This window comes from Sparus aurata, chromosome 23 (genome assembly GCF_900880675.1).
Source record: "Sparus aurata chromosome 23, fSpaAur1.1, whole genome shotgun sequence".
NCBI classification, from domain to species: Eukaryota; Metazoa; Chordata; class Actinopteri; order Spariformes; family Sparidae; genus Sparus; species Sparus aurata.
Genome location: NC_044209.1, coordinates 23,571,507 through 23,715,685, shown reverse-complemented (window position 1 = coordinate 23,715,685; position 144,179 = coordinate 23,571,507). Strand labels below are relative to the sequence as shown.

At 43.7% G+C, this 144,179-nt stretch overlaps 1 protein-coding gene across 1 annotated transcript; it reads left to right on the top strand.

Moving 5' to 3' along the window:
- The first annotated feature begins 47,362 nt into the window (after nucleotides 1-47,362).
- Nucleotides 47,363-135,212, top strand: hs3st4 (heparan sulfate (glucosamine) 3-O-sulfotransferase 4). Its single transcript, XM_030406461.1, has 2 exons — nucleotides 47,363-48,242; nucleotides 132,946-135,212. The coding sequence occupies exons 1-2, from the start codon at nucleotides 47,650-47,652 to the stop codon at nucleotides 133,598-133,600; spliced, it is 1,248 nt and encodes a 415-aa protein (XP_030262321.1). The 5' UTR covers nucleotides 47,363-47,649; the 3' UTR covers nucleotides 133,601-135,212.
- The last annotated feature ends 8,967 nt before the right edge of the window (nucleotides 135,213-144,179 follow it).

The following is a 144,179-nucleotide window of genomic DNA, read 5'->3' as shown; positions in this document are numbered from 1 at the left end:
CTATTTAAGACAACATGAAAAACAGACTGAGTTTACTTTAAAAAAAACTGAACAAACAAAAGATTTCTATTACACTAAAGTCTTTGAAAAAGCACAGATTAAATTGCAGTATATTCTGCTGTGATGTGACCCATATATAATTAGATCTATTTTCTGCGATCAATATGCAATAAAGTTAAACTTATCTGCCACTCGCACAGTGATGATGGTTTCCACACAGCAGACTGTGGCTGAACAGCTCCACCTGCTCTGCATAGTCATATTAGTGTTTGAGAAGGGAGCCACTTGGTGGGCAAAGTGTGAATTTCTCTCCTCCTCTTCCTTCTGTCGAATACAATTTTAAATGGGCAATGCTTCTCCTCCTCCTCCTCTTGTATCAGATAGTACAAACATTCACTGACACAATGTATTGATGGTGCATTATTCAGGAGGAAGAAGATCTGATTTAGATTTTTTTTTTTTTTTTTTTTATAAAAACAACTTGCATGGTGTTATATATTATAGTTGGCATCCTCTGTCTTGGTGATTTTACCACGTTTTTGTTGCCAGTGAGTTTTATTCATACAGCACCAGGACATGACATTTGTCATACAGAGCAGGTATTTGTTGTGCTCCATTATTCACAGAGACTCACTGTTCCCCCCAGGCCGGCACAAACTGCAGGGATCATTTCCGGTTTGGATAATACTACCTGGTCTATTTAATAAAAATCTTCCTACTGTGTTAAAAACATCAACACATATGATTCTGACTGATCATACACCTACTTGAGTGTTACACCTCAAAAAACAGGATATAGAAAAAAGTCATTGTCCTGTTGCAGTGACTTTAAAATAACAACAACAAAAGAAAAAGAAACCTCAGAAGTTACTAAATACGTCTTTAATCGTCACTGTTTGTGCCTTGTGTAGACGTCAGGCTGCAACACAGATTTAAATGCAATTTGAGTGTGAAAGAGTCTCCAGGATTAGAAATTGGCAGTTAAAAGTTCCTGCGAAACACTGATACAGTCACAATACATGTTCATGACCTGAATTTCATATCAGGACATTGAGAGGAGGTGTTCGTGGCGGGGTTACAGGTGGGAAGGCTTTCAAAGCCAGCGACTGCGGTTTGAGACCAGGATACTGAAAGGCGGTCAAAACTAAACAGCCCAGATGCAGGTGACCAGCTGAACGGTGACATCTGAGGGTAACAAGTTCCCTCAACTATACAGAACAAGTTTAACTACAGCAGAGGTTCTGGATGATTATCCGTTCAGAGGCGGTCCGCAGCGTGTCAGTCAGAATGAGAATGACCAGCGTGTGTTATTCCCATCACTCCTAAGCCCTCACAAAAGAGAGTCGTCACACCCTGATTGGCTGTGAGCTCAATGCCTCAAGCTGCTCTCACTCATTAATTAGGAGTCAGTCTCCACACCCGCACATCAGGTGATCTGAATCCACTGCAATCAGTCCAGAGGGATTTTAAAATTCACCTCAGACAGCAAGTAGCGCACAATAGGATTGCTACAAGCACGACACCATTGATATTTTTCAGGGGACAATTTCCAGCCATGTTTGTAACGACCAAAACAAATTTTTAAGCACAAACCTGAGTGGTTTTCACTCCTGTGTCCTAACCAGACCACGAGCACAACGCTAAATCCCACCCAAGAAACAATAAAGTTGCAACATAAAGAAAGTCAACGTTGAGACATCTGTGTTTTGCAGACACACACTTTTCAGACATTTATTCTGCCCATTGGTTTGCTGTTTCATAAGTGCGTAGATTTATCTCTATTTGTTGACATAATGAAATAAGTCTTTTCTTGGTTTGCATGTGAAACACCAGGTCAGACTGCTTTAACACACTTGTCAAGTGTTTGCTATTCAAACACGTACAACAATGCATTTCACCACTGACCAGCAGGATGAGTCACGGCCCTCTCTCTGATATTTATCTGTTTCAAGTTTTCATCAGATCCGCTCGGCGTACTTTTGGCACAAACGCTGGAAAATGAGTTCAGACGGCGGCCTGGTGCTGCGGCTCACTGAGTAATATTAATTCCTCCCACTACGGGAGTCTGCATTTGATTCCCGGCCCATTGTGCTTACTTTTCATTCACTTCAGCGGTATCGCAGTGTCGGCGGCCTGCTCTGTAAGTGCCACCGAATGAATATTCAGCTATCGAACAACTTTCATCTGTGAACGCTCGACCCCTCCATTTGTCACTCGCTGCGATGTTATATTTCTCTCCTTTGGGAATGCATTTTGTTGGTGAGTGCGGCTCTCTGTTTGCAGGCGGACACTCACTTACTGCGTCGACAGAGACTGTTACATTTTGATTCATCATTTTCTCGTGGGCGGGGGGAACGGTCCACTGCCAAACACAACAGCGTTTTGTCTGGATGAAAGGGATGAATCAATTGGTCCCGGTGGGAAAGAGACATTTCTGTATTACAGTGGTATTTTGTGAGTTAGCGCACAAACACACGTTTGATAAATCTTCTCCGTCCGATGAGGACGAGCATGCTGAATCATAAACGGGAAACAAAGCTAATTCTGGAGAGGTCGTTGAATCAGAGGCGCGTGGTTTGTATGACTTTGTCAGACGTGAAACTTAATGGTTTGATCACTTCTCAGTGGACTAACCTTTTCAGATCAGAGAGGAAAAATGTGACACGTAATTTTTGTCTCTGTGCTCGACAACAAGACAATTTTAAAGCCCTTTAATAAAGTTGATGAGAGGACATCTCTTCAACGTCTTATTCAATCACTTTATTTCTTATCCATCTTTTATAGTTTCAACACTTTCTTCCCACGGTTAATGAAGGGATAACCTCTTTTTGTACTTTCCATGTATATTTATTAATATGTTAACAAACATGTGGATGATCAGATCAGAACAGTTTTATTCGCCTTTCAATCAGGTAGTCTACGTAAAAAAACATGTTTACAGTATGTACTGTGTATTTCCTTGTGTTTGTTGAAATAAAAACTTTGCATTCATGTGGTTTCATCAGAAGAGTCACAAAAATAGTTAAAAAAATTATTTTTGGGTAATCCAAAATACCATGAAAAAGATTGTCAGAAAATGATTTAGTTGTCATTCTAGTTTCATTGTGTTTTCTAGGATTTCGTGGCGTCTCTTGCCTAAGTTTCCCTCCCGCTGCACCTCCTCCATCGGCCCCTCCTCCCTGTTCCTAATATTTTTCCACTCATTACCCTCTCATGTGTTTCTCCACCTGCACCTCATCCCCTCGTTAGTTAAGTTTGTATTGAGTCCAGTCTTTCGTTCAGTCATCTGTTTGCGTTCCTGCTGTTCTGTTTCCCTGATGATCCTAAATCTACTCCAGCCGTTGTTATACCTGCTTGCCGTCTCGTGCGTTTGGGTCCACCTTTCTTTCCTCATTGTGACAATAACAGTATTTTGCTGCCTTCTGTTCGGCAACTCCTGTTTTTTAATTAATAATATTCAACATTTCACTCAGAGTGTGGTGTCCAGACCTCTCCAGCTGCAGCACATTCCCTCTGAGGCGATTTTTGACCTTTTTTGTCTGTATAAATATTTGAGTGGATTTTTATCCAAGTGAGATATTCTCACAAGTTCCTTCACACTCGCACAATCAGTCTTGCGTAACGCTGATGAATGCCATTAAATGAAATAATCCTCCTTGATTAGCTGGAATACACACATAAAACATGCCCTTTGAGGTACTTAATGATACTCAACCATTATCAATGTTTTTACAATCTATTACTGGAGCTTTTTATTCTCCCTATAAAACTGTTAATTGCATCACTGTCAGGCTGCCTGTGGCCCTCAAATGCCATCTTATATGTGGGTATCGATACATTTCCAGCGAGAATATAAGCATTATTGAGAGATTTTTTAAATGTACAAGAAAAAAAACAATGTGTCTTGTCCTTTTTAATTTCAGCCAAACAGCATGTCTTATATTAATGAAAGGAGGTTTCCTCGCGCTGAGCAAGGTCTGTTGTTAGAAACGTGGGTGAGAGTGATCGGCCTGAAGTGGGAACTCAATTGTCCTTTGGTTGATTTCCAATGACCTTTGCAGGGGTTCATTCACGGCCAATCAATGCAGCGATCTCAGAGCTCAGAATAACTCTGCAACCGCATCCCAGACCCCTCACATGCCTTCATACACATGCCAACATAAATAATAATGATGCTCACTGAGATCTCTCCACACATCAGTGTATTAGACTGCTGCTATAACCTGTGAGATATTACACATGCAATAAATGTATAACCTATAAAAGCTGGAACACATTCAAATTGAATACATAGAAATACATAATTAGAGAATAAAACATGCTTACAGCATTTGCTTAAACTTTCAATCCTGACCACTGTTACAGAGTATCCAAGTAAAAATATTGTTACAATAAAAAAATAATCAGGATAAAAGTGAAGGTCACCTAAACAAATAGCACTGGATTAAAGTATCGGAAATTAAATTAACTTAAGCATCAAAAGTAAAAGTAACATGTGCGTTTATGCTGCATTCTAAATTAGAAATAACACAGCATGCAATCTGCAAAGGAACAAGTAATTAAAGATATATAATAAGTGTAGAGGAGTAAAAAGTACAACATTTGCCCCTAAAAATGTAGCAGAGTTATAAATAAAGTAGAAGAAAAATGAAATACTCCAAGTAAAGTATAAGTACATTCAAATCGTAGTATATTATACATTAAATTCAATGTCTAAAATGAGTACATAAGTATAGTCAAGTAAATGTACTTGATTATATTCAGTTGCTGATCTTGACATGACACGTGCAGTGTACATTAAAGACAAACAGATAAATGTTTTGATGTTGTGTTTTAATATACAATATGTTATTAAAGCTGTCAGAACAGGACACTTTCTCCTTTCATTTGCCGTGTGTTCAGACACAGGACAGCTCATCTGGGTTCAGGGTCGTAAGGATCCTTGCTGAAACTGGAGCTTTAACGCTGGAAATGACACGTCTCTGCTCCCATAAAAATCTTAGAGACAATTTTATAGAAGCCCAGACATCAACCACGCTTTGAACCGTTGCGGAATTTCGAAATTATGAGACGGGAAGTGGCTTAATGGAGTGTTTGATGGATTTTAATGAGCTACCACACGACATCCTCCATCAACAGAGATACTGCTGAGATGAAAACGGAGCACATGTTAAAACTACAGCACACTGACTGTATGTGTTTGAGGAGTGAGCTCAGAATATGCTGTCACCTGTTTGTGTGTGCAGCTGGGACTGTTCCTCTGCTGTGGATGTTGATGTAGTGCCACCCATAGACAGGTCAATATATTACATCTCCCTCTTCGGCCGGTGTGAGAGGAGATGGTAATCACATAGATGCCAGACGGAGGAATTAGCAGCAGCACTGTGTTTGTTTGGTGGATGCAATGCAAGTGACTGCAATCTGCATACAGAGATGAGCAAAGTCCAAAAGGATCGTTTGTGAGGTCGTGGTGGTCAGGCTCTGACAGTATTTGAGCCAAATCTTGTGTTTTCAAAATAAGGTTTTTTTTTTCCTATTTTATAGTCAAATTTCTAACTTCTACGCACCACGAGTCACATAATGGCAAAATCTGCTAGCAGGGTGGAAGCATATGAGCTGTTATCCCTCTCAGCTGGGTGGGATGAAACAGAATTATTTGAAATGGGAAAGATTTCTTCACATTAACAGCTTTTAAAAAGACACTCATGGCTTTTCACGGATGTTCAGTCCTCTGTTTCGACTTTCTGCCTGTTCTGTGCTTTTCTCTTTGCTGTGATTGTTATATTCTTGTGTCTTTCTAAAAATTAAATCAAATGTTAATGGCATTACAAATCTAATCCGTTTCCTGTTGTCTCCTCTTGACTTTCTTTGTATATTTCTACATGCCATGTATGTTGCTATGCACCGAAACACTGTTTCTGTAGCGCTACAGCAGAAGACGACCTCTCTCTAGGGTTTTGTGTGAAATTACATTATTTGTTATCTGTTTTAATATTACAGAAATAAACAGCTGCCATGTGTCATCAGTTACTGGTTAGTCGTGTCAGCAGAATACCAGATAATGAAACGAGGCTCCAGAGATGCTGCTTTCTGTACATACTTTATTTCTACACCAGTGACCTCAGGAGAAGCATGTTCCCAAACACATCATGTTTAATCAAAAGATGATGTCTTTTTACCGTATATTGTGTAGGACAACATAACAAATACCCACCAGTCAGTATGAAATACCTAAAAACATACATATTTATAGTCAATTGTCTGCACTCCCTCTATAGTGGCAGTGGATTGATCTCTTCCTGCAGTAATACGGGGGAGCGTTCGCTGTCAGCCCGCAGCCTGTCTGTAGGTTCCACCACATTGGTTTTGCTTGATGGTACATGTCAGCAAGTCCACGGAACAAAATAGTTTTGAACGAATGCTGGCAAATTGAATTCCCCCCTCCATTTGTCGGATGCCGCTGTAAATGGACGCTTATTGACAGCCTCACTGCGGAGGCCGAGATGACCAACCAGCGACATCACGGATCGATACCATTAACTGAGACGTCCCCGCAACGAGCCCGCGTGAATAAACAACAGGGAGGATATGGCAAATATGAACTATGAAGTGCAGGTGATTTATTTCCAACGCTCTCGTCCAAAAAAAATTACGTTTTGTGCAAAAACATTATGTTGAAACTTAATGTTTAGTTTAGTCAAAAATACAATATATAGAAAAGAATTAAAACCACAAACACAGCTGGAAATTGTCTCATAGAAAATATCAGATTTTGTTTCCACAGCGGTGTCACGCTTAAAAATGTTAGAACTACCCAGCAAGTTTCTCGTCGTCTCATTCGAAATATCCACTGACCTCAGCCTGTCAACAAATACTGACATGCTGGGACGCTTATCAAGAATATCCAGTGGTTTCAAATTTACCAAGGTTCAAACTATCCAGTGGATTCACACTTAAAAATGTTAAAACTATACATTGGTTTCAAGCTTGCATAGGCCTTGCAAATGTCTCATCTCATCCACAATATCCAGTGGTTTCATGCTTACAAATGTTAAATCACTGGGATCCCTTTTGTTAAGAATACCCACTGGTTCCACATGTGCAAATGTTGAAACCTATCCAATGGTTTCATGCTTAAACATGTTGAAATCATTTAACTGTATCACACCAAGAAATATCAAAGCTAACCAGTGGTTTCATGTGTGCAAATGTTAGAACTATTCAGTGGTTCCTCCCTTACAAACCTTGATTGTATTCAGTGGTTTCACGCTTAAAAATGCTAAAACCATCCAGCGGTTCCCAAACTTGCATTTTTCTTATCGTCTCATTCAAAACATGCAGTGGTCTCAGCCTCAACAATGTCGTAATGCTGCGATCCCTGAAACATATCCAGTGGTTTCATGCTAACACCCACCACCGTACCCTCCACCTTCCTCACAGAAGTCAGCTGTGAATGTTGTACTGTAGAGAAGTTGATGTAATACCTGCGACCTATCTGTGGTTTTCAGTAGATTCCCAGCATTTTGGCGACTCGGCTGGACTCCACTGAGTTACAGGGAGGTGAGTCCATTGACTAGTCGTGGTTCTGTCACCTTATTGAATAAGTATTCTTATGTCACCTATTTGTCTTTGTCATCCCGGTGACATTGCCCATCGATCGATAATCATGGAGCAAAGTAGTCAACGTGAATAATGTGCTAAATTAAGATGTTTAGCAGTTATTGATTATGAATTGCCCCTGCCCTTGAACCCCCCCTCACAGCACTCAACCGGTTTATATGCAAAGAGAGCTTTATGTCCTTTTATCACAATGAGAGAGACGTACAGTTTAGGTCAGGCTCGACGGCGCGCCATCTATTTTCGGTATTGCAGATTGTGCGCGTGTCTTCGCACCGAGGCATCCTTAAGCATTGCCCTTTTAAAAATGAGGAGGTGAGTAAAGCATACAAAGCTGCAGTGATTATCTCCATCCTTTACCGCGGTGGTGGATGTGATGCAGCGTGCCAAGGAAAAAGGCCTGATCAGCCCAGAACATTTTGTAGGGAAAACCGGCTTTGCAGCAATCATGGCATGAAGCTCGGGCGAAAATGTGGCCAGAGACATGCAGTCAGAAATTATGTCTCTGTCTCCCAGGGTAAACAAGCCAGCACACATTCATTAAAGAGCTCTCGACTAGGCCTCAAATGTGTATTGACCAGCTGGGGACAAATGGGATCCATTTCCCTCTATGAATTGGAGCCATTTGTTACAGTTTAGGATTGATTCTTTGTCATGGCAACCTCCAGTGTACGGTCATGATATAAGAAACTGCATTATCTCGACCGAAATTGATTCGAGAAAAGAGAAAATGGTGGCGTTTTGACAGAGTGAATGACCTCATCAAGATGTGACACGGACTACATGAAGGTGTGTGTGTCTGTGTGTCAAAAAAGTGAGTAAATGTTGTCATTACCACTCTTTTCAGAGGGCTCATCATCTGTCCTGAACTGCAGTCCTTTTCCAGCCATTTAGCTTTTTCTACCACGTAGCCTACTGTATTCCCCCCTTTACTCAGAGATGTTTGGACTATTCTTGAAAATAGATCTGTTGATCAGCTTTACTGGCTAGTTTGGGTCACAGGTGCAATATGTGAGATTATAGTGAATAACAATCAACATTTAACAATTATGATACATATGTTTTGTGTGCAGAGATATCTACTGAAGTTAACATGCTAACCAGCTAGCTTCATCCAGTCCTGGTCCAAAAGGTTCTGTGCTGGCTGTATAAACATCAACACTCCCCCAGTGCTCCAGGCTGCCAGTACGGATCACTATCTGCACGGCTAACTGAGTTCACTAGCTAACGGCAGCTACAGTTAGCAGTTACTCTAGTGATATGTTGCCCTTTATTTGTTTTGAGTATCCAATTCTTACATATGGCACCTCTTTTTTTTTTTTTTTTTTCCTCATTCAGGTACAACAAGCTGAAGCTTTGTGTTGTGAATTGTAACACATTTATGCAACGATTTCTTGTCTGTTAGCTCTTTTGATAAACATGTTTACGCCATACATCGTCACCGCCAGCATTAAAACTCAGGTCTTACATGTAAAACACGAGTGTGAAAAGTAAGACAGAAAAAAAAAGAATTTACCATTCAGAGACATCCTGCTGTAAACGTGTCTCTTCCACCGTCTCTGCCTCTTCACTCTTCCGTTCGGTTTCCGACTCCAGCTCGTACATAAATGCCTGAATTCCGTAAGGTTCGTCATTTAGTGTGTGCGCCATGACAGGGGGCTGTTTATGTTTTGGAGTCTGTGTGCATGCAGGCTCGCCCCCCATTCCGGCTCTGTCCTTCCTGCGGCCAATCAACGCGCGCCTCATTACATATTAATACAATGCAAATCCGGACCGGTCAAAACCTCGCGCATAATCTCGCGTGAGAAAGTCGCGGTATGAAAAAGTGTCAGAACAAGCTCTATGTTTGATTTTTTTTAAAAAAAAAAATGTTCTAATAAGTTTTGAGAATTGATCCAAAGCGATCCAAGAGGGACTGGATATGTAAAAAACCAGGTGATGACTCCTTTAACATAACGTAGGTCTGTAAATAGAATAAACTCATCTGATTTGTCATCTGTAATGTAAAATCTATTATTACAGTTATTCTCCTCCACATGTTTATGAGGGGAAACGTGTATTTAAAAGGTTACCTGGTGTACAAATGTTACAACACAGTGGCTGTACTTGATTTTTTCTTAGACGACGCATACCAGACAGTAATCTCAATATCTGCTGAAAATGGCACATTTCAGTGTGACGGAGACCTCGGTGTCAGGTTAAAATACCTCCATCATATCACACTATGCATACCTGAATGTATTAATATAAAATAAATGCGCATATAAGGTTTGGTGTGTTCATGAAAGCTTTGACAAAAAAAACAAAAACACGGTGCAGAGTGCATTTGCCATCTCAGTGGAGAACAGGCCAAACACAGGGAGCCTCAATCCATGTTAAATTTCAGTAATAAGGGTGAGAGCTTTTTTTAGAGGGGATGCGTGGGATGAAGCGAGCACCCCGTTTTCCCACCGCTTCCAAAGACAAAACCTGTGCAACCTGTCAGGAGAGGATACTGGTGAAGAGGTGTTACTGTATCTCTGACAAGGTGCCAAAACCTAATCCTGCAAAGCACCAGTCTAAATATAAACAGTCCTCTGACAGCTTTTTGTTTTTATTCTTTATGCATCTAAATTCATATTTAATGATGTGACTGTAGTTAGTGCTAAAATGTGACACGTGATGACAAAACTGATCTAAATACTGTTTTTTTTTAAAATTATTGATGTTTGTTAGAAGCAAAAACATTTTAACTGCATGATGTTGTTCATTTACATAGATGTGGTGTTTTGTATTCATTAATAGAAAAATACAAAATCTAGTTCATTCATCCATTCATCAGTTTTAATTCTATTTTGGTGCATTTTGATAGTAATATACTGGATATTATGGAAACACTATAATAACTATCATAAATAAATGGTACCTTTTTGAAGTCAATTAAACTTTATTGAGAAAAACAATACTTCATGAACCATTTACCATGGTGTCTTTGTAAATACTTTGTAAATGGTTAATAAATATGTTGTAGCTCATCTATAAGCATTATTTTGAAGGCTATTATAAAGCTGTAACTGATGTTTTTAAACCTTTATGATAGCTTAATAGTGAAAATAACTGAAATAACGATACACTTATAATGATTACTTAAGTATTAAGTAGGAATTTACGATTTACTGATGTTAATTATTAAGTATTACCCTATTCTTATTAAATGCTGTTATAGTTACACAGGTATATGAGGAAACTGCTATCTTATAAAATCTTAAAGTATTATATGAATACTTTTATGCCAATAAAAAACATTTGTTTCTTTCTAAATGTGATTTATAGCTCCTTGTGTTCATGTTCCTGCTCTGCACAAGAGTCAAATTCAGCTTTTTTTTTCCACCTTTACTTTTTATTTTCACCTTTTCATAACAGCCACCCACAGATTTCTGGAGGATATCTGGTGCTCCAACATTTATTAAAGGGAACGCTCAGACTTTCACTAAGTGATTTAGTATTTTTCAAAATAAAATCATTCTGATTGACACATTTGCAAAATAAACACGTGTAGCTCTAACCTACCCCTTCATTGCAGCAAATATTCATCTTAAAATATGAAAAACTTTCTAAAACCTGGTGGCGGCCATCTTGAATTTCGTAAATAAGCTATCTCCACTTCCTGCATCGCACTGATGATCCACTAGAGGGCCGTTAACAGGTGTGATACTTTAGGTTTTTTCAGGTAATGTTGAAGTAGTAGCTTATATAACACAAACAGCATTACACTCTGAAATCATTTGCATTACCGCACTAATTATATGTCGAGTACTGCATATGAAAAATGCATACAGAGCGCTAAGACATGTCCTGAACAGATTTTAGATTCTTGTATTACGGGGCGGATTCAGACTGATTCTCTCCTGTTTCATTTGCCCACCTTTTACATTTTTTCTGTCGCTAGCGTGTTGCATAGCTCAAACTAAGGGATCATTATTGAGGCCCCCATGGACCCAGAATTGAGGCGATCTCAGCTGGAGCCCAAAAGCCAACATTTGCGACGGTCTCCTCATTCGATACCCTGGACAGAGTTATCCAACAAAGCAACACTGACACGGAATCAGTATTACATTTAACTCTGGTTTGAGAAGCCATTACCTTGGCACAGACTAGACAGCTTTATTTAATCTACAAGCTGCCAGCTCTGTCCCCTTCCCAGACTGGCACAGCAGGTGCTTGTTCATTCAATCTGTAGGAGCTGGCATGAGTCGGGGAATCTGATTATATCTGGAGGCCGGAAAAAACCTGGCAAGGAGCAAAGTTCAAACCGATGCCTATCTGCACAAGCGCTGTGTATTCAGTGTTTTGGTTCTCTGCTGCACTGCATGAATTATACTCCATGTGTTGACATATTTGGTGAAAGGGTGTAGAGTTATAGCCAGGGGAATGTTTGATGTTGAAGCTGGTTTCAGGCGAGGAAGGAGAGAAAAAAGACACAATTCTCCATTGTGCTTTTTCTTCATTTATTCCCTGCGCACCTCCTCTCCCTATCAAGTCGCGCAGACGCCAGAAATATGTAGGTTATTCCAGTGTTGACAAGGCTCCACAGCCAATGAATAACATAGATCGTATCGCCGCAATCCACCGGTCACATCTGACCGTTCACCTCCCGGATACAAGTGGCATTTTTATTTTCAGATTTAAGCAGGTGTAAAATGTGAAGGTGTCAGAAAAGCCCCGGCGTGCCGCATGTATGGCGGGTCAGAGGTCGATGAGCTGTGTGTGCAGTCCATGGATTGGGGGGATAAGGGAGCACATCCAGGCGAGAGGGCTTTAAATCCCCACGAAAAAAAAAAAAAAAAAGAGGTGCCAGCGTTGAGAGTCAGACAGCGAGCTGCTCGACAGATTAGATGGGATTGTGGTGATGCTGACCTGCTCTTTAAACCCGAACACACAGGCTTACACTCTCTACAGTAGGGAGGTTATTCTGCTGGCTTTGTGCTACTCAAAGGCACACTGCTATTAAATATTTTAATGACCCCTAATCCTCCTGAAAAAAAGCCCTGTTTGTTTTCTGATCTCATTCATATTCTAAGTGCAACAAGGTTAAGGGTTTAACCATTGTATTAACAACATCAAGCTCAGGCATCAAGGTCACTAAATAGTCGGCATTTTAAGTGGGAGTTTTGGCAACGCAAGCGGAGAATTTCTTTGCTCATCAGCCAGCGAGTTAGCAGAGATACGCGCACGCAAATGCACACACTGATACAATAAATATTTCCGAGCCGTTTTTTTTTTTTAGTTTGATACAGCCAGATATTCTGATTCATGTGTCCTCGCAGCATTGCTGCTGTGGTCCCATTTCAGTGACAGACAGAATATAAATTGAAAATTTATATTGTCTTCTCCTTTAGATCCTGATTTGTGAAAAGAGACATTTCTTGAAGAAGAAAAAAAAAACAAAAGAAGTCGATGCGCTCGTGTCATTTGCGGGGACGGGTTTGTGATCTTTTAAATTTTTTTTTTCCCCTCCGTGAATCAACATCTTCGGTCTTGGAGGGTTTCAGCAGGTGTGAGGCGGTAAAGTCGATGCCCAATGAGTTGCCCTTCTTCCGCCATTACAGGTCGCGTCTCTTCTCATTCTGTTCACACCAACAAATTACGCCGGCTCTGACACAGTAAATAGACATAATAAGGGCTGTTTGTTTTTCAGCGTCCTCTCCCAGACAAAGTCACGGCTGCTAAATGTTTGTTGTAGCTATAAGGTATTTCTCTGCAGACTGCGCCTGAGGTCTGCTTCGTTTGGGCCGTAATTACTCTGTTCTATATTTCATGCCTGTTGGTTCTGCATACAATAGACACTAATCACTGAGCCACTGCACATTTCCTGGAGCTGTAATTGAATAGTGAAGGAGAGAGAGAGAGCAGAGCAGGCCGGCTGTGACCGCGGCGTACTGCAGATGGCAGTAGTTGAACAGGCAACCGCAGGTGAGCCGTGCTTTCCTTCCTTTCCTTCCTTTTTTTTTTTTTTTTTTGGTCTTGAATGTTAACTCCTCCACAGGTGACGGATGAGAACGCAGAGCTTCCCCAACAGTGTAGTAGTACTTTTAATCTAGTTCAGATTTATGATGTCAACAGAGGGAGAATTCTCCCTCGCTGCTTGTCTGAGATGAAATGGAATGTGTGCAGACATTAAATAAAGAGGAGGGTGTTTGGTGGGTGATAGAATAAAAAAAAATAAATATAAAAAAAATAAAAAGAAGTGGGTTTGCCTCATACACACCCGAGTGAATGCCCCGTGTGATTCATCCCTCAACCCCTTTAAGAAGTCTGACTAAGAGACGAGCACGAGGTGAACCGATAGCCAAGCACTACATCAGACAGGAAGGAACTGGAAGACAAAGTGTAAATTGCGGCAACTCTCGGAGAGATGAAAGGCAGGAGCTGAAGAAAGTTCAAATTGGAACTTAAAACAGGGCAAGAAAAAAAAAAAAAGATGATGAACAGCCAAAATAGATTGACTCTATCTAGTGCCTCATTCAACATGTACACCCTGTGGCTTGGTTCCTCATTTCCATAAAAGTCTAGGCCTTCATCTGACAAGAGGAGAGAGAGAGAGAGGAAGAAAAAAAAAAACACTTGCTGCAGCTTCAAGAGAACACAAAGCATGAAGAATATTGCATCATGCCATTATCCTGCAGACACTCCTATGAGGTTACACATGACATATCCATTCGCGCATTAACGTGCTGCATAAGGACACAATCCATAAAACATCCAACCGCATGCAGTAAATCACAGCACCGGCTGCAGTGCGGCGCAAAGCCAATTAAGCGCGTATTTCTAAGGGAAGGGGGAAAAGAAACGAGGAGCCAATCAGCCACAAATGAGGGGGTCAACCTAAATATAAAAAAGAACACATTCTTAAAAGCATTAGAGGAGCCGGAGCATGAAAGGTTTATCCGAGGGGACCGCGCCGGAGATTTACAATCTTGTCTCGACTCTCAAAGTTTGTCCATCCTGTCAAACGCGGCGCGGCTAAATCCGTCACGGTGAAACATGGCCGCACCGTACCGCCAAGACCAATTGTTTGTTGCGTCTCGAAGATCAGAGCGTGACCTTAATGATCCGTGCAACATTGAGGGGCTTGGATTACCGAGTTACTTGAGTCAGCCGCTGAGAGGCATGCTGCATGTTATATTTTGATTGTGTGGGCAGGAGCTGATACCCCCGCTGCCCTCCCCTCGTGGAACCTGACGCCAGCAGCAGGACACTCTGGGGAGGCTTCAGCAGGACGAGGCACTCAGCCAAATAGCAAGCGCCACGCCACGGCTCTGCAATTTGTCTTCCTCCTCCTCTGGACACACCTCATGAAAACAAATGAACTCTCACCTTTGTTGCTACAGCCAGGAAGCGTGCAACATTGTTAGAGGCTACAATTCATTGTAGGATGCCGAGGTTGCTGAGCACCGCTCCCTCGGGGGGGGGGGGTTCGGATCCAGACTGCTCTAAACTTGCGATTGGATTCCACTGAAATTGGATGAGGTGAAAAGAGAGTGAGAGAGAAAAGAAGTGAATGATACTTGGTGACCTCTGATGTCCAGTGATGTTAGGCCTTCGGGGGTTTGTGGGCTACATTCAGGACAGTAACAGAAAGCGAGTGTTGGAAATTTACCTGAGGGTCAGAGGCCAGGTGCTGCATAAGCACTCCTGCTGCACTAAGATCATAAAGCACTGGGTGGCCTATTGATTTCACAGTCTTTATCAGTGTTTCCATGCGGCCGGTGGCCGAACACTGCTGGATAGACATGTCTGTCATCTTTATGTGAACATTTACAGAGCCCAGGAGAAACGACGAGGGTCGGAGCCTCGTCTGTCTATTCATGTCACCTGAGTAAAAATGTCTCTTATATTTGTGTGTTTTCCTCATTTACAACGGTGATTTAGAAGAGTTCTGTCTTCAAGTTCACCCGCAGCACAATATAGTGGAATCAATACACTGATAGTGTATGTGGGGATAAAGATACAAAGGCTTTGTTGTGAAAAGTATAATTCCAGTTTATCAAACCTTTGGTTTTATTACCCATAGCTGTGGTCTTATATTGTACTCAACAGAGTGATTGTTTGGACAGTGAAGAAACACAACATCATTTTTAGTACTAAAGGATACGAAAAGACAAATGTAAAGATAAATGTACTATAAGTATCATTTTGTTGAATAATGATCATTAATTTGATCCCGAATCTTTAAAACATGATTACACAGACTACAAATGAGTTTAACCTTTTGTTGTTATAGTTGTTAGACTTTTAAGGAAAATCACAGTAATCCAAGACTGGAGCAGTTAACTTAGTGACTACAATGTTATCTTCAGTTCTGTTGTTGCTGTTGTGGTGATTTAAGTTTGTCTTTTTGTGTGTGTTTCCCCTTTTTTAAACGTAACAACAAGGACATGCTGTTCTATACTGTGCACAGTGTTATTTCTTCATCTAAACAAAATCTAAGACATTGTAGATTAAGTAATGCTAATAATATGTGCTGTATGTTTAAACTATTTATAATCCCTTTTACAGTTACCTCAATGATAGCTGCTATTAGTATAATAACTGCTAAAGATCATGTTCAAACCTATAAAAAAAAAATAAGCTACAATAAACCTCCTTCAACATTTTGCCTCCACATTGATCTGTTGTATATTCTGATGCGACAAGGCTTATGTGACTTATGGTCAACAATTCTGAAGTTACTGAAAGGTCAACACGGGGCTTAATGTGTCGATACTTGCATCCGGATTTTCAGATTAAAGTCTGTGACTGATTTCTATCAGCAAGCCGGCCCGAGCTTGTCTCAGCGCTGTCTGGAAGTGAGCGCGTTCAATAACCCCGGTTCATATTCAGGTTAATTATGTCTGCGTCAGTAAATAAATGCAGGTAGTCGCCTCTGTAACCTGCAGCTGCCGCACCTACTCGCCGTGATCGACTTCCTCTGTAGGCTTCGGGGGATTAGGTTGACCTGCTAGTCGAGCTGATACTGTGCACTTTGGTGGTGTAATTACGGGGTGAACGTCGCGGCTCAATTTATTCAACACCTCAGTGTTGTCATAATTCTATGCAGCGATTAAATGACCTGACTTCTTTTCTCTCCGGCAGGCCCCGCTGTCACATCCTGCTTTTGTTCTGCCAAATTACATTCTCCTGCCCACAGACCACAACAAGCATCTTAGATTATCTTTTTATGACAGGCAATCAAAGGGTTTATCAATGGAATACATGTGCCAGTGATTTGCTGTGTAAACCTCAGATCAGTACAAGACAACAGTATACAACAATGCAGTCATTTCAAAAGAGATGGGAACGGATTAAAAAGTACATTTAAATGACTGAGGGTTTTATTTTTTCATTGTTTCATATTGGGGTCAAAATGACCCCGGTTGAGTTTTTTTCAAAAACAACTATTATTCATATGAAATCTCTGAATAGGAATAGGTAAGATTTTACAGTTCCCTCACCGGAGGCAGTTCACTTGTTTCAGCAGCTGCAGAGTCACAAGCAGAGGAAAACACAATGACAAGCAAGACAAAGCAAGAATAAAGTAATAAAAACATGACCACATACCTTCTATTCACCGTTCACTCACAGAAGGATGATTGCACCTGTGAAGTTCTACATGAAAGGTATATAGAAATCTACTGAACCGGTATAAAAATATATGTATAAATATAATGGAACAGTTTCATTGCACAGATAAAAGCAAAATTACATAATACAGCTACAACACTAAACGACAGAAGAATCAAAGGGTTGTAAATACGCTTTTAAAGGGTAAATCCACCTAATTTTCCACATTGTAGTGTGTTTGCAGGTCTCTGGCAGTATAACTGCATATGTGACAAAAGTAGTTTTAAGTTCAGAGGAGGCTGCCTGTGATGTTACTTAGTGGTTAAGGTGCATTGTGGGTAATTTTTGTGTCCAGTTTTAAAAAAAGAATGCATTGAATAAAACATGTGATCTATTTTCCATAATAAACCCAACAGGGTTGCATGTCACACGCTAGACCACTGGACAGATCTACTGTATATCACCCACAATGAAACTCAGGCACTGAATGACATCCTCGGAGGAAATCAGATTACATGAAGCTTCTTCAAAAGGCTTTATACTATTATTTTTTTTTTCACATGCAGTAGTTCTCCCACGTCAAGACCTGTAAACACACTTCAATGTGTACAATTGGTGAAATTACCCTTTAAATACTAATAAAGCTGCACTTTGTGTTGAAAATATTTTTTGGTTGTTTGTAATTTCCGCCTGCTCTGATGAAGCTTCTGTTATGGATCCCAAAAAAGAGCCAGGAGGTGATTGTTCTACTGTATATCACCCACAATGCAATTCAGGCACTGAATGACATCCTCGGAGGAAATCAGATTACATGAAGCTTCTTCAAAAGGCTTTATACTATTATTTTTTTTTTTCACATGCAGTAGTTCTCTCACGTCAAGACCTGTAAACACACTTCAATGTGTAAAATTGGTGAAATGACCCTTTAAATACTAATAAAGCTGCACTTTGTATTGAAGATATTTTTTGGTTGTTTGTTATTTCCGCCTGATTCATTTATTTATCTTCTTTTTTAAAAAAACCTTTTATTCTTAAGAAATAATGAACGTTAGCATTTTTGGTTCGCTGGTTGTTTCTTACAGAGTTTATTCCTGGTAGTTTAGGTTTACAAAGAGAGTTCAGCTTGAAGCCTCAGAAATCTGCCAGGTCTTTATGAGGGTTCAAAGTCCACTCAGACATCCAGAGTATAACCTAACAATGCTTTATAATCAATCAGCATCACATTGTACTGTACAGTGAAGGCAGGGAAGGTGAAGGTCTCAGTAAAAGTGCACCCCTGCACAATAACTTTGTGGTTTCTGTAGATTCATTACATAGATCTTTTTGATAGTCGTCTCCTTGACCCTTTCACAATTCTATATGAGTAATGGATACGCTCTCAATCCCATTAAGACTGTAGATAAGGTACTTAAAGGCCACTGAGTGTCGACTGCTATCAGATTTTAATCCTCTCCTCCACTTATTGTAAGGTAGCTACACGCCAGGCGCACTAACGGAAGAGGACAGATTAAAAGACTTTTAATAGGCAGTAAGTACTTCAAAATTTGAATCTGGAACGTATCCTGTCTCGTTGTATTTTTGTCACTTAAAATCCATTCAACGATCGCAAAAAGGAAATAGTTATGTGTTGACAGTATAAAAGAAGAGGCCATTTTCAATAACCCCGCTTGAAGAACAATTATGTCAAAAGATTCATCACGAAACAAATTAATATATCTCTACTGGATCATTACAGGATGGACGAAGGAATAGGTGATTCCCTGAGAGATTATTTGGCCTCAGTTGGAGGTCAGAAAACTCCCTCACTGGTATACAAGAAAACAGACAAATACTTTTTTGTTTTGTCTTATTATAGAAGTCAAAAGGGAAGTCGGATGCTCTGATGAAGCCTCTTTTATGGCTCCCAAAAAAGAGCCAGGAGGTGATTGTTTGTTTTTCCCTTTGGAATCTCTAAAATAGACTCTGTTAACAATGAGAAAACACACACTGTGCTCCATCATCGACAATTTCTTTTTTCAAATTTCCCTCAGCAGATGAATGTTGCTTCCAAGTTGTTAATACCTCCTTTTCAATGCTTGGGCACATACCATAGCAGTCTTTTTTTTTTACTCCAGATCTCATAGCACGCTGATGCATTTCCTGAGGGAGATGTGGACACGTTATTTTCAGACACCAAAAACTCGAGGAGAAAAAAAAAACAATGGCAGTCTCCCCTGAGTGTAGGCTACAGTACTGTTCAGCCTTGATTGTAGAAAACAGACATCTCGCAGTTTCCAGCTCTTTAACCCCGCAGGTTTAATCAGACTGAAATGATGTCGTCACTGCTTGCAGCGAAAGTGCACCCTCAACACCCCTGACAAGAACAATGGAACGATTTTGTTAGAGGGGAAAAAAATACAAATAAATAAATAAATCTGGTTCCACGTCTGTGACTTCCCGGCACGGAAAAGAGGATCCCACGGTAAACAAATTCAAATATTTAGCCGTGCTCCATCTCGTTCGCTCCGCCTCGGAGTCGGAAAAGAATTGGATTGAACGCGGAGGAGTGGAAGGTCAGTGGTAGTGAGTGTGCAGGTGTGCATGTGTCAGAAGTTAATAGAGGCAACGGTGGCTCTGTAACAGATTACAGCAGCTCTGTCAAAGGGAGACGGGAAGGCAAGGCCTGCAGCCCATTCATCATCAGCCCTGTCTTCTCCCTCAGCCTCAGTCTCCTTAAGCCATGTGATAAAGGTGCATGTCAGCTCCTCTCTGCTGCTCAACTGCATCCAGTCCCTGCAGAATCCATACACAGAGGATCAGGAGCCTTCACAGCCCCCCCCCAACACTGTAGCCATAGCAATACCAGCATCACTGTCTGCCTGCTAATGTAATGTATACATGGTAAGGGGCTGCTTCCAATGCACAGGCTTTTTAACACTCAGAAGTACTTATATAAATACCTTGACGTTCCTGCAGATCTACAGCCTTATTTATGCAGTGCCGACTGTGTAACTCTGCAATCTTTATCTTACTATAGGAGATTATATATGCCTGAGTTCAAATCCCCAATCAGCTTGGCTGCTCGGAAGACTCTGCTATTAATCTCGCCTGAAATAGACAGACACTGTCTTACTCTGTGGTGTTCTTACGGCATTAAAGCCACAACGATAACTTCATTCAGGCCTAACAACCACTTGGAAGTCATTTCTGTTTGACCTAGATTACAACATCAGGGGATATTTTTCCCCCATTAGTGACACAGGCTTATGTTTGCTCTCGATTGGATGTGTAGGTGGCTGTTGGTTGAGTCATTTTTATGAAGGATAAGCCATTCAATCACACCAGGGTTCGGCACAAGAGCTGCAATTGCCACATATTAAGCAAAAGGAAATTGCAGAATGGTGCCGATTCTTCTCTAAAGGACTGACGCACCCAACAAGTCTTTATCATCTTGTGAGCGATTAAATAAATCAGTAACTGCCGGAGATTACCGGACTCATAATTTAATTTTACTGTGTGCAGCGGTGATGACCTCCCCATGATCCTTTGGGACATGAAAGATGCCCTCGTGTTGCATTCAGGCTGCAAACCTTTTTGAAAACATAAAAACAAACAAAACATAAACAGTTAGACACTCAACGCACAATAGTTCAGTCAGCGAGTGCAGTGTATTTACTGCTCTGAAGGACCGATGACTGGGCCGTAATTGTGTTTACAACGGTTATATTATTTCATGCGCTCTCATCAGTGAAGGTGGCGACCTCAATCAGAGGGTTCAGGGCGTTTTTAAAGGCGACGCAGCGATTGGTAATCCTGGGAAACATCAACACCTCATTCAGCACGGCGCACTCTTATGTACGCGGCGGTTTGTTTGACCTTAACATCTAAAACTCAGTGTTATTCTTTACACTGCCATGAGATTAGATTCTGTCTCACTTGAACATCCATATTCACAAAAGTCCGCACGCCATTTATTGTCACACAGTGTATTGATGTGAAAATGAATTTGAATTTAACCATAACATTAATAATCGGAATGCCATCTTGAATCATGGCCAATGAAAATGCGACAGGTGAGATTTGCCTTTTTACACGTGATGGGCTATTTTCATACATAATTGGCATTTTTCCAAATATGAATGAGCATTTCCAAATAAGGAATTCACATGAGATTGGCTTTTTTTCCCCACGTGGATTAGAATTAACACATGTCACACATCATATATCCAAATGACATCCAGATAAATAACTTCCACTCCATATAGTGAGAAATTGGTGAATCTTTAAAAAAAACACATACAAATATGATCTAAACTAAAATAACAACAGAAGATAACATACATAATACATATTCACCCACATGACTGCTGCACTAAAGCTAAGGCGAGTGCACAAAGTAGACAGTTATAAAACAGTTATTATTGGAATATCTGCCCCCTCCATACCTGTCACGCTAATGAAATACCATTTGAGAATGCTTTACTTAACAGCTGATCAATAGTCGAGTGTTGGTCATGTGGAGTGTCTTGTTCTTGCTTCTGGATGATCTCAGGTTCCCCCGAGACCAATTCTCCCAGTTACAAGGTAAGCAGAATTAAAAATGAATGTTTAATGACAAATTCTTGATGTGAGAAAAGTGTTATGATGTATATTGTAAATATGATGAATATGAAGTAATCAAAGGAGACATGTTATGCTCATTTTCAGGTTTATATATCTTATCTGTGGGTTAGTACAAGAATAGGTTTACATTCAGCGCTGTATTCTCCCTCTGTCTGAAACGCTCCTGTCTCTTTAAGACACAACAGTCTCCTCTGATTGGTCAGCTCTCACACGCCTGACCCAGCAACAACAAAGCAGCAGTGCTAAATCAATTCTTACGTGCTAAACTAGCCGCTATGCATAAATTATGCAAATCCTTGACATTGTGATGTCACAAAGTCACAGTGTTAAAGACGAGACTATTGATGAGGCGTTGAAGGAGCAGTGTTTTCTGTTGGACAGAGGAGCTTCTGACTTTTGACTTCTATGAAACACTGGAGGAAAGGGAAAAACAAGTAAAAAGGCACACTAGGTCTTCTTTCATAAATATTTACTAACTACAGATGAGATCTGTCAGGATTTCATTTCCTGGGACGACTGCAGGGTCCTGGCTTTTTTGAGCTTTCAAAAAAACAACACGTCAAACTCTTTATCATCCACTGTTAGTGCATTTCTATATTTTGAACAAAATTACATCTCGGGGATTTGTGGAGATGAGCGACTGATTGCTCACTGTTTTTCTGCTCCTGAAATATAATGCTGTTGTGATGATCAGATTTGATATTGTTTCGGGGGAGCAGAACAAGAAGCCTCTGGCCTTTTTAGTGCCACTTTTCATATATCATCTTCCATTTCATACGCTGCAAACCATCGCAATCAAAAAGATACTTTACTGACTACGATAAACAAATATCCTCTGAGCAGCGTTAAATCCTCGTCCGTTACAAGGTCAAAGATATATTGGTGTGTAATATAAAGAGCTGAACAATATTCAGCCATGAGAATATTAACGGTCATTGATTAGCGCAGCTCTCTACTCGCCAGACCTCCTTATAGATGCACGTATAGGACACGCTGTGTGCTATTAAACATGTTGCCAGACGGTTTAAATTCCTCTGTGCTCTGATTAAGTGTACACAACACCAATCAATATGGTCACGCTTTGCTGTTTTAAAAATTGAGATCACCAAATCTGACACATAATTTCCTCCTTTGTTTATAGACGCAGGCTCGACATTATTGCCAGATGACCAATATGCCGCAGACCTTATTTGGACTGTTTTATAAATGCGCCTGTTTGTTTTAATCCTGTGTCGCCGCCTTTTGCCTAATGCCTTTCCATTAAGCCGGAGAAACGTGGACATTAAGCCCGCAGCAGTTCTATATCAAGGACCGGCACGTGTCAGGCCTTTTTACTGCATAAATAACTAGCGCTGAATTGATTAACACGAAATAATGATGCTATCTTTTCAGCGAGATAAAAAGATTGATTCTCTCGCAATAGCGCCGGGGACGGGAATAAAAGCCATGATCTAATGGGAACGGCAGTGTCTGGCATGAAAGGCGGGCTGCGACATGATGCTCACACCTCGTAATGAAACTTTACTTTTCATTCTACAGTCCATTTCATCTTCACCCCTTCGCAATGTCCCGGGTCCTTGAGGTGCGCTAGATGAAATGTTCCCCCAGAGTGAATAAATGTCGTGCAGAAACCTGGTTAGGCTTGCGTTCATTTTGCAGTCGGTTCCTTTCTGTGCCTCCAGAAGGGTACTTCTGTTAACAGCCCTGCCAGCTAAAATCTAATCCAGCTACTTGAGGTCTGCCCTGAAATGATATTCCCTCCTCCGCCTAACAACACATGGTCTTTAGAAATGCAGCACATATCAAAGTGGTGAGTGTATCAGGGACGTTAGAGGAGAAGGCAAGGTGTGCTGTCCTCCAGAGACTGCAGTCATTTGATTCATAAAATTATTTAATTTCGGACTGATGGGCATTAAGCTGGAGGAAACTGTTCCTACGATGATGGGGATCAAACAGATCACATGAATTATTAATCGCGACCACTTTGTCCCCGATACCCCCGAGGAAAAGGCGGCTACTGCCAACACAATCCACATCTCATTTATTTTATGGAAAGTTATTAAAGAATATAGTTGAAATCAAACTGTTGGTGCGAGGAGGAAAACATGAACATAATGAATGTCGTAGCCTCGGTATCAGAGAAAAGGCTTTCAATCAGAAAACAGAGATTTACGACTAACCTACGGACATAGAAAAAAAAAAAAAAAAAGGATTTGTTCACCTATTATGCTCTGAAAGCTTTACAAAAACGGTCTCATCCGTACAATCGGTTCAGATGAGGTCCATTCTTGAAATGTACCAAAGGCAGCAAAAGAAAACATGGCAGTCAAACATGTTTTGTTAAAACATGACGGTATGAATGGATCATATATTGTCGCGGATGTTGTTACGAGTCTCGATGAGTCATAGATTTATAAAAGAGCATGGATGCAAAGATGGCGCCAATTCATCGCTCATTGTAAAGCTCACTAAGGCAACGTGATTCATGATTATGGGTGATATAAACAGACTTGAGTCGACAGGTGAACCCCATGGGAGTCACTCGTCTGGCGCATTCGTCAAAAAAAAGGTTTTAAGCTTCCAGGTTTACTTCCTGATTACGCTGTATGCTAAATATATGCGAGTTTCTGCTCAGCACATTGAATTTACATGGCAATGAAGTCACAGATCATAATATGAAGAGTCAGCTGGTCTCCATGATGGTCTTTGGAGAAAATGTTTTTTTGGGTCTTAGGAGAATTTATTTGCCGCAACACTGTAAGTGGCCGCAAGGCAAAACTGAAAGCAAGAATGAGTGAGGTCGGCCAATCCAGGTATAAATAACACATCCACGGTGTCTGTACTGAAGCAGAGCAGTAATTTAAGCTAAGTGCTATAATCACTTGTTGATGAGCAGAGTTATGTTGACCACTTTCACTATCCTATGGTATGGTAAGTCGCTATTTCCAATGTCCAATTTAAAAGGGTTCGAGTGCATTTTCTCGCAAAAAATCATGGCAACTACAGTAACTGAACAGTTCAGGGAACTCAAACAAACACAGGAGAAATCGGGTCCTAGTGCATCCTCTCAAAGACTTCTATTGAGCACAGATCAACTGAATGAACGATCTGTATTTACTGTGACGTCATCTGCGTATACGTCGGCAAACTTGGGCTACTTGAGTTTCCGACTTGGAAAATCCAACTAGGAAGGCCGCTCCATTGCACTTTGCAGTCATTTCTCTCTGAGCACAATGGAGCGCACCATACGCTCAGCTTTTTGTTTTATTTTTGTCAATCAACACTAAACATGACAATGACACTAGTATATGTCGTTTATGTCGGAACCAAACGTCACCGCAGTCCATCCAGTCAAGACGTTGCAATCTGAAGCAAACATGTCAACCTAATTGTTGCTGCTGATTAGGATTCATCGTCTCGGAACCGCAAATGACCGCAAAAAAAATTGTCCCAATCCATCAAGAAGACCCAGAGGTTTTCTTTAATACCTGATGATAACACATGACACTCCTGTCTCCAAGAAATGATGTGTACATGCTACTAATTTGCAAAGGCACATACGTTATGAGAGAATATGTACCGCCAGACGGATTCGCTATGTTTCCCATTAACAACGACACAATTATGTTAATTAACACATCTGCCATATTCCACAAACTTTTCCGCCTGAACAATCAGCAGATTGTTCACTGACTTATTAACTCTGCATGATAAAACTTCAGAATCATTCCTGCTAAACGTAATCGGTAAAACAAATTAGAGGTACGTCAACAAAATGTCTCGGGGACAGAGTCATAAATAGACTAAGGAGAGGAGATCGTCCCATATATCCTCTCAAGACTATGAACCAAATTAGCCTACAAGGAATTTAATCCAGTCAATGTTGAGATATTTCTCTAAAAATGGTGGCACTAGTTGGAATCGGCGCGGACTGACACCTGGACAAACACAGCATCATTTGCACAGAAGCATGAATCCGTACACGATGGTGTCATCATACTCAGCATCTGCTCCTGACATCACAGCTTCTCAGAAAAACTCTCCTGAGAAATGATGCTACATTCACTGGATTCTACCGCTGCTGTTATTACTGCACTTTATCTGAATACAGGCATTTCATCGTAAGCGCAAACAAATAACCCAAAGCGTGCGAGTAAAACCACCGAGTGCAGGAGAACATCTCTGAGAACCATTACGTCAAATTGCTGCTGTCTCGCTGAATTATCGTCAGCCTGCATTAGCTGTGTAAAACCACATACAGTCCCGCTCCGTGTTTTTCCTCCATATTCATTAATATAATAGCCTTGAGAGAAATATTAATGTGAACCAAACATCCAATCATAGTGGCCCTGGCTGCTTGTGTTGATAAAAGCCTGTGCCACATTGCAGTGTGATGTAAACTCGCTGCAATCAAAATTTGTTTTTCCTACATCAGCGCCGCCGCGGGCACTTGGACCTACATTCTGCCAAGGAAACATCACTGCAATTCAAGGCCCTGCACTCCAGAGTGTAGGGCTGTTTTCTGTCAGCCGGAGAGTTTGGTGAGCCCCCCCTCGAGCGAGGATGCGGACGGCGCCCTCAGCACTCGTCTGTGATGAGGAGAGCTGATGAAGAAGTACAATGCCATGGCCGGCGGTCAGCAGTGTTTATGAGGAGTGTCATCACGGCTGACAGCCTTCCCCGCTCGATGATTTATACACTTCCAATCGCAACAGGCACCTGCCGAGGAAGTAACAACTCGCCCGCGGAGGAGTGCGGAATTGTTTCAAGCGAGAGGTGTCCTTGATGCCGGCAGACGTAATGACACCGTTTGATGTCTGAAATTCAACAGCTGGAAAACTGTGCAAACATTTCCCGGGGATGCATCTCAGACACGTCTATCATCTGATAAAGAAGCTGTCCTATTTACAACTGTTCATTCATTCAGACTGTACACTCCAGTCACTTTTTATTGCAGTCACAGTGCCATCGCTCTCGTGAAAACATGACAGCACGCTGAATATGTGGAAAAGTTCAGAGGGGCCTCGTACAGCTCTGCTGGCGCAGGCCATGCAGGATTACAGCGTCGTGAGTTTCTGCTGTGGTTGAACTAGGAAGAAGAAAATCAGTCAAACTAACAAAAAAAAAACCCTCCTCAGTCCTCCTCCCGAAATTGTTGTGCTGCCCATTAGGAGGTTGATTCATCGCCGCGTTTCCCTCATACGACTTTTTCCCGCAGCTTGATGCACCATTAGGGATTAGATAACACACCTACTGGCTGTGAAACACTGTCTTAAAGACAGACCAGTATAATTTTCCGTCTTCAAAGCCATCTTTAATTGAAATCTGCATTTGTCATTTTGGGTACAATCACCCGTGGCACCCCACAAAACAGGCGCTGACACCAGCCGAGCTTTGAAACGATCATATAATTAGGTATTAAACTGGTGATATATTCTGTTCCTGATTCTTTGGACAGTTACATTCAAACATTTCTATCACATTTTTCTATTAAGTGACACATTTTTGTTCTTGCAAAGCACAGATAAGACTAATTGGACAGCTGAGTCGCATGAATTGATGGTATGGCTTGAGTTGCTTTTCATTCAAAACGTGGCATGAATCGGTAAAGGTCCCTCTGCAGCTCACACGAGCTCCCCCTGACCTTCAGCCAGCCGCAGAATAATGTTTTTATTTTGCTTCTCTCGGTTCCTTTTAATTTGTCGAGCCATTCAGAAACATTCAGGACAAATATTTTATTTTCTATTTATTTTTTGCATAAAGATGTTTTATTCTTATTAAGTTTATTGGTTGGTGGGTTGGTTGGTTTGTTAGCTGGATTATGCAAAAATATCCAGTATATTAAGGTTTCTAGTATCTGTAAGGGAGCACGATACATTGCAGATCTGTATAAAAATCTGGATCTAGGGGATTTAAATATGTTTTATTTGATATTAAAATTGGGCTTGATTGAATTAAAGGGGACTGTGAGGCCTTTTGGCTGAATTATAAAATCCCTCTGGACTGATTCCAGTGGATCGAGATCACCTGTGATCAGGGTGTGAAGACTGACTCCTAATGAGTGAGAGCAGCTCGGGGCATTGAGCTCACAGCCAATCAGGGTGTGATGACGCCCTTGTGTGAGGACTTAAGAGCGGTGGGGGGAACAACGCTCCCAGGTCATTCTCATTCCGATTCTGTTCCCGACGCACTGCAGACCTCATCCAGATAGATTTTCCAAAGGCCAATAGTTAATGAGAGCAAATCCAAACATAAACCGGCGCTCTTATGATCTAATTACCAGATGATTTGGAGTTGTTAACAACCGGTGCATGTCTGAAACCTTTCTGTGCCGTGGAAAATATGTTTTTAAGGCACCAGAACGACTGTGTGAACCTTCGGGGCGTTTGTGAGGCTCAACATTCCAACATTTGCAATATCTTGCAAATAAATAAAGGTCTTACATATTTCTTTACAATATATTTCTTTCCTTTTTGGGCTCATGACCTTCAGTGAATGCAGGGGACAAATCAGTAAAGCTACAGGGACTCGTTCTACAAGTAAAGGGAGAATTACATAAAAGGAAAATTGTCTCCAATTTTCCCAAAATGACCTTGGGGAAAAATAGCATTTATCCGATTTTGGCACAAATGTAAATATCATGCATTCCCATTATTTATGCTATAGAATAGCAGCTGTAGACGAACCACAGTCGAATAACAACTATCCCAACATGCAGTCACGACTGCTCTGCCTTCAGAGTGCAACAACCGACAGCTGTCGTCTTTCTGTTTTTCCACCATGTCACACTTTGGTGATAAGAACTCGGTATATCCTGGAAGAAATGGAAAAACCTAACCAGAATCTTTATCTCTCGACATAGTGGATAAACTTAACCTCTGTCTGGGTGTTATCAAACCCCAGTGAGCAGGAACATATTTCTTGTCCATGTGAACATTTACCCTCTGGTCGTCTCTGAATGGAGAGCTACTGTATATCCTGAATCTCTCTGGACAAATGTTCCCTTTGCACCCGGCGTGCCTTGCCTACAATAAATCCTTTAAATTACTCTGTGCCCGCTCACAGGGAAGAAACATACCGTTCCGGCTCACGGTTCTCCTGCAACATGCCTCCAAAACAGCAATGTGCATCTAAAGGGTCTCATTTAATCCACCAAAATTAAAAATTTAGATCTCATAATGAGGCACTCAAATCAAGAAAATGTCTACTTTAAAGTCACTACCCGGAAGAGAGGAAACTGGATTTCAAATGCCAACAGCGTAATTAAGACACGAGGCTTAAAACTCGTGTGGTTAAGAGCTTAAAAAGGTACGTCAGGGGGAAAAAAGAACATGTCAGACAAGGTGAAAACCTAATGAATTACAATAGGTTTTAGGGAACAGTTTAACCATTGGCTGGTCTGATACTTCGGGGACGGCTTTACAGTCTCAAACCTGCCACAGTTAAAGCTTCATCCCCTGACAGTCCGAACCCAACTGGTTCAGAGCGCACAGGTTTGAACTTTCAACCCTAATTAACAAAAGTGGGTCAGATGTGAACATGGAGGAGAATCGTTCCAGAGGAAGTATCTCCCGGCTCTGTGTATCTCATGTCCCAAAACGCTATTTCATAAAGCGGAAAGGGAAGAGGAGGTGTTGAGGAAGACGAGATTCAGTTTTTGGCGATGGAGGCACCCGAGGGGAGACTTGAGTCTGAATTTCTTCTGATGCCGGCAATAAACACTGACCCGCTTGTGTTTTTTTTTTTTTTTCTTCCTGACATCTGATGCAACGTGTGAAACTATAAATCCCGGCCCAGCGGAGCAGAGCGATTGTGGAAACCGGCTCTGCATGTCAGTTATTGGTAAATCAGGTGGAGAATCAGAGACAGCTGCCTCGGCTATTCTTTCTGTGCATGAAAATGTGCAGCCCTCCTCGCAGATGATCTGGGCCTCCGTCTATCAGAAGACGCTGTCACAGCCGACGTTTAGACAGATTTATTCAGGAGACGTGTGATTTCTGTGACGGCCGCAGCCTGATTTTCTGAGTTTGAACTGTGTAAACGGATGTTAAACTCCGTATTATGAATATGATTTATGTTTGTTTATTGTTTACCAATATTTAATCGGAAAACTAAATGAACTGAATGACTAACTAAGATAGTACAAGACCCAAAAAAGGCTAATAAAAGACTGTTAAAACCTTCGTCTGACATCGGGCGCCTGTTTCAATCTGTTCGGTACTATTTACAAAATCCCTGTTCCCTTTTTAAATCCCTCTTACTGTCAGAACTGGCCTCCAACGTGCGAAGCCAGTTCACCTCAACACTATTTTGCAGGGGCACCCTCGCCTCATCCTGCGTTTAGCTCCGCCCACGGAGACTGTGATTGGTTTAGAGAATTAACAAACGAGCAAGAGGGTTTTTCTACCTTCCAGCGGACTTCAGGGGACCTCCTCTTGAAAAACTAGTATGGTGATAGACTGAAAGATAGACTGGGAGAAACTAATACAATTTTTGATCCCGTTTGATTTGTGCCATGAATCACACATATGACGTTTATGAATAAAAAAAACATAATTTTTCACGTCAATAAAGAAGCTTGCCGCAAAGATTTGGTTGGCATATATTGCTAATATCTAGCTGATACATGTACTAGGTTGATTTTGGTGTAGAATGCTATCAATTCCTAATTATCAATGCATGCAAACCAGAGCGGATCATTAGTTTTGCATCTTTTCTAGCCACAATCCAAAGTATTTGGAACGAGATCGCACTGCTAGATGAAAAATCCGGGGACGACCAAAGTAATTAGATTTAACGCAGTGGGGAAGACAAATGTCTGCACTAAATGTTTCATCAGCTTATCCAACGCTTGGAACCAAAAGTCGGATGCGACTGCCAAACTCGACCTGCCGCTCGAGGAGGAGTTGATCACCAGAGTCATTACGGATCTATTGTCTCAGAACCATGAATGTCTGCGGTAAACATTGTGCCAATCCATCAAGTGGATGTAGAGATGTTTCACTGCTGTGGGGATTCATCCTCTGACCGCTGTGAAAAATTTGCAGTGAATTTGAACTGAAATCCATCCAAAAGCCGTTGAGATAATTCTGTCTGACCCAAACCGACTGACAGACCGGCCGGCAGACACTGCCAGTCTTGGAGCCGCGGCATACGGCTCAGAATATCTTTAGAGCATCTTTAGGTCACCAGCAAAATTGGTACACCGTCTATAAACAGCCTCTTATATCTAATGCGTTCTATCCTGCCGGGTGTTAAACCGCGTCAGCAGCGGGGCGCTCGGTAGTTAAGAAAATGATCATCCGAAGGTTAAGAGTCCTCGCACCAAAACCATTTTCGGAAAATGAGCATTCATAAAGCTCCACAGCCTGCCATTCTTAAAGTATTCGATTGGAAGCAGCTGATTGGAGCAGTCACACTACACCTGTTTCCCAGCAGAAAGCATATTACCGTCGTACTTTACAAGCTGGCTGTGTGCTGAGTCCTGGGCGAGGAGCTAAATTATATGGAGTGAGCCGAATGCAGTGTTCATCTCTGTTGCCATAAAAAAAAAAAACAGAGCTATAAGTCGAAAATTGGTCGCAACTTGGGAGTTACTGGGCAGAGGCTTTACCCCTCATTAAATTATTTTTTAATTATTGTGGACACAGTAATCTGAACCAAGCCGAGTGGATGTTTTTTAATAAGGTCGATTATAAGCAGTGCTTTTAAGCTTCTGTGAAACTCTGGTGGGCCTGCTCTGCCTGTGTCTGGCAGCAGTGATACCGACCACAGCCAAACTGATCTGACTGTGAGAAGATGTTTGACTTTAGAGCATCTTTCGAAAAAAAAAAACATATTTGCACATTAATAATTGCGAGGGTTACTGGCCAAGTCGCTTGGCCCTACCTACAAATCATCACTGTGTGGATAAGGGATGGGGGGGGGGGGACATCTACATATGCATGACCAGCAGAATGCAGATGCATTTCTCTGCCAGCACTATTAGGGGTTGTTCTCCATTCACCGCACACGGTCTGCGAACAGTATGGCATTCTAATTTGCTCACTCTAGAGGTATGGTGCGCAGTCTATGCAGCTCAAGCCTCCGGGTCAGAGTCTACATGTCTCATCTGCTGCAGGAGTTTCAGGGCATGAGACTGATTTGTTTGCGAAACCATAAAAGCAACTGGAAGTAATGGCGAAGGGAAATTGGTGCCTCTTGGTGGGCCGATTTATCTCTCCACCCAACGGACAGATAGAAACAGTCGGTGTTTTTGCCAATTGCTGGAACCTAAAATTGAAGCGAGGGTCAACCCGGAATAATTGTTGGCAAAATACGTCGCTGCTGCAGAACCGCAGATGAGCAAAAACTTTAAATTTCACAATACTGTGTTTCTGCTCTGGTTGGAAAAGGGTTTGGATCACTTCATGTCTTGTCAGTGGTCGAGTCAGGATGTTGCAAAAGAATATAAAAAGGGCACCAGCACACAGAACGTCATGAAACATTTACAGTGAAGACAGGGCGCCAGGGAGGGCGCTATTGCAGAGTCCACCAGTGTGTTTTGGCTCAAGATGTCTGTTTTGATTGCCACAAACATGGTTGGAAATTGTCCAGTGGTCTCCTTACAACATTACAAAAACACTGAAACACAGACTTGAACAGTGGTCAATGGCTTGGCAGCCTTTTCCCCTCCAACTCCACAGCCACGACAAATCGGCTAACAGGGTAACAGAGAGACGGCCATATTCCTGTGAGGTCTGAATGGAGCCTAGAGAACTTGGTCCAGCACATCCACCTATTTCCCCATCTGTTTTTAGTCCCTCTTATTAGTATCACAGCAAGCTTTGATGTCTTTAAATTATAGGAAAATTATATATCAGGTATAATCCTTTTACATTTCTGTGCATCGTTTTATTTATTTATTTTTTTTATCCCAAAGTGTGAAGCCAAGTGTCTTTGAATTTTATATCTACCTACCTAACAATGTGGACAGATTCCACATGGCACTCACCCATGCACCCACACAGGCAAAGAGAAATATAAATGCAAACACACACACACACACACACACACAGAAAATCACCCAGGAACACACAACCACACATAGAGGACCTTCTCCAAAACGTTTCTGCCAGACTCTGATTCAATGGCTTTGTGTGTCATATAGAGCACATCTTTTTTAATTGCACATATCGCAGACACAAAATGTGCAAAAGCTCCACGTTGAAAGATTTCCTAATACTGTAAGAAGAAGACATTCTGATTCAAAGCCGGCAGAAAGGGGGGGAAAAAAGAAACAAAACAGTGCTCTCTTGTTCCCTTTTTGTAAAGTCTCTAGTCATTTTTACGGATCATTCAGATATTTTAAAAGTACAAGCCGCAAAATGTTACGTTTTAAAAGTATTCATGCTGTGCCAAGTTTCTGATGTGCTCTGCTGCGTATTTGTTTATGTCTCAGAGACGGAATATGTGATTTATAGTTAGACTGGTGGGGGTGGCAGCGAGGGAAGCTGTTATGTTCTTCCTTTGCTGCTTGTCGTGCGCCGCTGCTGTTCTCTCCAGCCTGCTGTACGTTCACCCCGATATGCACCCTCAGGCAGTATGCCTTTCATTATTTCTTTTGAAACTTTCATCTGAAGTCTCTGAGGGATTAGCCCTCTTGATTCCTGACACAGTCAATGAAAAACAAGCCTCATATACAGGGAGGCTTACAGCCGGAGAAGCCGCGCTCAGCCCTCCCCTCTCCTCTCAGTGTGAAGCTGTATAATGGTTTACACAACAAGTGGAGGCTCCTCCCGTTCTCGGCTCATTCTGACACGTTTCAATTTGCGTTGTTGTGGAAAAAATCAAAATCACTCGGTGTTTTTCGATGACATCTGACTGGTTCTGATGAGGTTGAACGCGATCGTTGTGAGATCAAAGCATCTGCTAAATAAAAGTCCTGCAATGCGTTTTTTTTTTTTTTTTTTTTTGGACCATTTAAAGGCCAAGCAGCATTGTGCAGGTTTTTTCTTTTGTCAGTGGAGATACTTTTTATGTTTTGGGCTCCAAGTTCGCACACAGGCAGCACTGAGTCTCCACGCTCTCGTTAAATCCCCAACATAAAGCCATAGGCAGCTGTTTCCAGCGCACCAAATCAAACATTGTGGTGTCGCCCTGCATGATGCCACAGAGATACACAGAGGTGAATACATGGCCGGCCAAGAAATCTAGGAAATCTAGCAATCCAAACATCCAGTTATTTTCTTTAGCTGCTGAAAGAGACCAAATTAGACATAATAGATTGAGTTGCTGGCTCTTAGTGATGAAGTTAAATAGGATAATCGTTCAAACCTGCAGCGTCGCAGCAGCTTTACGGAGCCTTATAGTGAGCTCCTCTCAGCTCATTGTTGTCTGGTGCTCTACCCGCTGAGCCACGCAGGGCTGTCTGCAGATTTCTGTTTGTCTTTGAACACTTAACTTGTAATATCACTGCTTTGCTACTCGGAAAAATGTCCAGAAAATAATATCCATTGGATTAGTTATACCTTTATAATGCATAGTTCATGTTGTGATGTGTGTCTTACCCAAAACCATATTCTTCTTTACCTAACCAAGTTTTCTGGTAGTCTAAAACTAACCAAACAGTGGCACAAATCTAGTAGTTTGGTTTCCCGGGCAAGTGTCCTATATACTTGGGACATTCAGCGACCATAGCTTGCTCCAGAAGCAGATTAGTATGTTAACTGTACAGTAACGTTAGTTAGAAAATGATCATCCAGGAACAACATCAGTTATAATGTTCAAGGCACAACACAGCTACAAGTCGAGCCCACTTCATGTTTCCCCGCTTGAAATGGAAAATGTCTCGGTTAGGGTTAGGAAATTATCTCATGGGGGTGTGTAGTGTGCTAAAGTGTAGTCTTCAAGTCTGCAGCCGGACACCCCTGAGCACCAAATGACGCCACAAGCTGGTGAACATAATGACGCGTTTAGCAGCTACAGCCTCAGTTATATCCTTTTGGTTGGTAAAGACCAAAGCAGAGCTAAAAGCAAGTGGATATTTAGATTTACATTGATCAGGGGGAAACCAGCAGCACTCCGAATGAATGATCATGTTTCTTTTCGCTAACAAGTATGTCACGACAAAATAAAATGTGATGTCAACGTTGTGTTTCAAACCTTTTTTTTTCACTGCTCTCGAGTGGAGGAACAATCTTTTTATTGCAGGTTTAAACATGAGATCACAGAACCAAACACTGTTGTTGCCCTCTTCAGTAACTCTCTGCTATGACTCTCATGTTAAACTCTGTGGGCTTTTTTTTTTTTTAATTTGCAGCTCGCTGCGATTCTTATCAGCAACTTTTTCAAAACTGTGTGAACGGTGAAATGTTGCAATCTCGTCTCCTCCCGCTGTAAAAACCGTGAGTCATTAAACAGCGAATCGGAGTCCCTTTGGGATTCACATGCTGTGTAATGACGCACTCCCTCCTCGTTCTCCTTTGAGCTTACTTTTGTCAGCAGTTTCATTACTTTGCACTTTGCTACTAAGCAGGTGGAGCTAATCTATCTAGTTTGCCCTTCAGTTATGGTTTACTGTCCGGGGGACTGGACACAAGTGTCTCCAATAATCCCTTAATTAGGCAATGATGGACTATTCATTTAGTATGCAAAGCTGCAAATCTCCCCATCCACTGAGCGGAGCCCTCTGCAGTCATACGGAGGCCAACGCTAATGATCTCAGCAAGTGGCAGCAATCCATTGGAGCGCTGCAGCAAGTGCACATTAATCTTGCGGGTGATCCAGTTGATGAATGACCCTGGCCCAGAAGCCCTGGCAGATCCCACCTTAATTATGCTGAGGGAGCCACACCTGGGAGGCACCGGGGGACGTCTTGCTAACTCAGGAACAACGGCTCCGGAGAGCGCCTGCGGTCCACCGGCAGCTCGCTCCGAGCAGCTCCAGTCCTGAGTCACTGTAGCGCCTTGGGAAAAGGGAGCCTTTACAGCGACTCCACAGAGGACATTACAGCAGGGAGTGACTTCCAAAGGCACAATTTGTGGAAAGGGCAAATGGATGTCATCAATTCAGGACATTTTCCACTGTTGGGTCATTAGAGGGAAGTGATTTTTAGGCCAGCTCCTAAAGAAACTCATTCAAGACTTTGCTTTTGCTATGATGATGCTTCCAAAGAGAACATTTTCACCACTGCTCTAATTGTACCCCATTATTTTGTCTGTGCTCTGACATGTTAGAAGAGAGAAGGCACAGCAGGCCAAGTGTTGCATCAGTCTAACATCAACACCCCCAAAGATAGTACAGGCGGTACAATGGGAGGATGAGTAAAAGGGAAAATGTGATCAAAACGCATGAGCAAATAATGCGAGGAAAAAGGGAGAAAAACACCCAAATCCTCTGCAAACTGTTTGATTAGGCATCACAAAGGGAAGACATGGAAACCATCTTTCTCAAACGCTGGCAACATCTATGAAATCTCTTTTCTTTTTCTTCTTCTAGGAAACATCCAAGGTCAGATTAAGATATCTGGTATCTTCAGATTCAAGGGTGGGGGACACCCAGCTAACGGAGCTCGTTATCTTTGAGGAATACTGCAATGTCAGAATTATTTTGGGATCTCCTCTGTTGCTTTAGAACAAGGTGCTTTCAGCTGTTGTCTCTCAGCAGCTGAGAATGTGCAGCAGATGAGAGGAGGAGGTTGGACGACTCTTGAAATTCATTTTTTTCTCTACAAACAGAGTTTTGGTCGTTTTGTGCTGTTGGCGAAAGAAATCTTGCCTTTTGCACCTCTGACATATAAGCATTTTTTTTTTTTTTTGCCCAAAGATATATTTTACTTTCACACCTTGATGGTAAAATGGGTCATATTGAAATATTCAGGGCGCTCATGTGGCCTCTCGCTGATCCTGTTGGGAATATCCGATCCATGTAAGCTCTGAGCCGCCTTGATTTCTTCATTTTCGCTCCGGTAATGGTCACCTGGTCCTCACATCCTCAAAGGAGGCCGTTGCACATTTGACATATTCATAGAGGTTATTGGATTCTCCGGCACAACAAACTCCAGTAGGAATAATTTCCCTCCCTCTCTCTCTCGCGCTCTCTCTCTCTCTGTCGCAGCAAAGCCACCGTGACTTATCCGGGGAGAAAATTTGTGGAAATCTCATTATCTCGTGTGTTGGAATGAGGATCAATACACCTTTATGTCCGACTTCTTCATCTGTGTATCTAAAAAAAAAAAAATATATATATATATATCTTTTTCTTCCGCCTTTGAGTGTGTATGTGTGAGAGTGAATCAATGCAACCAAAGCCAATTGCTGCATCACAAACATCCAACAAATTGACGTAACTGTGTCCACGTACAATGAAGTTGGGATCCAAAAGGTCAGCGAGAAATGGGAGAAAAGCCCAAAGGAGTTCTCTTAAGGGCCAGCAGAATTTCACACACATCCATCACTTTTTATCATCTAATTAGTCCGCGGTGTGGCAGCCCGGACAACAGTGGCGGGAAGCAGAATTATCGATCAGGTAAAGGATAGTATCTATCATTTCACCTCGCCATCGACACCGCAGCCGTCTGAAGACGGGGGAAGACAATACGACCGCGGCGGAGTGCGATGAGAATCTCGAACGCCGCGAGCCCGTCGACTAATAGACTCGTCGTACTGACTCTTCAGCGCAACAACTATTTGACAAAATAAACACCAGAACCGCGAGTAAAATGGCAAGATCGTATTAAAAATCATAATGCGAGATAATTCACTGAAGCTCTTGATAATTACAAGGGCGTCTAACAAGTTCTGGTGCGCCGTACAGAGAAGTAATATCGCTTTGAGTGCATTCAATCTTCAGTGGGGCCAACTCATAACTCATATGGATCATAGTTAAACATTAAAAATTCTTGCTGATATTTATTACTAATCATTTTTTGCGGAGAAGAAATATATATTTTATTACACCCATAAATAAGGGACTTTTCATTATTCTATATCAAACAGACGGACACGTTTATGGAAGCAACCCCCACGAGATTAAAAGTTGTCATGTTCCGATTATTAACGGCTCAAAATACCTGGAAACACCTGGGGAAAACTTTTTTTTCTTTTGATTGATCATGGCAGGATTAGTTAGTTTCGTTTAATTGCTGAAAACTGAGTGTTTTCTTGTTTCTTTACTCCTTTATGACCTTTAAACTCAACATCTTTGGGCTGGCAGCAAAACAAGACAACTGTGCTTCATCTCGGGGGAAAAACCAAAACAGTTTCTGACATTTTGTGCATCAGACAACATCTGAATTAATCAAAAGAAGCAAAGAAGCAACCAAAGAAGAAGATAATTGTTCACTGTCGCTCTACTACGTATCGTTTTTTTTTTTGCTCAATTGACTCATAGTGGGAAATTCATTAACACAATAGATGCAATCTATATAATAAGTGTGCATGATCCCATGTAACACATCCACAACAGAAAAGGTCAATTGCCGTTGACTCCAACGACAACACTTCCCCGTTATCAAGACAACACGACCGCTGCAACGCACCAGCAACAGGTGTGCCGGAGTTCATTGTACGAATTTGCAGTTCAGTGAGGTTACAGCGCTTAAATATACCTTAAATCACATTATGTGTGTGACACCGCTTCATTCAGGGGAGACTTGAAATGGGTATGCAGGCATTTATCGACATGAATCCCCGGCATTGGACTCCATCGTGACACTGTCTGTATTTTGAAGGGCGATGAAGCTGTGCGTGGTGCAGGGTGCCGCTCGGATGGAGTCCTCACAGTGGTGGTGGTGAATGGATGGATGTGAAGAGGAGTGGGCGCCAGAGGTGAATGGGGTGAAGGGCAGGTTGCAAAAATGTGCACAAACTGTGACAACTGACAGCAGCAGAGAGGAGAATACGATTGGTTTAAGAAGATGGAGACGTAATCTCATTGGTTGGACTGAGAGGGTAAACGAGGTGATTGTGGAGGAAGCGGGAGAGAAAAGAATCTTGTTCAATCCAACCACCCACCTCCACCCTCTGTGGACTGTGTTGTTCTTCATTCTCCGTCAGTTGTCTTGATTCTTTGCCGCTAATCGGGACAACAAACTTAAACATATGGCTCGTAAAAAGGCTGCTCCCGTAGTCGACCGGTGTCTTCGTTTTATTCTGATGAGGATGAAACGGGGGGATGGGTGAATGGTCAAGTCATCCTGAATGTTGAACTGAACATTTTCTACCATATACCTGGTAAATAGAACTCGCCGACTTGTTATTTCCTGACTATAGAAGAACCGCCTTGGTGCACTGGGAAACAGCCGGCTGAGCTGAAATGGATCGCTGCATACTGAAAAGACGTGTCCTTCAAATCCAGCCGAACAAGGCTGCATCTCTCCGCCACGTTTGGAGAGCGGCCTTTGAAATCGGACAGGCCTTGTCGACGGGGTATGATGCATTTGATTTTGAAACAATCGCGAATTTTTCTGATGCCGGCAGCTCCTGAATTAGCACGCGGCTACAGACGTCCCCGCCGAGGTCTGTAATGTTCAAACAAACAAATCGATGGTGTCAATCCCTGCATCAATTAGTCATTCTGACAGTCGACCCTGCTGAGGTGCGCAAGCGAGTTCAGCACTTCAAAAGCAGCTTTCCAACAACAATAATAGGCCAAAGTGACAGATAACTTATCTGGTTTCAAACAGCCAACTCAGGAATTACGTTTTTAGGGGGTTTTTTTTGCAGCTATGCAAGAATCACAGCGAGAGAGGAGACGGCGGACAGAGTAACTATCCGGCGCGAGTGCTGAATATGTGCGTGTTCTGCAAAACTGTGCCGAAAACAGTTTTTATTTAATGCCGGATCAGAGGATCTGCGAGGGTGTGGATGTTTCGTGAGGAATGACCAATGAGGTCCGGCGCTCACATCAGACACTTTTTCTCAATTTACGGAACGATGTCATCAGTACAAGCGATTGTTGCTATAAATCACAATCACGGGAGATCGTGCATTGCGCGGGGACACGCTTAATAGCGAACTAAATCAATAGCTGTCAGCTCGCACAATTAGCCATAATTTGTTATTATTTTAAAAGCCACAGTTTCTCCCTCTGCTCGGCATTCAGTTTCGCTCCCACCTCAACGGAATGTGCATAACTGAAAGCCCTGAATATTCGAGCCTTTCCTGACTGTGAAGCGCGCCGTAATGTGGGTTCGATGTGGGTCCTCACAAAAAGAGAATATTAATTTTTTTCAGCATATTAATTTTGCTGTGATGTGTCTGGAATTCGTCAGAGCAAAACAATTTTTGTCGTAGGCTGCAAAATGAAATCTGTTAGGACAAGAGCAAAAAAAAACACATCAACATTGTGTGTTAAATCCACCTTCTTGCCAAATTCCGCCATTGTTTAAGAGAGCCAATTATTGTGCCAATCAGTTGCTATTATTGTTATTATCATTATTGTGGTAAAAGCAGCCATAACTTATTGCAGCTTGGGTTGATGCATGTGCAGGCACGCAACACACAAACAGTGACATCCAGGACGTCTGAAGAGTTGTTAAACGGTTGTCTTGTTCAGTTTTATTCCGCTTTCTTCTCCAGTAAATTCTCACTTTGAATCAAAGCTGATACATGTGGTGTCATCAAAAGTTACTCGTCACATTCGATTTGAATGAGGAGCAACTTAAACCTTTTTAAGAGTTCATGGAGCTTCAGACCAGGTCGTCGTCTTTTGCTCCCACATGGCGATGACCTCAGCCGGCTGCTCGATCCGGGGGTTGTAAGCGTCGGGTCGCGGGCTCAAAACACACCGAGTGTAGCCCCAGTCCGCCTCCATTTTGCTCCCGTTCCCTCAAAGTCACCATCGGTCACTCACTGCGCTGTTCAACAACAATCCAAGCACCCCTGTACATTTGTTAAATAATCCATAGCAGCACGATAACTGGCCTGGGCATCGTCACCGCACTTCAACCTCAAATCTGCTAAACACCCATGAAACTCCATTTCGGCATGTTAGCATAGTCACTTTAAGCATTTCAGTCATCCAACACACTCTCCTTTTAAAAGGGCAGTGTATACCCAGGATGCACAGCTGTGAGGTGGAACACACATTTACACATTGTGCGTGTGTGTGTGTGTGTACGTCCCAGTTTAGGTTTTATGTGCTCGGCCCCGAGGCTTTAGGTTGCCATTTTGCTTCACAGCTTGCCTTCACACAAGCATGAACCAGGTTTCTGATTATTTTTGGTGTGCGAACGGAAATCACATGCTTTCCCCTCAGAGCTCTGTGTGATTCTGATCCAAATGCATTTTCCGGGCCCAGATATAAAGGCATGGGATTCTCACGTCCCTAATTGGGCGGCTGAATATAAAGGTGGTTCGTTGCGACAACAACAAGAAGTTCTATTCCTGTCAGGATTTCAGAAGTTTGATGCGATGAGCACCACGAGATTGTTCTGAGATTGTTTAAGAAAATCATATCGCAGCTTTTTAATGGTCCTCCTGTTTCAGAAACTCTTGAAATAAATTCATGAGGAAAATGCCTGCGAGTGTCACTCGCAGGCATTTTCCTCATGGATTTCTGTTATCTCCATTAAAAGCCGACAACAAGAGTGTGTCTTTTACTTTGTGTATTTCTCGTGTGTGGATTTAACTGCATTCCGAGCCTATGGAAGTCCTTTTTTCCGTACTCTTTTGTCACTTAACAGCACATTTGAGCTGATGCAGGGACGGTCACTCGTCTCCAGTCTGTCATTTTCTGTCTAATTGCAGCCAAAAACCGTCTCTGCTGTCATCCCACAGTGCAACAACGGGGCACGGGAACCGGCCCCAGCACTCCGACTTAATTTACACCGAGCACTGTAGCAGCCCGGACCTGCCAAAATCCCCCCACAATGGCCGTTCATCTCGGGGCTCCAGCAAGACAGGCTCAGACTGTGGCAGGGTTCAGAATCAGGTCATTTAACATGAGAAGACCCAAATCTCGAGGTGCTGCAGCAGCTCCTGATCTTTAGCTATATTGAGAAAAAGTGCCGGCAGCCCTGATGTATTTTGCATTGGCAGCAGAGGAAACCTCCACCTGGGTGCATCTCCGACAAATTTGAGTCTTTTGGATTTCCGGCTTAAAACGAGTCTCCAGAGTCCTTTTTTGTGTTCCACCTTTTGATGATAATCAGACGCTGAAGGAGCTCTGTCGCCACATTAGTTAATAATGGAAGTGGTGGCATATGAAGTTTAATCCTTAAAGGTCGTATTAATAACATATTAATGTGGGGAAATCATTTCTTTAAATAATTCATCCACACAGTTTGTAGAAAAGTGCAGAATAGAAGTATCTCTTCTCCTTAAAAACATCATTGACTTGTAAATTAAAGATTTTTTAAATGTTGTCGGGTCCAAAATGATCGATTTTTTTTTTTGTTTGTTTATCTCCGTGTAAGAATTGTGACAGTCGGTTGCAGCTCCCACCGGGGTTCGTGAGCTGATGGTATAAACTGTGCTGGGTTCGTGAGCTGATGGTATAAACTGTGCTGGCTTCATTTCTTGTCTGTGCCTCGTTGCAATCACGTTAACTAGCTAGCGTTAGCAACGTTAGCACGTGCGACAAAGCGGCATCCAACTGAGGGGGCGGGCGATTGGGAACAGCGGCGTTGGGACGCGAGTGCAATGAAAGGAGGAGATGGAACGTTATCAATAACACCTTAAAGAAATCTGTGCTGACTGCCTCCAGGCTGCATCTTCAGCACACCTACACAATGCCAGAACAATGCGCCGGCTGCCACACAGCGATGTAAAGCTGCCTGCGTAGGAAAACTCTCATTACCTGCCGTTGATGATGAACACCACACCTGGTGACAGATGCCTTTTTTTATATTGATGTTGAAGATGAGCAGCTTTAATGCGGCCTGTTCGGCTGTCGGGACGTTAAATACTTCGGACTGAATCTTTTCTTCGTGATGTACAAATATTCGAACACAGAGAGAGAACAAAAAAAAAGGTGGCACTGAAAGAGATGCACGTGTACCGCGCTAGAATAAAAGTCGGCTCCAGCCTCCTCTGAAGCCTGCGAGATGATATTTATAACGAGTCAGATGAATAATTTTGCATTAACTGTGAGTGGATATTGGCAGGATTGAAAACCATAATTGCGGTGGAGCTGCAGACACATTGGGTAGCCGAGGCCCATTTTTTAATTCCAGGTATAAATGTAATATGGATAATTCATATCTGAATACAATCTAGACACGAGGTGAATGTTAATGCGGGCCGCGGAGCTCCGTGTGCCTCGCAAGTCTCATTGTGATGAGCGCTGAACGTGTGCTGGCAGACTGAGGGCAGCTTGTGCTGTATTTATAGAGAGTAAAGAGTTGATTTTAAAACCCCTTATCTTCACGTAGATCTTGTTAAAAAACCCGTTGTCCGTAGGTGAGCTAGAAAATGTTCATTTGTTGTTGGCCTCGAGACACGACCGCTAAATCCCCCTATTTGAAGAAGCTGTTCGGACTCGCGCCGAAGTCGAGAAACTCCATTTTTCCTGAGCGACTACTTGTTTGTAAATGCAAATAGAGACAATGGAAGCACTCTGCCTCCACAGGGACAGACAGTGTCTGAGTGATTTTATGAATGGCTCAGATAACAGACACAACAAAGGGGAAGATGGAGCGGGTCAATATATTTTCTCCGCCGCTGTGATAATAATTTATCATCAGCATTAAGTGGCGGCAGCCATCTTCGTACCACTTCACTGGCTGTCGTTAACACTGACACGTCCCGAAGTGTCTGAGCATGCTCCGAGCTCTCTGACGGGGTGACAGGAAGTCTGATAACAGTTGGAATTTACAAACAGGGCAGTTCGCGGTAGAGAGCCCTCTGCTTCTCCGAGTGGCAATTTACGAATACAACATTTTCAGCAAACTCATTGAGCTCTCCTACGCTCTCTTGACTGCCAAACACCCAGTAACCATTGTGCTCCAAACACTTGTCCACGCTTCCCTCCCCCTCGCCCAATCACCTGCATTGCTTATGGACCGTGCTGGCTTGTAAATAACTTGCCGTTTCATCTTGCTGAGGACATAAAAACGGGAAGTCAAATCAGGAAAAATGGAATCCGGCAACAGTGTTTCAGAATCAAGGTTTCACCAAAGAGGATACACAGACGGCTACATGGCGAGTAGTGAAGTGGTTTACCAGACACAACTGAATCTCACACAGATATAAGGTACCTCATATTTAGCTGTAAACACATAGATTACTAACTTATATCTATGACAGATCTCCACTTCATGAAATCACAGTAACAATGTACAAGCCATAAGAGCAACATTAGAGAAAAAACTACAATATTTCAGTGTTTCTTTTGACTATGTAATTTTTTGGCCACCAGGGGGCAGCGAAACAAGTTGTAAACACACCGTTGATATATTGTTTTCGTTTCGTTTCGTTTTCTTCCGCTTTCTCCATGAGGGTCGCGGGTGATGTTACCGCTTTATACCACCTTTTTCAAGGTGGAGCGGGGATTACTGGGGCCAAATCCAGTGACTCTATGGGCGAAGGCCAGGGTACTATTTCAGTGTTTCTTTTGACTATGTAATTTTTTGGCCACCAGGGGGCAGCGAAACAAGTTGTAAACACACCGTTGATATATTGTCACTTTTGAAATTAGCTGAAATTAAATTACAGTCACTTCCATTCAGCCATTGCTCCTCTGCAGTCTTGCATGCAGCTGATGAATGTACGCCCAACCTTTGCTCTCTTTTGTTTTCTATTCTAATGTGACATCTGAGAAAATACCTGACGTCTTCAGCAGATAAACGCTCCACTTTGTTCACCAGCTAGCCCACCAAGTTGCCAGAAAAAAAAAAAGGCCTCTCTAACACAGCTGGAAAATGTGTCACGGCTCATAAAAATATCCCGTGCTTATAAAACCCCATCGACAGAATACCACTGACATTGCAGCAACTCCACGTTTCTTTAGGTTCAATTTTAAATCTTATGTTGTGACAATGCTGTTTTCAGGGTCTGGTTAGGTTGAGACACAGAAACCACTTGGTTAGGAAAACATCATGTTTTGGATTGAAATTTCTCATTGGGTTGCCACAAACATGGCTGGAAATTGAGGTGACACTCTTACAAAAGTTGAAACCCTTGCTGTGTCTCAATTCAGGGTCTGCATCCTCCGAAGGACCCGGCCTTTGCGGTCTTCGAAGGCGAGTCCTTCGGAGAGGCCTTTGTAAACCGCGTTAGCCGTTCCTAAATTGGACGGTCTAGCCTTTGGAGCATCTCCTGGTTGCGTCACCAGATGTTTTACCCCTACGTCACGATTTCTGCAGCCCAGGCCCGCGAAAGTGACGATCAACGCCTCGGAATGTTGCCATTTTCTCTCGTTCTTCTTTTTCAGGCGCGCAAAGAATCTTGGGATATGTGAGGCCACGAAGGATAGGAGCAGTGCATCCTCCAAAAACGGGGAAAAGAAGGTCGCGTTTGTGGGGATGCATTTGGAGGAGGCTTTGAATTGGGACAGCCATCACGCGGCGTTGTGACGTAATTGGCCTTCAAATGCGTCCTCTGAAGGATGCAGACCCTGAATTGAGACACAGCATCTGTCTCTGGCTTGGCGCCCTTCTCACCTGTATCTCCACAAGCGTTCCCTCTCCCTCAATGTAGAGAAGTCAGCTCATAAACATGAAACATGAACACGTTATGCAGAATAACGTAGCCGTTTTAACCTAGCGACCGGCTAAATTTTGCACTTGCCGCACAGATAAATCTGTCTCGGAAACTTGGCCACCTTAGCGTAGCTGACACGACCACCACCACCATCCCCTCCTCACTGTAGAAATGTTGACATGGCACCTTGAAACGAGCTACTTGGACATATCTGTGATTAGCAGAAACGCTGGGCTGGCTTGTCTCTTCTCCCCTGTCTCACACTCACATTCACATTTGATACCGTGTCATTGATACATTGATATTTAAGTTAGTTTTGAATATCTTGACTATGTGTTGGAGAACTCGGCAATGTGAGGAGATATATATTCCCGACTGTGCTCGCGGCGCTCGACGGATGACAGATTTTGTGATTTGGTGGAAACGCACCGGGCCTCGAATGCAAATCTGAAGAGCTCCCTTGCGACGTTGTTGTCCTTTAGCACCACTGCACCACTTTTAGACAACACTTTACTAAAACGACTTGGTGTCACCCCTGGTTTGCAGTTAGAGGGGACGCAATATAGCCAAACCAACATACACCTATGCATATTCCCCCTCCCCCTACAGAACTTTAAATATAAGGGCAGCTTGCTGTTCTGTTCTGTTCTGAGAGCCCGGCATTGCAAATTCTTTGTGACCCAGTACAGAGTGTGGAGATGCGTTCGGAGGTGCGTGATGAATGAGATCCTCTAACACAGGGAGACGTTTTCAGTGGCATGCAAGTTATTTGGTGCAAACAAAGTGTGCAAGTGAAGTTCTGCCGGATATTCTCATCAGTAATTACATAATGCCTGTATAATAAACTCAGTGTGTGTTGCAGGTTGTTTTCCAGCACATTCTGCAGGATCAACGTCTTTTCTGTCTTTTGTTGTTGTTGTTGTTGCTGTTAATTAACTTATGCAACCGCTCCACGGAAAAACCAGCAGGGTGCAGACATGAGCTTTCTGTAGGAAAGAAAAAAAAAAAAATGTAATCTCCGTCACAGTTATTATTTGGAGGATGGAGTTTGTGTAACTTTATAAATGCAGCACGAGGCGACACACGCACACTGTGACGCTACATCCCGCATATCCCCGAATGTGATTCTGTGCGCGTGTCCATGTGGAGGAGGAGCGGGACCGTGCGGGTTTGTCCACCTTTTCTTTTTTTTTTTTTTCTTTTTTTTTGGCTTTTCAGATAAGGACATCTGACGTTCAGAGCCCTACTGGTGCACGGAGAGAGAGACAGAGAGAGAGAGAGAGAGCGCGAGAGAGAGAGAGGGGGAAAAAAAAAGTGGGTGTACACACTAGTTGTGCTGTGTGGCTCCACGGCGCTTCACTTGAGATGAGCTCACCCAGCCGATGCGCACATCGTAGGATCCTACCAACGTGAAGAAGGCGCAAGGCGGCAGGGACGGCGAGCAGCAGCCTCAGAGAGAAGAGAAGAGAAGAGAAGAGTGGACGCCTTTGTGCAGCAGGCTGCCGACTTTCTACTACAAAAGTGTGGAGGAGGAGAGAGGAGAGGGAAGCGCAGGGGATCGTGCGCCCCGGTCGTCTCCTGTTGGGAACAGATTCAGTGGATTGTGCTCCGAGATGGATGTGAATCCACTCCTGTATCGCAGACTGGACCGGACTTCGGGCTGCTGCTGCTGGTGAGGAGGAGAAGAGGAAGAGGAGGAATCCTACTTTAAACCCTGCTGCTCATTTTGTATTTCTTTCCCTCTTTTTTTATTTTATAAAATGCCTACATTTCGCGCATCGCACTCAGTCCAGTTCAAGCCGGGCTGCTCATCTGGAAGGACGCCAGACCTCCAGCCTCTCAGATCCGCAAGTTCACTCCAGTAAATTGTGACATTGTCTGTCAGCCTCGGAATAAAACAAATCGACACTCAAGAAGAGAGGGGGGGAGAAAAAAGCGGGGGGTGGCGGGGTGGGACGCGGTATTCTCCCGGAATTTTAACGACCCGTTTTTTTCCCCGGCGAGCCTTCATCAATATGCGGTCAGGTTGGATCAGCTCGGTTCGGTCCAGCTTCACGCGTTTCCAGCTGGAGCGGCGCTGATAGTGACTGATTATTTGCTGTTGTTGTTTTTTGTTTTTTTTTTGGGTTGCTTTTTTTTGTTTTTTTTTTTGTTGTTCGTCCATGCAAGACTCGGGGTGGAAACATGTCTGGCCACTTCTTTGAGAGGATCACTGCTATCAGAGATGGCATTTTGGTCCAGCACTTCGGTTTTCACCTCTAAAGTGCCCCGGAAAATCTTATTCATGTTCACCCTCTCCCTCTCTGTCACATACTTGTTCTACAGCTTGATGAGCTGCTACAACTCGCTGCAGTTCCCCCTGCAAGAGAACTACGCGTACCAGGGGCGGCTGGTGACGGAGGAGACAACTTTTGTGACATTGAGGGAGAAACTTTACTCCGCTTCCCAGGGCGAATTCACGGAGGCCGAGAGGACCACCGCGCTCTCCACCGTGAGGGATCATGCCGAGGCCGAGCAGAGGACGGTGGAGTGGATTAGGACGCAGGCGGCTCCGACCAGAGCGGCGGCGGCGGCGTACCGCACCACCGCGCTGGAGAGGGAGCACCAGGAGTTCAGCACCACGGACAGCGAGCTCAGGGTGAACTGCACCATGGATTACGGAGAGAAGAAACTTCCCCAAGCCATCATCATCGGGGTGAAGAAAGGGGGGACCAGAGCCCTGCTGGAGGCGCTCCGGGTGCACCCGGACGTCAGAGCCGTGGGGAACGAGCCCCATTTCTTTGACAGGAACTACGAGAGGGGTCTGGACTGGTACCGGTGAGTTTACAGCCTCTGTTGTGTCTGTTTTCAGACAGATCATTGCTAATCACGCACACTCCAGCCTCCTATTTCCTGTTTTTTTTTTTCAATTCCAATTAATGATTTTCGTTTGTAGGTATTTTGATTTGAAAAAGACTCAAAAACCTGCAGGAGATCAGACACAGGGGATTAATTACGTCTCCAACTTCTCATCACACCCACAAGCTAATTTTCTTTTTTTCTTTGGTCTTTTTACTCTGATAATAAATAAACCCATCTTTTAGTCACTGTGGATTGGATTATCTCACTCCAGCGAGTTCTCAAATCCTTGCATTTTGAGTGACACCAATAAAAAAAAATAAATAAATAAATAAATAAATAAAAAGGCTGCCTGGAAATGTAGAGGGAAAAAAAGTGGATTGTAAAACGGTTGATTTGTATAAACTGGTAAAATGGTCCTTTAACAGAGTGTGAGCACCTCAGGGAGGTGAGGTCTGTAATCTCCTGCTGAGAGTATATATATTTATACTGCTCATAGAGGAGTTTCCACTTTGCTTTTGAACTGTGTGTGTGTGTGCTGTAGTGAGCTCCACTGTTGCAGATCCAGGGTGGTCTTAAACAGCAGAATTGCACTTCACCAGGCGTAGTGGCAGACAGACACACACATGGATGAGAGCCACGGGCGACGATTTGGTTCAACATCACGTTTTTTAATTTTTCACATTTGTTTTGGCGAGGCGGGCATCGTGTGCTGCTTCAGTCTGCTTCCTGTATCAGCTGGTGACAGTGAAACGCGTGATGACGAACAGTGTCCATGTGTTGTCATATTAGTTTTTCTTTCGCTAATCAAGAGGAATCGGCTCATTATTCAGTTCATTATTCCTCACACACACACACACACACACACACACACACACACACACACACACACACACAGAGAGAGAGAGTCACAGTCATGCTCACAGATTTACACAAGGGGGGGGGTTCTTCTATAGAAGCACGTTTTCATGTGATACGTATCAGACTGCAAGTATTTAAAGGTTGAAGCAGTGATTTTTTTTTTCTTCCTTTCGTTTGCTTGACTCTGCTTTCATCTTAAAGTCAGTCAGTATTTCTCCTCCTCCTCAACCCATCACTTACCGGAGCACCTCCTCTGCTTCAACTGCACGTGAGAGTGTTGGATTCCTTCTTTTTTTTTTATTTCCTTTGGTTGGTGTGTGCTGGCTGACATTCACTTTGAGCCCAGCTTTATTAGCCGGTGAGCTCCCTGTTTATCATTCCCTTATTTATGTGAAGGGGGGGGGGGGGGGGGGAATCAATTTGAGGGCGCACTCATGGTCAGTTGGTCATGGCTCCGCCCGGCGTTCTTCTCACATAATGATGTTTGACCTGAGGGGGGGGGGGGATTCAAGACGTTCTAATGGAGTCAATGAGCTGACGACAGTGACTCTGACTCGAGGTCTGTCGCGCCGGTGTTTGGGTTGTGGAGCATCTGCTTTCATCTTGCTGCGTAGACATGGGAGCTCTCGGCTGTTCATTTAGCCTGTGTTAATGCAAGCTGTTTCACTGCGCTTCCGGTGAAAGGCTCATTAGACAGGAGGGTGACATGCTTACATAAATAATAAGAAGTGTGCTCGTGTGTCTTAGGGGCCCCGGAGCCAAATAGAATCCCCCGGGGGAGCCTTGATTTTATATCCGGCGCTGTTCCTGCGTGGGAACGTTCACCTCTGAGTGGTGCGTTCACGGAGCCGGTGAACACACAGGGCCTCGCGTGAAGTTGATGGTTTAAAGGGTAACGTATAACGACGAGTCGAGCGGCGCATTCAGGCCGCGTTTGTCCGTTTTTTTTGTTTTCTACACAATGCGGTTTACTGCATCGCTCTCCCCCTCTGCCTGCTGATGCTCCGGCTAATGTGCGCTTAATGGAAGCGAAATGATGATCAGTTACAGATGTTTGCGTTTGCGTTTGACATTGGTGTGGTAGAACGAGACCAGTAATCTCGTAAAATGCGATTCATAAATCCGGGCCTGTCTCAGCAACACCTGCTCCACGCGTTGATGGATGCCAACGACAAACTTGCGGGGAGAGGTGAATCCTGAGGTGAAAGCTTACGTGTGCTCAGGCGCTCGCTCAAGTCTTGGCGAATCCAGCGATATCTGCGGGAGCTCGCACCGACTGCTGATGCTTTTTTCCAGGTTACAGTTTATCCGACACACATTGGGGTGTGGCGGTCTCTAGCGCGGGGCTGTGCGTCTGAGCTGAATACCCTCCCGATGCCTAGTGCGATGCTCCGGAAGGAAAGAAAAGAGGATGAAGGAGAGTTCCATTGAGTTTCTTTTGTGCTCTGTGAATTAAAGAAGCTTGCCACGAGGCGAGGAAACACGGTGGATTCATTCAGGCCGGCCTGGAGCCTCTGCCGCTGCAGTCCAGCTGGGGTGAGACTCAACCCGATCCCCAGGGTAAATGTGCATTTCTGGAAACCGCGGTGAAACTTTAGATTCAATTTTCTGTTTTATGTCGAGGTAAGACTCGTGCTCGTGGTCTTTTTAGCTTTAGGCAAAAAAGAAATCTACTCAGGGTTAGAAAATGTTCATGTTCTGCCCAAAATGCCTGTTTTGGTCGCCTCAAACACGACTGGAAATCGTGCCGAGGTTCTCTTTAAGATATCCAGCGGGGTCATGCCTTTTTAGATGTTGGCCACTGGATTGGCGGCCTTCTCATCTGCGACCTACGCCACCTCCTCACATGCGGGTCAGGTCATAAATGGAGCGTGAATGTATTCTGACACGTGTGGTAGAAACGTCGCTGTGTTACAAAGTTTCTTTAACACGTAGGATAGTGCACGTCAGCGGTTTGCAGGCATGTTAACATCAACATCTCATCCAGGCGACCCGTTTACAAAAACACGTCTCCGTCTGGTGAAGGCTTTTGTCGCCACTGTCCTCTGACTCAGGGTACAGTATCAGGAAGAATCGCTTCCTCCAAGGATGTTATCATTATCCTGGCAAATGTTTGACGTGGTCAAACCTCAGTGACAGCGGTGGAATAAAAGGAAATATGTGCTCTTTTATGTAGGCGGCAGCGAACGCCCCCTCCTATTCCACAGCCACTGTGTTCTCCTGCTGAAGTGAAGGCAGGCAGCGCAACTTGTCAGCTTGTATTGTGTAGCGGCTGCACGTACAGTACATGAGTTAGTAGACAGGAGTCAGCTTTAAACACTGAACTTGGTAATAATCACATTGATTAATTCCTTTTTGAAAAAAGGTAACTTGTCGTTTATTTTGCAGCTGAAGCGTTTTCTTGGAGCTTTGAGTCTTTGTTTGTTGTTGTTGTTGTTGTGAGGGAGGATTCAGATTAAATGAGTCTCTATATTCCACAGACTCAGATTAACTTTAATATATCCGGGCCGGGGAGAAAAAGGACTCAAATCACATTTAGAAATAAATGGAGCGCACGCGTCTGCAGCAGCGGTGAGATCGGCGCCGTGCTCGCGCGATTACTGCTCGTTAGTGTTTCGATGTATCTGTTGAAACTGCAAATGAAACGCATTACATTTTCCTTTATGGCGTCTGTCCATGTTATCAGCCGTTTTAGAGATGGTTTTTGATCCATGTGTTCATAAAACTGCCTCCAGAAACCGTTTTGGAAACCGCTCGACGCTGGGCAGTGAATCTCTCTTTTTTCTTTTTTTTGAAAAGGAGCACATAGTCCAACGTTTCCATCGTGCGACGCATCACTTCACGTGACTCTCCGCTGGCCTCTCTCGATTACGATTCACCTTCTCGACTATTTGAGCGCACGACTGCGTCTGAATAACGCATCCTTGATCGTCCACGTCACTGCACATGCTACCTTTTCATCAAATAATCCAAGAGCTCTGGTTAATCGAAACTCCCTTTTCATTTAGAAAGTCAGTACACAATATAAAAAGATGCATCTTCGTCAAAACCTGTGTCTGTGTGACCCACCTCATTAGAAAAACACCATATAAATCTTTCTGCGAGAGCTTCACAGGTACTGTAGTGTTGCCACAATACTGGAATTTCTCGGTGCGCTGCCTCAAAAATATCGATGTTCAGTACTACGTTTGATAAGGCGGGTGAATTACTGACAGAAAGGGCACACAACTGTGATTTCTATTTAAAGATAAACACAACGAGGCCTTTGGGCCGCACGTAACCAGCGCGAGCATCTGAGTGAATGTATTTCATGGAGGCGGAGCGATGTGGCGTCTCGCTGTGGGTGAAATAACACAGCCGGTGTGTATTGATACTGTGAAGAACGAGGCCTGAAGCTGTCGATATGTTGATCTCTTTGACGACACTAGTTGCAAGTGAGCTTTAATCTGCGGAAAAATTAATTGTCGCACATCACCTCTAAGACTGGGGGAGGGGGGGGGTCCTTCCCCGACACGTGTTTCTGCTGCATGCTCATCACTCGGCATCAAAATGCATCTGAGAATCATTCATTTTCAACACATCTAGTACAACTTTGTTTTTGTCGTTGTACTTTCACATTTGTTCTGTTTAATGCAGTACGAAGCATGTGACCTGCTACTGACACGTTACCAGATTAGGGATTAACTCCGATTGTGGAGGCGGAGGGGAAACAATGCTGAGTAACTCTTACATCATCAAACACTTCAGAATGTGGCACAGAGATTGTTTTTTTTAGCTCGGCTCACATCCGATATTCACATCAGGATTCTTGTTTGCTGCGCGTCTGGCGTGAGCCGCCATCGACGGGGGCCCCAGATTGGTGATTGGTCCTGCTTTCCTGTTTTTAGCGCTCTTGGACAGTTCCTCCAGTGTGTTTTGGGCTTACTTGAACAAGCAATTAGCAATGTAGAGCCATCATTACCGTACACAGAGGGCTTTCAACAGCCAGTTGGCGCTCCTAATGTTGCCTCTATTTCTGAGTAAGGAGGATGAGCCACCGCAAGGATTTAACTTATCTGTTCTCTTGAGCATGCCTCAACCTGGAACGGGAAGCGTTTTGATGCGCGATGACCAATCCGGCAAATGTTACCCCAGCTCCCTGCCAGTATTTGTGTACTTTAGTGCAATCATAATGTGCCTCGTGAATTGTGCAAAGCAGCGCCATTGATTATCGATCATACATGAAGATTTATGTGCGCTGTGGGCGAGCGCTCTCAGCAGGAATTCACACTTAGTTAGGGGACCGGCCTAATGAGGGCCCATTAGTGAGGTTGAATGCCGGGATTTTTTTTTTGATTGCAAAATGCCAAACAAATAGCGTTTACATTAGTGTTAATGAATGCGGTTAGAGAGGAGCAACTGCCAGAGAGAAATAAAAAAAAAAATCTGAAAGAGAACAGTAAAATACTCACAGAACTGTTGCCGGCTGAGGAAGACAAACACGGCGTGATCAGTTACACTGAAATCTTGTTGACAGAGCAGTTATTTTCCCCAAATTGGTCAAATCTGGTACATCACACGCACAACGTCGAAGCCCTTGACATTTGGGCTAACTCACAGATTAACAGTGGCAGCGTGAGCCGCCTTTCCACGCTGTAAAAAGGCATTTTGAGGAGTGTCAGATTGTCCGATTTAGATTAATTCCAGCTGAAAAGCGTGTGTGGCCGGATCAAATAATACAGCGGGAGGCCCCGAGCTTCCTCATCCACCGAGGCTCGACGGGATTCTGCTCCGCACTGATGTGCGAACTGGACAGTCGGCAGAGTGGGAGCAGTCTCTCCAACGGCTTTCTTCACACTGAGAGAACCTGCCACGGAGCCGCCGTGTTAATAATTCCTGATGTGAAAGTTTCGAGGGAACGAAAAGTGCACGCCACGCTGCGTGTGTTTGTAGTCTAACTTTAGGCCTCGGTATGGTGATCGGTATCGGTGTCTTCTAGAGGTGCGAACCTGAACTGATGCTTTTCCGGGAAAAATCATTACGGGAGTCATAAATAAAGCTATATCAACACACAGCCATAGATCTGAACTGAATTATGTGTGAAATTCATCAAAAATCAATATGACCGTGAAACACAGATCTTAAAATTTCAAGTAACTCTGTCTCTGTGCCCTTGTGGTGCATTTGTGTGTGTGTGTGTGTGTGTGCTTGGATGGCCTGTAATATTCAGAACCTACTGTGAGACATCCACTCCCTGAAAACGATGCTACATGGAGGAGAGCCTGACTCCTCTTTGTACAACACTGGCTGGAATCTCAGCGAGAGAACTGCGTTACACAGAACATACAACGATAATGTAAACGATGACGGCGCTACCGTTTACCTGACAGAATCCCGCTGAATCACACACCTGTAAGTGGGGAAAAGGTCCCAGATGCTAGATGCACCCATGGAGACCAGCAGTAATCATGTCCATCCTAAATTAAGCAATGACGACCACATTTTATCTCAGATTAACTAAATGACTGACCATTACCTGTTAAAACATCACGAATTCAAGTTTTGGTTTGATTTATTGTTGCATTAGTGAAATGTTTCATTGTTTGATCTTAATTAACTGCGAGCTCGCTAAGCTACTGGCTGCTAGCACCCAAATCATAATGTCAGAAAAGAAAGACAAGAAAAAAAAACCGACTCAAATAATAATCTTTTCAACCAACGTTTTTTTGGGAGAATTAAAGCCAGAAAGCTAATGTTGCAGCTAACGTTCCTTGCGGTAGCTAAAACTAATTTTACACCAACAATAGTGCGTATATATTTTGTTTTAAATGCAGGTAAACCCTCTAAAAACAACGACTGACATCTTTCACATTGCCAGGTGGGTCAAATATACACGTGTCAGCGCAGGCTTTGTGTTTTCATCACAGCAGGTCGGAGCTGGAGCCGATAAATACCCGTGATTACTTCAGAGTCGAGTGCGAGAACACAAATTGCAGTAGGGAAGAAGGACACACGCACACACACCTTAACATCTACTCCACATGACCTATGGAAAGAAATGCACATTTTGCATTTTGCCAGCTTTACTTCTTTGTGGGCTGAAATACAATCCACTAAAAATGAATTGTCCGTCCATTTAATCTGTGTATGAACAGAGTTTTCACGCTCACATCCAGTCCTCACAAATAATTGGCCGAAAGCCATAAATTAGACTTCTCTCATAAAGTTTCCCAGTATAAGACTTAACAGGGTATAAAACTGATTTATATACTGTACTTCATCAGATAACTGCCACTGAGACTGTACTGCTGGAGCCGGAAGAAAAGACAATACCCGCTAACAGGAGTGTCTTCTGCATATCCTGAATAACTTATCGCTCTGTCAGCTCGCTGCTAACACACTTCAGCCGCCACCTCCCGAAACACCACCGTCTCACCACTCCATGGATCTGACCCAGCGTTAAAGGATTTATTGCCAGGCTCACCTGTTTATGAGGCGAATGCATCATCTATCAAACTCCCAGCGCCACGGTCGGGGCTTGGCAGCGCTGAATTAAAAGCATATTTTTAAAAAGGAGGGAAAAAAAGGCGAAAAGCAACAGCGGGGCGCGATCCCGACAACTTTGTGTTGGAGGAGTTTCATGGCGCGGCGCTGATTTACCAGCTTTTAATGCATACGAGGTTTTCAAAAAAATCCAAGGGGATGAAACCGCGGTATCTCTGGTCAAAGAAATCACGTGAGAAAATCATGAAGCGCCCGGTGTTTCCTTTGCCTCCTCCTGTAAAGTGTTTATACATTGATAAATCAGCTCGCTGAGAACAAGAACAAAAGTTGTACCGAGGTTTGCGAGATCTAATATCTCTGTTATTAAAATGACACTTTAACCCCTATGCAATAAAATTTGAGAGGGAGCGAACTATAAATCTTTAGAGTCGTATTCTTATTCTTCCAGGGCTGCGGCCCCGTGCTGCTGAGACACGAGTCGGCGATGGCTTCCAGCTCCGCGGTGATTAGTCCCCGAACACACTGTTGTTATTCCAGCGCACTCTGGGAAAAAAAATAAAAAAGAGGTCGGCAGTGAAAGCGAAATCGTTTCAATCATCTCTTCCCGCTGCTTCGTGCGATGCGGCCCTTTTCTTTTTTAAAAGCATGTCACACGACGAGCGTTGTCATATCCAAGGCCTTTCCTCCTTTGTGCGTGTTGCAATGTGCTCTAATCAATAGATCCTACACGGCTTTAAAACTTTTAGCTCAGTCAGAGTCGTACAATGGCGTGCGCTCGCTCGTCACCTTATCAAAGAAACACATCCCGTCTTTGCTCTGCATTGTAAAGAATTCACAACTCTCTTTTTCCATTGACGGAGGAGGTGTGTGTATCACATCTGAAGCGGCCTCTCGCGGGGCTCTGAAGGAACAGCGTGTGCCGCAGCTCAGGCTTTGCTCTACCTGCAACCTCTGGTCGTTCGGACGGGACCCGGTGACAGAGGGTGTGTAATGGAGACATGGATCCGGTGCCGGGGCCAGAACCAGAAAGTCTAAATCCAGCGTTTATCCCTTGTTTAGCCCTGCTTTCCGTTTCTCAGCTTGCTCCGTAGGCAGCTTAGCGCCTGACTCTTGCCACCTGACTGGGAGCCCGTGACTCCACTCAGTGGGGAGATGGGAAAGAGCAAGGTGGGCCAGATCCCCGAGTAGGCACGATGCCATCCCTTCCAGCTGGGCCTGTGTGCTGCCGCAGTGCCTCCCTGTCCTGCGCCTTCCCCAACATGGCAGAATCTGCCTACGCCTGATAAGACGGCGCCAAGACTCACAAGGACGCACCTCTGAGTGCTCTGATGCCAGTGCTGCAGTTGTGGAATTAAACTTTTTAATTAGCAGCATAGCCCCGTGCACTGTCAAGAGAGTGGACCGCTCCAGTACAGTCTCTTCTCATTGCCCGTCCTCTTTCCACTTGATTAAACTCCCGAGCACGGTGGAGCTCTGAGGTTCTGGTTACCACAGGAGCAATCGTGTTTATTTCTGGTTGGAGCGTCTCTTTAGACGCAGCGCAGCGCAAGAAAATTACCCATTATATCCTCCAGCCAGGAAGGGCGGCGTGTTTCATCCGCCTCAGCTCGCACGCAGCACTTTATAAATCAATCTATCGAACACTAAGCCAACTGTGGGAATCAACGATATGATGAAATCATCGTCCCCGCGAGTAAGAAGTGACTTCTTCCCCCGTAACAAGGCTCTCCTCGGCGATGATCACACGTGCGGCTGATTGTCAAGTGTAGCGATGGAGCGCCGCTGAGTGTCTGATCTCGAAGCTAAAAACACGCCCGTCCACGTATTTCACTTCGTCAACGGTGCCTCGCGCGGCCACGTGCGTGCGTGGCTATGTCAGTTTACATCAATCGTTAATGCTCTGCGCGCGTGATGTGTATGTATCATGTGTTATGGATTCAGTGCAAGTCTGTTCAGTGTCTTTCATGTTCAGGGCCGTTTCTGTACGTCCACCAGGAGCCCTGAGAGGGTTCATCTTTTAAATTATATCTTATAAGGCTCAAAAATAATTTAAAGGATTTTTATTTTAAAGAAGAAAACTTGACTCAGCTTCTTGTCAGTGTTATACCGTCAGACAGTGTCTGATCTGGGATTCAGTCAGGATACGGTATGAACTAGACAAACATTTTTTATTTTTTTTTTAAATATCTGAACTGGACTCGAGCCCGTCACAGTTAAAGGTAAGGAAGGTGATTCTGGAGACGTATAGGTGATTGTTTGGGGTGCCTGGATTGCCTTTGTAATCAAAGACTCCTGGACCGGACGCTCCCTTTTAACGTTTTAGCTGCGAGACTAACGGCTTTTTAGTGATTCCTTCCTTATTTCTTGATATTTCTTTGGAGTGCCTCGACTGCCTTTTGTCATTATGCTTTTCTCTCATTCTCTAGGAGCACCTGACACAATTTCTGCCTACGGTGTGTAACGTAGAGCATCCGGCCTTGTTCTCTTTTTTCCCAAACATAGTGTATTGTTGACTTTCATCCCCGGGTCGTTTGATACGATGCCTCAGGATTCCAGGCTGACTACTTACCCACAGCGTCGGCACTCGACAACCAGGGAAAGAGACTCAACGATAAACTATCTTTGTCCAGAATTGCCCTCGCTACCTTTGCACTGAGCTCCTGCGTCACTCAGCTGTTACCATGGTTACAGCTTACCTGTTTACCCCGATTACAGAAATGTACAGTGAAGGTGGCCTTGAGCAGATGTGGCTCTACACACATGGATATAAAGTCAAATGAAATGCATTGCATTTCATACATGCACTTATGTATACAGAACATCCAGGTCACATCCAGGTCACACCCAGGCAGGAACCATTCATCCCTTTTTGTTTACTCTGGAGAACTCGAAGGCATCGTGTCAATTGACATGACCGATCCTGACCCGTGCCACATCATTTCTAACCTACACTCTGGGGCCGGCAGTGAAGGCAACATTATGTTGAATATGCTTATTTACTTTCCTGCCAAGAGTTAAATGAAAAAAAAAAAAAAAAAAAGAACATCGCTCTCATGTCTGTGAGCTTAATATATGTAAAGCCTACCATCAGCAGCCAGTTAGCTTAGCTTAGCACAATGACTGGAAGCAGTCTACTCACCTAATAACCCGTAAAGCTCACCTTGTCGCTCGTTGCATCTCGTTGTGTTAATACACACAGACACCTGTGTAAACACGACCAATCCCCATTTTACAGGAAGTTGTGTGTCGAGCTGTCTCCGGCTTCTGGATGATGAAGAAGTGAGACGTGATGTGTTAATTATTGAGCTTCACAGGTGCAGTTGGCTGAATTTCACCATGTTTTGACAGAAACGGGCCGACTGTTGCACCACGTTTTTTTTTTTTTAGCCTCACTGCTGCGCTTAGTATCACCTCACTCCAGATAAATATTGAGCGTACAGACACGTGAGTGTTTTAAAACAATCTCAACCAACTCAGAGACGATGCACGTAAGCAAATTTAAAAAAAAATGTCTGTTAAAGTTAGTTAGGGGAAGGCTAACGCTAAGCTAGAGAAAAGGCTAAAGACTGTTTTGGCTCAAAACTTTTAAGTCCCAAAATATGAGCAAAACCTCAAATATAAGTCATGCGGTGTAGCTGTAAGTGGATATTAGAGGGAAATGACATTACAATATGAACATTTTGCCACTTCAACCATGAAAACATTTCGCTAAATGTATTAAATGGGCCATTCGGCACCACGTAAATGTATTTCCTGAGACGGGGTTGGACTGGAAGCACTTCCCCAGTTGAATAACATTGTCTGCAGATTTCGTTACAGACTGCATTTGCATCATCAGGTTTTTGAATAACTGAAATCTCAGGTGAAATATTTTCCTTTTGCGAAAACGCCGCAGATTTGAATCGCAACAAGTGCGGCCGCGCAAGCTGCAAGCGTTTCAGCGCGGCTAATTGGTACAACCATTACAACGGCGTTCTCCAGGTTCTTACATTTCCTGCAGCAGAGATCCCAACACTGTGGATCAACACTGTGCAGAGCGCGGTGCTGAATTACCTTTCAGGAGCTTTCTTTTTTTCCCCCTTTTCTGCTGTGTTTTGTTTTGGCTGAATAGCGGCTCCTTTCTTCATTTCATTCCAGGATTTCAGATTGGTTTGATCTGATTCTCGCGATCTCTATTGTAACATGGGGATTATAGAGGAAGTAACGCCGCTCCATCCCTTTTTGCATATGGAAAGAGAGAGAGGAAAAAAAAAAAAAAAACCCCTCTTGAGCGGTTAATGGGTATAGCCAATTTCATCCTGCCTTTGGTCCTGTTCAGAATTCATGTGCGTTCTTTCTTACACGCACACACACACACACACACATTCATCTCTTTCTCCTGCTCTGCTGTAGCTACACTCCGATGCTTTCAAGTGGAAGTCTATTTTACTTATGGTTAGAATTTAATTCGCCGTTTTTTTTTTTCCTTTTTTTCCCCCACCCTTCCATTGCTGTGAAGTGGCCGTGGGTTACGGTCCACCATCAAGGCTCATACCCACTTTATTTTTGTGTCCATCAAAAAGAGAACAGATAAATCCAGAGCAGCCTTCTCCCGCGCCGTCGCCGAAATAGACGGGGAGGACTTGGGCGTGTGTTTTTGTTTCCCGCGACATGGACAGATTGTCTGAAAATGAAAGACACAGCTTCATCTGCTAAATTATTTATTCTGGACCCAAAATAAAGTATAAGCTGAAGTCATTTTATGCTCAAAGGGATTCCTCTCTCCCGAAAGATGATTTGCATGCAACAGAATTTGCCGTGATGTGCCTCTAGTCTGGAGGAACAATGATTGTGCTCTGCAGAATGCCGGGGTTTACAAACGTCTTTAAATCTCTGCAAATAAGACTACCTTGGGACAAATACGCGTGTCAATCATACTTGTCAAGATTCCAATTTTCCTTCCACATCTCCTGGAGCACTTGCGCCGCTCGCGCTCCTTATTGGCTGCGAGGGATGTGGTCTCATGACACGAGCTGATGCATTTGTTCAGTCAAAGGGAAAAACCCTGACAGGAATGGTCATGAAGCCAAGATACGGGGGACTGCTGGGAGTATGTTTCAAATGTGTGTCCATGAGCTGATAGGTGCCTCTGTAGTGTGTTATGCTGAGGGATGGAGGGATGGAGGGAAGGGGGGGGGGGGGGGGGGGGATGAAAATGTTGGCGTCTCCCAGTAGTATAGGCGGCATTATCATATGACCATTACGCAATAGACGTATGCAGCAATGTGCAGCGTATGGCAGTTTTTTTTTTTTTTTCTATCAAGAAAAGCTTGGCAATTTTTGTGAGAGCAAACAAATTAGCATCAAAGGCTGGCTGCTAAATATAGATACCATATCAGACACCTTTTCGAGATTCTCATTACCTATTTTTTTTTTTTTTTTCAGGCCGGTCACCAGATTAAAATGTTTGCATAGTACAATTCTGCAAATCCCTGATATGTATTAAATGTGTATGTGTCATACATATTCACGTTCGAGCTTGGCTTTCATGTCAGGAGGGAGGACAGGATGGTGATGGCACGACAGCTGAAAGGCAAGATGGCTGCCAAGCCGGAGACCACTGTTCAGGACGATGGTTCAACATTTGTAAGCCAGAAAACCACTGTGTAGTGCATTTTTAACAAGGGGCTGGGACACTTTCGAGAAGCGTTAGTGGCAACAAAGTGGATATTTTGAAGGAGATTCTAGGATGTTTTCCAACCTTGTTAACAAAACCAGATATTTCCAGCGAGACATCAGAACAAATTCCATCCACGTCTGGTAGCGACAGAGCCTGGTGGGATAAAGCATGGCATTTTCGTTACCCTAACCAGAACAGAAGCAGAGATGAAGTCACGGAGAAACATAAACATATAATATACATGTCTTCTTCAGGGACTCGACGGAAACGTAAAGTTGACTTATTGCGCTGATCACTGACGCCAAAAAGCATCTCGTGCTCCTCTCATCATCTACAGCTTCAGCAACAACCTGACAGACTTAATTCAATTATGGCTGTGTGATGTGTTGAGACTCCGGAGGTGCGAGCTAATTCCTCTGTTTACACCCCTGAGTCACTGTCACAAACAAAGACAAACACATTCATTGGCTTCCAGGATCTTGTTTGCTGTGATTGTCCCGTCGCCTTTGAAGTTTCTCATCGCTTTATGTTGTTTACTTATTCATGCTCTTTCTCTCCCTCAAATCACCATGGGGTATTCCGTTGGAATAATTTTAGCACAGTGTGAAACAATGTATGAGCTGGGTATTAGATGTGTAAACTGCACCCAACACGCTCCTTACGTGCAGTGGAGACGCTGCCGTGCCGGATCGACTAAAGTGAAAAATCGATCGGTTGGGGAAAAAAAAAAAAAAAAAATCCTGATTTTGTAACAAACAGTTCCCGCTGACGTCTCTGCCACCAGCAGCACTCTGTGTGTTGGTATGCTGGAAGTCATTAACACGAGCCACGGCATGTGCCAAACTCCACCGAGACCTGGATTAAGCCAGTGAAATTCAAAAGGACGCTTTTAGGGATTATGCTAATTGCTAATGGCTGTATCAGGAGGTGATTGTTTTCCCCGGATAATTTGGATTATTGACGTTAGAGATTTGGGAGAGAAGTTGACGTGTTCTGCCTCTCTAATAAAGGGTGTTACCTGCCCTCGACCATGAAGCCAACGGTTCCCTTGGGTGGGGTGGGGGTTTTGACATGGGTGATATATTGTGTTCTGTGTATAAAAGCAGAGCACAACCACACACACACACACACACACACACGACAAAACCAACCATGACTCTGTGATTGAGCCAAAGAGACGAAATGGGAACACTTTTTACTGGAAATAGTGCTAATAATAGTCGGTGCTAATGGAGAGAGATTTAGCGCTGCCTTCACAGACTCTGTTCATTTTGTTCTCATAAAATCTGTTTTTCTTTTAATATATAATGCTAAGAGCTTCCAACAGAGGCACACTAACAAATCCTGAAAAAAAAAGTAAAATGATGTTCTGTCTCATTCTCAGGTCGGCGAATATGCGTTGAGTTGGCGATTGTAAAAGTTTCAGATTGCCATTTTCATGCCCTTTAAACCTGCAAGGGACGCTACTAAGGTGGACGAACCCCTGAACAGCCCTGAATCTGCTTTACACCTGACTATTTTCACTTCCTCCCTGTTTGCTTAATATGATGTAGGAGCCAAAACAGTCTTTAAACCTTCTCTGTCTTTAGGTAGTAGTTAGTAGTTAACCTCCGTCTGTACACAACGGCCTCATCACTATTGCTACAAAAAACCAGGGGCCTGGATTCAGCAGTCTTTTGTTGGCGGAGTCTGTCAGGGACAAAACTGCAAAAACATTCTAGTTTGCTTTCAAGCTGCTGCAGATTAGGATCCTTGACTTTCTCTCTGGCTCGTCTTTTTTTTTATTTATTTTTTTTTTTCGTAGAGAAGCTGATGTGAACTGCACTCAGTTAGTCATTCCATGCATTTTAAGTACGCTCCATGGCGAATCTCCCAATAGTCGCTCTCTACTCTAATCGACCTCTGGTTTGTTTCATGTCTACAAGACAGGAGGAGGCAGAATCCTAAGTATGAATTGATTTTTGAATGAGCATACATTTACTTTTTAAACACCCGCGGAACACGCTGGGACTGCGCTGCGCGGCGAACGGGCTGTCTTAATTGATTTGAGTAATGAACAAGGACGCGCTTCTCTGTCTTTTGACTCAAGGTCGCTCTGCCATCACAGCCCTTAAGCTGTGTCCTCTGGTCTCTATAAAGGACCAACTTACCATGAAAGTGTATCTGGGCCGAGGTGAGTAGGTAGCTGCTGTAACTAATGGGTTTATTTAATTCAATTTATTGCTTCAGCCGCGGCATCATAGGAGACATGCTGGTCACTGAGAGATTGAGGCTTCTTCATGAAAGAAAGAGAGATTAACCCCTCTTTTTTTTTTTTTTCCGAGAAGGGCAGAATACACTCTCATGTCATGCTGGATTTCTGTGCCTAGATAGCTGGATGTATAAATCTGCAGAACTAAATGAATATAGGTTTGTGGTGAAATGGGGCTCCCAGGCTTATTTCGTACAAGCCTTCTAATCAGCGTCACGCTGGGGCCACGCTCGCCGTCCTGGGAATCTGTAATAAATGAAGGCTTTGTCAACATCTCCACTGTTGGATGCAGGGGAGCAGCGTCTTTTGATTTTCAACGTGTCACCCGAGAGGCACTCGGGGCGCTCGTGTCCGAGCAAAGATGTTTAGCATTCACTGCTATCTTTTTCCATCTATTATGTATTTCTATGGATCGAGAATGACATTCATTTTTCACCCTCAGCATCTCGTGATAATTAATTTGTCCTTAATACCATTATGTTGGCTACATGTCACACCATATCTGCCTCTTAACACATTGTCTCCAATTAACATTTTCCAAATTTCTCCCGATACGATCTGTAGAATACAAATGAAGCCGTCTCGGCGGCTGCCGGCTCCGTGTTGCCTCAGCTCGGAGCGAATGGCTTTCTCTTAAGTTTGTTTTGTCGTACACCTCATTCTTACAGGAATAAACACGTACGCCCTGCACATTGGGTAAACTCAACAAAGGCTTCGGGGTTTTGAAAATTAATGTGCCATGATAATTAGTTAAGGGACGCCACGGGAAGGAATTTCACACCTTGGGTTTAATAATAAATAGCATCATTTGCCTTGGTTGTAATGTGCATATGTTTCTTCATGTTATTTCATGGTCCCGCTGTTATATCATCACTTCTGAGCAGATGGATCAACACATACTGACAAAGTGCCAGCTATTTCCAAACTCATTTATTTATGAGGACATTTGCCCCGAAAATCAAAAACATATATTTTCCCTCCTAACTGTGGCGCTTTTTATCCGTCTAGATTGTTTTGGTGCGATCTGGGGAGATGTCTGCCTTCTCTTGAATGTAAAGGAACTAGATGGCACTTGGCTTGTGGCGTTCAGAGCATCACCAAATACATCTAAAAAAAAAACTCAACATCAATGTCTCTTTCCAGAAATCATGTCCCAGTTAGTCGGGAAATTCACAGACCTCCCTCGAACGGTATCACCGCAAGCAAGCGTCTAGTGTACTCATGGCTGAGAGGCTCATTAACTAAGCTAACTTAACTAGCTAATGATGCAGTTCAGCAGGAGAGAACGCCAATTACGTTTACATGAGCACGCATCTTATCTTTAAGTAGACGCACCCGTCCTTCCTCACTTCTAGACAGATAAATTGTGGTACAGGAAACATACGTATTGTGGAATTTTTATAGGATGTTTGTAGGTGTTGCTGATATCACTGTTAGATGTTCCAGGACCATCAGTTCAGTACAAAACAGTAACAAAAACCAGCTGAATGGGTTAATAACAGGAGTCCCACCTGATTTCAAACATACTATTGTAATGTTAACTTGTTATTTCAGTTTTCTTTTTCATTTTCTGACAGTGTTTGATTAGGGTTTAGGGAATTAAAATATGTGGTTAGGTTCAGGAAAACATGGTCTGTGTTAAAACAGACACTTTCAAGGAAAGGATAACTTTAAACTTTCGTGTGTGTATTTTTCCGGTCTTATTCCATGCATCAAGCTACGACATTAACACAACATGATTGGTTGGTTTCATTGAGCATCATGGAGCTCCAAGAACAGCAACTTGTGTTTGACGCCTGCAGAGTATCCTCATGTGTTCTGTGTAAACTAATGCCGCGATGTGAAAATGTGACATTATAAACAACAGTAACAAGATGTTCAACACGCCTTTATTTTCTTAGTTCATTTGCTGTTTTGGTTCTAGGGACCCAGGGCAATGCTTCCCTGCATCTTTCCAGGCAGTTGATTGCGAGTAATTGCCTTCACCTGGCATCCCAGGTGTGAACCGCTTCCTGATTACATGTTGAAAACCAGCAGGCGTGTAGGTCCGGAGGGCTCGGATTCAAGAACCACTGCCTTAAAGATTCATCTGGCTCCAAGCTAATCTGCTCTAATTGCTCTCCAGCAATTCAGCAACAGTTTTCTTTCTTTCTTTTCAAAACCTTTTAGTTGTAATTTCTTTGTAAATGCAGCTAGAAAAATGTCAATTAAGTATATGTACTTTTCTTAGCCTTTCTGAGGCCTGCCGGTCTTTAGTTCACAGACGGAATGTCAGAGGTGCGCCGGCAAATTGTTCTGGCTCATAATGAGACGGTGGGTTGCTCAGACACTTTGACATCAGAGAGGCTATGCCCCCTGCCCTGATAAAGTGCTAACCCACAGAGTCAAACATGGCACTTTTCCTCAGACTTTTTTTTCCTTTCATATTTCTGAAAGCTTCAAAATCGCAAAACAATGTCCACTGCACGTTCTGTCAATTTTTGAGAGTCGCAAAGGAAATCGTGCAGTGAAAATTAATGTAATCATCCAACCTCATGTTGATCTGACGCACTCACAAAAAAAGAAAAAAAAAAAACGTCAGGTCTTGAAGCTTTGAGCATGTAAAACAGGGTAACAACAGCACAATGTATGGTCTAATATCTGGAGGATAAGTTAGTACCTAATTCTAACGTTTAGACAAGAGTGAAGTGTTTGCTATGTGTATATATCATGGAGTTCACAGTAGTACGAAACCTCACTGTTTTGTACACTACACAGTCAAACTGCTGATTTGACTTTGTGCACACATGGTTCGTGTTGTACCAGCACATCAAAAGCTAGCTTATGTATTAAATGTGAATGTAGACACGAGGCCTCTTATCACTATTTTGTCTGACATCATGTGACACTCAAGCCCAAAAACTAATTTCTCACCATTTTTCCAGCAAAATTTGATTGAATCTCTATAGAATGTAAGCTTGTTCTCAGTCCCGACATTTCAAACACAGCAGTCAGACGAGTGGCCCTTTGCTACTTCCCTTTCAAGTTTGCAGCTGTAGTTTCCCCTCTGGTGCAGAGGTATAAAGAGCAAGACAAATCTGAGTCGGGGGCTGGTTGGATGTCTCGCACACACGACTTTCCCCCGAGAGACTGCGGTTTGACTCCCGTTTTTAAAAACTGATTTCATTTTAAGTTATTTCATGCTTACATACATTTCGTATCTGAACGTAGCCAATTAGTGTGGTTGCCTGAACCTAACCAAACAGTCTTGGTGCCTAGACCTGACCCAGAGGTTTTGGTCCCTAAACCTAACCAAGTAGTCTTGTTGCCTAGACCTGACCGAGAAAATTTTGTCGACTAAACCTAACCAAGTGGTCTTGGTGCCTAAACCCGACCAAGTGGTCTTGGTGCCTAAACCTGACCAAGTGGTCTTGGTGCCTAAACCTGACCAAGAGGTTTTGGTGCCTAGACCTGACCAAGAAGTTTTGGTGCCTAAACCTAACCAAGTGGTCCTTGGTGCCTAAACCTGACCAAGACGTTTTGGTGTCTAACCTAACCAAGTGGTCTTGTTTCCTAGACCTGACCAAGAAGTTTTGTCGACTGAACCTAACCAAACGTTCTTGGTGCCTGAACCTAACCAAGCAGTCTTGTTGCCTAGACCTGACCAAGAAGTTTTGTCGACTGAACCTAACCAAACGTTCTTGGTGCCTGAACCTAACCAAGCAGTCTTGTTGCCTAGACCTGACCAAGAAGTTTTGTCGACTGAACCTAACCAAGTAGTCTTGGTGGCCGAACCCTTCGAAAATCATATTTATTTTATTCTCTGGAGTGTGCAAACACTAGAGGGGTCCGTTGCGGGTCATAGTTTGAAGCTTAATGTCAACTACCAAGGTGTCGTATTTGACAAACTGTAAATGAGAACAAGTTGGAAATGCTCTACATACCACACAGCCTCTATAATGGTCTATAATTCTATAGCATTTCAGGAAAGTCAGTGTTCAACCATCATGCACCAAAAGGTTGATGATTCCAAAATGGCAGAAAAAAAACTGCATGTGTATTTAACAAATGTAGTCCGTGTTAATCTTGATCCAGCCGCTCCATATTTGCATTCAGATTTTGTCTAAGAAGACCGACTTTATTTTCACTGAAGCAAATATACAGTTTATCTGAATTTCCTACAACATGCATCACACAGTGTACATTTTGGATGCTTAGAGAAGCCAGTGGCGGGGCAGCATGAATCCACCGTTAACTGAAAGAAAATCGTGTCAGTGTTACAAGTAGCTGAGACAATTACTGCTGAAGCACATTAACTCAGATGTACTGAGCACATAGAGTATATATGAGCTTCATACATCGTTGGCAGAGCGCGTGTGTTAATTTAAGTGTGAAGGCTTGTGCAAACATTGTTAGTTGACAGATAGATCAAGTAAATGTGAGTGGGAGTCAGGAGACCGTTTGGTGATGTGGGGGCCGCGTCTTAAGACTCTTGTTTGCATATAACTGTGGCTCTGGGGACGCACAGGATGTGAGGTGACGCACAGTCTTGGCCATAATGAAATACTAAGTCTGTGAGAGGAAAAGTTGTGGAGCAGATGGTTGCCGGGTGTGTGCGCACTACTGTTGGCATTTGACCAAATGAGCACAACGTCACTGTAAAATCTCAACATGTGAAGAATTAATCTGGAGGCAGTTTTTGTGATATTCGGGGGGGATGTGTTTGGGAGTTTGTTTTGAAAATCTAGTTATGTTAAATTAATAGGGTTGCCAGATTTTGTCATCTGAGATCATGAGTTTTGTACATTATTAGGATGCTCTGAAGAGTTTTCGTCCTTGTTATAGTAAACTGTAATTGGTGTGATTTTACCTCTGAGAAATCGCTGCCTCTGCTACCAGAATAAAACTTTCCAACGGTCTTAACAAGCACAATATTTCAGGACTGAGCAGATGCTCTGCACAGCGACACAGTTTCACATTCGACGTCTGAATAACCAGCAGTCCAACTTTCTGTAGCTAATAGTGTTTCCAATTAATAGTCATAATAAAAGCAAACTTATACAGCACTTTTTTATAGATGAAAATTAAACCAGAAAAGACAGATGAAATGAAAGATCAGAGTACTTTAAATGAGCATGGAGCAACATTAATGAGTAAGATCGAATAGAAAACATAATAAATTAAACGTGTGTGAAGAGATGCATTTGGCCAAATTGGTCTAAAGCCATTACATGTTTGTGTGCCGAAGTTGTTCCAAAAACAGTTAGATGACCAGCACAGGTTTTGCATGAGACATTTTTTCAATGCTGGTGGATAGATTTCAAATTTATTGACATTCATGGTCATGGGCATCCTAGCAAAGCTGTCACCTGTCTATTAAGATATTTCAACATCTACCTAATGCATTAGCAAAAAAAATGTCTTACAGGCATTCATGGTTTCCAGAGGATGAACCATAATGACTCCAGCGATCCTGAACTTTCCCAGCAGCACCACCGTGAGGTTGATAGTTGTTGCAGTTCAGTGAAATTTCCTGACAGCTGCATTCACATTAGCATATCCTTCATGTCCTCCACAACAAGAATTTAATTTACCTTGATTATCATCAGAAATTATCTTTAAAATTAAAGAAGAAAATTGCTTACTGGCAAACGTTATCATGCTAGCACACTAAATTAAGATGGTGAACATTACATGCTAACATTGTCATCAGAGGAATGCTGGTGGCTCTTTGTGGTTGTTCTTTGGTAAAGAAGTCTTTTGTGCAAATTATCACCAGCAGTCCTCCAGATTTGTTGAAAACCTGAGTTGACACTTTTGCCCCGTTTGATGAAAGAACGCAAAATGCAGTTCAGCTGCTACAGTAAAGAGAAAAGCTTGTCTTATAGCTGCAGTTTTATTTCATCTTTACCACTGAAGGGAAAAAAAAAGAGGTTTTGTGGATACAACAACAACTTTGAGCTAGCAACGTACACACTGAAAATGGTATGCTAACCCTGGTAGCTAACGGTACTGTCACTACCTGATCTGTGTCGCGCATACGTAGGCCTCCTTTGGCAGTTATGTTAGCTATGTCAACACCACTTGGACAAACCACCCACAGAACAAATTCATCATTCATCATATCATTGTCTTTTAATTTATTTGATAATGACTACATCAGATGGTGGTGCGTGGTTGCCTGTTGTAGCCAAGCATTATTTTTCAATTTATTTGAATTCAAAGGGGACTTATTAGCATGGACGTTTGAGGAACGATATTGCCAAAGAAACAAAAGTACCATTTTTGTACAGCACATTAAAAACAGCACTGTGAACATTTTGCAGCGAGATGGAACGAGCTGCTCAGATCGGGTGGTGAAAGGTGCGAACATAAACAATCCAGCAGCTCCTCCCTTTTTATTGGGGCGGGGGGGGGGGGGGGTCACCATTTATTTTCATGCCAGGATGAATTAATGTTCACAAGAAATAAAAAAAAAAAAAACAAGCCAGAGTGTTTTTCTCCCAGAATGAGAAATGATGCAGCCCAGACATCCGTCTGCAGGTGTGGCTGCGCGGTGCTACATGATGCCGCCTGACCCTTTAACATTTGAGAATGGACTGCTGAGGCCGGTTGTACTAAGACATGATGGTGGACTCCATGTCGGCCGCACACTGTACGCCTCAGTCCTCTGGGTGTGATCTCAGCCTCTTCTGTTGTGGTTTGTTTGTTTTGGAGCGGGTTCAGTGCCTTAGCCGGCCTCTTTATTACTGCATTCCCTAATGTCCTGATTTAATGCACTCTCAGAGGTCAGATATTGTGCTGGCAGCCACAGACCACTTCCTTCAACGCCGCCCCATTAATAACAGCAAATAAATCAGGGCACGCTGAATTTCCTCACTTGCATATTGCAGCTATTTGGGAGCGCAGTGGGGACATCTTTATTGCAGAGGAGGTATATTGCCAAACATCTGTTTACACCTCAATTGCAAGTCCTGAGCGTGTGGTCCATGTCCAGATTAATTAAAGGTGCTATTCCCCTGTGGGTTGCTATCATTTGCACTGCATTAGAAATCCTCCGAGGGCCACAAATTGATTTGCGGAAGATTCATAAGACCATTTAATGCTCACTCAGTCGGCAAACTCTTTGACAAATGATTCCTTCCCTTAAAAAAATTAAACTGCTTTCCTGCGTTTCAAGATTTATCACAAAAGAGTGCAGACTCTTGTGCGCGCCGTGAACGCTTTGGCCTGTAAAATAAACTAACATTGTGGTAAATCTACTACCACTTTGAAGACTAGTGTGCGCCATTCAGATCTGAACCTGTTTGAAATGGAACAAAGGGTAAAGTGAGTCACTCTCGGCGAGCAGCACGGTGCCAGAGATCCGCGGTGCCTTTTGCAGCAGCCCGTTTTCCGCACATACGTATCAGATTTCGTTTCATCACCCGATGATACGGATGTGGTCGGACGGAGGAATTATTATTGTTGTCAGCATGTGTTTATCTCGATTTGGACGCGTATAATCAACCTCACCCAGCGAGCACCTTCTTTTTTTTTTTTGTTCCATTCAAGTGCAAATGCACCTCGCGTGTCTTTTGAGATTAAACTTTGAATTACGCCAAATATCTCCTCGTCTAAATGAATGAATAAATGCATAAAGATTAAAAGGGGGGGAAAAAAAGGAGAAAAAGGCAGCGTGCACGGGACAGTGGTTCTATGCTTACACAGTCATTTATATTGTTTATGTACCATTAATCTCCTACAGCATTCTCCCCTTCACTTTTCACATGAAAGCATAAATTGCTCCTGGCTACTCTCATGCAACAGCAGCTCGTCCGTGCGGTAAGAGAGAAAAGCAGGCATCATATTCACATAAGCGCTCCCCCCAGAGTGCGGGGAAGAAGGAAAAAAATGCATAGGACACCGCTGTTCATGGCTTGAGGGCTTTTATTATACAAAATTACGGTTTTGTGTAAATACATTTTGCCTGGAGGAGAAAATTTGCACCTCTCCCGCTTCTGAGGCAATCAAAGACTGCATTAATTATGTGGACGAAACACGGGGATCTTGTTATCGGCGATAAACACCATTAAAAGTTACCGAAGGAACTTAATGCAGATATGATCCTTGGAAAATAATTATGAACGTGTGTGTGTGTGTGTGTGTGTGTGTGTTGGATGGCGCAAGGAAAGCATCCTCTATATGGGAAGTCCACGATTCGGGGATGATTCATGCATTTTCTCAAGGAAAAAAAAAAAAAACCAAAAAACAAACATGTTGGTCTGCCCAGCCGAATAATCAACATCATTAACCATTCTATTTTTTCTCCCCTTGCTATTAAAAATGAACGAACCCACTATAGCTGCAAAACTTGGCAGCGGGGCCTTCGTCATGATTTGCATGGCAGCCAATGAAATGTCTTGGCGGGGGCGGGCATTCTCTCAGATGTTAAGATGTATGAATAATGCAGAGAGCAGCTTTTCTAATATTTATCACTATATGTGATATTCTTTATTGCATTGAGTGGGGGGGGGGGGGGGGGGGGGGGGGGGGGGCGGGGAGGGGTATTTACAGTTAATCGTAACTGATGCTGCACACCTTCGAGTGACAAACGAAAGTGTCCAATTATCTGTTTTTAGCCGCTCACTCACGGTAATCTCATTACGACGCTGCAGTCGGCTTAAGTGGATGCTAAGAATACAACTGAGGGAGCGAGAGTGAATGGATCTTATGTTTTCACTTCCATGCTCAACTAAATTATGCACTGGAGCATTGTTTATCCATCAAACCAGGCCCTGTTCCAGGAATCCACTCACAAAGAGATTCTGAATTAATTGGCAACACCAAAGTGGAGACGCAGCAAACAGACAACTTTCTTCGTCTGTCCGCGATGCAAATCACATCCAGCGTGGGGGGGGGGGGGGCAGAGGAGAGGAGAGGAGAGGAGCTCGCCGGCTTTTTAAAAAAAAAAATTTTTATGTGTCGTCCCCTCGGTTCTTAAGCCAAAAGTCGGTTGCTCTGTGGAGTCTTTAACCTCTCCACCCCCGGCTCCCAGAGGCTCTGGCAGGAATACCCTGACTGAAAATGAATGCAGCGGTGGAGCAGCAATCGAGGAGGTAAATGAAGGATGGTGAATGACGGTCGGATAATTGGGGTCTGCCGCAGCGCTCCGTCCTCCCTCTGATCTGGGGACAGGGAGGGAATAAGAGTCGGGAGGAGGGGAGGGCGGCGGGGCTTACTCAGCAGAAGAAGCCATTTGAAGTGGGGACACACATCCACCCTTCTGCCTCCTGCTCTTATAATAGCCCTTTAGTACACTCTAAAGTGACTCGCTCCGATATATCGCGTGTGGCTTACCTGTTTTGAAAGTTACTCTTCAGCCGCTATGCCTGATGGGAGGCGGGGGGAGGCGGGGGGAGGGGGAGGGGGGGAGCCGCTAAGTGGTACACCTTGGCGAGAGCCGTGTTTACCCATGAGCACTCAACACAGTGACACATGCTTTCACTTTGACTAATAAATCATTGAGGGTCTGATGTGCATCGATGGGAATGCGGTGTCAGTTTTGATGCTTGATTAGCATTTCTGTCACTTCGCCTTACGTTTAACATGACTCCAGCTGTGCGGCTCAATCCACGCTGCCCACGGGCACCGGGATGACGAACCGCTCCTCAAACTGACAGCCTGTCGTGGCGGCGCATCACCAAACGTGCAATTTCTCTGAATGTTTGAGACAAATCAGATGCGCCGCGGTGAGGTATATCTGCACGCGACAATTAGACAAGGAGTCTGCGACTGCATCCTTCCCTTCCTTCCTTACGTACACCCTTGAAATTTTAGCTTTTATAAATCCCTGTTTCATTGTCTCGTCTGTCACACAAATAAAAAAAAACTCAGCTTTTCGCTCTCTCATAGCAACAATCCCGCGCAAGCTGTGGCGTTCAGATCTTCAGCCGATGCCCGGGAACCCCGACTGTGCTAAGAAAACTGTCCATGCACCATTTCATTCATCACGCCGGCCTGACTGCATGTTTGTTTAAGTGCACCGCGCCGCTCTGAGTCAAATATAAACACCGCAGCGTGCCAAGAATCCCTGGTGATCAGCTGTTAAAAGTTGCGATCGCACGTCCCGTCTTCTCAGGCGTTTCTTTTTTTTCCGCTGAGCGCGGGCCGAACCTTTTAACCCCGCCCGTGTGCTTTACATTCATGCTCTATTTATATACCGTGTGACTCACTGATTAAGGCGAGCTGCTTGCAAGCCGGGCGACGTGGAAATTGCGGAGTGCATGATATTAAAAAGCATGCAGTATGAGGTTCACAACTCCCCTTAGAATATTATGTAAACAGCGTGCTTCTGCACAGATATGGGAATTAGCATCCTGCCTCAGCGTATGTTAACCTACGCTCAGTGCAGTCCTCCCCATCTGTCAGGCGCTGCTGTTCAAACCAGCGAAGGGGACAAATAACCCGCCCTTGACACTGACTGAAACCTCAGCTGTCTTAAACGCTACATCCCGAATAACACGACACCGCCAACGCCTTCATCGCTTTGGAGATATCGTTCTGCCTGTCGTCTTTATTATTTTTGGGGCGTATTTTCACAAGACTTCCACTCCGCGATGTACGGCCATCTGAGCAGAGCGAGACAAATAATTGTAAAATACAAACACGCCCTCACTCTCTCTCACACACACACACACACAAAAAAAACACTTACTTACTTAGCCGTTAAAATAACACCCTCGCATTGTTGACCCCGCTCTTTCAGACCGAATATACATCACACGTTGCGCTTTGAAAAACTGATTTATTTCGACTCTGCAGAGGGTGAGCGTTAACGTGGCGGTGACCTTGGGATCCAACTGTAGTTTAATTGAGGTAAGTGCTTGGGCCACATTCTCATGCACACTGTTAATATGGTAATGAGGGGGATATGTTAATATCCACCTTCATTCTTGTCCTCGTGCATCCCGGCTGTGGTGATACCTGTCCGCGCTGATGCCCGCCGCATCCCTGCTGATGGAGGCCGGCCTGTCCGGTCACTGTTAACCCTCCACACACCTCGCTGGTTTCTTCTTTCCTTGCAACACATATCAGTGGCATTGGTAAAAAAAAAAAAAAAAAAAAAAACTGTTTTCTCCTTTTACACAGATATAGTTACCTGAGGAGCAGTCTTTACTTTTTAACACCTTTCCAAGGTCTTTTGCAAATGGCCCTGAAAAATGTGTTCCTGTTTTACATAACCCTTGACTTGAACGCATTATAGTTTGGTTAAGTATGCCTCTTTTCTCTTTTAGTAATTCACTTCTATCTCAGTCGTAGCTTCCTGGCTAAATAAAGGATAAATAGAATTCATACTTTCATTAGGTGAAGAAGTCAGTGATTATAGACCCAGCACAAGCTGAAAACTGTCTGTGTTTAAAGGAGACGCATAATGCCAATTTTCCCTCCGTTTCTGAGACGCCTGATGAGGCGTTTCAGGAGCAGTTGGTTGTATGTTAATTAAATCAAATGAAATGCAGCGAGCTTTTACCTGTTAATATCACACTTTGCGTTATTTAAAGAAGCGCGGGGCTATAGGCGCCTTAATCTCCAGGAGGAATCCCACAAATGTGTTGCCTGTAGTATCGGCTCTGACAACAACAGTCCCCAGGTTGCGCTGTGAGAAAGCGGGAGGGGTTGACGTGTGGATCTAAAACGAAATCTCCTGATGAGTAAAAAAGACGGAGCGCACGTGGGAAGTGATCTTCACGAAGAGGTTTTTAATTGTCTCGCTGTTCTTCACCTCCACACCGTTGGTATTGCCCAACGGCGCCATAAGGAAACACTGTTTTGCAATGAAGAATCTCAGTATTGTTATTCACAACGAGTCCTTTTTAGACTTAAACATGTGGTGAGTGCAAAACGACGGTAATAATTTGCGACACCATCGTCGTTTGTTGACAATGAAGTGGAATTCTGAACCGCCGCGTGTCGTTTGGCTGTTATATCTTAATAAACACAGTTAAGACCATTACTCACAGAGGCGAGTGTTGGCGCGCACGTTTCTCTTGTTCCTCCTCTCACACCGAGGCCTCTGTCTTCTAAAATGTGTTGATCACTGTGTTGACTTTGATTCGGCACTATTAGGACTACACTTGAGCGAAATTCTCTTTTGAGATGCCGAGACGATCAACGCGTGAAACGCAGTTTTCCATGGCAACGGTAAACCGACTCCCTCCCCTCTGCTCGCCGGCTAATCAAGAATCAGCTCTCGACACAGCACGCAACACACAAGTAAGAGAGCTGCCTTTGAGTCAAGGGGAGTAATGAATCTCACTGCTCGCTACGTTATTCAGCTGGAGCACGCTCGTGTAATTTGCCTCCCTGTGATGGAGGGTAAACTGTGGCTGCGTGTGAAATCCCAGGAATCTCCTCGGCCTCATTCTCAACTGGGTCGACATTAACACGAGTGGCAACCAACAACCTAACATGGTGGACGCTCGATTTGTGAGATGGCTGATTGTCGAGTCTCATGTAGCGATGGCTACGGGTCGGCAGCCGGCCCGACCCGACCCGCCATCCCAAAGCGTTGAGCTGAGACGAATTGGACCTTTCACTCAACATCAGTCACTCGTGCTTCCGATCCCTGAACCGATTTCTTACACAACAAAAACCGCAAAACCCGTGGCAGGCAGAGTGACACTTTGCGCTGGAAGTCAGCCTTGTACAGATTTTGCATCGTAACAGTACAAAACGATACAACAGGTGTTTGCTTCTGGCCCATAGCCCACCGTTAAGTTCTGGTTTGGGCACCGCTGATCCGCCACTTCTCACCAACACCTCCCTTATATTCCTGTCTGCACCTTCATACTCACAACTATACATCACCGCCTTTGACTATACATATTTATTTACAGCCGTGTTGCGTTTTAAATTACAGGGTTATGTCATTTATATAACATAATGTTACAGAACGCAACATCCGAACCTTCATCTCTGATCTTCCTTTCCATCTCCTTATCGTGTAGCTGTTGTTCGTTTGATCTCCGCGGCTACACGCTCGTCTTTAAACGTCCTGTTGCATATTGCATCGGGCTGCACGAGCCGTCGCGAGCTCCCTGTGTGTGACGAATAAAGAACCCTGAGAGGTGAACCTTGAACTGGAAGTGCAGGATAAATCAGCTTTTTCTTCTTATTGTAAAGCGCTGCGCTCCGGCTTCGACGACCACGTCCGCCCTCGGTAAACCCGTTGGGGCCGCGAGCGCTGCCGTGTGTGCAGACGAGATGTCAGACTCGACAGTTTCCCTGCGAACCATCTTCGAAAATAGCGGTGAGGTATCTCAGGGATCCACGTGTTGTGTTTTAATGGCTTACACCGCGTCGGCTTTTTTTAGTTTCACAGGAACAGAAAAGTTGATGCTTCTCAAACATTACAGGGAAAAAAGCTGATGTTCGAGGTTTATTTCCAGGTTGTGCTCGGTTGATTTTATGACGCTTTCACGAAAAAAATAACAATTGCAGTGATGTGTAAGTGTGAACAACGACTGATGAAGCAACCTTTCATTATTCAGCTTGTGATTAACATGTTATAGATGAATGAACGTGTCGATTAACACGGCGTGGCATTTTTGGGGGTTTTTTATAGAAACACAGCAGCTAACAATCAAATATAAAGCAACGCCCAACTTTATGCCTCTGCTCGATGCTTTGACTTTGGTTCTTCTTTTTGAGTGATTATTAGTTTTTCATATCTGTCTCCAAAATTAGCCTTTATGTCTTAAAGAACACCCGTGTGAAATGATGGTTTTCTGAGTATGATTAGCATCTAATAAGGCGTTACAAAACGTAGGGGGGGGGTTTAAATTGTTTAATAAAGGCTTAACCAAGAGCTACTGGGAGAAGAAAAAGCTTAATCGCACTTAAATAACTTAAAAAGGTTTTATTTCATTGAGGGGGAAGAAATGAGACGACCGACTCCAGAACACAGGAGAGAGAGACCCGAAAGAAGAGAAATCATCTCTTACATAACGGCCAGATGTAATTATTACGTCCTCGTGGTTTTGTTTTGTTTTACTGTTGCTTGTAATAACCCAGCAGAGCGTGAACAAGAGTCTGGGTTTGGTGGTGTTCGTCTGTGAATGCTCTGCGGGGCTTGACCCTTGCTTTAAGGCTCATGGCCTACATCGCATTGAAGTAAATCTTCTTTGTCTCTCCCTCTGCGGGCCTCTGAATCAGAAACATAATGGATACACAAAGAAATGGTTTTCGGGGCGTGGGGGGGGGGGAGTGGGAGAGAAATGCTCTCGGGTATGTTGTCCTCCTCCGTCTGCATTATAATGTTATCTTAGTGTGTCCTTGTTGTGGACACGAGGACGGGTCCGCACACCAAAACACTCGATTTATACGGCAAGCCGCGCCTCACGGAGAACCGGGCCTGTGAAGTCAGTGGGTTTGAGATGAAAGCGTGACACGGCTTTCAAATCTTCTCATCTTCAGAACAAAGACACATCATGAGGCAACGCAGAAGCCCGAAGTCTGCGGCGAAGCTGACGCTCTCCATGTTGCAGCGGCTCGGGCTGTCCGGACTTTACATCCGTGATGATCATTAATTTAGAACGCTGCGAGGTTTGAAAATAACCACACGGAAACTGGTAAAGCAAACATCGACAGATTTCAACATTTTCCATTAACAGGCTATTAAAAAAGACTTGTCCAGGATGAATAATGGTCTTATTCCTGATTGGATTCTTTTAAACACTTCAGGTTTATGACATTCGCGGCGACACTGCTGTTGACTGTAGCGCCAGTAATAGCATTTTTCTTTTTTTTTTTCCCGGCCCGCAGCTGTACATCTGCCCCGCCGCTACAGGCTCTGACAGGTTTAGTGGCACAACTGCATTAACCCAATACTGAGGGAAAGCGCTGAGTCTGCCAGTCCGCGGTCCCATTTCCACAGGCTGATCCTAAAAACCGGACAAAAGCTTCACACTTTGATCTGTTGAGTGAGTTCCGCCAGAACGTAAAATGCCTCTGAGTTGCTCTGCAGCTCGGCTCTGTAGCTTGTTTTGAGGGGGCTGGGGAGGAAAGAAAAGTGGAAAGAATTGGGTTATAACTGCCCCTGTAAGATAAAAGTGTTCATCACTGTTAGAAGTGGTGTGGTGCTGCGGAACTGGACAGTATGAGACAATCAGTGTGTTTAAAGGATGCAAAAACTACTCTGTAATGACCCAAAAGAGAAGTGTGAACCTGAAAATGAGCCGAATGATGTCTCCTTTAAGCCTCCGATAGTGTTCATCTGAGCGATGTTGTCGCTTTCATGTACTTAAAAGCGAATTGCTAACGTTTGAACCCGTGTACACAATCGCCCTCGCTTCACGCCCGTTCCTAAAGCGGCACTTGATATGATGATATTAACACATTTTCGGTTAAGAAACTTGTGCCAAGTGTTGCAGTTAGTCATCTCTGTTTCAGAGCAGCCGGCTCGCTCCGTACCAACAGCTTCACAAACGTTTGCTTATTTCTCTCTCTCTCTCTCTCTCTTTTTGAACTCGCAAGCCGGAGATCTTTCTCAAGGTAGAGTACGCAAAAAAAAAAAGATAACTCGAAACCTTCTTTGAGGAAAACCAGCCCACCAAGGTTACGTTATCGGCGCCGCTGAAATCAAAGTCAAAGAGGTGCAAATTGAAAAGCAAAAAAAAAAAAAAAAAAAAAAAATCCCTTTTTCCTCCATCTTCACACTCTGCCCTTTATCATTGTGAATGGAGTATAATTTCATTATTGGATCATTTATTTCTGAGGACACCACCGCCATAGAGCTGCAATGCCAATTTGGTTACTGTTAACAGCACTGAAGGTCATGTAGTTGGAGTAATTGTTACTCCAAGTCTGTGTAATTATATTGTTGAATAGCCAATTAAAATCCTTGTTAGAGGTTGAGATATTCCTTTATTTACCTTCTCTCCGTGGACTTTCTTTGCTCTTGTCACTCCTTAAAGCTTTGCACACACACACACACACACACACGCACTAACCACTCTAACACACACCGCTGCCACCACGTCTGCTCTCGTCATGCTGGTTTAATAAGAGATAGCATAGAATTAGAGAAAAGACAATACTGGGTGTTTGCACTCCCCCATACTGGGGTAATGGCCTGGGGAAGCTGATTAAATACCATGGGAGCTCCTTTTCCAGCCAGCTTAATCTGGACAATACAGTACGTGGGCGAGCACTATTCCATAGTGTTCACACCCACCTATACCAAAGAATGAAATCAGCCACACATCCCACGTGCTCGAGTCTTTTCTTTCTCCGCAATTTCTTTATGTATTTCCATTCTTACAGTAATTACTGTATGTCAGTCGCAGATGCAGAAGTGCAGCCAATCGACACCTGAAGCAACGCAGGAGGAAATTGCAGAAATGTGCCGCCTTTAGTATCAGCTCTAAAAAAAAAAAAAAAAAAACAGTCCCCAGGTGGAACCGAGAGAAAGTGGGAGGGGGATGTGTGGATCTGAAAATAAAATCCCCTGATGGGTAAAAAGACAGTGTGAGCAAATGTGAAGGGCTCACTTCAGCGTGTTTGACTTTTATCTTGAGCGTGTGCGACAGAGGATTTATATTTGTCCAGCGTTCCTCAGGACTGATGTTAGTGATGATTTATGAAGTGAGAAGGCTGCTGCAACTGTTGAAGTGCGTAATAGCAGTAAACATGAGAAAGCAGTTTTTCACTCTCAATTACATAATTGTTTGCAGTATATCAGCAGCCCAGCAGTGAATACTTACCTTTTTTAACCTGAGCTCTATAAAAGCTTTACTTCTTTGGGAGCGAGTGTCCCGAACTCCATTTCATAAGGCGTAACTAGTATTACACGAATATTAGCATGCTGCTGCTACCATCAGCATTTTAAGATTCTGCAAACCTCTGAAATGTTAAAATATGTACATGTTATATAAACATTTGTACACTGCGCGTCATATCTTGTTCACATTACATAGATATCTGGATATTGGTGAGCTACAGTTAGCAAGATGACGACCCAAAACATTTACTATTTAGATTGTAAAATGTATCCAAAAGTCATATTTGAGTAAAGGTGAAGATGTTGTTTGGAATTATGACTTTGGTAATGTGTCAGCAAACCCTAACTGCTGCTAACTGTAGCTGCCGGTAGCTAATTAGCTCAGTTAGCTGTGCAGCTAGTGGGCTCGGAGCTGGGAGCACCGGGGAAGTGTCGGTGTTAACTCCGCTAGCACAGGAGCTTTGAACACGGGTGAGCTTGAGGCTAGCTGGTTAGCATGCTAAACATTGCAGAATGATATGTAAACGTCAAAACATCAAAACAGTTGTTCCTCGACATTGTGTCGATAATATCAGAGAAGTCGTGAATGTTTTTAACCCAAATTCTTAAATTTCCACCCTTGAATGTAATTGTGCTTCTTCGACTCTGATGCAATCTGCAAAGTAATTACTGTTAAAGTTCCGAAAAAAAAGAAATGGAGTTAAAACAAAACACAATTTGCCTAGCAAATGTTGTAGAGTGGAAGTATAAAGTAGCAGAAATTGGAAATATTCAAAGTACAAGTACCTCGAAATTGTATTTAAGCACAGACCTGGAGTAAATGTACTTGGATATAATCCATTACTGCTTAAATAGAATATTAAACCTATGGTTGGGGTTTTTTTTAAGGCTGGTTAAACAAAACAAAACATGTGTAGACTTTCTAGATAACAATGGGCCTCATTCACCAATATCTTCTTAAGAATCTTCTTAGATTCTTTCTGAAGTTGTTCTTAAGAGGTTCCTTAAGAAAACCCTACGTCAGATTCACCAACTCGTTCGTAAGCCTCAGAATTGTTCGCAGCTTGTGTTCTTACATTGATGAAAGCCGCAGGAGCAATATATATGCCATTGTTTTGCGGGCCTTGGATAGAGAAATGCCACGTATAAATAGGGTGGGGGGGTTACTAATTGATGGCATGTTTCCAATTTACTTGATTTATCTTAAATCATTGGCACATTTAATTTATTTTAGAATTTAAATTCTTTGTAAATTACCAAAAATATGAAATAAATAAATAAATGAATACATATGACAGAATTATCACTGTAATATTGCATTTTATTGAACTACACAAGAGAAGAAAACACAACCATGCCAACATTTCGGCACTAAAATGTGCGTAAGAGTACTCCTGAGTGTTCGTAGGATTTGTTCTTGCCTAAGAAAAAAATCCTAGATAAGAAAAAATTCATGAATGCCACAATCTTCGTAAAGTCTTCGTAAGTGGGACTTAAGAAGAAATTTGTTCGTAAGAATAGTTCATGAATTAGGCCCATTGTTTGTGTTGTTGTATGGCGTTATTGCTTTATATAGTAAAACAAAGTCACATATTTTATAAGAGTTTGACACAAATAACATTCCAGGCTTTACAAATGGGATGTTGTAGTGGATTTCATATTTAAAGCTGCCGCTGTCACTGTGTCCTTTGAGGTAGACTGTCCCATTACCTTGGCTTTAGTCACGAATCAGCACGCCACATATGCTCGCCACGGTGACCCCAGGGGTTCAGTGAAGATGCCACACTGTGCGCGGCCCGTGATGCTATAGAAGGAGCTGGAAAGCCGTGGCTGATCCTTTCTCATTTCGGTGCACTCAGCACGTTGGGCCCATAATGCCTTGAGTGCTTGCCTGAGCTACATGGCATCACTCAGCTCAGCCACTCTGCAATTCTACTTTCTCCTCCGATATCCAGGGTAACAAGAAGAGAATACGTGGGAGAAGAGAAAGGGGGGGAAAAAAGAGGTGGAATAAGAGTTTGGGAGGCAGGCGAGGCAGAAGCTCGCCCGGGGCAGAGCGCACCAGAAAGCTCTCTCTGGTACACACTAATCTGACCACCCACTATTTGTGACCTATGTATTCCCTGCGTGAGCAGCGTACTCCAGGACAAGCCCACCCTTCCATCACTGTCATACGCTGCACTAATGAGTGCCAGAGGGCACAAGGTCAATGACTAAGCTGATTTGCCTGCTGATAAGTGATCGCCAGGAGGTAGTGCAGTGGAGAAACTAAAAAAAAAAAAAAAAAAGTCTTTTGCATCCCATCCCTTTAAAAAATATAGATAAATAAATAAAAATGATTGCCCACCTCAACTTATTCTCGAGTGTGAGACGTCTGGGGAACTTCACTGAGCAAATAACCAAATCGCTGCAACTGTCACATTATCATTATTGAGAGAACACGATGTTACCGTCGGCGTAATCACACCCCAGACGTTTTCCTAACCTTAAGAAGCATTTGGTGCATTTAAAACCAACCCTTTATCATTCTCTGAACGCGACTCTTTGTTATTCCTAATGGCACAATAAGTGACTCGAGAGTAAGATTGCCCCTCAGTGATTTCAGCGTGTCATTCACATAGGTAAGTGATAACGTCGCCCAGAACTCATTTACATGCGATTATGCAGCTGTTACTGTAGAAAAAAAGGGAGCACAGCTGTAATTGTCCAACTTTTAGCATGTAATTACGTCGCAATTTGCTTTGTGTAATCCGAGACACTATAGCGAGGGCCGCGTGGCAGAATTAATTAACGAAAAGGGGTGCGTTGTCTGGATGCACGCCGCTGTTCTTTGTGCACATCTCGCCACTCCTCGCATTTGTCTTTTTAATGAAGTCTGTTTTTCACTTCTCTGCAACACTCAAACTTGTTAAGGGGCACAGGTAAGACTTCTGCCTTTTTTTTTTTTTCCTTTCATGATGCATCGGGCTCCATATTCTGTCAGAGGCAACATCTAACACCCCAGTGGATAAAAGGAGGGAGAGGAGAAGAAAAAAAAAAAACTGTGGAGTAATTATCCTATACCTTCTTCAGCTGAAAAGAGTTTTTTTCTTGTTGCGTTTTATGGATAGCTCCTTATCACCGTGTTTCCAGCTTATCTCGCTCTCTTTCAACTTCACCAAAAAAAAGCAGCACCGAGCTGTTGATGACTTTAATCTTCCCTGGAACGAGGCGCAAAAAAAGAAAAGAAAAAGAAAAAATTCAAGAGAAAGATGGAGCCGGCGTGAGCGTATGAAATTTCAGGCGTCAGGTGGGGACGAGTCTGCGGCACGGCGTCTCGGGCCTCGTAACCGTAGACGCGCGCTTGATGCCTTTATTTTGGCGAGACGTTGAATATTGGCAGGTCTCGGGGAAGACTGGCAGTAGCCGTAATCAATCAGGTCATCGGGTGTCAGGGGGAGACAGCCGAGCCCAGCGGCTGTCTGTCCGTCAGGGAGCGTGGCAGACGTCGGGGGGCCGCTGGGGGACGGCTACACCTCCGCCGCGGTACCTCCATACATGTGCATACATAAAAAGTGCTTAATTAGTTGGTGCATCCTTGAAGTTTATTCAATTTGCAGACCACTTAGTGTCATTAGAAGGTGGATTAATAATGCAGCAGGTACACAGGGCAGAGGAGGTTTCTTGTGCTCCCACTCAGAGGTTTTCTTTTTTGCAAATGTCCCTTAAAGATTTAACAGTTCACATCAAAACTGTTTTAGCCTGCTTCACAGCAAACTCATGAGGACATCCGTTCTATCAGCTTATGAAGGGCCCTCTATCCAATGGGGTGCTATTAAAGAGCATTAATAGTTCAGAATCCGAATTAAAAATAAAAGATGAACTCATATATCCTCTCCATTGGTAGTTTTCCGCCCCCAAAGAAACTATAACCATGCAGCAGTTTCTGGGTCGGTCTACAGAGGAAGTGCAGTGAAAGTTGTGCATTCATTTTGGGTTTTCTTCTGAGATCATCGCACTTGATTTATTCTAGCAGGAGGACAACATATGCCATTGCAGGTGGTGTTTGTTATGAACCCACCCAACGGCAAGACTATAAAAACCCAAAATCCATTAAAATTTTCTCTTGTTTTTTTGTCCGTATTGAATAAACACGTACCAACATCTTGTAGCCGCAGCTGAGGAAATAAACACAGGCAATAAAAAAAAATATATATTTGTTTTTATGCTTTTCTGATTCTGTATCGCTGCCATGCTGGAATACATTCAAGATGGATATTTCCCAAAAAACTGGAAAAAAAAGGACACACTCGATTTTGGAATCTCATTCGTCTGAGTCGGTTTCCTTTCCATCCACTGACAACTGGAGCTTTAAAATATGCGAGTGATCAGTTTGTTCATAGCCCAAAATGCGTGTATTTTAGTAGAAACACGTTTTATGCCGAATAAAAAGTCCAACACATCGTCTGTGCTCGTCTTTGTGCGCTTAGGATGCCGCCTTTAATAGAGGGAGTCAGAAAAGTCCTTCGAAAACATCGTCTGCATGAATTTCTACCACCTGTGTCGACAAAAAGAGGTTTGACTCGAGTGGGCGTTTGTGCACATGTCCTCTGAAAACTGGCAACTTGGCTCCCGAAACTTTAGGCGGCCAAAGTTTTCTTGGGTTTCGGAACAGCGCCTACATAGAAGGTCCAGGACAGACTGTAACGCAGGGCTGCCGGATCAAAATGCTACTTTTCACAGAGAGTTCCTTAAATCTAAAACACACAATCATCCTTTTCACAGCCATAATTTTCCTGTTTTTCCTGGCGTCATTTTCACAGTGCGCGTCGTTGCCAGCCCATGAATGATGCATGCTCATGTGGAGCTGCGGGGGCTTTCTAATAGTGACCCCGCGTTGCCTCGCTCCCAGGGCTGAAAAAAAACAAAAAACAGTGGCAGCCAGTAACCGCGTTGACATTTTGGAGTGAGTGATCCACAACAAATGTCCATTAATGGTGTGTTGTGTTTCATGCAAGTCCGTTGTATTCCTCTAGCCCGGCACAGGTCAGCCCGTCCGTGCCAAATCAACAAATCAGCTTTCCATTTTGCTCTGCATGAAACGCACCCCGACTGAAAAATAGCGTCCGCTTCGTGAGGGGCTGCTCCCATGATGGAAAACACAAAAATAATGCTTCCACTTCCACGAGCAGCGACCACACGGCCGTAGTCTCACGTCGCCATGATTGTGAAGTAATCCTCTGCTGGTGCCAAGTCAACACTGTGCATCCCACCTGCAGAGTGTTTGGTAATCAGTGTTTAGGATGGGAGGAACTGGAGCCACTAAAAAAGAATATGAAGCAAGATGTTGTTGTGCCCCCTCCATCACGAAAAGGACACTTCACGACGAAGGATTAGAGTTAAAGAACCAACTGGCAAAGTCTCTCTGCTTAGAGAAAGTTGGACTTTATCTGCTTTAGGGCTTCAAAAGCTCTATATAAGTGGACAGAATGAGAAAATTTGTTGTTTAAGTTTTAGTCATCAGTGCAAAGCACTCGTTCTGAGGCTAACTTCTCCAAATCTCCCACATTAACGGTACTGCACGGTGCTGCGCTGGCTGGGCCGAACTCAGCTTGACTCCCGGCATGGCAGGGATTTGCATTTCCGCTTTGACGGGGATGGACCGGTTAAGGTGTACAAATAAGGATGCGGGAGACTGAACTGAAGAGATTCATATAGCGGCGACAAACGTACTGAGAGCTGAACAGAGACTTTAAAAAAAAAAACGTCTTTCTCTCCAGGTCGCCTGCGCAAACATGAGTATCACACGTCGCAGCAGAGGCTCGTTTGAAGGGATAAATCAAATCTACCCAACAGCAACATCTCATCACCAGTCGGACTTTTTGTTTGGACAAACCGTTATTTTCTATTTGTCTGTGGCCCAACAGGTACATTAGGTCTCCCCCTGAATGTTAGTGTTGTTATTAATTAATAATGAGATGTCTGGATGAATGAGATGGATACAATCTAAAATAAAATCATAAAACAGGACAATAAAATAGTTAGTAAGCTGGTACGTGAGGCAGAGGCTTCCTGCTGCCCGGAAGTAAGCGCGAATGTGGAAAGCTAATCAGCAGCTATTCTGAGAATCAATTGTGTGCTTCAGACTTTAATCAATTCCTCGTCATGGAGAGTAAAGTGAACAATTTGGACAAAACAAGATCATTTTAGACTCATGGGTATTTTTTTTTTTTCACCGAGAAAATGATCCATCAATAATGAAAATAATCCGTTCAACAGACTGAAGAAAGCGGCTCTTCGCGATGATGATGAGTCAACGTCTCAAGTCATGAGCAGCGTCTTTCTTTTCAGATTTCTCAATGGATTGATGGATGTTTGCACACGATGGACACCGGAGAAACCACTCAGTCTGAGAGGCTGACTGCGGGATTATGCGAATCCTGTCTGTGTATTCAGATCTGACTGAGTTGCGACTCTGAGGAGAAGCATTTCTTCACCTCCTGCATGAACCCCCCCAGTCCCCCATGCGCTGCTGCCCGAGGCAATCTCCTGCACCTCTTATTCCGCGAGCCACCGCTGGCTCCTCGAGCCGAGACGCCACATGAATATGAAAGCCGGCCTTCCAGATGATACTTAATTTGTGCTATTTATCCTCTTGGGTGGGGTGGACAATTCACACAATGCATTTTCTTAAAGAGCTTCAGATAAATCATGATAAGGGGAATAATGCCGGCATGTTGGAATGACATGTGATAGTACTCCTGCTCCGGCACAATGAGGCTCGAAGGGAGAATTCCTCCCATGCGGCATTATCATGGAAAACTCTGATTCTTGGCAGATTATTAATCTTACTGCCGCTCAATGAAAACTTGATTTTTTTTTTCCCTCCCCCACAATACTAGTTTCTAATTGTTAAAATGTTTAGAGGAATAGATGGAATGAAGCTCCAGGCGGCAGCTCGCTCGTGAAAAGAATTCTTACGTCCCCTGCTTTCACGCATGCAAATAACAGAAACGCGGGGCATTATCCCGCCAAAGGTCTAAAATACTAATCACCTGCTGTTTACTGGGGCTTTGTTCGACCCACCTTTCTTGGGACAATCAATAATTACACACAAAGGCCGAGGGAATGAAATCACCCTGATAACCATTAGCACGAAAGTGGATGGAGTTCATTAGCGATTCCGCGGGCATGGTGTGTAATATCCAATATCGGGAGACAACTAGCTCTGTTATCCCTTTGTCTTTTGTTCTCTTCCTGTGTCGACGGCGCACAAGTTGGTATTCTGTGACAATTCATTACAGCCGTACACAGCATGCAGTCTAATATATTGCCTCATAACAGCAAGATGAGCTGTTTTTGATGCATTTTTATGCCGTTTGCACCTCTCTCTCTCTCTCTCTCTCTCTCTCTCTCTCTCTCTCTCTCTCTCTCTCTCAGTTAGTTTCTCTGTTTTGAACGGCCGCACTGATGCTGCAGTTTTTTGTTTTTTTCCTGCAGCCCGGAATGACACGTCGCCTGCAGACACATTAGATTAAAAAAATAAATAAAAACGCCAAAACGAAGAGGTGATAAACTCAAGACAAACAAACATCGAGCTGTGGTGGCGTTGTGACACGAGACTACTCATTTCTGTACAATTAGCTTGTTCCTTATTAGTATTATCTCTTCATTACGATGTGACAAGTCGCGAGAATCATTAACAATTATCACCCTTTTACCTCCCTGACGGAGCTCTTTTGAAATGCAGTTACAGTCATTTAGATGGATTCCTCACATCTTTATAATACATGTAGGATGCCGGGCTGAACACGGGCTTTTAGCCTGATTTGACTAATAGTTTAATAGTTATGGGCATCTGCTGCGCGGTGAAAGAAGGAAAGTAGATGATGTCGAATTCAAACCGTAGTTGTATATCATCATTTCACACGACAGCGACAGCAAAAAGTGGTTTGTGTGAAGACTAAATAACAGCTTAAAAAGTGCTTACAAACAGAAACATCCACATGTAAACAGACACATTCAGTATGCACACACATATTTGAACCCAGTCGGTGATGTGTCAGATTGTAACGGTGGGAGGAGGGGGTGCGATTCAAATTCAGGTCGAATTACCCAAAAATGTAATCGAGCAGAGATTTCGGAAGCGCACAGCCTTCTAACTTGCGTGTTATGAAATATTTCATTTCCTCCGCCTTCAGTTTGGATTTGCTCAGAACATGCTCCGTGCTCTGTCTAATAGGGCCACTTCACAGATTCAGACATGAGTCATACTAATTTTGAACTGCCCGTGGGAAGAATGAACATTTAAGAGACCATTCTCGATTAGAGCTCTGTTTTTGCTGTCTTTCCTGTTGCTGTTGTTTCCCCCGTCTGTCTGTGTGTGTGTGTGTGTGTGTGTGTGCGCGCGTGTGTGTGTGTGTCCGGGTCTGACTTGATGTGACTGGTTTACAATGCATGCGAATGATTTGTGAGTTTCCCGGACCGCTAGTCCCGTAAAGGCCAGGAAAGCTGTGAATGTTCCAATTGAAACGCCCTTATTCATTATTGAAAATGATTACATTCTGACAGTTATAGGTCCAGGCCCGTAAGGGGGTCACATCTGGGCCTGGACCCGGACAGCAGACCACCTGTTAGTGATCTCAGGGGGGTTTGAGAGGGAGGGCAGGTTAACAAGGAGGACGCAGAAAGTGCCTCATCTGCTGTTCGTACCATAATCACATAGTATCATATATAACATGGTTACACTTTAAAATAACTATTATTCATAAACGATAAATATATAGATAATTAAACCTCCTCAGCTTATGTGCTTATTTTGAATTATGATCCGAAGAACAAATGATGGATGCATTTGTACAATTGATGCAAAATTGCCGAGAACAATTCAATTCATGTAATGCTGCAGCCACAAACAAACAACATGTTGTCTGAAATAGTTGAGGAAACAGCTCAAACTGATCTGCTGACGAAAAACTGCAGCGAGATATGCAGCACGAATCCAGCACGCGGATGGCGTACCCCGCCACTAACAGTTAAAACCAACTTCACAGACAGGTCATAATGGAATGTAGCTGCGATTGAATGTGGACATTATGAAAACATGCGGGGCCATAAATCGCCTCCAAAATAAGGTTTCACGAAAATGTTATGCTGAAGGAATGAAAAGGTTTATAAACTTCACTTTTATCAAACACTTAAATAAATGCTTTATCAAGAATTCAATTGCTTAACAGAGAACAGTAACCTTTAATTAAAGATTACTACACCGTAGCAATACTGGTTATTAAAAAGTCGTACTCTGCTTTACATACAAACCTACATTTGTTAAACCAGAAGCCCCGTGTCTCTGCAGGGACGCTGTGTAGGATCTTATTCCTGGAACATGTTATTGTGTGTCGCAGGAGCCTTTCACTCGCCGCATGCTCCGACATTACACTGCATGACTGGCTCCCTATTGCGGTGCCCGAGAGAGCCCCTTTCAAGCCCGGGATGGACGGCACAAAGGGACCGCGCACGCAGAAAATAAATAAATGAAGAGATAGGTTAAAAATTAACCAGCTCCGCTTTCTCCTCCAAATGACCAAGAGCCTTAAACAACCACCAAAGCGTCCGGCAGGAGAAGTAGGCCGCTGCTGCAGGATCATTGTTCTTTTGAGCCTCGCTTCGCTCTCAGCCGAGCCGTAATTACAGCAAACAACATCAGCTGATGTGATTCCCTTTTTTCTCTCGCCGGTCAAAAGTCGACTACTTTATAAAAATGGACCCTGAGAATTGATTTTCTCCTCAGCATCCTCGTTCATTATCTGTGTGGGCTCTATTTTTTACCGTCTGGGCACTGAACCCCAATTTGTACCCAGTAGAACCCTGCTGCAGTCGTCTAATTAGCTTGTGGAGGCGCATTAACATTTACTGAATATTTATGTTGAATTGCATCCAATTAAATCTTGTCAAAACATCTTATCAATTAGTAATTATATGCGCATGCTGCTCATTAAGTCAACGAGCACATTGGAAAAGTCTGGAGAGCCCCAGCGATGTAAACAGCACGAGCATCTTTTACTTTATAAGTTAAACTAGCGATGCCGGCCCTGCGTGTGAAATCCCGCTTAGAGTACTATCAGAAAAAGAAATGTCGAAAATCAAAAGTAAGAGCACTTCTGCAGTTAATTGTCCAAGATAAACGTGGTGGCGCGTGAGAGGAGAGAGGGAGTAAAAAAAAAAAAAAAAAATCAACATTTAAATGATTTTTTCTTATCTGTGCTTTGTGCAAAAATACTTTTTTCAAGCAATTACTCGAGTGTGGCACTTCTGGAGGAACTGTTTAACAACTCAAACATGACAAGGAGCCTGAAATGCAACGCTTTATTATGAGAGGTCTCAAGTCAAAATGGTGGGAACTACTGATTTAATGCCTAACCCTGTTTTACTCAGCTGTCGGCTATACTGGGGATTAACAGGTACTCTATCTCTAACTGAAAGCATGTTCTGAAAAAAGATCATACAGGCAAGTTTGTCTCTGTCAACCAAGAAATGCATTACTAGTATTATTGGCATTCATGTGTTTAAGATTAACGTTTAATTATTGGTCATCATACAGCACAGGGTGACGGCTTGAATCTTCTTTACGTTACACATACGTACAATGCATATGTAGTTATTAAGGTGATAAGAGAACTGGGATGAATGTAAACAGCAGGAACAAGGGGAGATCATAACATGGTGGGCAGCTTATCTTTAAAAATGTATGTTTTTATGTATTCTGAAGAACCGTCCACCCACTTTGTCTGCATGCACGCACAAAGCATCAATCATGTAAACACGGAGTCCGCCTCTTCTCCGTATGTGCTGTTTCGATGGCTCCATCATAGACGCTGTTGTAGTGGAGACGGGTCTCTGTAAAGATGCAGGCACGACGGTCTCTGGTTTGACGTTTGGCCGGCCTTAGTCCAGGCTCATAGCTCGACTCTCCTCCTCCACGCCTTCCGTCTGCGTTCGAGCTGGACAGGTTAGATGGCTGAACTTTCTACTCCAGAGCGTCAGTGTTTCAGGCATACAGATAGAAATTTGGGGTTGCCATTGGGTCACGAGATAACGCTGAAAACTGTGGCGACGAGACATTTTTCTCAGACCGGCTCGTCGACACAGCGAGGATATCGAGCTGCTCTGCGACAGTTAAAACTAATTGAGGCTAAAACTTCCCACATTAGTCTCCCTTTGAAGGATAAATTCAGTTTGAATCAGTCTGAGATGGAACGAAACGAAGCCTTCACTCACTGATCCGCCACATACATACTTACATACATACATTCGCTGCTGTCGTGAGGGATAAAGACGTTTGCTCTACATGGCGAATGGCTCGGCTGTTTTTTTTTTCCCTTTTCTCGCTCCTTATTCTAAATGCCTCTTACTCCTTGCTGAACCTATTGGAGGCCACGGTCCGTGTAAAGTGCTAAGCGCGGAGGAGGTTTGCCACATCGCCACATGTCGGGAGCGGAGAGAGGAATCTTAATTCACGACAGGAAAAGCCCTTTCACCTCTTTATCAGCCACTGAAGGGGTATTAAAGCACTGGTACTTCATAACCAGACATGTAGGCAGAATATAAATCTTCCTCTCTCTCGGACTAGATGAAACGTTCAGCGTCACTCACTGTGTTCTTTATGTCCAAATTGGTAACCAGGCGGTTTAAATACTCTACAAGGAAATTGTTAGCGCTAGCATTTGAGCACAAATGGCACAGCTCGGTGCACAATTTAGCCACAGACCCTTCGCTCGAGTGTCTCTCGCTGGACGTAATGGCAGACCTGCGGAAAATAGCGCTGAGCTTTTGAACTCCCCAAATGTCACTAAAAGAGTGCAGCGGCCGGTGTGAAATACGGTCCGAAGTCTTGAGAAACATTTTGGACGTAAGTGGATGAGCGAAGAACAGGGAGGTCAACGGCTGAAGACGTCATTTATGTCAAAAATTAAAAATTGGAGCCTATTTTCATGTGCATTTGATGGACCTACGGTACAAAACGAAACCCAAGGACCATTCCACATGTAAACACACGCGCACTTTTCTTCTACCAGGAAATATATCACTCTTAACAGATGTCCATCTTTTCCCCCCAAAGGCTGTTTTCCTACTTCTAGTTCTGCTTCTAACTTTCAAAGTGAAAAAGATAATTTGGTGTGTGCCGGGGGAAGTCTTGCTTCACTCTAGTAAACCTGTGTCTTTCAAGTCTGCCTCTCTGCAGTCTCTGCAGTAAATCAAATGAGCACACTTCTCTTTCTCTCCTCTCCTGAGACATATTTTGTTTCAGTTTTCTGAAAATCACACAGTTTAGTCAGGGTTTGAGGGTGTTGTTTACTCCAGTGGAAAACACGGCTCGGGTGGAAATCTGTTGTGAGACAAAGACACACGTTTTAAACAGCATTTTGCAGCTCGATGGGTTCATACTTTGCTTTTGTGTTCGGTGAGAGCTCCAGCCTGTCAACCCAGCCACCGACGTTCAAATTCGCGGCAGCGCGCGCAGGCTGTTATCGTTAGCGTGATGTCCAAAGATAACCTTTGAGCACGCCCGTCCGTGTCTGGTTGAGTACTTGATGAGAGACGAAGAGTGTCTCAAGAACAGAGGGGATGTTAAAGTGCTCGGCGTACCCTTCCTCTGACACTATCTCGAGTGAGACTTACTGCGAGTGGGCAAGACCGGAGCGCCGCAAACGTCGCAGGAAAAGGGAGAGATAACATTGATCAAGGAGAAAAATAGGATCCTCCTTCAGAGTTATTCATCATCAGCTCGCCGCGCTACTTAAAGTCCAGACGGCCATAAAGGAAATGAATACCAGTGTTTTCTCCGTGAAACCAGAAGAATTAAATCTCTTTATCCACTTTGAAATCTCTCTAATTTCTCCAGGAAAGTAATCAGAATTAATAGAAGACACTTACTACGTATTGTGCGAGAGGCTGCTGCTCTGCTAGCGATCCAGTATCGTAGGGCGTCCTTACACCTTTGCTGCATGTCCTGCACCCACGCCCCATGTTTTCCGTCTGTCTTTGCTTTGTCTTTCAGATAAAAAAAAACAAAAACAAGATAAAGCCCCAGTGTCAGCTCGCTGAGATGAAATCCCTCCGAAAAACAACAAAATATTGTTTGCTATTGTTCGCACTCAGGCATTTAACTGACAAGATGATGAACTTTGGATTGAATCTCGTCATGAATGAAGTCTTACTTGGTGAACATGGAGGAGAAAACACCAAAACAAAATAATCAACCAAATCCAAATTGTCAAAAAACGCGTTTTGTATCCAAAATTTGTTTTATTCCGGCCATTGTGCGCAGCCCAGGCTGCGCTGTGCATTTAAATAAGATCTGGGTTTATTCTGAAGTCATGAGAGCTCAAAGTCGACCTCCAGGCAACAATGTGTGTTTGTCCTTCATCCTGCGGTTGACAGTTTGAGCTCTGCTGTGCAGAATGATGTATGTGCCGAAACTCTGAACAGACTTTATCTAGAATCACGATTTGTGGCCTTTCTTCTGGAGATGATTTTATTTCCTTTTTTTTTTTTTTCCAGATGCATTTTAGATCACTTTTAAGTGCGCCTTTATACATCGTGTGGAGCAGATCTTCCGAGGAATTATATCAAAACTTGTATTATATTAAATACATGCTTGGGATTTAATAAACTCCACCATGACGGTCATATTTACACCCATTTGTCTGTTAGTTTGTGTGTTGGTTGGTACGCAGGATTACACAAAACAATACTGACTAGCGCTCGCCTGTGCCTGGAATAGATACTAATAATACAACTTTAGGAGCAGGTACATATAAAGGCATGGATCACACAAGTTTTTTGAATATAATACAGTAAAATAATATATAATGCAGGATCTTGATGAACAAAAACAAGATTAAGTGGGCGTCTGGCATCTACGAGTGAGTACAAAAGGGGACTGCTGAGCCTTGGCTGAGGTATGCTCTCTATTGAGTGCCACTCTTGTGAATCATAGATAATTTATATAACATTTTTTTTAAATATAAAAAAAAGGGTTAGGGTTATGTTTTTGTCATGTTTTTTTTTCAAATATTATATAAAGGGGATTATAAGAAAGCCAAATATAGATATTTACAAGGATTTTGCCAATGCTTGAATGATTTGGACCCATTAACAGTCTGAGTTGGTCCTTTTATTTTGAAATCTGAAAACCTGTAAAAGCACTTTGATCCGGCGACCTCATTAATTACTCAGGCACATATAAGCAGAGATGCTCCTGCCATTAACAAGACAAACATAAAGACACGACCGTCCTGACCTAAAGTGTTTTCATGCCATTAAGCAGACTCTGGATCAGACGGGAGCTCTGAGCGGGACCTCGGCTTTTAGCGCCTTTTCACCCCGGGCATGTTGCTTACAATGTCAGAACACACTGTTTCTGTTTTGTTTTTTTCAGTCCGGCTCTTATTCATGGGATATTTTCAGCCGCTCTGAGAAGAAGAGCCTTCTGTAAAAAAAAAAAAAGAAAGTTCCCTGAACTAAAGCAGCGTGATAAATAAATAAAGCCTCGGACTGGTTTGCAGTTCACCCCCCAGTCGGAAGTAAAAACCCTGTAGTACATCCACTGTCTCGAGGTATGACAATTTAGGAGTCTCTCTTTGACGGGGGCATTTACTTCCAGACATGCTTTGAACGGCGGCTAAAATTGTTTGCTTGCTCGGTTCTATTCAGTGTTTATCCATTCAAGTCTCCCTCTCCCACCCGGATTAGCTGGAAATCTATGTGCCAGCTTGGAGAGGGGTTAGCCCTACTTGACAGTTATTTTTTTTTTTTCCCCTTATCTCTCCGAAATGACAAATGCCATCAAAGAATCTGCGGGGCTATGGTGACACTGTTTGGCTTGCAGTTTTCTCAGGTAATTAAAAAGGGAGGGCAGCTACCTCCCTAATGTCAGAGGGATTTGGTTATCGGCTTTTTGCGAGGTGCGATGAAATGAAATGAGTCTCCGCGCCGCCGCAGTCTTAGCCGCTCGTATCTCCCTCCTCAGACTCCGGCTCGGGTTGCAGGTTTTTCCAGACAGGGTTGCCGTCCCGCGCCCACGGCTCGGATCATTAGAAGGTCAGAGGCGCACAAAGAGGGAGACAGATTGTGCAGCCACCTTCTCAACAGGACCCATCTCATCTCGTTTACAGCACAGCGGGTTGCTTTCACAGCGCAATGGCCGGTGACGTGACGTGGCTAACACTGACAACTTGAAATGTACATAAAACGCAGCGAGAGCCGGCGTTCCGTCCTGCCTGCCAGAGAGGCTTTTCGTTTTGAGATGCAGTTTTTTTTCCCACTAATCACGGCCGCACCTCACATTTCTGACACTGTTGTCAGGCGGCTGAGTCCTGCTCCCACAGCTTTCCGCCCTAATGATGCTGCCTGTTGATGAGCTGGAGTTTGATGACACACAATTTAAACGTCCGCATGAGGGTTCATACAATATGCAGAGAGCTGGTACGGAAGCGGTGAGGCTTTACGGGCTCCTCGACGCGCAGCTTCCACAGCTAAACCTACAGCAGCGCGTATGTCAGCGCTGTTATTTTTAGATGTTGCTCCAAACAGGCCGAGTGAGTCCAGATGCAGCCGCAGCGCCGGCGTGAAGGAAGCCCAACTTCTGAATCTGTTCAACTGAATAGGCGAAAGCTACGAGAGTCTCCGTAGTCGTGAACCTACGCGGCTAACTTTATTCCACATCATCAGCAGTGACAGATTCCTTCTGTTTATCTACCTTTCAGAATAAAAGTCCTGGACATATCAGTAACTGCTTATCAGCGAGGAGCTTAAATTCACTCAAACCATATAAAAAAAAATGGCCCGCTCAATAAAACAGCTCACAATATCACAATATATTAGTAGTTGACGTAGTTTCTCTAAGCCACCATTTGTTTGCATCTGTTCTTTGATTAGACCACATCGATTTTGCTGAAAGTAATTTAAGGTTAGCTCCCGCTATCCGCTTGGTTTGTCAGTCAATTACGTAAAAACTACCAAACAGATTTCCGTGAAAACTTGATTGGAGGATAGATCTCGGCGTCGAGAGGACAGCATTGCCATTTTGTGAGGATTCAGCTGAAGGGACAGATCCAGGAATTGATAACTAACTTCTTAGGGAAGTACGTATGGATTTTGTTGAACAAACAAAACTAGCATACGTTGCTACTATCTATAAGTGAGTACAGTTTGATCCCAGTAAAAATCTAGATCTAATAGATCTAACTTGATTAAATCAAAGGGGACTGTTGGACCTTGGGCCTTGGAGGAGGTATGCACTCTACTGGATTCTCTGGGCCTGGTTTATAGGGTCTTCAAGTCTGCAGCTAAGTGCTACTCGCATGTGTCGATCAGCACTACGTCACACGTCTGTCAAACTGCATCAGGTATTTTGCTCTGCGCTGGTTGAAATGAAATGAACGAATCAATCTAGTCGACACCGGGCTAAAAGAAGACTTTCCAGCGAGCGGTTCACATTGAGGCACTTCACTCTGACTTTTGGGTGGAGGGAAAACCCTCAGACTCTCCCTTTAAGTCAAACAGAGGGTCGAGGAGGGCGGCTGTCCTTGAAGAATTTCAAACAACACTCGACGCAGTGTTCAGTGATGCTGGACGCCGTGTCGAGTGTGTCTGGGGAGCGCTCTGTAATGTCACACGTCGGGACGAAAGTTCATCAGCTACGAATCTCCGCGACTGTTTGATATTCCGACAGGCCCGATCAAAATATTGTCGCGTATTTCCCCGACACTTACATCTGAGGGATGGACATCAGAGGTAAAAAGGTCCTCTCGGTGTATCAAACGCTATTTGTGGAAGCGAAGCCGTGATTCACACTGTCAAAAGATAAATAAATAAAAAGAGCGAGCTGCAGCCCTCTCGTCACATGCCTCCACGTTGCTCTCCCAAATCGGGAAGAGCTCATTTACACGCATGCTGCTCCACCACCAAGAATACCCTGGCACTTAGTAACGGATTGTAGCATCTCCAGTAATGGCTTTCTCACCAAACCAGTTCCTACCTGACGGCTGGGGTGGTTGTAACTTACGCCGCAGGTTTTTTGGATCTCAGCTCTGCTAAAAGTGACTCCGTATGAAGCACGCACATAACACCGTGCCGTGTTACTTGGTGACTGTGCCCGCTAACGAAGCCGAGCGTCATGCTCAAAAAGTGCTACATCGCCCAAACATAACGAGAGTCGCTCTCAGAGCTTCGGGGAGCATTTAGACCTGCTGCATATGAAGCGAGCCTTTAATTAAATCACCTGTAAGGCGAGAGGCGCCGCTCGGTCTGGATAAATAGATGTTTCAGTACAATGATTGTACCATCAATTTGTCATGCTTGTGTCCCGTTCTTCTTTTAACTGAGGTGATGAATTCGGTTTTCTTAGAGCAGCCCGACGCAAACTAAGGTTTCTGTAACTTTTGGAGTCCAGAATGAGTGCCGTCACTCCGCTAACAAACAGTTCATCAGCTTGTCAGCGAAGGAAGACCAGGTTGCATTTCCACAGGTTACAAACACTGGCCGATGTCACTGTGGCTGGTCGGTTAACGCCAGCTATCATAAAGAGCTATCTGTAAATTCAGTGCAGTGAAAGTTGTTTTCTTGTATTCAGTGGGGGAAGTAAAGACGCATCTTTTGTTTTAAAAAGGGGAAGAAATTTTTATCTAAAATCAAAAGATCTTCACTGACAATTTAATTCAATGCGCAAACAAACTAAGGACACAAAACTCGTTTGTTTTGAGTAAACAAACTGACCTTGAACGACGACACAATCTTGTGCTGTTCTACTGTGTTGATGTGTGGCGGACCCTGCCACCTTCCTGCTTCAAACAGTGTTCTGTGGGACTTATTTTCCTCAGAGAACAGCTTGTTCATTCGGTTATGGGAAAATACATGTTTTTGTGTTTGTATAATGACCTCAAAAACCATAAATATGAATATTCTGGGTTTGCGTGTCTTCTATACCTTTAACTTCACCATGTCGGGGTCATGTCCCCCCCCCCCCGGGACTTATACGCCTGTGGCTTCAGTAATAACTGCTCTTAAAAACATTCTGCAGGTGGAAAAGGTGAACAAAAATGACCACCTCTTCACTATTCCCCAAGCCTTTTTCTCCCCCTTGATCGTCTCTCTCTAACAGTTTTTCTCTTGCTTTTATACTTTTATATGACAAACCCCTCTGCTGCCTCTCACTCTCCCCGCTTATAAAGCTTTTAAACATTGATAGCGGCTGCTGAGGGCGCGGAGGCCCGCGTGGGAGGAGTGTCGGTTGACCTCAGGTGATTTCGAGCACCTGCCTCTCAGAGGAGACGTTGCGCGCGGTGCCTCTCCTGCAAGTTTGCTTTTAGACAGACGTGAGCAGCAGGACCCACTTTTTTTTCGCCGACTGCTGATGAATTCCTTTTCTTCTCACCGGTCCCACGTGTGCCTTTGATCAGCGCGTCTATTTTTACAGTCTTTCATTGTCACCACGACGTAAAACTAATGGAACACATGAAGAGACCAGTATTTTGCAGTATGGAAATCCGGAGGAAAAGGGGAAAGAAAAATAAATCTCGGGCTCATCTCGCGTGTTTGACATCGGCGCCGTGAATTAGTGATAGTATTATCATCTGTTCTTCCTGCCTCGCTGCCGTCAGCGCTGGTTTGAAGCTCAACAGACAGCACATCACAGTTTAATGGAAGAGACAGGCCGACACGGCACACAGCTTATTTAGGATTTCCATCACAGTCACAGCGCATTTAGAAATCATGGGGTTGTTGTTTGGCACGCACGTTTTCTGCTGATTGTGGATTTTGGGTCTCTGGCACGAAACCATATGCCTCTGCACGCCGCCGCCGCCGCGTTTGGTGAGGAATGCAGTGACTCTTTGTTTTCCCGAAAACCTAATGCAGCTTCATATTCCCGAGGATGCATTTAGTCATACCTCATTTGGTTTGAGGACACTTAACACGCTCAATTAGTTTGTCTGTTTTTTGCTGTCATTCATTTTAATAATGATTATTGTCTGCTTCATTTTCAAATCAAACAATGGCGGTTCGCGCGGCACAAACCCCCGACGATCGCATCCCATCCCCCCACTCGGATTTTTTTTTCCGATAGGCCTTGCCGTAGCTGCACATTATAACCGTCTCCCCACTTGTGTGCTGACAAACTGTGATTTAGATGTCAAAAAACTGGCTGGACTCGCTCCACGCTGCTGTGCTAAAGCAGCATAGGCACATCCGAGCGGTCAGGCATGGCATTAGTTTCCCAAAACTCCCTGAATGTGTTGGGTTTTAAAGGATTACCAGCGAGCACAGAGCTCAGTGCTGCTCCAAAATTTCCAGATTTTGTAATGATTGATATTTACAAGCCTTTTTTTTTATTTTTTCCAAAGCTGTGGCCAATATTTTATTTTTTTTTTTGGAATGTCTCTTAATCTCTCCCCAAAAACATGTTCTGTAACAAGTAACTGTCGAACAATCCGCGTTGTGGAGCAGACGGGGAGAGTCGGCGTTCGTAATGTCTGTCTGGGCAAAAAATATCACGTAACACACTCACAGCAAGCGGTGATTTTGGCCTCAAAGGGGGTTCAGCCATCGTTGCATGACTCAGCTGCTCGACATATTCAAGGTAACTTCCATAATCCTTCGAAATGATAGTGTTTCCCTCTTTGGCTGTCACAATAGAACCCCTCCCTGAGAAAATGCGAATACATTGCATATAATACCCGATGTGCTTCGTGCCCGTCACGGCCCACACTCGTGCATAAACTCACGAAGGTTTATAATTCAGCGCTGATCCATTAAATGCCTTCTCTAAGCTGTTGCTCATTAATGGCTGCTGAAAAATTCATAGCGTTAGCATTTGAGCAGCAGTTAGCAATTAAGGGCAATGTCGGGACAGGCGCTGCAAATTAGCCCCGGGCGTAAACGCTATGATATGTGGCGTGAGTGCGATCAATGGACGTTCTTTGTTTGTGCCCCCATCAACATAAACGATTCATCATGTTGATCAGAGCTTCTTATTAACAGGAAAAATAATTGTGTTGTGTTTTTTTTTTTTTTTTTTTTAAGAGAAGTTTGAAGTATCGTGTGTATCAAACTACAGTTCCAGAGGTCTGTTGACTTGGATAACTGAGAGAAGAGGGATGGTTTCCTCCCTGAATCTAATGGTTTTGTGAATTATTACTGTCTGCTGTTGCTCAGGTGCGGTGGGTCATTACTGCCATCTTTATTACGGCGTATGAAACAGCAGTTCTTTTCCCAAAACAGCTGTAATATTCTCTCATTTCACCGGGCTAATTTGTTGCGTATCTGTATCAGTAATTAAATCAGTGTTTTTTTCCTCTCTCTGATTTGCATTTGCTCTGTGTTGAGGCTGCAGACTGAGAAAAAGGAAACAGCTGAACAGTTGACACAGGCTCCAGTAAAAGCATGATGGGAAGTTTCCGTGAGAGCTGGCTCGAGGGAGCGCACTTTTTACTGTTGAGGGTCACGTTTTAACACCATCTTACGATCCCATTGGAGGTTATTTCCTACACTGTATCTCCTATGAAGGTCGGCCTCAGCTGACAGTCTCATGAGGCAAAGAGCTGACAGAAAGATCCGGTTCAGGCTCGTATATGTGTACTTAATAAGACTCTTGTCAACATGAATTCATATCTACATAAGGTATATACACACTTTATAATGAGGGCACCAAATGCAAAATTAATAGAGCATCAAATACATAAATTATTTGCTATTTAAGTATCTAAGCATTTCTTTTAAGCTACTTTTATTTTGAAATCAGTTTTGGCCTTACATCCCCAGCCATAAAAACACACGCAGGTATATTTAATTCTGTGTGGTCTCTGTCCTTCTCTTCATGTTTTTCTTCTCTTCTTCAATAAACAGACGGCCCTGGTATGATCTTTTTCTTATCGTTACCACGGTAACCATGCCGTGCAGGTGCAAACTTATCCTCCCCCCCCCCCCCCCCGGTCTTTGTGGATATGAGACTGGAACAGGCTTATATATACACTCCGGATATGTACATATATTGCTGCCTTTCTTTTTTATAACGCGGTCACCCCTGTCAGTAGACGTGACACCGCCTTCACGTGCACTTTTATCACAGCCGCCATTATCATGTGCACTTTTTCATTTCGCCGCGCCATTTATTTTCTCCGTCCCCAGATGCTGGGATAAGAGTTTAAAAGTAGTTTTGACACATAGATGATGGACAAAGGGAAGCAAATAGAGCTTTGTGGCTTTACACACTCCAGACGGAGGCTCAAAGTAAAACTGAACAGAGGTTACATCTTCTGGTTTTATACTGGGAGAGAAATATTGCTTAAAAACCTCCATTATTGCTCATGAAAATAAACCTGAGCCCTATAATTACTTGTTAATACAATGTTTTAAAATCAGTCCAGGACGTCGCTACAGCTGGCAGCTGGGACGTGTTGGAATTGGCTGCGATGTGATCCTTTGGGGCGGCTTTGACTGTAAAAGTTACGTCCAGTGCTTGTTTTTGCAGCTGACTGTTCAGTCAAAAAGGACCCAAATGCATGACAACAAAGCAAGCTGGAGTCCAAAATGCAACAGACAACAGCATAAATTAAACAAAGTCGGTACAGTGCAGGATAATATAAAGAACACACGCAGCTGAAATGCAGGAAAAACATGAGGACCAAAACGGGACCAGGGAACAGATACGGAAACACAGACTAACCAAGAAGGAGTGAAGGAAAACACTTACATGAATACACAAGGACTAATTATCAAATGTGGCGCAGGTGAACAGGAAAAAAGGGCGGGAAAAAGACAAAGACAGGAAGTGTATTTATTGCAAAATAAAACAGGAAATAACTCAACTGTAACCTAAAACCACGGCACCGACAGGCAGAGGTTGTTTTTGTTAGTGTATGACAATATTCCGGAAACAATCCCTACTGCGAGAGACCTTTCTGTTGAATAATAAGATCCTTTTTGTAACCAGAAAAACAAGCCACGCTAAAGAAGAAGCCTCTCTACGAAATCTCGCGAGAGAAGAGCTATTCCCGGAGGACGATGGGGGAAATTTGATTCAGAGCTGGAGAGAACTGCCAGCAAGAACTGATTTTTAAAGTCATCTTAAAAAAAACTTAACGCTCTTTTAGTGGACGCAACTTCGGAGTTGCCCCAAAGGATTGAGTTGGCGCCATTGCAACCTGATGTATCGGACAGATTCGAAAACTTTGGTTAAATATGAAACACTTACACACCAGCAAATCTAAATGTAGGTCCCAAGATGTTTTCTTCCTCTAATGTCTAAAGAGTAAGAATATGTGTGGATAATCTTGACAGCTAAATTGTAAACATACATTAAATTGCAACATGAGAGACAAATCAGCTCATAAACAAGAACAATGGTGGCAGTAACTGATGGCAGATAAATCCATGTCGAGGTCGCTGACCTTTGACCCCGTTGGTCTCCCACTCTGAGGCGCTCGCCTTAAGTGAACTGAAGGACAACTCAGTTGTGACACCCATGCAACGGAAACCCCATTAATTAGAGGGCACATATTCAATATGTTGTCGTTTCTGCTTTTCAATCAAGTCAGCAGATCTGCCGCGGACGTCCACACCTTCGGCTGTCATCGCAGTAACTGAAAAATCAATAACCTCACGTCTATTAGTGTCGTCGGCGCATTGGATTACCCACTCACACCAATTAGTGGAAGGAGAGGGAAATGGAGGAGGCCCTTCAGGCGCCTAATGGAGTGCAGCTCGAGAACTTTAAAAGATGATTTCGGCGGACTCGACGAGGAGCGGACGTCAGAATACGACATCAAAGAAACCGGTTTCTATCACGAGTTCAAACTGAGAAGCGGTAGACGAGACGACCGAAACCCCCCCGAGTGTGTGTCCTCCCGCTGCTCGACCGCGATGTTTAGGATATTTGTTTTTTTCATAGCGATCATATCCTCTCAAAGGGCCCGATTGTTTTGCTTGAATAGCCTGTGTCTTTGTGTCTCGGTTGCTATGTGAACAATCCATTACTTGGTCAAATGCGCTGTTTTTCGCAGACAAGACAAACATCCATATTTAATGATATTGTTCCTTTCTCTTTTTTCCTCCATCCTGGCTGGTGTGCAGTATGTATACATCAGATCATACAAACTCACAGGTTTTTTTTTTTTGTTTGTTGCGTGACTCTTTGAAAATCTTTGTCGTGGATGAGTGATTAACCTGTTCAACTCCAGGCAGAGTGGTTAGACTGCCCCGCAACACTAACAAAGAAGGCATCAATAATTCAGTTTCTGCTGTGCTTGAACGCTACAGGCTGGAGATTAATGTTGCATTGTTTGTTTAGTCGTCGCTACTGCACTACATAAACCCTGATATTGCACAGGGTTTATGACAAAACAGCCTCTGGAGGGATCTGGGGTCAATACAAACACCGTCATGTGCAAAATATTCAAGGGTTTTCCTCCGCATTTATAATTTACAACGATAATGCTAAGAAAGCAAAGCAATCAGGCACGGATGCAGCGCGCCTGTTAGTGCGTTTCAGCAGAACTGTCAAATGAGTCCGATCAATAGGAACACTTCATTTAAATACACATCCCCTCCCGCGCAATCAATCAAGGTTTTCTTCTTTAACGCCTCTTACCGTGCTTTTGCTACTCATTATCAAATCAGTTTCAATCTCATCGAGGCAGCATCCAGCCAGTTTTGGCTCCTCTCACCACCGCCGGGGAAATTAATGACTAACCGATTATTTTATTTCCATCAGCTGTTTGTCGCCGTCGCTCCGGCCGCTGCTTTTTTCGCTCGTCTCCCCAAAAAAGCTTCGAGCGCCGTCGCTGCCCGAGCTTCGAATGGTTTTATTCAATAAGGCTTCTCCCAATTAGTCCCTCCTGATGAAATTAGCAAAGACTCTCTGCCACTAATGTAATAATGTCACAGAAGTCTAAATGTGATCACATCTGCGGCGCTCATTATTCCAGAACGGCACAGCTGAAGAACAAGACGGCACATGTTGCAAAAGGCCAGTCACCGCTGCTGTGTCTGTTTTAGCGACGTTAGCGTCGTCTTTTTAACCCGAGCAGGGGTTAATGGAGCGCAGAGGACAGAACCAGCGCGCGGTGGAACAGGACGACCTGCCCGGCTTTGCGTGTTGATCTCTGACAACGACGCGCCATATTTGTGCTAAAGTCAGAGAAACAGTGTATTAAGAGGTCAGTGAATCAGCCACTGTGCTAATGATGCTGCTGTTCTGATGCAGTAATTGACTCAATTAATATTATGTTGCACTCTTATGCCCTTAAACTGTTTGTTTTTCTGCGGTCGACCGTGCGCTCCAAGACAAAGGGAGCCAAATAATTGCAACCACAGGCTAATTTTAATGGCAATGGCAGAATTTTCCAAAGGTCATTGAAGGTGTTTTTTTATTTCTTCTACGTTATAAAGGCCATGTGTTGTGTGCATCAACAAGCGGCAGGTAAAAGAAAAAAAAAGCGGCCCCAGAGGTCAGAGGAGCTGCCCTCGCCGTGATACACGCACGCTACGATAGTAGGAAGCGCTGTAGAGAAGACTCAGCGATCTTTGAGGCAGCAAAGGTCAGCAAATTTGATTCAAGCTAACTGATGTCATGTGCCGGGGTGTGCAGTGCCGCTCGCACCGCGCCGAGCAGCTCAGCCTTCACAAGAACTTTGACTCTACGGCAGCCTAATTGCTATGAAAATGGAAGTGACCTGATAACCCAAGCGTCTCTTGTATCAGTCAGCGGCATATTTATCTTTAATTGGCTGCGATGAAGTTTTAGGCCCCGATCCGCGCTGTATTTTAGATGACATTTAACTGCTCTGACTGACATTTCCTTCGTATTTTTTTTTTTTTATTCACGAGACTTCACGAGACCGTCCTATCGGAGACAGCTATCAAAACACTCATGCCTTTGCGGGTGAAAGCCTCGCCGTTCTCCCTTTGTGTAACCTTTGAAACGGCTCTACTGAGGAGGAATGACAGCCATTTAGACGAGATTTATTCGGAGGTGAGAGTGCAACAAGTGGTTGAGGCGCGCGCGGAGGGGAGAGCGGAAACGCGGGGTAACCTTCGAGAAAATAAAGATGGAGGATTTAGATTTATTTCCTCCGCGGCAATCACATGTACAAGAGAGGCAGAGTGACAATACACCGAAAGCGTATATAAGAGACAAAAGCATTGATCTTTTCTTTCTCGCCACGCTTTGACAGGTTTTAAAAATACTCTTGGATGTGTGATTCTACAGTAATGCAGGCTATTTCTTCCCTTTTATGTGAAGGAGTGCTATTCCCTATAGAAATCCTGCTGTTAATCAGTTTCTGCTGACTATTGTTCTAATGACGATGGGACTCGCGACATCACCCGACTGAAATAACTAGGTGTAGGAAGGAAGGCAACTCGCGCAATTTTTAGCTTTTGGCACGGCGAGCTTCACCTACGAGAGAAGAATCTGCGAGAGGCAGTCGGCTGATTTAGTCATCTCAGTCTGTTTATTAGTTCAGTCGGATTAGTCTTGATTGGTTGGTGGTTTCGTTCCGCGACCTGGGAGCCCTGTCGTAGAATATTTAGCTGACTGCAGGAAATGTGTGCGCTTTGTTCCATTCAGTCACATTTCTGTCAACTTGCGCCCAGTCCTGAGTGCATCAGGCGTCCAGTGCAGCATGATGTGGGACCCTCGCTGTCCGCACTGGATTTGTTAATTATGCATTTTGTTACGTCATGTAGAAGGCGTAGGTTTTTGTAGTAAAAGGAGACGACACTGTATTGATTTGAACGGTCAATGCTTCTATTCGTCTCATGTTGATGTCTGTAATGCCCTCCTGGTGTTGTGCGGGTTTCACTCCAACTAGATCCCGGCCTCCCTGGTATTGGTTTTCTTTTGTTAGATTTTTAAATTATATGATGAAAGTCGATGCTTTACATGACCATTAAAGAATTACTAACTCCTTATGAGCCGGAGTGCCCCCTTAGATCAGGTGACGGTAGTTTTCCAGTCGTCCTCAAAGCCAGGCTAGTGATGAACGGCGATCGAGCTCAAACCATGGCCGGAATACGTTAGCGATGTTGTTTCTGCACATCTAAAGACGAGATAAAACTTAAGGTTTCTTATCACATATGACTCAGGTTAAAGGCCGAACTACAATACAGTATGTGTCATCAGCAAAAGGATTGTAATTGTTTCCGGGGGATTTATAAGCTTTTATGTTTTGAGCCACCTTTTGTGAACTTTATTAGTCCTCAGTTGTCGAAATATTTGATTCATTGCCCGAATCTAGATGAAAGGACCAATAAGACTCTCATCACAGCTTCTCATCTGCCTCTCCACAAGAAAAATAATAAGCGCGTTTCCTGAAATGTTGAACTGTTGTTGCACAATTTCACCATCTGGGTTTATTGTTTGTGACAGATGTTGCCACAGAGCGACTGCATCGTGTCAGCTCACGTGTCCCCGTGGGTGTTGGGGGGTATTTTCTTTTATGCCCATGTCCGACCATATGATCATGCTGTGATGTCATTGTTCAGCTCAGTTGGTATCAAGTGCAAACCCTTTGAAGCCAACGTGTGCCATTTCAGAATGGCTCGACAATTTCCTGTTTGTTCTCGGCGGAGATGACACAGCTAAACGATTCTGACACACATAATGAAAACAGTAAAACGCCACGGATTTAAGTGTCAGCACAGCTGTTAATTATTTTGCTCTCTAAGGCATTGCCCCTGGGGTGGTATTGAAGAAGACCAGTGTTCAGCATATTTAGGACAGCTTATGGTAATTGAAACAAAACAGCGACGGCTAACTCGCATCTACTTTGTTGCCAAAAGAACGGTGTGGTGAGTGCCCTGGCAAAAGATGTGTCGAATTCAAATTCAGAGGTCACTAGAACAGTTTCATTAATGTTAACATGCACTTGGCAAACAGTGGTTTGGTCACACTGAAACAAAAATAATTTCTTGTGCTTACAATGAAGTCCAACGGAAGATGGTACAATTTAAATTGAATTCTAATAGAACTGGCGACATTGCAGGATGTTGGGGATAATACTCCACCATGGAGATATGAATATATTGGCTGGAGGATGATTGCTGCTCCTACATGACAAAATCCACCAAACAACAAGCTGATGAGTCTGTCAGCTGTGGGGCAGAGGGCTCCTCGCTGGGCTGTGTGAGCCTCCATTGTGTCTCTTGTGTTGCTGCTTAAGTTAAAATTGCCAAAAGGAACAACAATGATGTGTCTTGACAGGTATTCAGAGCGTCCTCAAACTTTTTGCTTCTATTACAGGCTGTAACATTGGCTCTCGGGGTCTGAACACAGCTCATTCCGGCTGAGACAGAGTGTCAGTGTCGTAGGCAGATTTCAGGCGCGGAGGAAGCGCGTACGTAGCCCGAAGCCGCGTGTCTCTGGTCAGGCCGGATGACAGCCAGACGCGACCCTCCGTCACTCAGCTCGCAGCGGAGGTAGAGGCTAGTCTGGGGCCAAGAAACAGGCATTTGAAAACACGGGCGAGGGAGAGTGTCATATCGTCAGAACATCACAAACCACTCTCGCTGCAAGTGAAAGAGATCCAGCAGCCTGGAAACATCAAACTTTGATAGAGGAGAGGAGTGCCTCACGTGTAGTGATGGATTGAAGTTAGTTAAGACAGTCCGAGGGGTTCAGGGAGAGTCAGAATATTCAGTTTGTTAATACTACCAAAATGACATGTATGAATATCGAGGAGTACCAGCAACAGACAGCCCTTGTTGTCACATGGTCAACATTGTGATACACAGTGTTTCCCACACATATATCTTACTTGGGCAGTCTGGAAAGGTATATTAACTGCAGCCGAAGTGTCTGTATCTTTTTTGTATCAGTCCAAGAGAGTTTGGTTAGGTTTAGAGACCAAAACTACATAGTAATTAAATAAAGTTAAATCAAGTCAGTGTTGACTTTTGGTGTCACATGGTGCCTTAAGTCGTCTCCTGGGTCAAAGTTCTGTTTTGGACCCATCAACATTTACCCTGACCTCATCCCATCATGGACTTTGCACTTTATACTGCATCAGCTGACTTCCTTGTTTTTGCGTCCATCATTACGTTACAGTCACAAGAAGTCACAACCGAGTAATACATGTAAATATGGGCTGTAATTAGCAGCTGGCATGGATGACCTATAGAGCTCTGTTCAATAATCTAATTGATCATTTGCTTAACCTCACAAGCAAACAATGATTGTTCATGCATAATCTAGCAACCATAACCCAGAATTTATGGGACTTGGACGTTCATAGCCCCAAAGTGAATGTATTAAACATTGTGTTTTTCTGCTCTGATTTAAGATGAAAGCATGTCAAGCTAATTAGCTAGTAACACCTGTAAGTTAGCCAAATGCTCAGGACTGACATATTCACCACATGGAAGCCAATATCAGAGTTCAGGGAAGCCAAATAATCGCAGCACTGCCTTTATTTCGGCGCTCCATTTCATCTGTCAAACTCATCAGCTCGTCCTCATATACTTTTCTTAAACAACTTAAATAAAAACTGGCTTACCATCTCGAGCAGTGACGCTCGTAGAAGATGCGCTTCTACAGGGTGTGTCACAATGGAGAGGTTGACAAGCTTTTGAATAAGGCGAGCTGTTAATGGTCAGTTGTGTTTGTATAAGACTATATGATACTGACGGCTTTAATTGTACGGGAATATACTGAATATTATGTTGTCTTCCACTGTATCCGTCGAGATGAAATTGTAATTAAGCCAATTGCACGCAGAGAAAAGGGCTATTAAGGCAATTAGTCTGCTTCTTTATTTAGATTCACTCTTTTTGAGCTCATTTGTTTTAATCGTACCCAACATATCTGAATATTCCATCACTTAATATGCAGCGTATATGAAATAGCCCCTTAATATTTGTTTTAACAGCTTTTTTTTTTTTTTTTACATGCTCGCGGTGCTCCATCACGTCGCGCTGAACATCTGTTCTGAGAATAACAGGGAGATATCATGGGTGCACTATGTTGCTAAATACTAATCAAATCAACATAAGTGTCTGATTTGATTACCGGTATGTCAGGGGCATCAAAAGGCACAGTCTGGGATAACAACATTAACCTTTAAGGTATGCAAACACACTAGTTTGACATTTTAATTAGCCGAGAGCAATTAGAGGGCGTCATACACCGGAAGTCGCCGCACGCCGACGCCTCGTCTCCGATTTTCAACTGTGTTACACAGAAAACAAGCGTCTTTCTAGCAAGCTTCCTCTGTTAGTGAAGTAAGTCCAACCCAACACTTTCTCAGCTTTGAGCACTGAAGCAACATGAATAATTACAGGCTTTACTAGGAACGTCTGACAATGTGGTCATGAGATTGGCTGTGCTTGTCACAAGCTGCACATTAAGTCGTCATGAATACAGAGCTGTCCAAACGGGGCTTGTACCGTATCTTTATCAATAATATAAGTCTTTCCCTCAGACTTCATCACTCTGTCCCAGAAATGTCTGCGCCGGCTACACAGAGACGATCGCTTCCTCTTCTTTGCTCCCAGGTTGGACACAGATCCGCTTTAAAAAATGCAGAGGGTAAAAGACATATGCAAAACTGTCGTTATCGCGATGGTACCTCATCATTCTTGGTCATGTAAACAAAATATTAACAGGGGGGGGAGAAAAAAAAACTGCATACATATGAGGCTTATCTCAGCTCCCTCTGACAGGCCTGTGGCTGGTCACATCAGGGTTTTTGTTTGAGATGTCAGCGTCCTCAGCTGTGAGAAATAATGAATATCCAGAAGGAGCATAAAGCATCTTTTAATAGCCTTCTGTCTTGCTGAGGTAAAAGTCAATGCGCAGACCATTTATAATGAGCCAATCATCAGGTGGACCTCGTGATAATATTGTTTCTCATAATATTGCCCTGAAATTCGCCTGGCTCACAATCCCCTTCCCCTCCCGACGGGCGGCAGAACTCTTCCCGAGCTTGTTTCAACCGGACAGACCCGGCCTCGGAAAGACTAGCGCCGCCTGTTGACTCGAAGACGCACATTTTGAAACGTGATCGTGTGAACAACTAAGCGGAGGATTAATTGAGGGGGAAATTCCTCCTGACAGGCTTTTAACTGCCGTGCCCCCGATATGAAAAAAAAAACTGTCCATTAAAGGCATTAATAACTCCGCACACATTTCACTTCATCTGAGATTATCCCCGTTTCAAACAGCTCTCGGTTTCGTAATTTCTTTAAGACACAAGTGGTGGGAGAGGCCAGCGGTTTTCAAGCGGCTCCAGTTTAAAGCGCGAGGCATAAATCCTTGTTGTGCGAGCGATGACTGTGGTGTGCAATATTAATTACGACAACATCTGCTCGGAGAAACCGCAGGAACAAATGACAAAGAAGGGAATGCACCGTGAATTCAAACCGCCTGAAACGGAACAAAAGAAACAAGCACATCGCGCTCTGCATAATGACGGCGCGAAGAGCGCGGCGGAGGATAAGGCCGAATACTGCTTGTGTTGTGAGGATGCACGGCCAAAAGTATGCGGACACATGGACGTCACACCCGTGTCCGGCGGTCCGGCTCATGCACCTGTAATCTAGAAATGTTGATATTATTCACCTGAACACAGTGAACACATCTGTGGTTTGCAGAAATGTGAGATTTTACATATTTTTTTACCTGCGACTGGGCTGCCAATCAGCCACCAAAGCAAGGTCCGGTTCACAGTTGGTGTTCCAGATCATCCCCGCAGGTGTTCTGATTCACCGAAACACAGGAATTTGGAAGTTGACGTGAAGCCCTGATCCCTGACAATATCACCACCTTTCATCATTTCATGTTCCAACGTCGTCATTGCTCCTCCGCTGCCTTTCTTCTAGACGTCCCTAATATTTCTTTCTGCTGAGGCCTCCTCTCTGATCTCCGAACAGCATCCTTTGGTATTAGTTTTTAGTTTTTAAAGACCTACATTTACGGGTTAATCAACCATAATGATATTGATAACAATAAAATGCAGTTATATGCTGTGGTGTCGCAATTTCTGGTAGCAAATTTGGGGCCAAAACCATGAGCAGACACCGCGGAGCAAAAGTATACTTAACATGCAGTGTTTAAATCATCTGGCATGTGACTGTAAAATTGGATGCAGGGAAAAGTCTACAAACATAAATCAAACCCACTCCCTTCCTGTCAGCTTCCTGAGATAAAATAGTTGCGCCACTTTACGCCTAGGTGAAACGGCAGCTTGATATTCCTCTGCTGTTTCAGCAAACTGCTTCCCTTTAACATTTATCTGAATGAGCTGATTGGCACAGTCGTTTCTGAGCTTCCCCCTTTTTCCCGCGTCCATCCCCCTAAACGGGGCCTTAATGCCGAAAACACGCAGCCGCATTGTGTTGTGAAACGATATCTGAAATACCATTACGAGATTACGCGACGCGTCTGCAAAACAAGCTCTTGTTCGCCGCCTTTTGTAAGCTCTCGGCTGAGGCGTAAGCCTTTCCAGAAGTCCTCTATTCTATCACTGCTATCACGAGGATATATTGCTTGTATGTGCAAGAGTCATTAGGCAATTAATTTATTGTATAACTTAACACACCCCAGTGTCCAATTCGATTTACGAGAGGAGCGGATTGATGTTAAATTCATATTCTTCTAGCGGCCGGGGCATTCCTCTCGTATATAAGGGGAGGGTCGGCGTCCACTGCAGCGTGACATGAAGGGTTCAGGAAGTCGTCGGCATCGCTGGTGGACACACAGAGACTGTTCCTCTGTGGATTATAAATCAGTAAAGAGCTACAGTGGTTAATGATGCACAGTCTCACAGAGCTCGCCGCCCTCGGACACTACAGCGGAGACAACAGTTTGACTAACAGCAAACTCTGAGAATGGCACACAAGTCTCCACGCAACGACGGCGGTCGTTAGAGGAAGATGCTGTCTTTGTAATATACCTCGGGTGCAGAAAATCTCATCGCGTTGCGGCACCACAAAAAAGCCGCAATGCAGTTTCGTCCTGCCAAATCATCTGATCACGGCGCCTAATTGAATACTGATGTGAAATTGCAGACAGCTCGAGATAGCAGAGCAGGTTTCACAAGTAATTAAAGCATGTTACTCGGCCCCGTATGGATAATTTGCTTTAACTCATTTACGTGCCGGGAGTGTACCTGATCCGAGCGCTGGTTTATTGATAAGGGATTTTCGCGGTCAGCAATATGCATCCCGGAAAAAAAAACAAAAAAAAAAAACAACGCACACCTGTCAACATATGGAATGCTAATGAAGTTATTATTCAGCTTCATAATTTAGCAGGTTTTTTTTTTTTTTTTTTTTTAATCAGGGAGACTTCAGGATCAATCAGAAAATGTAATCAGAGACATCCGCCTCTGGCTAAAGGAAAAGAAACTCACGTGTACAGTCGACGTACAGGAGTGTGTTCGGCAGCAGACGAGCAGAAGCATTCCAGTTAATTTACATTTTTGACACAGCAGATGATTGCAAACACGGTGCCAGGACAACGTAAGTGTAGTCCACACGTTGCAATGCAAATGTGAATGATAGCGTACAGCTCCTCCCACAATAACCACAGAGATGACCCCAACATGGTTTAATAATAACAATCTACTATTCCAAGTAGGAAATAAGTGGCTAATTTCTTAAACACAAACTTCCAACGGGCTTAACGTCTGCTGACCATCTCATTTTTAATCTCCAGCTCGTGTCTGTCAGTCAGGAAATTGAAGTACATTCCACCAATTTTCTATGCCGGCAGGTCAGCCCGACTTTGGAACAATCTCATTCTCGTGGTTTTTTTTTTTTATAATAAAGAATCGAGTAAGGAAAGTTTAAGAAAAATTGTTCAAAGTCGCTCTGACCTGCTGGAAAAGAAATTGGTGGGAATGTAAATGGTAAAAAGAACATAAAATAAAATAAAAGTGAATTTGCCGACCTGCAGTAGTTCAGGTCAGGTCAGAGACTTGACGGGAAAATAAGCTGCGGCTACTCTCTGCAATCCAGCGGCCTGCTGAGGGGAAGTTAGACGGAAACGAATTTGAAATGTGCAGAATTTAAACACAATGTCGTTTTTAAGTTTCCCGATAATGCACTGAAGAAATGACCAGTTGTTTTTCGACGAGGTCGTTATCGTGGTTATTTGAGGGTGATTCCAAATAAATCCCTAAATCGCTGCTTGGTAGCATGAAATGTGCAGACCTGGATGATGAAGTGTTACCGTATGAATCTATCAGTCGACAAGCATGTGAGCGGGGATAGTGTGGCACACAGCGTGTCTCTTAGTGCATTATCCAGTCAGCAAGTTTTCTTTGGCAGAGATGTGGGCAAAATAAACAGCCAAGCTCGCGGAGCCCGTCTGATGGGGAGTGACGCCGCGTTCGCAAGTCGAACCCGCGGCACCTGTAAGCGGACAAGCCCCCGAGCGGTCCGACGTGGCTTTCTTCAGAATTACATTTCATCCTCCGACCGGAGGAAACTGGTCAGCGTCCAGTCGCATTGTTGAGCAGCAGGTTGAGGTACGACGATTGGAGGCTCTGGCTACATCCTGGCCTCCCTCAGGTGTGAGCGGTGCTGCTGCTGCAGGCTGCGCGGCTTCCAAAGGCATCAACCATATGTTACCCGAAAGCAAATGGGTCCCCTGGTGCTGGAGCCACACACCAAATACTGTACGGCCCTCAGCTGTTAGCTCTTATCCGGGCTGTCTGCCTTGATGCTGTCCACTGCCTCCGACTGGGGCCTTACTGCCTGGTGATACTTTTATATACAATATATATCTCAGTATTGTTTTTTTATTCCCATATATACCAGGACTGGTCGACAAAAATCAGATGTCACAATATGTCTAAATGAATACCTCGTGATAGATGTGATGGCATCATTATTGGTACTTTCCCAAAATATTAACACAACGAGATGTTTGATAAGACAGTAAAGAGGTTATAATGACAGGCAAGTGATATGGATCCACCGTCCAGCCCTCACTTTTACAGTAAAAAGTCTCGGAAGTGTCGAGCCGCGTCACTCCCGAGCCGTCGTGTGGCACAAAGTCAAGTCAAGTTGTCACTTGGAACCAGTGTTGTGTCTGTTCCCGGCTATCATTCAGACGAAAACATCACAGGACACACAGGGTTGCCTCAGTCTCATTTTCTCCAACTGCGCCGTCAGACAAAATGTGACCTCGTGACGCTCGCAGCAGTTTGTGGGAGCGATGGAGTGTGACTGCTCCGGCTAAGGAGTTAATCATTTGCTTTATTTTGTCTCTCTCCCAAATGGCCTATGCGGAATACCGAAGCATCAAGCCTCGCACTCATAAAAGAAGGGTTATCATGAATGCCTGATCCCAGAAATGCACATTAAACATTTAAATAACGGACATTGTTTTCCACTTATGAAGTAAAAACAACATCGGAGGATATCGAAAGTGGCTGCACATCTCCCGACAGACTAACTCCTGTTTATGTTTAGGCCAGCGGACATCTTTCTCTTTTTTTCCTCTTTCTTTAAACACCCTTGTCTTCTAAATTAATTGCAAATTGCTGTGTGACACGAAGGCACTCAGTCATTCCCTCAAATGACTCGGGAAGCCATTTGGATGTAGATGACTTCACATTATTCACATTTTTGTTTCAGTCCCTGGATTTTCTTTAATCGGTGACATTCATTCAAAGACGTATTTTGTCTCGTGTGCCGATTTAAACTGGAATATTCCCAAAAACCATGATTTGGTTTAAAAAAAAAAAAACAAACACTTTATTTGGGTTACTCACATCATTGCTATGTAATTGAATTGTAACTGATGTTCCCTATACTCTTAGAATAGAGCAGAACATGTGAGGACAACAATAGAAAAAAGCCTTGGGAAGATTAAGGTTTAATATTTGGTTTTATTCTATCTATAAACATTTGACACATTTCTCTTTAAGCTCTGCCTGTGGCAGCCTGGATTACACAAGTTATCTCTAAAACATTATCCTGCATTTGCGATGCGTGTTTATGGCAGATTCACTCACTGTGTCAAACTACCTCTGCCGGGGAGATTAAGGGTGTGTACAGGGGTTTACTGGAAGTCCTCAAACAAGCTGCTCAAACGGCTGAGGGCTATACCGAGATCCATTCAAGGATTACATCCCCATATCTCCCATCTTGAGCATTGAAAACCAGCGAGATGTTCAATGACTTGCAACAGGCCATTTCACAGCCGAGGTGTTTGTCTGTCCGTGTTCTCCACGATAAAGAATATCTCCCTGCTGGTTTGGGGCTGGAACCAGCGGGAATAATGCGGAACAGCCTTAAATGAAACAGCTTGGAGGTCCTGCAGAGGCTTTCTGGCGCTCGCCTGATATTGTGACCGAGTGAAGGACGAAACTTCTTCGATCCTGATGATTTTTAAATGGCATAAAGACCCTTTGATGCGGTTGGTTGCCCTCACGCTGCATAGCGACCTAACCCTTCACCGGACTCTGCCTTCGATCCCTTCAGTCTTTTGCAGGTACGAAGCGCCAAGAGGACGAGCAACCCGTCGAGATTGAGGTGTTAGATTAAATCTAACAGTGATTAAATAACCAACCATTATATGACTGTAGCAAATTAATTTCCCCAGTGTCGTGTCGGCCTGGCTTACACAGTGGATCCATGGAGCCAACTGTGAGCCGCTGATATTAGCTGCCGTCTCACCAGCTTTGGAAAAATAAAAACAGCAAGCCCGGTGGCTGGCCTGTGTGCAGAAGCCACATTTAAAAACACAAACAAGAATTAAAAAGGGATGCCAAACTTTGTGTGAGCATCTCCCCCCAAAATCCCAGAACCACCCCACAAGAGAAACTTTCATACGTGCTTCCGTGCAACTCTTCATGAAAGAAGCTTTTCTGTGCACGCCGCTGTCTGAGGTCGTAAATATAACTGTCACTCAGCGCGTCTGAGCGCGAGGCGAGCGCGGCAGCCGAGGCTATTAAGCCCCGCGTCGAATAAAAGCGCGCTTAAGGCACTCCGAACTGGTCATATCTGGCATTTATATGGTAAGCAAATAGAATACCCAGCATGAATGTGAGCTTCTTCTGAATGTGAAAATAGCTCGGCTCTTCTGCACATATGATAAATATCTTATAAATGATAGCAGCTCACATGGCAGGTGAAGCTTTTTTTCCCTCTCTCTCTCTCTCTCCCTTTTTCTTTCCCAGCAGACTGTCTGAATTGAGCAATCTCTGCCAGCTAAAGCACAATTTGGATTAGCAAAAGCCCCACTGATAGGTCAGCTTAGCCCGTAATGGAGCAGCTTAGGCCTTGTCTGCATGATTATAACATTCTTTGCAGCCTATTTCGATGCATCCAGATGTTACAGTACACACATCAACACACATCTGTGCCTCGCTTTTTTTTTTTTTTTTTTTTTTTTTTAAGCCCGGTGCAAAATATAGATCACAGGGACATAAAATGATGCACGTTAAAACATTTGCCGGGATATAAGACACAGTTTTGACAAGTTACCCAATTGGAGATGTGCTGCTGTTTCCAGGGATCGTACACATTTTTCAAGGTCAAATTCAAGCACTTTTGAGGGTCATTTTCAAGATTTTCCAGCACCTTATTGCTGGGGTAAAATACGTATCTACAGGAATATATATACTTGTGATTTTTTTCTTCACTTTTTATCACAATTATGTACATTGTATTATGCTGTAAACATCTAAAATTATGTTTCATAATAGCAAAAACTTCAGAAATTAATTATCCAGTCTGATCCCAATTTTGTGAAAGACACAGATTTATAATGTCAAGCACTTTCAAGCACTTAACCTAAAATCCAAGCACTTTTCAGACCTTGAAAACACAACATTGAAATTCAAGCACTTTCAAGGATTTCAAGCACCCGTACGAACCCTGTGTTTCCCAAAAAAGACGTTCTAAATCGTCTTCTGTAAGCTGTGAAAGACTTCGACAGTCATTTCTCATTTATTTGCCTCGTTTAATTTATCGTAAAATCGTTATTATCTCGGACATGCTTTTCTTGCTGTTTTCCTTCTGTTCGGCGGGGAATCAAAGCGTCTAACGTCGGATTTGTCAACAATTCCGCCCGCACTTTTTTTTTTTTTCGCGGCTGCGGCACCTCTGGCATGAAGAATCTCTTTCACTTAATTGATATTTAGCGGCTCAGTCATTTTGTTCACACGTCGCTTTTAAATTGCCATAAATTTGTGTTTATAAATATATATATATATTTTTTTCCCTCGTAATTTATTTCCAACTGTTCACTTTGTGGCTGCGCTTTAAATTAGCGCTCCCTGTAGACTCCTCCAGCTGTTGTGATGAAACACATTGGTGCTAAAGTGAATTGTCCCTCAGCTCGCAGATGTGTGTGTGTGTGTGTGTGTTTAAACCTCAGCGCTCTCACCTACGCTGAAGATTCAAGGGTGTATTGTTAATAATAATACGTAGTGATTCTCAGCAGCTTTCTCGGCACGATCAATGAGCAGGTACAACGGGCCGAGGCGAGGTTAAAGGTTTTAACGGTTCATAAGTGGTGTTGTCAATGATGGAAATGAGTTGAAAAGGAGATTACCCGGAAAATCAATTGTTTTTTTTTTTCTTCTTTCTTGCAAATGACAGTGTGAGTGTGCACTGCTGTGTGGTGTAGTCATTGTCAAAGTATGGCTCGAGAAAGTCTCCCGGCTCTTTTTTTAATCTTATCACTGAAGACACTGTAAAGGTCCAGTGTGCAGGATTTCGTAGCATAGCAGGCTCATTCTCCTTTTAGTGGCCAATAAAAACATCAAGTGTTTGGTTTGTCTGTCCTGGGCTACCGTAGTAACATGGCGGCGCAACATGGCGGACTGAACGCTCATCTAAAGGTAACACAAACACAATTAGTCCCCCCAGGAATCTGCAGAGAAAAAGATTGAATTCCGCGGAGAGCAATTTTGATTCCGCGGAGAGCAATTCTTGATTCCACAGCTTGAAAGTTAAAATTCCGCAAAATTCTCGTCGGAAAAACATACTTTCTTTTAAAAAAACATACTTTTTTAATGTAATAATGAATTAAGTATTCTCTTATGAAATTAATTGCAATACCAGAACACTGTGAAACATTGTGGAACCTACTATTACTGGTTTTAAAATAATCAACATCAACATTTTCTTTGTCCCTTTTGGGCAGATTTATTTGCAACATAAAAAGTGCAAAACTTTTCACCAAACTATGGGTGAAGGTTTGGGAACTAGCAGTGAAACCAGTTCCTCTGAAGTTCTGGTGTCACTGCAGGAGAGCTGGTGTCAGTGAACACAGAACCAGACTGAGCTGCTCGTCGGAACATTTCTCTAAACGTTGAGCCAGCCTTCCTGCGGTGGAGTGATTGACAGCATGTGATTAACGCAAGCTCGACAGCAGTTCAAACTGTGACTGTACATTCAGAGCTGCGACACGTTTGTTTGACGATGATTCAGGGTGTTCTTCACTCACCTGGTGGATGGAAACTTGAGTCTGTCGCTTCACTGCACGTTGATAATGAAGTTATTTTCATTATCAACGTGTACTTCTACTGTGAGTCTAGAGCCCAGTCTATCTGACAGCGACATCTAGCGGCCGGGATGAAAACTACATGCAAAATGTGATATTCCGCGGAGGCCGAGAAATCTGCGGTAAATTTCGGATTCCTGGGGGGACTACACAATGATTCGTAGCAATGGGTGATTCTACACTGTTGCGAACGTAGTTTTAGTATTATATTCTGTTTCTGCTCACAGATACGTACCTCTAAATCCTACAGACTGGACCTTTAAACACAGTGAACGCAGTGTGGGATCATGGGAGTTGCCTTCGTTGTTAAACATGCGTCATTTCTGATGAAATTCCGTCTTCTTGACTCGGGCGGAAATGTTCGCGGACAAGATGATGTTTCAAAGATTTACTCAAGCTGCTGTCAGCGTGGTTGTCGTTTTAGCTCACTTCCTGTCCGTTCTGCAGTTAGCAGACAGCACCGCCTCTTTAAGGAGTTCTCTGTCTTGATTGGATAAAGTGTGCAGGGATGCCAGAACACTTCTTTTTCTCTTGTGTGACATGAGCGAGAGGAGAAAAGACATGTTACTGACCAAACACTCTGTAACAGAGATTACTGTCGGAATATGTTACATTTAATCACACTGGCTTCTCCCCCCACCTCACTATCTGACTCTCCCCTGGACGTTATAGTGACAGACGACCAAATGAAACACAGTTACCTTGTTCAAAGTTACAGATTTCTCAGGGTTTGAGCATTGATGGAAACATTTAGGATTATGTAAGTACACAACTCAACCAAATATAAGTATACTCTAGTCTTTTTTTCAGACATTTCAATACAGAAGTGTTAATATTTATCTCCACCTAATGCTATCAAAGCGGAAGTTATCGCAAAATGAAAACGTCTACTGTATAAAGTATTTTCATCAGCGCTCCGTCTCCACATTAGTCAACGAATCAACAAACTTTTTCTTGTCTCCGAGTTCATTTATTACTGAAAGGCTCTTTTGCAAACACATTATATTTACAAGCTGCAAACATTAAAGAGAAAGTTTATGAGCGGCTCACGCAGGCGGCGGCGCTTCTCCAGCAGATAGCTGCAGGGCGGCCCGCAGCATTATGAATGCACAACAACATCGAGGAAGCAATGAGATGAGTGTCGTGCTGTCGGAGGCACAATGTACTTTTTTTGAGGGACTCTGAACGCCGGGTTATCTGCATGAGTTAATCAGGATCGTCTGTATCCTTCTCGTTTCTTTGCACTTTTTGAAACAAAGACTTTTGTGACTCTTGTTTTGTGAAAGGTGGAGGCCATGCTGTCTGCCGGCGGCGTCTGATTTATGGAGGTTTCTTTCAGTTACGGTGCCATTATATATTAAGCGTTATCGCCATTAGACTCTATAAGGAATACATTAAAAAGAGTGTCTGATGAAGGTCCCGCGTTCTTTTTTTCTGAGGGCGACATACATTCATTTTGAGAATGAATTTGGAATCGAACTGAACATCAATCCGATCAGGACGGCTTCGTAACTATTTTAGCGCCGACTTGTTATTTTCAAACCTCCGGGAAAAGGGGCCCCATCACTGTCTGAAGCTTAAACGCTTGAATATTTAATGTCGTCTCAGATGAGTTTCATGTCAAACTCATTTAACAAAACACAACAAAAATAAATAAACCGGATGATCAGTCGATCCGTCGCGGTGTTTCGAAACACTAACTGATCCTGAATCCGAGCAGCTCCTGGGGGATTCTAAAATTAGACGTAGATCTATATCTATGTCCCCGCCGACTGTCAGATCCACCACGTTTCAGCCTTTCCTCATCTCTACCGAGGAGCCATTTTCATCCTTTTTCCCTCCTCTTTGGCTACAGACCACATTAATATTTTACAGTGAGCACCGGGCTGAGGCCAACCCGCCCAGATGACCTGCCACAGCAGCTGAAACGAATTTAACTTGTGCCACAGAGTTGGATTGGTATTTAAGGTGCCTTTGCAGCGCGCCGCACATACGTACCAACCGTACGTGAGAGATCTTTTCGGTAAAGAATAAATCCCTCATACAAAATGTAATAGATGTATCCCACGCTTCCCCGTCCCCTCCTTTTGTCTGTCTTGGAGGTTTTCCAAATGCAAAGACCAAACACATTCCCGAGCATACATATTCCTCGTCGTCTAGAGATGTAGTTAAATAACCCGGAGCTCCGATAATATTTAAAAGGATTAACACGTACCTGCGGTGCTCAGGGAGGATATTAGCGGGAACAACAGTCTGATAATTCACACACAGTTTCAACATGCTGTACTCTAACATCACATGGCATTCCAACGTGAAGTACGCTGTTTACAGAGGCGGCACAGGATCATGAATAGCGATGGCGGATCGTCTGGGATCGGCCAGTGGAACAGACAAGACGAAGAGAGTCATCTCCGATCGTCACATCGAGCTGCTGGCCAGATGCGACCGCAGACTGCCGAGCAAACGTTTAGCTTTTTTTAAACGGCAGGATCAATACGCGTTTCCAGCGATATTCCTTTGTCGGCCGTTACAACAAGGGGGTCAAACAGGAGTCACGAGGCGTTTTGCGGCGCTCCCGGTGATCGAGGCGATGCCGCGGCGGACATTCAGAGGGCCTTCGATTCAATTACATTTTCATTCAGTTATTACCTCGCTACTGTTCCTCATTAAATCACCCCGATGATTCAGTTTAGCAAGTTCAATTGAAAAAACAAGGCTAGCGGAAAAGAATTGAACACTTTTGGAATTGGAGAAGAGCAAGAAGAGACGCTGCGGATCCGAGCCCGTCGCGTTAATTGTGTTAATGGATGCACAGCAGCGTGGTGAGACGCACGTCGACGAGGAATCTGACACGTTTTATTTCAGTTGTGTTTCTTCGACAGACAAGGCTGTGTCCAAAATCACTCACTACTCCGTATATAGTGCACTGCTTAGCAAGCACACCGTTTTAATTTTTAGTGCTGTCCGAACTTCTCGTGGGGATTACTATACCCTATATAGTGGACTCAAAGTATCCCACAATGCATCGCGAAAAGTAATGTACAACTGATGGTCACTGCTTTTACACAATATCCATCATCAGTGCATTGCGCTGGGAGAAAAGTGGCGTCTGAGCCCGAAAGTGCTTTTTTTCTCTCTGCTGATGAGCTCCCTATATAGTCCACTATGTTGGACTCCCCCGTGTAGTGACTATGGAGTAGGGAATGAGTGAGTGACACAGACACAGTCAAAGTCCGCTGCCTCTGATCCACACAGACTGGACCTCTTTGTCACTGCTCAGGGGCACCCCTAGAATCTTTTCTTAGGGGGGCACTGAAAATCTCGGGGTGGCCACCAAAAGGGTGGTGATCCATACCGACTGGCTGGCTAAACATTTACTCATTTTCATCTTCTTCCCATTATTGATTAACAGTGTATAAATACACTTTAAAGTGGGGCGCACAGTTGCCAAGTCTGCTTATTATAAGCGACTTTGGGCTTGTTTTTCTGTAAAGTCGCTTATAAATATTGGTAGTCGTTGCGGGTTTTTGGGCTTGTTTATCAAAGTATTCCTCTTCCTATTGTATTGCATGTCATATTGTTTTGAAGTCCTGGAACTAAAACAAAAAAGGATCATAACAATAATGAATACAATGATATTTCTGGATTCAGGGTCGTGTGTGTGCAAAGTGTAATAAACTCTCTCTTTTTTTGTTTTTCTACCACGAACGGAGAAGTCGCTTGTTTTGGGCTTGTTTTCATAGGCCCGCTTGCTTGTTTCTCTCGTTATATCTGGCAACACTGGTGGGTGCCCCCCTGGCCCCCCTTTGGGAGTGTCACTGTCGCCGCCCCGGGAATAAAGAGAGCTACATGCTGGAAACAGATCTCATCACTGTAGACGATGGACACTGAACACCACCGCCGTATTTTAAACAAAGACTGCGTTCAGGCAGACACTGTTGAATAATAATGTATTCCATATTAGCGTGAATCCAGACTTATTCTTTGTCATCTTCATTTTCCTTCCGATTTTAATTCATTACACAAAAGAAGGAGACACACACCATTTATCCCTGTGAAACTCCCGCTGAGTTTGGAAATTGCCTGTGATCGAGAGCAAAACGCAGCAAAGAACCCCTCTTCATTTTCTGTTTTTTTTTCTCTTTTTTATGATAAATTCGACTCGTTCGTTTTGTTAAACATGATAAATCTCTTTGGAACGTCTTGGCTTTGATTCCCAGACTAAAGAGGCTGGCCTTTTGTAAGTCAGCCACGTGCGCTTCCGCGACAGTCGTCCTGCATTAGAATGAAAAGCGGCATATTGACGACTGATTTGCGCGGATTTTCAAGTTCAGCGTGCAGTTTAAGGAGCGTGGCTTGCCTCGTGTGGAGCCTTGATGGAGGTTTGTTCGTTTCCAGGCGCTGTACGATGCTATTTCGCTTCGGACGGCAGCGTCGAGGCAAACTCGAGTCGACCGTGAACTGAGGATGAACTACATTTGAACTCCCCGTTATCATCTTGCTAATAAACTCCCCCAAAGCATCTTGTGGTATCCAAAACTGGCTGTGGACCATTTATCAGCTTTTTGGTATACTTTTATATTTGTATCACTAAATATATGCATATAGTGGGAATCTCACAAGGATGGCGTGTTTACAGGAGCTCGCGGCTACATTTGCACATATTTCAACTATCGCCAGCTTAAAATATAGCCGGTGTGCTAACAAATCTATTCAAGGAACAAAATACCTCGATATGAAGTGCAAATAGCTAAAGGTTGATTAAATATGTCGACCCAGCAGCAGCATTCTGTGCAGACGGAGACTGACGCTGACATTTCCCAACAGTTTTATGACACACATTACCAATTTTCCGCGACGCGACAAATGGCGAAAGCACATTTACCCGCCATCATTTCTCGCCCTGATATTCATCCTGACATTTTGTGAGTTACCTTAAATTTTCCACAGAGGGAGAAAATCCTCTGAATCAAGGTTCTGTCCGTATTACTGGATATGTGCAACTAATGTCTCGCGCCGAAGGAGTTTGTGCAGCCTCCTCCTCGGCGGTGTCACGCTGACCTACAGCTCCGTAATGAATTGGGAGAAGGAGAAGGAGAAGAAAAAAAAAACGGAGGGAAAAAGTGACTGTGATAGGTAATTTCCTGGAAAGGTTCATGTTCAGGTGTTTAACTGATAGTGCTGCCAGAAAATAACCTCTCGGATATAAGAAAAAGACAGACGGCTTCGTTCCCCCGCACGCTTCCTGTCCGGGAAAATCAACATACCCCGAAGGCCGCATTGAGGAAGGAGCGCGTATCGCATCGGCTCATATTCAAAGTAAACAATTGTTGCACTGCAGAGAATGAAATCAGACACAGATGCTGCTTAATTTGGTGTCTTTAATGACCGGTTTTATTCCATTTGTGTCTGATGATGGTTTCAGCCATATGGCTTTGCTCTGATGGAAAACAGTTTATGTCTTCTGTAGCCTCTTGTTTATCCACACAGTAATTGATCCTCCTCAATCTTGTCATCTTGTCAGATGCTCCGTCACTGCAGGCCTGGTGCTGGCTCAGTGTGTCCTTGCACATCAAAAAAATAAATAAAATGCTGGATGCCGGAAAGATGCTCTCATTTCGAAGATTACATCTGATCATTTTAAACATCCTGTCTGACTTCAGCTACCTCGTGTGACCTCTTGAGTGATTTATCGATCCTCGTGAACACGTCGTGTAGCGAGCGAGCGTGGATGACCGCCGAGGGAGGACTCGAGTAAAAAGTTGCTCCGCGTGTTGATGATCGGACGAGTTCTGTCTGCGACCGACTTCAGCGAGATCCTGAAGCGTCGGCCATTTTCCTCCGGCGAGGAAATCTATCATGTTCAGACTGTCATGTTAATTGGTTCTGCTTAACTGAGCCAGATCTGCAACATTACCAGGATGTAAATTTTAGCCTCTGACTCTGACGTATTCAGGTGTGACTTCCAATTACAGCTCGCAGTTCTTGTGCTTCACTTTGAGCGAGTGCACATTCTGAGAGCGTTTCAGCGCCACGTTTTTCCACACGTGGGAAATCTATACACGGAGACAACCAATCACATGTGGACACGTGTGATTCACATGTGGAAATGGGATTTTACATGTGGTAATTGTGAAAATGTGGAATTCATATGTGACGAAGCACATTTCCATGTTTGATTTCCACATGTTAAAATGCTGTGCTACTCTATATTCTATACTATAATTCCATTATCACATGTTGAAAGAATTTGTTCACATTTGAAAAAAGCCAATTGTATGTGAAAATGTGGAACTCACATTTGTTCACATGATTCAGCGGCCATGTTTTGCGTCCACACATTAAAAATCACATCCACATTGTGAAAAGAAGAAAATCACGGATGAATGTCTATCGCTCGCATGTGAAAATCTAAATTTCACATGAGGACAATTGAGTTCAGAGAAGCCAATCACTTTTGCAAGATGCCAGAAATGCTCTTATTTTGAAGATAACATTTGATAATTAAATAATTGCTGTCGGACTTCAAAGCAGATCAGACTGCAGAATCACGTGTTGTTCAACATGGACTCAAGTCCAACCTTTGACTCACTTTTACCTGAAACACAGCTGACATGATATTTAGCTCCGCAGGGATCGACCGGCGTGTCATGTGTGTACTTTCTGTTTCTGTTCTGAGTCAACAGCTGACAGTCACACTGGCGAGGGGCTCGTCTCGTCGATGATGCGTGTGCTGCTGCTTCGTGGCGGGGACCGGCGCATCGCGACTGCTGCTCGTGTTTGTTGTGGCAACATCAGTGGCGGAATATCGAGGGCAATTGTGATCAAATTGAACGAGTTTGGCCTGAAGTGCTCTCATCAGCTCATCCAAACGGCGAATAAACAAACAAGAAAAAGGAGAACAATAAGAGAATGAAATCATCTTTGAGAGGAGCGGACGGACTGCTGTTGCTTTATTGAATCACAGATGAGCCGTTATGTAAGACTTTTATTTTTGGGTTTTTTAAGGGTTGTGCTATATATTTATTTCCAGGTTTGTGAAGAGAAATCGGGGCCTTTTTATAGCCGGTGAAGTTCAAACGAGACACTGAAGTTGGGAAAAAAAAAGCAATATCCTCCTTTTGCGTCTCGTGATTTGAGATAAGATTGCCTCCATATTCTCCCCGGACTTTAAACCAGTTAAAAATAGACTAATTTTCCCGGCTTATATGCACTGTTATGGACTAATGATGCGGGAGTCCAAACATCCTCATAGTTTCCCCTCATCGCCGCGCTTTATTTCATGATGTTTTATGTCCAAAGGGCATCTGAACACAGCTTCAGATCTCAGCGCTGCAGTCTGGCGATGTGGGAGAGAGAAGTACCTGGCTCGCCCACTGTTGGAAGTGGGACGGTCTTCTGGGGAATCGCGGGAAGAGAGCGGGGAATAGGGTTTTTGATCAGGACCAGCTGTCACTTCTGTCCTCAACTATTCTGTCGAAGCCGGCAGTCCTGCAGAACTGCACCTAATAATGGGGCTTATTTAAAGTGCGGGGAGGCTGTTTAATTAGTCTCACTGTGTTGTGCTTTATGCATTCAACAGACGCGCTTTACCTGTCGCTCTGCAGAGACCAAAAACAATAACGTAGATTAATGGCATTGTTTATGACAGGGTGGAATAAAACCCCGCGTCGGGCTCAGACGTGTTGTGTTTCGCCGCCGGCGGATCTGCTGGTTAGTGTGAGTCGGTGGTGACTGGCGACTCTGAGATGTGAAGTCGGCGATCGATAAAGGTACAAGACACCGGAAGGAGTAGAAAGCCGAGTCCTGTGGGGGACAACAGTGAAAGGCACATATGATGGAAAGGACATGTAAGTTAAAAGCGACCTCAACGGACACACAAGAAAATCTGTAGAGTTTCGACAAAAGGTTGACGGTAAACACGATCCACAGGGCTAAATAGAAGTCGCGACCCAGAACAAGAACACGCGCCAACTGTCAGTAAACCTCGTTACCACCCGATCCGAGCCACATTCACAGGATTGGCCATTTTAGACGGTTAGGTATGGCAACACCACTTGGACAATCCATCGCTGCATTCATTGCAGAGGGGGAGCTTTGCTGCACCGAGCTGCCAGAGATGATGGACTCGAACCCGCATGTGCAACTCAGATGAGGTAGAAGTAGAGGAAGAACGAAACACGTCGCCTTGGCCAGTTTGAGAGAAAAAAAATGGAGCGAGGTCTTCATGAATTTGGAATCTGACAAAGGTTCTTCTTCTTCATCTTCTGCTTCTTCTTCTACTTCAGTAGGAACTGATCAGTCATGTGCGTTTAATGTTCACAACAACAGAAATTAATCAGAAAAAGGGTGTTTCGGTTACCTCAGCGAATAGAAAACAGAACTCTCAAAATGATCCATCCGGACAGGTTTCGACAAAGAACTGAACATTTCGAGGACGCTGCACCAGTTTCCGCTACACAGTATGTGCGTCTAAATAACTGGCAGCAGGAAAGCATTTTTTTTTTTGCCATTTAGTTTAGAGGAGTTTGGAGGAAATGGGCGGATAAATAATTCAGCAGGAAGCCACGAGAAGGCAAAGAAATGGACTGACTGGTTTGGGAATAAATGTGTGATGAATGTGAAGTAAACTAATTGGAGGGAGCCTGAGTGAGAAGTGTCGGGGTGGGGCGGCCTCTGCGGTCGAATTTCCCGCTCGAGCTTCATTACAGGTGCGACGTACGAACGTGAGATCGCGAGGACGGAGGTGCAGCAGCAGCGTCGCCTTTAAAAGTCTACTGTTACTCCTTATTTATGCCGCTGCAGTCATCTTTGTGGGATTACACATTAGAAAAAGTCCCAAAAAATCACAACGTCTTTGAGAATCAGTGTGTGTTACATAATTAGATCCCGCGGAGCATCAAAGCGGAGCGCTCCGCGTGCTCGGCGGTGGAGGTCAGACTCCGTGTTGAGGAAAAACAAAAACAAAAAAAGAAAACCCTCCACCATCGCCGCGCCTGATCCGATCACGGGGAACGGCAGCATCCTCTGTATTTGTTTTTCCTCCTGAAAGTTGCACCTTAACCGTGACAAAACAATGCCTCCCACTCCATAACAGACCCCGCTAAGACCCTGCGCTGTGGCCTGTGGGCTTGTTTTCCGTGTGTGCCAAACATGTACGCATCCACTTGTTGAGGGCAGGAGTGAGGAATGACTCATTTGACCAAAGGCTTTTTTTTTTCTCCTTTTTTTTCATCTCTCTCTCTCTCTCTCTGTCTCTGTCTCTCCATTTTTTCCTCCACTTCCCAGTGAACCGATGGGTTTTGTTCTTTGTGCCGCTGTAATCACAAACATGTCAGTCAGGGTGTAATGATGGGATTATTCATCGCGCACTGGCCGCAGTATCTCTCACTTCAAATGTCCTGACTGACTGTTGTTGATGAATAGTCGCTCACACCCCTCGATTGATATGTGCAGTCGGACTCGGGAGTCACAACGCCGCACAATTACCCTTTTTTTGTTTTTATTCTTTCTATTGTCTGACGGTTGAGGCCAGAAGGCGCCTGATACTTAAAACGGGAAGCAACCAGAATAAATACTGTCAAATCTGCAAACTGCGAATATGCTGACATCTTTACGTTGGAGCTTCACATTTATTCGTGTTCGGTTTTCAACTTGCTGTCGCGAAACCGCGGTGTTTACATGCTCTTGTTTGATTTCGGTGTACAGGAACCACTTGGAGGGTTCTGAAAACATCGTGTTTTCTCCTCATGTGGTTCCGTCCCCACAAATACAGCTGGAAACTGACCCAATGGTTTCATGCTAATAGGAAAATAATAGTAAACAGTGAGTTTAGGTATCCCCGAGGTAGGAAAAGTTGGACAAAGATGGTACAATACAAAGATTTAGGTCTAGAGTTAGAATTTAAATGTATATTCAAGTGTGAAAAGTGATCTTTATTGTTCTAAATCAAAACTTTAGACAGCAGGCAGCATTTCCAAGACTCTTTTCAGAGACAAAGACAGAAGAATCAAGTAAATGAACATTTTCATTCCTTAAGAGAACTATCTGAAAGTATTAGATTCATCACAGGAGACAGAATAATATGAGTTGACAACAAATTATATTATTAATAATGAAGTAACAGACACCTGAAAAACACATTATGTTTATGCAGAAGTTCTCCTTAACTTTAACACGTAATTGTTGTTTATCATAATTCCGCATGGATTTAATTTAATCGGAAAAGCACACAATGACAATAATAATAAATAAATAATAAATAACAATAAATGTGCAACCTCAGGTGGAGCTTATGTAACAGAATTAGATGGAACATCTGATTTAAACTGTTTTAGGCAAAGTGACTGTTGAAACGCAGTGTGGAACAGTGGTCTCTGGCTTCGCGGCTGTCTCGGCTAGCTTAAACGCTACCGCCATCCGCTCCAACTCCAATGATGGCCCATGGACGATGGATGATGAACATAGTACATATGGTAGAAATGTTAATATGGTACATGTGATATTTGAACATATTCTTGGTTTGCCCATCGATAAAATGACATTTCATTCTGGTGACTTGGCTCGAAATAAAATATGTTCCCTCCTACACCTTCCTGACAGGATTAGTCCGGTGGCCTATAATGACAGACAAAAAAAAACCCAAATTGACATTTAAATTACTTTCTTTTTCATTCTATATTTCTACCTCAGTATAATCATATTCTTTTTTAAGGTATTATTTTGAGGATTACAGTCGTCCGCCCACATCGCAGCCGCCGCCGTCTCCAGAACGTGCTTTCCGAGGACTCGGGAGCTTATTATGAGTGGACTCCTTTAGAATAATTGATTGTATTTGACATGACATGGAGGAAGCTCGGTGGATTGATACTCCGCGGCGGTGGCCGTGATCAATCCAAATGAGAGTGTGTGCGGGGGCTTTTATTCCTCTGCCAGACTTTATTAGGAAGAACTTCGCTCCTCTGGAGAAAGCCTTTTTTTTTTTTTTTTTTTCCTCCAGAAAACAGCTTGGAACCATTAGTATCTGGGAATGTAAATGAGCGCGATCCCTCACCTCATCACGCCTCAAAATATTCCCCGTGCGCTAATTTGACAGAACGTAATGAAACGCTTGGGCATGTTCCAGAGCACTTTGGCGGTTAGGCATGAAGAGTTGTTATTATCTGCGAAGATGACTTTAGTGTCTTAACAACACAACGCTTCTGATGTGATTCTGTAGAACCGCGCGTTCTGAACGATGAGGCGTCCGGACGAGCTGAATGGGTGTGAAATGGATTCTCCCTCCCTAAGTTACAGAACACGACCTCAATAAAACCGGAGAAATGTGTTTTATTTTTGAGACGTTGATTTTCTGCTCTGTTATTTATTTTGTCTCGCTTTGATAATGTTTTTAAGCGACGGCGAACGGATCCACTCGCGAGGGGATTTTGTCAGCATTTTTCCGAATTACAGAACGGTAATGAGACGTTTTTAGTTTTTTTCTCGGGGACGCTTAATGGGCCTCGACTAGTTTTCTGTTCAGTGAAGTATCACAGAGTCACATTCTGCTCGAGCTGCTATTAATCCGTCTGTTTTTTTTACACTCTCGCTGGAGCAAAGGTAACACTCCTGTAGGCACGCTGGAACTTTTCACTCTCATAGCGGGAATCGCTCAGAGTTACTCCGCGCTCCGGGTTGCGAGTTTGCGCCCCTTGCTTTTCCCTTTTTTGTGGACATGTGGCTGAGAAGCGAGAGAATAAGAGAGCGTTGTGCGGCGTGTCCTCGGTGTGAGGAAGCAAACAGCAGATGGTTGGCAGGGCCTCTTTAGCGCTATGGATTTTATTTACCTACCCACCTGAATGACCCGCGCTGAGCTGTGCAGCTGATGCGGAGAGAGAGGGAGAGAGAAAGAAAGACAGAAAGAAAGAAAGAAAGAAAGAAAGAAAGAAAGAAAAAAAAGCGAGAGTTAACAGTTTGCTCTTGTTTACTCCGGTTCCACTAGATTGCAAGGCCAGAGGAGTCATTTGCCATGCACAGAGAAATTAGCTTGTTTATCAGCATTTTGATTTCCGTCCCGCCTCGCCGTCCCGCTGACATTTCAGACGTAGGCTACATGATCCATGACTGATTCCCAATCAAAACGGAGCGGGCGCCACCGGAGTAAAGTATTCGGCTCGCGCCGTTTTCATTGTTTCATAATTAAATGTGTGATGATTAGCGTCGAGCCCCGTCGAGGACGATAGCCTGTTATGTGCACACCTTCGAAAAGGTAACCTTGGACGCTTTGCACATCTGTCCTGTCAATTGGACATGCTCCAAAGATGCACAGCACATTACCGGGGAGACGCCGGTGCTGGTGTCTATATACAGTAGGACGCCGGATGTTTCAAGGTGAATTTTTATTTATTTTTTTTGTGGTATATCTGAGCTGTGGCGATGCCGCACCCTCGGACCACCCACCCGCACTTTGGCGTTGAGTTGAACGGCAGACAGCGCCCGAAGTCCTTGAAAGGTTAGGAAAAAATCTTTAGCCATTCATTACTGTAAGGGAGGAAGTGGGGGAAAAAGTGATGGAAAATAATGAAAACTAATACTCTGTCTCGTCACCGTGCTATCTGAAGAAATGTTTAATATCCCATTACAGGCCCAGAAGTAACCACAGTTCTATACTGTCAAGAGACAAACATAATCCGGAGGGAAATTACCCATCAGGAAGGCAATACTGTTACTGAGATGCAATTACCAGGCCACTTGTGAGACTTTCAGCCCAGTATCCATGGGTGCATGTGTGTGTGAGGCCGGTCGATATGTGCATAACAGCTCTTATGTTTTGCAGAGTAAATTGGATTCTTTGCAGGAGAACAGTTAATTTAGAATATGTCCAAGATGCAAATGATTGATGTGACTATATCGTTACAACTGTAGGTTTGGGGGTGCCGGGCGGCCTAATGGAAAAAAAAAAAAAAAGAGAGAAAGAATCTTGCAGGAAGGAGCAAGAAGGAGGAGGAAATGACTTTTATCCCGGAACGTATGGAGAATCTTTCCGCGGTCTCCGGTTGGAATGATTCTGGATTTTTTTTTTTTTTTTTTTCGGTCAGGCTGTTTATACATTAATTTCCAAGTAAATATCGCTTAATTTGGGGGAATGGCAAAAAAAACAGGGCGCACGCTTGGATCCTGCCTCGCATTGTGGGGCTGCTGTGCTCGTATTTGTTGGTAGTTAAATAAACGGCGTGTCTCACCGAGGATTTAATGTACCAATTTAGCGCTGAATCACAGAGCCCGCAAACAAAGAAGAAACAGCGCGGATTGGAGTGAACGTCGGTGTAAACATTTGATAAGGATTTGCTGGAGGCGAACGCTATGCTTTATTATTGATACCAAAATAGCAACCGTAGAAACAAGACCTCGCTCCTGTGCGCCTATGATGTACTTGCCTCTGCAGTGTCACATACCCACAACTCATTCTCTCTCTCACACACACACACCAAAGTCGAACGTAATATTCGTGGCAGTGGCAAATGGCTTCCCCACTATTCATCGGGATAAATTTCTCAAGTCGGGTGGTGGGGGGGGGAGACACATTTCTATTGTACTACAAATGATCACCTTGAATTTCATAATTAATCGCCGCTGCCTTCAAATGAACGCCCCCCCTAACCTTAAACATACCAGACGAAGGGGGAGAAGGAAAAAGAGCTGCCCCCTCGCACTGGAAGTGCACGTGCCTCAGAAATAAAAACTGCCTGCACACACAGAGAGTGTGAGCCTCGCATGCATAATAAATGTATGACAAAACAATACCCCAGGCGCCCCGGTATTAATGATATGCAGCGAACTCATTATTAAAGTTCCAAAACAGCTCCTGGAGTAACACAGATGGAGTCAATTAAGCAATGAGCATACTCGCTTGCCTGCCGTTTCATCTCCTTTCTTTTATCTCCCCGCACATTACTCCGTGGATGTAATTAGCTGTATGTTTCTCCCTTCGCAACATAATGTCCAGTGATAATAACAGTTATTTTCACTTGTAATTTCAAGTAATGCACTGCTTAATAAATGTACCAGATTTGCTCGCACCGCGTCCTTGGGTGTTTCGTGTGCGTGTGTGTGTGTGCACTGCGAGGAGGTGTTGAGGATAATACCGAGCTAAACCACTGTTTTTTTTGTTCTTTTTTTCTTTTCCCCTCTCCTTGTTTGTGCTCCCAGAGACCTGATGCCTTCGACGCTGGAGGGGCAGATCACCATGGAGAAGACGCCCAGCTACTTTGTGACTAACCATGCCCCCAAGCGCATCCACTCCATGGCCAGGGACATCAAGCTTATTATCGTGGTGCGTAATCCTGTCACCAGAGCCATTTCAGACTACACGCAGACTTTATCCAAGAAACCCGAGATCCCCACCTTTGAGGTGCTGGCTTTTAAGAACCGGACGCTGGGGCTCATAGACGCCTCGTGGAGCGCGCTGCGTATCGGAATATACGCGCTCCACCTGGAGAGCTGGATGCAGTATTTCCCCCTGTCGCAGATGCACTTCGTCAGCGGGGAGAGGCTCATCGTGGATCCCGCCGGCGAGATGGCCAAGGTGCAGGACTTCTTGGGGCTCAAGCGGATCGTCACAGACAAACACTTTTACTTCAACAAGACTAAAGGATTCCCGTGTCTGAAGAAGCCCGAGGACAGCAGCACTCCCAGGTGCCTCGGCAAGTCCAAAGGGAGAACTCACCCCAAAATAGACCCGGACGTGATTCGGCGGCTGCACAAGTTCTACAAACCCTTTAACATGATGTTCTACCAAATGACCGGCCAGAACTTTGAGTGGGAGCTGGAGGAGGACAGTGTAACCCGGAGCTCTCAGGACTAGTAGACTCGCGGCGCGGCACGGCACGGCGCGGCACGGCACGGCGCAGCCACACCACCAGCCTTCTCCATGAAAACTACTTATTGTCTCCGCTTTCGTCCTCAGAGCGAGCGCTTGAGCACGCCAACCAATCATGGCTGTCTTTGCAGTGTCTGTATCCATTAGCAAGAGTTTACTGACATGCTTTTCTCTCTCTCTCTCTCTCTCTCCCCCTTCAATACTAATGTTGTTGATGATGGCGAATCATTACTGTATATACTAAACATAAAATATATTTATATTTGTGAAAAGGAGATGATTTATTCCATTTTTGTTTTCAAAGCATAGAGCTGATATAAGTAAAAAAAGAAAAAAAAATCACGTTGACTATGGCAATGCATGCGATGAGTTAAGTGTCCTTACCTCATGAGCCCTAAGGGTAAACTCTGCCTGTTTCTTCTCCCTTTACTTTCCTGCCGTTTGTTGCCCTCACTCCCACTCACCAGCATCCAGAACGAAAAGATATTCTGTTTCAGTGGCCGAGGCCGCGCTGCGCTCTGTATCATGTCTTTTTCACACACCGTCCCGCTGCTTTACGAGAAAGACAAAACGAAAAATATGAAGTGATGGACACGCAAGTACAGTAGAGTCACCCTTCGACGTGTGCTCGTCCTTTTCGGTCGTCCGTATTCTGAGTGGAGACAATCCTTTTTTTCTTTTTCTTTTTCTGTCAGTCTAAGTTTACCAAAGTGTTCATTTACTCAGTGTCGGTATTCTAGTTGCTCCGCGCTCATTAATTGCACACGCACTCAATAAGGGAGCTGACGTACAGCGGCCATCATTCAATAATTGGATTGTTTCACTGCATAGCCGGACATTAGCATACTGATGACCACACACTCAGGTGTGCTGCAGTATCAGTGGTTTTTTGGCATAATTTGACTATTGAATCCGTGTAGTACAAATATCAAAGGTGAGCCGCGGATCAAACAATCCTGCTTCTTGACGAAAAAAAAAAAACATTTCCTGCCGCCAAAATCATATGGGTTAACTCTTGCAAGAGCGCCTTTTGTTGTTTTTTTTTCCCCCTGCGGACCTTCTTCTCGTCACAGTAATACGTGTCAATGAGGGTGAAGAACAAACAGCGGAAAAGGACCGAGCAGAAGTTTGTTAACAAACATCTGCGGCCTTCTGTCGTTGGGAGATTAATAGCGTGTTAAATAAGCCACCGCCGCCGCTGGAACAATGTCAATGTCAGAGAGGGTTTGCTGTCAAGGAAAAAAAAAAAAGCTACACACGTGCCCAGCTAAACTACCAAGCCATTACTGTGTGTTCTTAACTTGAATGTGATGATGATGATGTGTGCCAGGGAAATGTGCTGTAACCAGAGGTTTATGCTACCAAACACCTGTGATGAGCGGGACTGAGCCGGCTCGTGTTTGAACGTAACAGGGTTTTTTCTTTGCTGTGAAATGCTCCTTTACATGACCCGTCGTCTCTCTCTTCTATCGTTCTTCTTCTTTTTTTTTTTTTTTTGCATAACTCGCTGTGCGTCTGTCTGTTGTCTCTGGACTTTTCATCAATTGAGACAATCAATACAGTCAATGAGTCAATAAATACAGTCTGCTACACATCACTGGTTGCCGCAGCTATGATGCATTGCTCTGTTAATCCTCCCTGTTCTCCGGCCATGGATGGCTGGATTGGTTCACTCTCTGCAGACCTCTCTGTCACCCTGGGGAGGCCGGCACCAGCAGCTACTTACACAGAGCAATTGATTCAATCAAAGTAAGCACTATACTGCCCTTTGTAGCGCCAAGCCTGAACACTTACCCCTGAGTCTCGCTATCCCAGAGTCACAACTTCCACTTTGAGGCTTTTCTGTGCAGCCATCCCTCGGTGTTTTCTTGTCAGTCTCTCTCTCTTTCTCTCTCTCTCTCTCTCTCTCTCTCTCTCTCTCTCTCTGCACTTTTTCCTCCCCTCTCTTCCCCCTCCTCACACTCCTCTGAGCTGGTTTCACAAAAGGCGCGGCGCTCTGTATAAAGATAACTGCAAAGCGAGACATGCTAATCATACATTTAAGAAAAAAAAAAAAGCCTCTATCGTTATTTATTAACGCACGTTTTTCGCCCCCGAGCTTTTCGGAGCATGTATAATCCACCTTCACAACCAGACAGTCCCTCCTACACGGGGTAGAGACGCTCAAAGAAACCCACAGGAGGCAACCCCCACAGTGTCACCGGGACAGATGAGGACTCCATTTTCTATCTATGAATATGCACCCGTGCTGTCATTTGCATTTGCAGGATCACACGCGTGAGGGAATTCCCCCTCCGAAGCTCAAAAACTTGGATCCAACCTCTCATTAACCAAAACACACGCACACCTTTCTCTGTTGTACCTCGTGCACGCGCTCAGGTACGGGCAAAGAGCGCTGCGATGCATCCTGCGAGGATTAGGACGCATGAAAGACACGCTAAGACGTCCTTCATGTGTTCCTCCCCGCGGGGGGTCATCAGCGTCTTTCCAGCGTCGACTCGAGAAGACTGCGGCGATGAGCGAGCGCCTAAGTGCAGTCACTTCAGAACGAAGTACAAATTCATATTTGTCAGTCGTTGCTGACAATTTGGCAAGAGCGGAAGCGGTAATTCGCGGCGTGAAAAAGCTACCTGCATGAAGTGATTCGCAGCTCTCCCCGCTCGCGTGTTTATGTTTGGTTGAAGGGCTGTAATCTGTGAACGAGAGGCGCTTTAAAGTTTGTTTTCCTTTCCGTTTCATGATCTATGATTATATGCTTTACCGCTGAGGGGCATAATGAAGGTTTACCGCGGGCTCGGTTTGAAACAAAGCACTGTGAGTAGTTTGTGTTGTAGAGAAATGAATGCTTGCAAAAAAAAGAAAACCTTCAGTGAAGTCTCCATTACCACCAACTAATTGGATTTTCACTTCATTTGAGTGAATGATTACTATCTGCTCAAAGAGGCACAGTGGCGTCTGAACTGACTTTGCACTGATCCTCTCCAAATGTCGTTCGTTTAAAGGGACAGCTCGTCCCAAAATCAAGGAGGCCGTTCATTTTTTTCGTTCCTCTACCTGCGGATCTGTTTATCCACCTCGGTCGTTCGGATGTGAGTCGCTGAGTTTGTGATATTTCGCCCCCCTGGAGATGAAATGGAACTAGACAGCGCTTCGGGCCTGTGCCGCTCGAAGAGGGAACATTTAGAAATACCGAAACAGCAACGTCTTTTTGTCTTCCAGAAATCATGACCCGGTTACTCGAGATAATCTTTTTAGCCAAACAACACTGTGTCGCCGCGCAATAGGAAACATGTGTCTGCTCATGGATGAGGGATTTGTGCTCTTGGCTGTGTGGGATGTAAACATGAATGGTGTCCTCCTCGGCCGTAACGTTGGCTCGGATGTGTGTAAATGCATAGTGATGGGAGAGGGAAAAGAGCTCCTATATCGAGCTGCTCGCAACGCGGTGTGGATTATCTCGAGTAACCGGGTCATGATTTGTGGAGGGAGATGTTGCATTGTAGCGTTTCAAATGAATTAATTGGGTCCTTCGAGTGCGATTACATTTGATAGTATAGGCGGACACTTTTCCAAAGCCGGCATCTCCACAAAATGGATAGATACGGAACAAAGAGGACACTACGGAAGAAGAGGACAAGTAAGTACTTAGGAATGTCCCTTTAATGTCCGCTGACATCCGAAATTCCTGGTAAGACAAACGCACGAAAAAATCCCATCAGGAAAACAACGTGTGTTCGTCAAACGTTAACAAACAGGGGAGGGTTTTTTTTTTTTCTCAACAGCTGCGAATAACTGCAGAACAAACACGCACGAAAAAATAAATAAGCCGAAAATGAGATGCAACTATGCGCGCTCCCAACGCGCTCATCTTTTTTTATCCCCAAACAAAATCATTCATTTACCCATACTGCAATTGTATCTGCATGGAAATGTTCCCGAGGTGGCTTAGTCGCTCATTGAATTTAGCTGCTACCCATGCACCGGGATCGTATTGATCACCAAATTAAGGATTAAGCAAAATCCCGGCGTCGGTCTCTAGACTCATCTTTGTTTCTCTGTTTTGCAGTATCTTTGTCTTCAGGTGTGTGGAGGGGTGACGGCGTGTCAGGAAAATGAGGACAATGCATCCACCGGTTGCCAATGACAACCTGAACGTTGGTGGCTGAACTCATTGAGATGCGCAGCCAAAACACAACACGTGCATCTCCTGTGTTTCCTTCAGCTGGAGGGATAACCACAACCCCTCGGCTCATTTACACAGCCTCTAAACTTTCCATGAATCTAAAATGTGTTTAAGTGCTGCCCTGCTTTTTGTGTGAATGATGAACTCCATTCCAACTCCACCCCATTTTCCAAGCTGAAACTGTCGTTGACATGCGGACAAAAGTTGCTGTCACAACCGCTAAAAGGTCCAAAACAACGCAACTAAAATCTTTATTTTTAAATATCTCAAGTTACATCATCAGATCTGCAAATCCTGCCATTTCTATAGCAACGCAGTCACCAGAATAAATTATGGCATTATTAGTTTCTGCACACGGATTCATGTTAAATGCATAATATAATGTCTTATATACATATTATAATATATATTATGTTAACGCTCTGAGTCACATTAGATCCTTATCTGATTTTAAACCATTTACCGAGGACAGGGGTAAGATGACTTTTTAACTTTTGGGATTAAAGGTGTAATTGTCTTCCCCCCGGTGTATCAGCCTGACTCAGTGATCGTCGGAGGTGATCGACCTTGTCGGTGTACAAGCGCTGTGATGTTGACTGCCAGGTGGAGCTGGAGGGGAAAAGTACTTAATTTCATGAGCTACATCACAGAGAGGAGAGGGGAACGAGAAGAGAGAGAGAACCGGAGTCTCTGGTGAGTGCTGAAGGCAGTGAGAGTCGTCGTGAACTTTTGCTGTACGCCGACGATACAACACTATTGCCGATAAAACATCTATCTAACGTGACTCAAGCGCAAAAACTCACAGACGAGGTCATGTTTTAATATACTGTTTAAGTTAAGTTTAGTCTCGTTCGCCAAATTCCTTATCCCGAGGTAGCGGCAGGCGATCAAATTAAACGCAAAATCACCTCGAGTAAAACTTTTGGATTTTTCTGGGTTCAAATACTGTTGGAATTATTTGGGATAATGTGAGTACGCAACGCAAAAATACATATCAAAGGTCGTTTTAGACATTTTAATGCTGAATTCTTACATATTAAATATTCAAATATGTATATATATCATCCACATTTGGAAGATAGGTGTTATTTCACATTCAGATTAACTTATATTGATGACATATTGATGGCAGGCAGGTGAGGCGGCTGCAATAGACCACGAGTCCTCGAAACAGCTGGTTAATTTCGATTTGAAATGCAAATCAGGCCGCGTTTGTTCTGAAGAATCAACTCTCTTACAAGTGGACCTTTAAATATGATTTAGAATTAAATATTAAGGAATATAAAGTTTCAACGTATCCTCGGTTTGCAGAAAATGTAGCCTGCCAACATTTATTCTGGTGATTGCGCTGTCCGCAGCCCACAGTCGGTACCAGGAGTCCTCATTACAACCGCTGCCGCTTCCTGAATCATGAACTTCCTCTCCAACCACCTCAGGAGAGGAGAACCGTCCTCCTTATAAATCTTGACTGAAAACCTCTCTGTGGTGCTGCAGCCCCCCCTCCTCCTCCTCCTCCTCCTCCTCCCACCTTCACACCCTCTCTGATGCCTGCCTACACACAGGCCTGCATGAATCCTTCACAGGGACAAAAAAAAAAGAAATTGAATTTAATCTTGTGCGTTTTTTGCAAAATGCCTCACCGCGGCCCGACGGCTTTTAAAATACCTCTGCGAGCTTTTCTGATCAGAAGCATCACAATTAGAGTTGGCGTCAGACACGAAGAAGAAGCCGCTCGGAAATGACCGGAACGGCAGTTCGATTGCAAAAAATACAGGGCAGCTCCTTATCCCGGCCGACGTGGGAGAGGTCCGGCGCACTCAGGATTTGTTCCGGCGCTATTTTTACCCTCCTTGTGTTGTTTACCATTAATTCACTTCTCACTCCCCTGTTAATTAATGAGGCGCCGTGCGTTTCGGCGCAGGTATTGTGGGATGTTTAAAAGGTCCGCTCGAGCAAAGATGACTTCAAAAGCGAAAAAATAAATAAATAAAAAATGAAAATGCCACTCAGGATCGGGCGCTCACAGTTATCACCTAATCACCAATTAAACAGTAATCACTGAAAGATAAACCTGTTGATAATGTAGACCAATAAATTAGGCATACATAATTAATGTATGTTTAATGAAATCAGCAGAAAATCACTTTGGCTGCTCAAACTGTGCCGTGATGATATGCAGTAATCCAGTCGCGACTGAATAGTATTAACCCAGTATCGTCTCCGCGCCGCCCTCCTCCTTTATTAATGCTCGCAGCAGCAACAACAACAACAACACAGGAAGGGATTCAGCTGCAAGTTTAAGACGTAAGTCTGCCTTTTAGAGCATTCTCTCGCATGACTGGTTAAAGCTCCCACACTCAGGCCCCGTCTGAAGGACCCAGCTGGTTTTTTTTTTTAGTTTTTTTTTTGCTGTCCTAATCAGAGAGAGCCAGGTGACTGCAGTTAACTAGACGGTTGGACGGAAAATCTCTCTCTGAGTGCTGCATTCTGCCTCAACAAGCAGGGTTTCAGTGCTCTTTTCTCCTGAAACCTTCCCCCAAGAAATCAGTCTTTCATTCCCCACCCAGAAAAAAAAAGAGAGAACACGGACGATTTGAGGTGTTCAGCAGCCTTTTTCTTCTGACTTTGACACAATGTTTCCCAACATAACGACTGATCAGAGACACAAAAGACGTTTCATAGTAAATCTCTGAACGTGACGGCGCGGTGATTTCCACGTTCAGTTCTTTTAACAATTGGGACACGTTGGATTTTCACCAGTAAGTTTCTGCTTCCTGTGTTGAAAAAAGAAAAAAGGTCAGTCTGGGATTTCTTTCATTCAGCTGGAATCGGGGAACCAGATGATGCACTGTCACCTCCTTTATCTTCTTACAGAACATTTCTTAACGACCACAGTTCACAGCACAGTCAGTCTGATGTAGTGACTCACACGTGTTGCGGCACACAAAACATTCAAATTGGCGGCAAACATTTTTGCAAACCACTGATTCGTTCACATGTGTACACATCATACGTAGGCTGCCATATTGAACGACATCAAACTGAACACAAAGCCGCGTGAGGTTTGTGTTGTTTGCTCAACTATCTTGTGGTTTGCATAAACGTACATTGCCAACATCTATTCTGGCAATCGTCTTGAAGTCTCACATTAAGTGCAATTACCAATTTAATGGCGCCTACTCCTTCGCCCGTATAAAAATTCATGAATATGCAAATGTTATATTTTGTAAATACACTTAAACTTTCAAACAATGAATGTGAAAACAGCCTTGAAATGTCAAAGTCTGCGCAGACGTCGTCCCGCACAGTGAAGCTCAAACGTTCAGCCGTCGGAACGAGAAGTCAAACGCGTTTTCTCACTGGAGGGGGGCTTTAAGATCAGCTTTAAAAAGTACGAAATGCTTCTTCAGAAAAAGAGTCCAGTTATTGGCTTGGTTTGTACTTTTCCGTAATGGGAAGTATAATCTTTAGTTCTGTTATATTAATGTAGAAAAAGGAAAAAAAAAAAAAAAAAATATGTGCTGAGGTACAAAATTTAGCACCCCAGAAGTTATACTGTTGCTGCCTGTTTCTAATAAAGAAGCTTGGTGAAAAATGAAAAAGCCTCCTGGTTGAACAGTGGAAACGCTTCGTGAATACAAATCAGATGAGTCCAGTCTCTGGCTCGCTTGTTTGTTTATAATACTACTACCGACTGTGACACAATAAGATGTATTTATTGCATTAAGTTAGAAATGTTACTGGAACAGCTGTGAGACGACACCAATCCAGGTCATCAGGTGCACAGGAAGGTGCAGGAGCAGCTCCACATTCCTTTAAGGAACAGTGTGTTGCAGTTCCTCCTAAAAAAAATTTTCCCCTGAAACAATTTGGTGCATAATTAAAAACCTCAAATAAGGTGAAATCCAAGGACATTTTCAGTCTATCAGTCTCATTGAAGGCATAAAATGATCAAAACGTGTATAACTTAAAACAAGGGCACAGAACTTTCTCCTGAATGTGTTCACAAAATGTAATTTACGCAAATGTTTTTCAAAAGTCTTCTACATTACTGGAGGGGGGGGAAGTGTACGCAGTGATATCATTTCTTAGTTCGGATGAAGGTTACACATTTTACTTGCAGGGCCTCTCCGAACAACACAATGTTTTCTCTAACAATTTAAGAAAACCACTCGTCAGGCGGGACGATCAACTCTTCGGTCAGCATATAGGGTTAGGTTATATATACACATTTCACACCCATGAAGAAGAACATGCAAAGAGACCATAAGAGCTGGCGAAAGACACGTTACAATCATTTCTGCCACACACTTTTTTACAGCTCTAGCCCTATTTCTTCCTAGATCTGATCCTCTGGGACCTCCGTGTCCTGCAGATGTTTGATCCACCCTGACAGTTTACAAGCCACACCTGGATCTGCATCTACTTGGCACAATAACTACCAGGAAGGAGGATCAGAAAACCTGAAGGACACGAGCCCTCGAGGAGCAGAATTCAGTGTCTAGGCTGCAGGCCAAAACATGGAGCTCAGCGCTCGACTGGCAGAAAAAAGCTCCTCCAAGGTGGTCCTGTGTCACCTTGAATGGAGGCGCTCCACACAGCAAAGGAGAGGCAAAGGCATAGTAGTCTAGTTTTTTTCAAGGTTCTTCGAGAAAAGACGAGCGCGCTGCAGAGACTCTGGAGAACGCCAGACGGCCACGGAGAATACAAGACGTGCTGGTTTTTGTGTTTATGTCATGTTCTTGGTGAACCTCTGGGCCCCTTCCGGACAGGATTAGTCGCCCTAACGTCTTAGATATTATTGCTCATCGAATCATTCAGAGTTGCGAAGAGAAACAAAATAAATCCTCAAATGAACCAGATGTGGGAATCAGACAAAGATTAGAGCTCAAAACAATAGTAGAAACAATTTATCCAGCACAGAAGTACGCAGGGAACAAAAGCTTTTAATTATGATTGTGCCGCTAAAACTGCTTTTTGTATGCACGAGTGCAGAAACGTAAATGTGCAGTGGTCGTTTATTATACAGACAGTGAAAAAAATGCAGTATAAAGTAATAGGCTGAAACAAAAGAAGCAGTTTACAGCAAAAAAAATACATTTACAGTGTACGTGAATGAGGTACCGATAAAATACTTCCTGGTTCATATTGGTACTTGTATGTAGGCCAAGATTACAGGGCGCAGTACTGGGAAAGAAGTGCTGGTGGAAAAAAAAAGCTATTATGCAGAGCCTGTTCAGTAGTTATGGAGTCAAGTATTATAATTTAGATGCAGAGAGATGACAAAAGGGGCTTTTGTAACAACTCTACAAACGTATATGTTAGTGAAGAGCATTTCAAACATGGAGTACACTAACATCTGCATAGACAGTCTAGCCAACCAGTTCATAGTGTTTGTTTTGACTACTGCACAAGCAGATGCCTTTTGCCTCGGCTAATGGCAAATATGTAACACACAACGTCAGTGTTGATAACACCGTTTTCCCCAAACATCACGTCTGTTTCACTTTGCACCTGCTGGTGCAAAAATACTTTATTCCCCCTTTCCTCTAATTGCTCCTCTCTTGTTCGACCCCTTATTTTCCACCTTACTCACATAAAAGCAGAAGTAGGAACTGATAAATGCTTAAATAGTACAACTCATACAACTTAATTAGCCTGCAATTTGTGTTACTGAGTCATTCATTCGGTTAATGTTTCACAAAAAACGTGTTTTTTGTAAATATCTATAATCCAGTTTTGAGATCAGTTCGACTAAATAAATAAATATCAAGCTAAATGAAAAAGCGTCTAAAACGCACAGTGCAGCTTGAACACACCTCTGTTTCACCTCCTCTCTGTTTCCAGCTTCTGAAAGCTGAACCTCGTTCTGAACTTTGTCAGAATGGAGGCACCTTTTAACACATTAGCTTTTCTTTCTATAGAAGCTTTTTTGTTGTTGTTGTTATGTTGCGATCACATCACACCTCCCTCCTCTCTGCGCGCTGCTCGTCTCAAAGCGTCGGCGCCGCTCGGCTGCCGCTCCGCCGGCGCCGCTGTTGCATCATTTACATAAATGCACACAATGGGGTGAGATGCAGCGGGTGGAGGAGGGTGAGGACCTGCGCTCGCCTTCATCTCTACCTGCTGTTTGATGTGTTCACTTAAAAAAAATACAGTACAATTACCTGGAAAAAAAGAAATTAAATAACCTCATCAAAGTAACACTCTGAAATCTGACAGAGTGACTCGAGTTAGCTGATTACCTCAAAATCGCCACGTAAAGTGAACTAATACGTACTCTTGTCATGTATTTTGAATTTAATGAAAATAGGCAGCTTTACTTGCACATGTCTTCTGTTACCCAAAGCCTGTGCACCAATCATTTTATAATATATAATC

What these genes read in the sequence shown, in the direction of transcription:
- hs3st4 (XM_030406461.1), top strand. Translation starts at nt 47,650, where the DNA reads ATGGCATTTTGGTCCAGCACTTCGGTTTTCACCTCTAAAGTGCCCCGG. An exon ending in AGGGGTCTGGACTGGTACCG is followed by an intron (nt 48,243 to 132,945) that starts GTGAGTTTACAG and finishes TTGTGCTCCCAG; the next exon opens with AGACCTGATGCCTTCGACGC.